At 43.1% G+C, this 144179-nt stretch overlaps 1 protein-coding gene across 1 annotated transcript; it reads right to left on the bottom strand.

Moving 5' to 3' along the window:
• Nucleotides 1–37403: 37403 nt before the first annotated feature.
• On the bottom strand, nt 37404–126248 carry BAHD1 (bromo adjacent homology domain containing 1). Its single transcript, XM_054971528.1, has 7 exons — nt 125969–126248; nt 73550–75195; nt 52562–52923; nt 49217–49376; nt 45954–46030; nt 42096–42187; nt 37404–40686 (listed from the first exon to the last, which is right to left on the bottom strand). The coding sequence occupies exons 2-7, from the start codon at nt 75177–75179 to the stop codon at nt 40497–40499; spliced, it is 2511 nt and encodes an 836-aa protein (XP_054827503.1). The 5' UTR covers nt 75180–75195; nt 125969–126248; the 3' UTR covers nt 37404–40496.
• Between the last annotated feature and the right edge of the window lie 17931 nt (nt 126249–144179).

Raw genomic sequence — 144179 nt, 5'->3', positions numbered from 1 at the left:
ATTAGAGAGCCAAATTACATCAAAGTTCAGAGTGAGAGATCAACAGAGAGCCAGTACAGGAAAGCCTATTTGCAGAACTAAAACTATTCAGCTTAACGTTACTGATAACTGACATGATTAATAAAACCATACAGTTTCAGCAGCCCAAACACTAGTGGTTGTGAATTTTTCATTAGGAAGTGGCACACTCAAGATCTCACAATAATTAATAAATATTCACAGGAGCACCCTGCACAATTGTTCTAGTGTACTGGCATAAATCTGCACATAGTTACTGCCACTGATACCTGTTCAGCTCTATAATTTCCTTTTCTGTAATGAATCTTGCAGAAGCCTTTTAATTTCATAAAAATCTTTGCCTGCCCAAATTGATTATTCTAGAATCCCACCTGCTCATCCAATATATCTTAACTTAAAGATTTTATTTCCCTTTGGTAAAGATCCATAATTGTTCTGTACTAAGCCACATTCGGCTCTGGAGCCATAGATTAAAGCCATTTTGGACTCTATAGCTAGACTTTGGCTGATGGAATCAAAATAAATAGAGGATTTGGGAGAGAACTGAAGTTCCCAAGTTCTCATTTTTTGATAAAGCTAATGAAAGGAGTTCTTTCTCCCCTGTAAATCTCTCCATGCCCTTTCTTACGATTCCCAGCTAGGCTCCAAAAGAGGAAACAAGCCTGGCTGGGGGCATAAAACGGCAGAGAATTAGTAGTAAGTTTGCCAGATCCCTCAGAGCCCAAACTAGGGGACCAGGGGAGTTTGGGAGGCGCATGCATTGGGGGTACTTACCCTGCGTGCACACAAAGCGCGTGTGTACTCCCAAGCACTTTCTTGTCAAATTGGAAGTGCTCCACAGTGTGTGGGAGCACTTTGGGGGGCTCCTGGGCCCATTCCCTGTGCCATTCCCCCTGCCTGGCAGGTGAGTGGTGGCAAAGGTGGAAGCTGGGAGAGGGGGATCTCCCGCCCCAACCGGGGGAATGTGGTCTCTAATTGGTAGGGACAGGAAGCGTTAAGAGCAGGGCTTTTTTTCTGGGAAAAGAGGTGGTGGAACTCAGTGGGTTGCCCTTGGAGAAAATGGTCACATGGCTGGTGGCCATGCCCCCTGATCTCTAGACAGAAGGGAGTTTAGATTGAGCGGCGCGGAGGGCAATCTAAACTCCCCTCTGTCTGGAGATCAGGGGACATGGCCACCAGCCATGTGACCATTTTCAAGAGGTTCTGGAACTCCGTTCCACCGCGTTCCTGCAGAAAAAAAGCCCTGGTTAAGAGCATGCTGGTTTGGAAACATGCCCCAGTGTCCACATTATTTTCTTATTAAAAAAAAGGGGAGCATGCATTTGCTGAAATCCTCTAAAAGAGAACAATTAATTATTTAAAACTGGAATGGCAAAGAGTAGCCAGATGCAGAGCCAAGAAATACCTTCATGAGTCTGACAAAGTTTGCCCTGTTAATCTAATATTGCTTAAACTAAGACAGTTTTTAAAATGTCAAGATTAAAAAACCAGTCTAAACATTAGCTAACCCCCATGCCAGTATTAATGTTCTTTAAAGCATTTGACGAAAAACCATTTTTGTTGTTAAATATTATTCTAGAAGGCTTTACAAAATTAAATATAAAGGCATTTTTTACAATAACAAACAAATCGAAGACCATTTGAATTAAATCTGGAAACTCAAATGAATATGTAAGCAATAAAAAGTTATTTTTATTTTTGAGCAATAAGATCCTGTCCCCTGACCCTTGGTGTAATCAGCCATTTAATGAAATAATTTCTGGCAGCACAATTTTACCATTATGTACTAGCAGAAATGAACAAATTAAAAAAAATTCAGATATGCAGCAAAACAAAAGAATTACGGACTCATGCTCCCCTCATTGTCTTTTAATTAAACGTTTCTTGGTTCAGTCTTTGCAAAGGCTGTGGCAGAGGCCATGTTCCAGGACATTTAAAAATGACAGTACAAGCAGCAAATGGTGGGGCATTACCATCCATGTCACCAACCACCCATTATGTCCCTCACCACTACCCATCCACACTTGGAATATTAGTGCTGCAGTCTCATTTGATTAACAAAAATCACTACCAATCAGGTCTGTAAAGAGACAGGAAAGAACACTGAAAACTCTGTAGTGCAATAGACTGATCAGGCATCCTCTGGACTTCCATTGCGTGGATTATGATGGTTAGTGGGGACCACCCATAGATGTAATACGTAGACCAGAGATGTAACCAGCAATTAATCTCTTATAATCTAGAGAGCATTTGTGATATATCAGGTAGACAAGATCATATCCATGTACTGCATTTTAAATTATGTAGAATAACTCCCACCGTTGAATATTTACCTTCAGTTAGGTACTCCCTTCACTCTTAACCAACTTCAATACAAGGCATTGAAAAATGTTAAGGGAAAGCTAGCTTGCATTGTGAAGTTGAGCATAAACTTTTACCACTGGGACAAATTGGTCTCCTAATGGCCATGATAGTTAGTTTCACATTGGTTTGGCTAGCTTAACATTGTGGCTTCCATTTTTAAAAAGCTACACATGCTAATTTAGGATTCATAGCCAATCAATCAATTTTCTTTTCTGTATATATCACAAACCCTAACCCTAACACCCCCCCCCAGTTTTTTCAGGAAGTAATTGTGTATTGTCTGTCTGCCTTCCTTCCTGGTTGATCATCTGCTTTGCTTCAGTCCCTGCTATCTCCAATTAAAAGTCTCAGGCAGTGTGAAAGATCCTGGAGAGCTGTTGCCAGTCAGAATAGACAATACTGACCCTGATAGACCAATAGTCTGACTCACTATAAGGCTGCTTCATGTGGTAGGCAGAAATATAGTTCCCAGGTCTTGACCGGGGAGGGGGGATACAAGGAATAACCTACACCGAGCTCCTCATGCACACGCTCCCAGAGAGGCACAATGACATCACTTCCGGGAAATGATGTCATCATGCCAACCATGGGCATGCTCCTGAACTTCACGCAGGGCTAATTCTGGCACGTTTGGGGGCCAAAATTGGCCCCAGTGAAACCTGTGGCCAGTGTGACATCATTGCACCCTGCTGGAAGCTCACCTGGTGTGTGCTTTCCCAGGTTACCTGCCCATGGTGGGTGATCTCCAAGGGGTTTGCCATCTCCTGGCAACAGGGTAAACCCCCAGGAGATTGCCTGTCAGTGTCAGGCAACTGGGAACCCTAGGCAGAAACTAATTAGCATGCAGAGTTTTCTTTAGCATGGATAGATCCAGAGGAGTTAGCCATGTTAGTCTGTAGTAGCAAAATCAAAAAGAGTCCAGTAGCACCTTTAAGACTAACCAATTTTATTGTAGCATACGCTTTCAACAATCACAGTTCTCTTCATCAGATGCATGGAGGGCAAAAAGAAACTGGTGGTCAGATATAGAGGAGGAGAGGGGAGGGTGGAGTAGATGCAAACAGCTCCTTCTGATATGGAGATGCAAACAGCTCCTTCTGATATGGAGATCAGTTTGCTTCTGTTGAGGAAATCAGTTACCTCTGATAATGAGATAACCATTCATAGTCCCTATTCAATCCCAGCTTGTAACGTAAGGCTTGGCTGTAGACAATTGACCGAGTGGTATGTTTAGGGTGGTAGCTGGAGGCATGTAGATATGAGTATCGGTCTGTGGGTTTCTGGTATAAGGTGGTATGTATCTGCTCCAATGCTCTTGATCAGGACTCCCACTTAAGAGATTTACAACAAGCATTTTTGGGGCTACAGTACCCACCAAATGAAATGAGGAAACAAATCAACAGGGCCAGACTAGTACCCAGAAGGAACTAACAACAGAACAATTCAGCAGCTTCCACCCAGGGCAGCTTCCCGTTGGATTTTGTTTTCATCAGGACTTCAACAACTTTCACCCTACTATCAACCTGAGCGTGGACCACTCTATACTGTACAACTATATAATGGACAGATAAATACCAGTGGCATGTTTTGCTCTTCTTTATTTACATTATTTTATAACAATTGTTAGTGCATCCACATATTTCAGACATTCTCTGCCTTCTGGCAAGGCTGTGAAAACCAGTCTTTATTTTCTATTATACTTAGTTCCTATAAGTGCTTTTCCCATGCCAACTGACATGTGTGTTTGCATCCAGGGCCAGTGGTGTCCAGGAAGTGTACCTGTTGTGTCGAGTTCCCAGCTCAAACCCATCCAATGTATCATCAGTGAGCTACAACCCATCCTGGAAAATGATAAGACAGAAGTTTAGCCATTAAGCACAAGCAGTCTAACAGTGCAATCCTAAGGAGAGTTACTCCAGTCTAAGCTCATTGATTTCAAGGGGCTTGGACTGGAGTAACTCTCCTTAGGATTGCACTGTTAGTCTTCACTCAAAGGACCAGGGAGATAGAGCTAACCATATGGTGAAAATAATATCCTCCTCTCCCTTATGGAAAACAAAAGCAAGGAACAAAAAATAAGTTGCTACTGCCAATGCAGCTGAAAAGCCAGCCTTTGTGCTATGAACTTCTGATGGGTTTTTCACAGCACTGGAAATCAATAATTCTCCCATGGACAAAAGGATTGACATCATCATTGTTTGTCTCTTTTACTGCCACTTCAGAAATGCCCAAAGCATTGTTATTTGCCATGCTTTGTTAAAGAACTTCTAAGTCAAGTAGGCTTCAGAGTTATGCTATAATTAACTCACAGCTTATCTCTGAACTCTTAAACACACTGAAAGCAAGATAGTTTGGAGACCGTGTTCTTCAACGGCACTGACATTCAGAAGCACTGGCTAATGCCTATGATATAAGGATGTGCACAAAAGAGTACAGTTGAGGGCTGATTCCTCAGGTTCTTTGGGAGTTTTTATCTGATGCGCTCATTGCCAAATGGGATGGGTACCAACTCTTTTGGATGCATGGAAGTGACTAAAGAACAGGAGCAAAAGAACAGGAACCCAAAAGCTCTAGAAGCTAACAGAATGCTAAGGAGTCTAGAGTCAACGAAGTCTATAAATCCCACTCTTCCCCCAGTTCCAGGGACTAAACAAAATCATGCACTTATGAAAATGTACTCACAAATGTACCCCAAATGCAAATTCTACGTTTGGGGGAAATTTGGCAAAGCAAAAAATGAGAAGTGGATGGCAACATGGAGTATGGCATAGGAAAATGTGGGGAGGGGTACAGAGATCAAATGGAGACATTTAGGTTACAGAAATCCTGCTCCCAATCTCTGGAAGCCTTTTCTAGTGGCATTAATGTTCCAGATCACAACATATTCATTTTGGAGCCAACATATTCATTTTGGAAATATACAATGAATAATCCACTCATATCACCTCTGTGTACACGACCAGGCTCTTCTTTTTCTTAAACTTTATTAAAGTATTCTGTATGGCAGAGCCTGTGTGTGTAAGTGTACTACTTTATGAGGTAGAGTATTATCACACTTTTAATATCCATGGTTCTCAGAGAGGTAAGGGATATAAAGAAATGATACAGTATGCACTTGTAAATGTAAGATTGGCTGAAATTGTGCATAGCAGAGAAAGTGTATCAACAGAGTGTGAGATAAAGAACTGTACAAAGATGTTTTTAAATTTAAAAAATTTAATACAAACCTGAAGCTGTCTAATCATAGTGGCCCAAATTGGAAGAAAGATATATGAAATGTAGCTACCTGTTACATCTCTCTAAAAGTTCTGTTGATGGAAAAATTGGAGTAACTAAAGAGATAATTTGGCTTCTTAGACTGCAAGAACGCACAGTTTCCAATTGAAGATGTTTGCCTTTTTATTGCAGGGTGGGAATGGGGGACGGATGTGATTTGCTTGCATGTAGATTTGGGCAGGGAAGGATGCATTTGTCTCCATTGTTTCCTGTTCTCCCTCACCCCTGTAAAGAATCCTGAGTTTCATTTTAGGTGCTTCTGTGAGATTTGCTTGTTTCAATTGACATATTCATGTCTACATTCCTAAGATCTGTTCTTGTTTCAGTTATGTTTGTGAGGTTTTTTTCTCTTTGAGAGTTGCAAGAACTACATTTTTGACATCATATTTATTTTCTGCACAGAACTGGACGAAGAAGTGCTGGCATTCAGTCGAGGGTATTTTTTTCAAGAACACAATTTGGAATATGGATTGTATAGAGTACAAAACAAAATGGATTAACTTCCCTGCTGTTTCATTCTACTTCTGAATTTAAAGTTTTGGGGACAGCATTTCTCCCAGCTTCTCAACACACTGAAAGGACATAGGCACAAACACGTGCTGACTTCATTCACTCTCTCAAAGTCGAACATGACAGGTAAACTTTGCTGGGTAGTTGAAGAGTAGCAAGTTAGCTTTCAGGAAGACCAGTTGCTCAACCCTCTAGGGCGAGTATAGGGCTAGAAATCAGCAAGGAGCTGTGTATATATAGCAAATATACAGTCACATTTAATAAATCAACAGTCCTCTTAATCACTAAAGATCCAGTATTGAAGGTGTACAATATACATAATTACAATAAACTCTCATCCAAAAGGGGAACTGCGTCCCTCACCAGTTCAGTGTCCAAGATGTTGATTCCAAAATGCTCAAAGGCTAAATAATTCAGTTCACTGAGTCAATGGACCAAACCAGTCAAAATGGTGAGGTGCCAAAGAACAATCTGTGTTGGGAGGCAGTGTTACAATCCACAAAGGATGGAAAGGCGGTGGGTGAAATGCAAAAATGGAGTTCCACAAACCGGGTTCTCCGCCGCCCTACAAGGCTCCAGATTCAGATCTTGTTTCGCGGAAAATCCACTTCATCAGGGGACGGTATGCATCACACCACAATCACAAGTCCCCAACCTTCTGTGTGTCCTGAATTCTTGTGCCTAGCTTCAACGCACATGGAGAGTCACAGTCGAGTCTGGAATCAGGCAGTGTAGCCCAGAGGCAAGGTCCAAAAGCAAGTCCAGGGTTCAGGCAACAAAGCTTTGAGGGCTGGCAATGTACATACAGGCAGCTTGGCAGGTTAAAGACAAATGGATCCTACACTGGCTCTTGCCTCACTGTGAAGCTGTGCCTAGCATTAGGGACATCTCACAAGTTGTCAGCTCCTCTACTCTTGAGCAACAGGGACCAGAGCCTGCAGTGATTAATTGGTCTCTCCTGGTGCTTCCTTAGTAGAGGGGAGGCTTCGGGTTGCCAGGTGCACCCTCCTGCATCTGATCCAGGCCTCAGCCCTAGCTCTTCACTTCCTCTCCCCCTTCTGGAGTCCTGGGAGAGAACAGGGTGGGTCTGGCAGCAGGCAGCTCCATGCTAGTGCCTCCTGGCTTGAAGGCCCTGCTGGCTCAGGGAGCAGTGTTGGTGCCTTCCCTTGAGGAGGCATTGAGGAATCCACCTTGCAGGATTTGCCTTTATATTACCCCTATATTGCTGTATGTAGGTGGCTTAGCGATACCAATACAGTGATGGGTTATATTATATAGTCTTTTGTCACAGTGCATGCTTTGGTTCACTGAAACATGTACAGGACTACTCTGATCATGCAAAATGGCAATAAAGAACCAATCTACCTCCCTGCATCACAACAGTGATCCTGCTTTACATGGATAACTAGTTCACATTCAGTCAATGTTGATAGTTAGCAGTGCTACCATGATCTGAGGTGATCACGTGACTTCTTCCTAAGACATGCAGAAATCTTAGGAAGGCAAGATTTGGTCTGGGATCTCTTGGCTACACCAGCTTGCAGGACAGAGTGATGGGAAATATACGTTAAAATTGATTGGCTAAGTTAATGGAGAATACAAATATAAATGGCTATTTGATCATCTCTTTTCCAGTACTAGAGTTCTTTATAATTGTCCTGCTCTCGTGTGCTTTTTCTAAAGCTAGCTGGCACAACTTGTGACCTGCCAGGCTGGGTTCAATAAATCTTGGCTACACTTGGTGAGCTGTGTCTGATTTGCTAGATTATAGCTGTGCAGACCTCTCCTCAAGTGTTTAGTACTGACTCCTTTGAAAGAGTCTATGTTGAGAAAAGCTGCATGCAGCTGCAATGGTCAACAGACACATTCCAAACACAAAAGCCTTTTATTAGGGCCAACCAAACCAAGACAAAGCTGTGTGCATGCAAGAGTTCAATATCTTTAGAACTCTTTATCAGGTTGACTGTTTACTGCAAAGCAAAAAGCTGTGGAAGAGAAAATAAGTATTTTCCAGGCATAGTAGCAAAGTCTAAAATCTGCAGCTGTAGTCTTAAAATGGAAAACAGGATTTGCAGCAGATAAAATTGGATTAGTTTAGATGGTACTGGGGAAGTTTTCAAATTGCATGAAGTGGCTGGGACAAAGGAGAGAGAGAAAAAATACTCCCTCTGTGAATATGAAAGGCAGCAACTAGACTAATGTCTATTGGGCATTAAAAGTGACACACAAAAGAAAAAAAGAGGCCCTATATTAACAGAGCTGAAGATTAACTTAAGATATTGCACTAGGTAAAGCGCACTATAGCACAATAGAAAGACTTCTATTGACTCTTTAACTGGTGCTACACTTCCAGCTTTGTTAATATAAGGACCACCACATGTTTCTTTTCCTATTGCAAAGGATGTATGTGGTTCATTTAGTGTTGTCAGGATGAGCCATTTATAGGTAACCTGGTTTCATCACTGGGGTTAAGGATTTTAAGTTACCACAAGCCCAGTTTGGCCTGTCCTGAGGAAAGAATGTATGTGCCTCCTAATTAGTTGCATCCGGAGCCTGCTTGCTCCCAAAAGAAGCGTCCTTGGTTGGCAGGAGGAATCAGCCTCCATCTACCCTCCCTAATTTCTCATGCTAGCACTGCCAACTAGCCAAGTGTGCCCTGATTGGTTAATGGGTTTTGAAAAGATGGCTGCTCCGTGTTTATGTGGTACGGAAAAGCAGCCAGGCACAAATATTTCAAAAACCACCTGATAAAAGAATCCCTTATAACATGGGAAAGAATTGTACCGCAAATATATGTGAAAACTCCTATGTGGGTATCCCCACTGGAAGCATTTACACAACCTAATATACTCTCTGCAAACAAGATTACTAGATATAAAGAATTGTTAGACGATAAAGGAACATTAAAAATGAAAGAGGAACTACAAAATCAAGGTATTAATTTGGATTGGTGGTCAAGAATACAGATTGAGTATTAATAATAATAAAGATATAATAAAGATCAAAAAATGGGAGGTTTCTATTTAGAACAAAAAGATTTTGAAAAACTGTTATGTGAAGCAGATGAAAAAATGATTAAGAAAATGTGTATCTTTTTAATGCAACTGAAAGAGAATGAAGGGATGGAGAAATGTAAAACTTTATGGTCACGGAATTTAGGAGGTAATATCGACCCAGCACAGTGGAAAGAGAACATCAAAATAACTAAATCTGTCACATTTAAAGAGAATCTATACAAGATGTTTCATAGATGGTATCTAACACTGGATAGAGTGGCTAAAATGTATAAAAATATGTCAAATAAGTGTTGGAAATGTAAAAATTGTAGGGACATTTTTTCATATGTGGTGGTCTTGTAAAGAGGTGCATAGCTGGCACCCTGGTGGCGCAGCAGGTGGGGAGGCATGCCGCCTCCCCGCCCCTTTGCTGGCGCTGCCGGGCGCTCCAGCGGCACGGCAGGTGGTGGAGAGGCGAGCGGGGAAGCGGGGAGGTGAGCAAGTAGGTGGGTAGGTGAATGGGGAAGCAAGCAGGGAAGTGATCCGCCTTCCCGCTTCCCCGCTCACCCCTTACCTCTTTGCTGCAGCTGTTTGTGCAGCTGCGGCTAAGTGGTAAGGGATGGTGAGCATCCCGAATTGGGAGAGCGCTCCCAGGTGAGCGGGGCACCCCTGCGTGATGTCACTTCCTGGAAGTGATGTCATCATGCATCACATTGTCTCCCACTTTTGGGAAGACCACTCAGGATGCAGCTCCTTTAAATTTTGAGTTCTGACAGTTATCAAACCAAATGAAGGTGTGAATCCCCAACAAAAATTGCTTCAGAGGGAATCAGAATGGATATATATGATGAATACATTAATACCAAATGGTTTGAACAGCAGCATTTATTTCTCTTGTATTTTATGAATGGTTGTATGTGTTTTCTATGGATTGCTGTATAGTTACATGATGTAAGTTTTGTTGCTTTAAGATAATTGAATGTTATTGTATAAAATGTGATGATGTAAGATGTGATGCATGGTAATGTCCATCAAAAACTACACCCACCTGGAAATTGACTGATATGGTTTTGGTTGTAAGTAGGTTGGGTGAGAATCACTTATGGTATATTGTTCATTGTGGGATTCTCTAAGAGTACATTGTCTTATATGAATATTATTTTTTCTAGTGATTGTCGTGGAAATATTAAGCCTTTGAAAAAGTGATTACCATGAAACAGGATTATAATGCTGGCTCATGCTCGTTAGGCTCCACCCAGTTTGCATATCCCACACTCAGCTTGAATTGAGGTTGAGTTATAAGCTTTATTGAACTGCTGTTTGTACATTTTGCCAAGAAGGGGAACATGCTGACTTATTGTGGATACCTGACAACAGAAACATTCCCTTACATCTGAAAAGAAAGAGGAAGAAATATTGGATTACAAACTTTTCAAGGACTACATACTTACTTGAGTTTGACCAGTAGTGTATGATCGTTTTGATCTCTTCTAAATATTGTTTATGATGATTATTGAACGCATTGATTGAATTGTTCATAGAGATTTGCACTTTGAGCACTTTGCTTCATACTATTATTAAAATTGTGTTAATTTGTGCATAAATAATCTGTTCCCTTCAATAGGCAGCACCTTTGACTTTTGGGTTATTTTTGGAGGAGTCCCCTGGTTGGTTGCTTTCTATACTTTAGGGACTATGGATTACACTAGCAGTTTTGCATATTCTTTGGAAGAGAAAGAATTCTAGCAAGAGGTCAAATACCATCCCCTACAGGGGAGGAGACTAATGCTCCATCGGATGGTTGGGCACATCTACATCAGGCTGTATTATCATGTTTGGGGCAGTTACATTCAATGCAAAAGTAATTGCTACAGAATGAGAACAATTTTGCAATTAAAGCACTATGTTTAGCCAGTGGCATGTTAGGAGGACAGTCTCACTTTTCCTGCTGGAAAGGAAGTTGAGAGTTGAATTTTGCCTTTTATGAAGGGTGACCCCCTAAATTCTCTTTCCTTTCATGTGTGTACTGAAATAAGGTTTAATAAACTGGGCTGTTTTAATCGGCAATTAAAGTATGTGAAAGATTGTGTGACGCATTAGTGCCACTCATGTTACTGTATTTCTATGTTCACAAATGAACATGGGGAGTTTTGTTCTTTTGTCTTTAAGAAAATAAAGCAAAATGACCTATGTGTATATTACCCCCAGCAACACAAGTAGGAGATGGTTTGATTTAATTTCCTCTCCTATCAGGGTTTTTATTTCAAGGGGTTGTTTGCTTTCTCTTCTAACTATTATTATTAATTGCCACTGAAACCACCCACATTTTTAGTACAGATCAAAAAATTAGACTGGGTTTGGGAAGGGAAAAAAGCTCTAGTTTCTAGCCAAGCACAAAAGAATAATTTGGGAATAATGTTCCATTATAGTAACAAGTAAATTCCCTGATGTTAATGCTATGGTTTGTTTCAAATTATGTGAGACCACAATGAATTATTTTCTTAATTTTTGTTTTTGAATATTGCAAATTTCCTGTTTAGAGAATAGGGAATTAATTGCAAACAATCAATTAAAGTTCAAGTGTTCGTGACTTAACAAGACTCTAGAGATGACTGAAGGAGATGGGCTAGTGCATGAAAATATTTTATGAGTGCAGAATACATTTCACTATCGTTGGCAAACCTTAGTTGGCCTCCGTGCATCTAGGACTAGGCACAGGGCAAGCTTGAACCCCATCAGATCTCTTTTCTGGTATTAATGTTTGATCACAGTTAAAGCAGCCTCTCTCATGTTCCTCTCTCCTTTTTTGTCATTCTGACCTCTTGTTCACTTCTTTGCACCTTATACCATGCTGTCCCCTACGTCTGCAAAGAATTGCCTCCCTTTAACCATCACCAGGGCTCTTTCCTGTTCTGGTTTATACTGTTCCTGAAAGTTTGTTTCTTCTGCAGAACCATTCTGGAACATGTATAGCCTTGAAAATTCTAACCTTGTTATTCCTTTATAGGGCTCAGTCATCTCATTTTAAATGCTACAGAAATAATAATATATCTTGGAGAAATGGGAGGGGTGAGTATAAGAGAAAGATTCCTGTTCTCTATCCTAAAGACATTCTAACCACTCCCACACAATGGGTTAGATTCTAAGAGTGGGGCTTTCCTACATCCTTTCCAATATGACACCCTTCAACCCCTGAAGAACCACTCCTGGGCATGAAACAACCATCCAGAATACTGTGGGCTGGGCTATGTGAATGTACCTGCAATTCAGGATTAGGCTAATAGAAATAAGGCACAGCCCTTGCACAGACAAATGTGTCTTCTGTGGCCAAGTGATCTGTAGTCATTTGCTAAGTGATAATGTACCGCAAGGTAAATAATCTTTATCAGTCTAACTATATGTTCCCATTCCCCTTCTGATTAGATACAGAAGTGCAGTAAGTGTCTCCTTGTCATCTGGCAAGTACAGATGCCCTGTTGACCAAGTGCATATGAAGATGTTACCAGTTGGTAAACGGTGTTCTGATTTTGCCCATGCAGAGGCCTTAATTTGGGCAGAGGCTCAGCAGGATTCAGCTCCAAAACCTGTTTAGATGCCATGATTCTTTCCTAGGGCACATTAAATAATTTAAAAAAATGATTCTCAGTCACTCATTTATTAACTAATCATCGTACAGTGTTCTCCAAGTGGTGAGAAATTTCAGGAGCTTGCATTTACCTTGGTTGGTTCATTTTGGAGTATAGAGCACTGAAGGCTTATGATATTTTTGTAGTCTTTGCCTTGTTTACACATGTCCAGATAGAACACAGGGTAGCTGATCATCTACAACAGATCCACAGAGGCACTCTTACACTCCAGTCAGGTGCTTCAGCCAACTGCAGCCGAATCTGTCTACCCCTTGCCCTGTATTTTTTCCTGTGTCTAAATGCTGCATTTTCATTTCACACAGATACCCATCCGCTTTCTTCCTCAAACTAGGTGGGAAGCACATCTCTTCCAGCCCTGACAGACACTTGAACAAAATCATTTCACAACAATTAAGGTCCAATGAAGACCTACTGTCGCTAAGAAGTATTACCATTCTTTGTCATGTATAGACTAACCCTCAGTAACTAGAGTCCAAGCCCACAACTTTGTTTTGAATTCTAATGGTTTCATTTAGAACAGTCTGCCATTTGTCTGGTGGCAGACTTCCAGCTGCTGTTCTCTGAAAAAGTTTTGATGGGATTATTCTGCAATAAATAATTGGAACAATGCAGTAAATTGTGAGAATTAATGAAGCCTGTATAGCAGCAGTAACTTACTACACTAAGTCACAACACACATACTGCCCTGAAACTTTGGATATCTTTGGAGAGAAGAATGGAATATAACTACGTAACTTTTTTAAAAAAGTAAATCCCAGCTACCAAATACAAATGCTGAAAAATAGTAATATTGTTCTTAGAAAAGATGTTTGAACCCCCATAAAAATTAAGTATTTAATTTTATGGAAGGATTTTTAAACATGTATTTTTTGTTAGAATTATGAAAAAAAACCTTTACCCGCCTCTTCCTGCTGTAACACAATAAAATATTAGGACAGTAATGTGACTCAGCATGTATTCAGTATTTTTCTTCCTCTTTGCCAACTATTTTGATCAAGCTTCCATGGTCCATCCACGCATTTTGATGTATGCTTTGTAGCTTTCCACAACAAAAATAGTTATGGCAACAGTTTCCTCACCACCACAGACTTCCATTTCCCCCCGAGTTTCCTGTTGTACTTCTCAGGATGCTCTTTACCTCAGCTGGCTGCTCAGTTAAATTTCTCTTTGTCTATTCATGTACTGAGCTAAAAATAATAGGCCACCTTAGTTCCAGGCAAACTGTGATTCTTTTAGAGATTATTCTATTAATAGAACATGAAAGCAACCCCTTAGCTTGTATTTTCTGTTTAAACTAAACTGTTTAAAGCTGTGCTATTAATTTTTCAGCAAGAGTTTCCCTTTCACAGAAATTGATTCAACAGACTTCTAAGTGCAGGAACAAAGAAGGAAGGGGGAGGAATATTTCCCAACAGAACTCTTCAAATGTGTCTACGCAGTCAATTTCAGAGGAAGTGACAATCCAAAAATAATGATTCTGGAAAACAAGATCAGTTCAATAGCAGAAAATAATATTTGGTATATATAGTTTAAAATGGGGCCCATGAAATTAAAGATGATCTGAACAGATAAGCAAAGGGGTGGAAATAGGGATGTTACTGATTTTCAGCAATATAATCCTCCAGGTTGAAAGCTGCAGTCATCTTTCCCCATCCCAAGAATATTAATAAAATCTTATAGAAATACTCGGCTGACACTTGGTTTTCTGTCAACTGTGTATAACTTAACATATAACTTAGAAACTTAACATATAACTTAGAATATAACTTAGAAAGACTGAAATTGGCAACTGCTCTTTTTATGTTACCGGTCAGAATTGTTTATTTCTGTATTTTTAAACTGATGTAATAATCCACTCTGAGGCTGCTTGTGGGGAGAGTGGACTACAAGTTGTATAAACAAACAAACAAGCAAATAAATAAATAAATATAAATGAATAAAAAGAAATAAAAAAATAAGAAACAAATAAGGAACCAGGCAATAGAGAATGGCAACATTAAAAGACTCACACTGACAACATGCAAAATTTTAAAAATGAAACATGGCAGATTCATTCATCCCCAGGAGACAAAAGGCCGAGAAACGCATCCCCATTTTTAGAACCCTCTTGATATTAAATGTAGCAAAGTAAAGGTTAAATTGCCTGTTCTCTTTAATTCCACCTCTTCTCTAATACACAGTTGTTGACAGAAATATTCACAGAGCATCAGGAAGATACCATACCCTGCATGTAATATGAAGAAGTGGTGGGCAAACAATGCTGCTTCAACATGGCCAAAGGCATAGACAGCTTTAAAAGGAGATTAGACAGATTCTTGGAGGATAGGTCTACCAGTGACTACTACCCATGGTGACTAAAGGAAGCTTCCACATTCAGAGGTATTACATTTCTGAATACTAGTGCCAGAAGGCACTTAACACTCACCAATCAAGATCCAGTTCTCACATGGATCTGAGCAGAAATACACAGAGACACAACCCAACTCTCACCTGGTGACAAAGTGGTGCATCTTTATCCTCTTTTATTCCAGAACAACAACCCAGAGATCCCAGACTTCCCTCTGGATGGCTCTCCCTGCCTCCGTACAGCAGATGTTAAGAACCCTGACAGATCAAACCCATGGACCATCTAGTCCACAATCCTGTCTGATGAAGTGGCCAACCAGTTGCTATGGAAGACCAACAACAGGGCATGGGGCTGGGCCTTCCCTCGAAGTTGCCTTCTGGCACTGGTATTCAGAAGTTTAATACCTCTGAAAGTAGAGGCTTCCTTTAGCGACCATGGCTAGCCACTGATAGACCTATCCTCCAAAAATCTGTCTAATCTCCTTTTAAAGTTGTCCTTCTAAACTGTCTTTCTGGGCTGAGACTGAGAGACGCCTTTTTGCAGTGATTCTGGCCCTACCTGGAGGGAAGGTTTCAGGTGCTGGAGGACTGCTGCTCAGCCCCTTGGCCTTTGGTTTGTGAGGACCTGCAAGGTTCCGGCTTGTTCCCTATGTTCTTTAACATTTACATGAAACTACTGGATGAGATCATCCAGAGATTTGGCCTGGGCTGTCATGAATATACAAATGACTCTCAGCTCTATCTCATGCTTCTACCTGATCCAGGGAGGCTGTAGAAACCCTGATCTGGTGCATGGAGGCAGTTTTGGAGTTGATGCAGGCTAATAAACTGAAGTTTAATTCCAACAAGACAGAAGTGCTACCCAGGATTTAAGGTATCCCCTGCTCTGGGTGTGGTTACACTTCACTTGAAGGAACAGGTCTAGTGCATGGGTATGTTCTTAGACAAGGGCCAACTACTGGAAAAAAATGGCAGATGTGGCCAGGGGTGCCTTTCACCAGCTTTGACTGGCTAGCCAACTGTGGCCTTTCCTAGGCAGAAAAGATCTGGCTACTGTGGTGCATGCCCCAGTAACATCTAGGTTATATCCCTGCAATGCAATGTACATGGGGCTGCCCTTGAAGAGTGTTTTGAAACTTCAATTGATGAAGAATTCTACAGCCAGGATAATGACTGGAGTGGTCCATAAAGGCCATATCACTGCTCTGGGCCCATTTACACTGCTCCCAATCTGTTTCTGGGCACAATTCAAGAGAATGATTTTGGCCTTTAAAGCCCTATATGGTTTTAGAATCAACATACCTGAAGCACCGCCTACCCTCTTATGAACCTACTCAACCATTACAGCCATCTTTAGAGGCCCTGCTTTGGGTGCTCCCATCTTCTGAGTTTAGGCAGGTGGCAACCCAGGAGAAGGCCTTCTAAGTAGTATCACTAAAATTCTGGAACTCTCTTCCCATGGAGACTCATCTATCCCCTTCTGTTGCCATCTTCCACCAGAGAGCGAAGTTTTTTGTTGTTGTTGTTTCATTTGGCATTCTCTCAGCAATCCCTCCTTTCTTCTCAGTGTTTTAATAGTTTTTAAGATGTGGTTTTATTATGTATGTTTTGATTTGTTAGCCATCTTGGTAGCGCTTATGAGGACAAAAGCCAGGGTATACATTTTGTTAAATACATGGCACTTTACAACACAGGCAAAATAGGCTTCTGTTCCAACATTTTAACAGAGTGAAGAAGACATGAGGATGAGGAAGGAGAAAAGAGAAAGGTAAGAGTAACAGCTGAAAGTTGTGAGAAAATTCAGCTACATGTTCTGAGACTCTTGAGGGAGAGGACAGGCCCCATGGTGCCGCTGGTCTCAGCTGTAAGCAGGGTGCTCCAGTTCGTTACACCTATATTGTACTGCCACTAGGGTTGCCCCCACTGACAAGATTAAATTCCCTTGGCAGAAAACCTAAGATAGGGAAATTTGCAGGTGACCTGCTCTTGCTTTTCTTATACTGTTGTGGGCTGTCACACATATGCATTAAGGAATCATGTGATCCAGGAGAGAGAGTGTGTGTGTGTGGGGGGGAGATTCATGTAAATTAAAAAGAGTTTTTCAGAGTAGTTGCTAAGAGACTGAATTATGAACTCAAATGTTTAAGACTCATCACTGCCATTAGCTCGCTAGATGAGATTAGGCAAGGCAATTACTCCCAGCCTCAACTTGCTTCCTATCTGCAACACAGGGAGCAAAGATATTAACCTACCTTCCAACTTTGTTGTAAGTATTACCAAGAAACATACATGAAGTGCTTTGAAATACTATATGAACACAAGTTATTACTTTTGCAAAGTATTTACACAAGAGAATACATTGATTCAAAATCGACATTAAAAATGGAAACGGTCAGAAATCGGTAGGGAAATTTTGGTATTTTCTCCCCCCCCCCCACACACACACTTCTGCTGTTTGTTGTTCTGGGTATAAATATCTCTGCCAACTGAATGTAACTATGTGTGCATGTGCTGAAGCGGGCTGTGGCTTACAAAATCTTATATCACAATAGATTTGTTAGTCTTTAAGGGGCCAGACAACTTTCTAATTTTTCTACAGCAAACGTACATGGCTACCCCCCACCCTAATTTTTGTTTAAAACAAAGGCATATTCCTTTCTGAGGGAAAGACATTCTTTGTATATTCAGCTGCTTTGTTTGAAAATGAAGTTTGAATTTTGAAAACACAAGTTGAGACAGCTACAATCGCACCTCAACAGCTTTCAGACACAACCACAATGGGAGCACTTTCCTTTCTGCCAGAATTCAATCGGAGAGCCAGGCACTGTTAACATTTGATGGAACTTAATCAGAACAGAAACCATAGTTTTGTATGACAATTTTAAAACTTCAGGAAAAAATGCAAGATTATCAACACTCCTTTGCATGGGATAATTATTTTGAAACGCATCTGGATTTGTCTGGGTTATTTTGCTTTTGAAATGACTTTTTAAATCGGCCCCTCCTTCCCAGCACAGACAGTTTCTGTCCCATTAGTATTAAAACATGATACAAAAGCATAAACTGTTCTTTCAACTGGCATGATTTTAAACCCAATACAATTGTTTATTAAATATCCTTCCTTTTAAAACTGTATTAACACCTTCACTTGATGCCGAAAAGGAATTAGACACTCCATTGCTATAGCAACATGATAAGCCAGCTAATGCAGGCTTGCTTGCTCCATAGCACCACTTAACATCATTCGATACACTGTACCAGGCAGCTCCAAATAGTCCCAATAACTATCTTCTTTACATCAAGTGATTTTAGATCATTGCTAAGAAGTTTAACAGAATGAAAAGGAAATTAATTCTCGGGTATTATGAAGCAAAATTCTGAGACTCAGTCTTACCACAATGTAGAAACAGCTGCAGAAGGGGTGTTTTGGGGCATCTTTAAGGATTTCTGATTTTCTCTCTCCCTCCTGCAATGATTCAACAAGGCGACTAGTAATAGTAGCAATAGAAAGGGTGGGAAGTGCCTTCAGGTAGGGCCAAACAATTTTTCTGAGCCCTGTACAGACTCCCCACAATCCCATCCCAGTCTCATGCAAATCATGACAGCAAGATGTCTATCTTAATTCTGCAACAACATAAATGGATCTTATAATGGTAATGGTTGTCCCAGACCCAGGCAAAGTACTTGTTTCCTCTCTGACCACAATTTTTAGGTTCTCTTGCTCCCAAGACTGCACTAAGAGAAGAAGACCTCCTGGTGAGAGGAGGCAGCAACTTTGCCTCATTCGCTTAGACCAGTGTTTCCCAAAGTTGTCTGGACCGCGACCCATCTAAAACAAATTTCAAAGTTCGGGACCCACCTAATACAATAACCATATATAATGCACCCGTGCCTAACATGAAGGGAAAAAAGCAGCGTTATATTGCTGCTGCAGCATTTTCTCGTTAGTACATATCGTAACTATGTGAAGGACTGTTCAATTAAGAAAAAAAGAAAAACATCCAGTTATAACTGAAATTTTTACTTACTAAATATAAGATGTGATATTTCAATGAGAAGGATGTATTTGTTTCCTATTTCTTGCCATTACAGCTTTAGCGTCGACTTCGATTTTAGTCACTTTTAATCGCAATGAATTCGTTACGTCCAATTTATTTCGGTATTTAGTTTTAATATGAACCATGGCTGAAAATCCCACTTCACATAAGTATGAGGTAGTGAAGGGGAGGAGGACTTTCATGGGTTCATCAAACAGGCAGGGATAGGTGTCAGCAACTGAAAGCCAGAATTTTGTTAATTGATTGCGATTAAAAGTGTTTTTCAGCGATGTATCTTCTGATAAATCAATCAGTTCTTCACTTGCTTTTGTTGACATTACAGTTGGTATGTTGTCTTGAAACGGGTTACAAATCCAGCTCATCGTGTCGAACTTTTTCATCTCTTCCCCGAAGTAGGCGTCAAAGTTCTTAAGCTAATAAGATATGAGGCATAAGTAGCATTTTCATTAATATTTATGAAATGTGAAACAATATTCTTTGAAGATTTCATATCCAATAATTTTCTTTGAAAAAAATCCACGGGCTTATTTTTTAAATGGGAATGTTTCGTTTCTATATGACGTGTCAAAACTTACTTGGACGCATACTTTCATTCGCCAATATTTCGCAGCAAATAACGCATTGAGGGCATGGATCCACCATAACTTGATTCCACGTGACTCCTAGTTTCAGGTATTCGACATCATATTTTCTCACAACTTTTTGACGTTATGTTTCACGTGAACTCGTAGAGGGAGCTAGTAGGTCAGGCTCAGTGTCACTTTTGTCATCCGAAATAACGTCTTCTATTTTTTCATTGCTCTGTACACAATCCGCCGCTGGTGGCATACTTTTTGCTATCCGTTTCAACCACTTGTCCATTATTTAGTTTTAAGAAGATAATAAACACACAATATGCGACGATGAATACTACAGTGACGACTGACGCTCGGGCTCGTGAGTCGCCTTCGGCCGCCCCACCCCGGCCCCGCGCCCATGACGAATGATCACACTCCGCACCACGCCACGAGAAATTAAATTATTAGTAACCGTTCGGCTGCTGGCCAAACGACACAGCCCGGCCAACGTGTTGCGACTGTCACCCTATCAGTTTCAGGGCCCACCCAATATCTGCTCGCGACCCACCAGTGGGTCCCGACCCATACTTTGGGAAACAGCGGCTTAGACCATTAGAAGGCCAAAAGCCAGATGTCCAGCCAGGGCTGTGTACAAGCACCAGTTGGATTATTTTCTTCAGTTCCACAAGTCCCCAACACTAACATTCAAATGTGAGCCCTTCAAACACATTCATGACCCTGGTCACTATTACAACAAATCTGTATTACTTGGATTTACTGGATTTCAAATGTAGCTTCTCTCCTGAGTTTTAAACTTTTCACAGCTTTTTACTGTATTCTGAAACCTTCCTGCAAAGCTGTGGAATAGGTCCAGGAAAAAAAATGCAGCCTGTTTCTGGTAGTGTGTAAAACAAAGGCATTCCACCATTCCACCCCTGTATGACTGTACTCCTGAAGGGAGCCTCCTGAACACAGCCTCTTCCACATCCCCCGCCTCTTCCTTTCTCCACTTGCTTCCTACGGGGAATGCATACCTCCCTCCTTCTCAGGGCCCTGCATCTTCTTCTAGCTTTCCTTCCTGACTCCTTTCCTCCACAGACTCCTTGTTCCTACAGGCCCCTGCTTTTCTGCCCACTGCCACTTTACTTCTTTCAAAGAGACAAAGAATTTGTTTCTAAGTGCGGACGTTTAGGACTGCCGTCTCAGGCTGAAAGCCTTATAAAAAACGATGCCAGAGAATGCAAAAGCTACAACAATCTGAGTTTAAAACATTTGTACTTGGTTTTCAAAAGTTCTGTTTAGGCAGTCAAGATGCCATAACACAGAAAGGATGAAAACGCTGCATTTCTACCATTTTGAAGTAACAAATTTAGCAATTTTTTATTTTGGTAATGTGTTGGGCTCTTGGAGTGTGGTCAGATATGCAAAATGTATGGTACCATTCTTGCAAGGCTTTTGAAATATTTGGATCACTGAGGTATGCTTTTCCATTAATATTTGAGGATGTTCATGTTAAACAGAGGATTTGGTCTTTGCATGGTTGCATGTGGTTTTTAACTTTGGTTATGTTTCCCTGAAACCTAGTCACCGGAATTGTAAAAAAAACACACAACAACTTTGAAGTGTTCACTGAATTGTTCACTTCCTATCAGAGAGCAGGAGGGAAATGTTTGCTCTATGCCATTGCAAATGGAGAAAGCTGTAACCCCAGCAAGTTCTGAGCAATGTGCCAGTATCTTCCCTGGGTGATTAAAAGGGGTCTCTATTAGGAATACCCTTCATATGATTAAGATTAGGAGCATTTCCTTTGAAATTTTGTGAAATCAAACACATGGTTAAGTATGGTTAATTCCTATGGTTGTTGTGGGTTTTCCAGGCTGTATTGCCGTGGTCTTGGCATTGTAGTTCCTTATGCCAAGACCACGGCAATACAGCCCGGAAAACCCACAACAACCATCGTTCTCCGGCTGTGAAAGCCTTCGACAATACATCGTTAATTCCTATGACTACATCCAATCCAGAGACACAGCATTTTTCTCTACAGCACATTTAGCATGCTTATAGTTTTTACAGCCATTTACAATCCTTGCAACAAACTTCCTCTAGTTTAAGTAATTAATAATTTTCTGTTTGAAACTGATGTCAAAACTGCATGTAATAATGGATCTCTATGACTGGATCCACCAATGTGTATTTTGGATGCAAAAAGCAGCTCCTGGGGTTAAAGAGATACAGGCTGGTGTCACAGTGCTACGGAGGGAATTTAACTTCTGCTTCCATCCATGCCATTTAGCTGGTAAAAAAATGTGTCCCACCTGCTTCTTTAACCTCCAATTCAAGGGAAAAGACAAGGAGCCATACAGAGCCTGTTTCCTTTCCTCTACAATGGCTTAAAGCAATTGAAGAAACAATGAAGGAACACTGTGGCCCCAGCTCCCTCTCTACCCATTCAACCTGCTTCTGGCAGTTCAGCGACACGCTGGGGGCGCCTCATCAAAGATGTCCAGAGCCACATGCAGTTTGGCCTTGAGGGGAACTGCAACTGAGTATATTATCCAAGCCCCCAACGATGTCAAGGCCTCTGAGGAGGATTTGGAATCCAACCCATTGTCTGCTGGGCAGTATTGGCTTTTAATGGATTACCATTTCTCCACAAGCATTAAAAAATCCCATTTAAAACTTCATCTTTTAATGCTTCCTTCTTTATGGTCCTTAATCAAACAATTTATATTGATATACCACCACTTTGCTCATGTCTCATTTATCAGTACAATCATTTTAATGGGCCCAAAGCTACAGGAAAATAATTTAATTGGATAGGTATTCTATCACTTTAATATGACAACCACAATTACCCTCAACACTCAATTGGGATAATTTCTGGAGCAATTACTGTCAGTTACAATTAGCTGTATTAAAACTGGCAGTACAAGGTAGCCAAATATTTCATGCCTTTTGTTCTTTATGGCTTTGTGGGTCAGGGAACACCAGTTCACTCCACTTGTAGCACTTACTGAATAGTTTCTCATTTCTTCCCAACACCACCAAGTAATATGAAAAACTGGAGACCACACTGGGTTAGACCACGAGGCGGCAACTCCTCCTCAGTCTCTCTTCTGGCCATTCGCTCAAAGACCATTGGCAGGGGAGGAGTTTCAGTTGAGGCTCCACATAAACTGAGGCTCATCATGGCATTCTAGAGGTACAAGAAAGTACCTCTGTTGAAATAATGTCAAGTAGGGATGTGCATTTTTAAAAAATTGCCATTTTTCAAATCTGGATTTTGGGAAGTGCAGAAATACTGATTTGCAGGATTTTTTTGGCCCCCAATACCATTTCAGGATTCAGGTTTGAGGGGTTTTTTTTCAGGCTTCCAGAATTATTCTGGTTCTATTATATTCTATGGGGTACTTGAGGGGGGGGGAGTGTCACTGTTTTTCCACCAAAGGACACCAAAATGACAGGTGACCTAGTACTGCCTGTCTACTAAAGATCCCCCCCAGTTTCAAGCAAATTGGTCTATGGGTCCAATTCTATGGGCATCTGAACAAGTTGCCCTCAGTCACTTATCAGCATTCCTATGGAGAAAAATTCAAAGAAACCAATAGCCAAACACAGAAGAGCAACCACTGGCCAAAAGGCTCCAACTGGAAACAACCAACAAAACCAGTGTCAAATGAGAGAATCCAACTTATGCAAGGGTCACTGTTGCAAGCCCGAAAAGATTAATGTCACACCAGAGAATCCAAGTATAACTTGTCTTATGGTTTTTAGAATAACTAGACCCTCTACTACAGTTAACTGTTATTAAAACCTAACTAGATATTTTCTTCAGAACTTGTTACAAAAATTACATTTTTAAAAATCAACAGAAGTTCCACAAAACCACTCCCCCCAACACAACACAGAAAGATCTTTAAAACTATAGAAAACAACTGTAAAAGTGGGCCAGAAGAATTTACAAAGACAGACTTTTATAACAACTTGAGAAATCCCCCCACAAAAGCAAAAACCTTTTAAAAATTAAAAAACCTTTCAGAGACAGAGAAAATGCAAAGCAGTTTTAAAACAAGCCAAGAGAACAGCACAAAAACAGTACAAAACAAAACTAAGGAAAAGAACCAGAAAGGGGGAGAGCCTCCCCCACAACTATAACCTACTAAATAAAACTAAAAACACACACAAAAAACTTGAGATAAAAAACAAATTAGAAAATAGTCCTGAAGATGTCCAAGGCAGAAACCAGACCAGCAACAAAAGATCTAGCCCTGAAATGGAATCCAGCTGCCGGCCTTTTATCCTCTTTGCCCATGGTTAGAGTGCCATGGAAAGATGAGAGAATTATCATGACAGGACAGTTTGTGATCCCCTTAAAGTCTGATTCCATTGCCTAGGAGAGCTGTCCCCCTGCCCTGACCCTCACCTGTAAATTTGAAGAAAAACAGGACTGGGTTTGGAAACTTTTAAAGTGTGTCCTTTTGGAGTATCTGTCCAGATACCCCCAAATACCAGTAAATTATTTTCGAGTATATATTTGGGCTGGATATATCTGAGCACACATCCTTCATGTCAAGTACCAGCATGATATAGCGGCTAGAATGTCAGAATAAGATTTAGACGTTCAGGTTCAAATTCTGATTATGCCATGAAGCCTGTGGGGTGACCTTGGACCCACTAGTCAAACCTACCTCACAGGATTGTTGTGAGGACAAAATGGGGAAAGAAGGATCATGTATGCTGCCCTAAGCTCCTTCAAGGAAGCATAGGATAAAAATGTGCTAGACTGAACCAGAGCATGGATATACTTCAGGAATATTCAGAGAATGTCTGCTCCAGATAATCATTCTTGTGTGTGTTTCTGTCCATAACATAAATCAAGAAAGGAACTGATATAAAACAGATTAAAGTCTGTAACATACTACAGCAGCTATGCCACATTTATGCTTTGATTTACTAGAAGTCATCCTTGATGTCTGACTGGTAGTCTGATGAACAGATTATGGGAGTGATGTTGTTGCTGCAATACATGACAAGATCCCATGCTGTGCATGGAACATCTGAATGTCATGGTCATTAGATTAGACAACTCAAGTGGGTAGATCTAGCCATGAATATACTCAAGTCTTTTTTAATGCTCAGTCAACTGCTGTGGATCAAATCTATGAGAGCATGGACATCTCATTACTTTTCATTCCATATTCAAGGAATGTCTTTTCAAAGTTACTCCCTAGTAGACATTGGCCATTTTCACACGTCGTTAACGTTGCACATCGTGCAATGCTCATGGAATGCGCCACAAAAACGGAATCATGACAGGGTGACATCAGAAATTGCGCCATGACAGGGGGCATCATGAGCGTGTATGCCAGACGCGTGTGGATCAAGCTCCTGGATCCATTCCCCCCCCCCCCCGATCATTTTAAAAGCTTTCTAGCCTGCTCTTTTTATGCCATAAAAATGGGTAAGACAGGAGGCAGCAAAAATAAAGCCATGGAGCCGACTCCGCAGTCGGTTAAAACTTACTTCTCAGCAGGAGAGCCCAGAAAGGGAGCTGCAGCAGAATCATGTCTCACAACTAAGATGGCTGCTGCTACTACTGTGGAGACATCTGATGAAGCAACCCAGGTACAGGAACTGAATATTAATCATAAAATTGACCAATTAGAGGATAAAATTGCTATCAGAATGGAGAGACTTTTAAAACCCATGAGTGATCAGTTAAAAGTAATCACTGAAACACTCCCACAAGTGACTCATACTGCAGATTCTGCTTTAGAGCTCAGTTTGTCTCTACAGAAAGAAACATGCACTCTGCAGGCCAATGAGAGATGGATGAGAAATAAAATCATGGACTTGGAGAATAAATGGAAATATAATAATTTAAAATTTTGTGGATTTGCTGAATCTGAGGAAGGCTCCACTGATTTAACAGCTTTCTTGGCTGGGTGGTTAGCACAGGAGTTGCAATTGGAGGATGGTGTGGTGCCAAACATAGTATCTGCTTATAGAATGGGCTCCCTCCGCAACTTAAGAAAGAACATTTCCAGAGATATTATTGTCAAATTCATGGACACACGCACTAGAGAAAAAATTCTCAAAGAGGCAAGGAAAAAGGGCTTTTTCCTCCTCCAAGGAAAGAGAATCCAAGTTTTTCAAGATCTGTCTAGTTAAACCCTTTTACAGAGAAGAGAGCTTAAACCCATAATTACTCACCTAAATAATGCTAACATCAGATATAAATGGGTGGCCTCTTCCAAACTCCAAGTAATTCATCAGGGAAAAGCCCTCCATGTGACCGATCTTCTATCTGGCACAACCCTACTTAAGGAGCTGAATCTGCCTCCACTGAACGTGGTCGTTAAACCTACAAATGACAATATCATTCAGAACCCCTCATCTCGGTCAAGCTGGACCACGATCCCTGAAAAACCAACCACCTGAGACAGACAGCGATATTTTCTTGTCTCCTTTGAAAGCGATGAGCTATGGCCTTATTGATCTCAATGGCCTCATTGATCTCACTGCTGATGGACGGATATCACTTTTCAACATCTTCAGCCAGCATTGATCTTCTCTGTACAGTGTCCAAGACAGCTACTGGCTATGCTAATGCTGCTTTCTTCTTCTCTTCTGTTCTCACCCTTTCCTTTCCTACTATCACTATGTGACTTATCTCCTTTACCTTTATCTGCAGCTCTATCCTTTACTATTAGTCCTATGGTTGGGGGGGGGAGGGGGGAGTCACCTGGTTCTCATTACTGTTCCCAGTTTTTATTAGGGACCTCCAGACATAGATAGGGAGAGTCTCCTCTCCTCTCCTCTCTACCCATTGCACAGAGTGTCTAACTTTGTGCCTCTGGAGTGATTGCTCCTTGTTTTAAGTGAGCAGAGGGTTATGACAGTTAAGTTTGTGATGTTGTTTGTTGGGGGGAGTTGGGTACTGGATTGTATTGTTGAGGTTAATCCTTGGAACGATCGTTTATTTTCACACACTTCTGTTCAGTTATGTAAAGCTAAGGGAGGTGCATCTCTAACATTACAAATGCTTTGTTTCTTGGGGTTGACTCTACAATTTGTGTTTAACACTGAAATTCTTTTAAATGCTAATACACTATGATGGACAGAATTAAAATTATTACTTTTAACTGCAGAGGTTTAAATAACCCCATAAAACTCAAACGTGTCTCCACAGTGCTAGCAAACCAGAATGCAGACATATTATTTCTGCAGGAGACCCATTATAAAAAGGAAATGCCTCAGATACTGAGATCTAACAGGTTTAATATGCAATTCCAAGCCCCCGGCTCATCAAATGCTAGGGGGGTTGCAATTCTGTTTTCGAGAAATGTTAAATTTCAGTGGCTAGACTCCAAAGTTGACCCTAGAGGAAGATTTATATTTATTATGGGGACTCTGGAAGAAACAAAGATAACTTTAGCCTCTATATATGCGCCAAATGATAACTTGATTTTCTTAATGAAACCATATCCAGCTTATGCATGTCTGCGGAAGGAGAAATTCTGTTGGGTGGGGGTGGATTTTAACTGTGTTGCTGATTTTAATTTAGACTGGTCCCAGAATGATAGGAGTCGTCTTAGGAAAAAACCACGTCAGTCAAACCTGCAACTTCTATTTGATAAATTTGCTCTTAAAGATGTATGGCGTAATCAACACGGGCAAGAAAAAGATTTCACTTTCTTTTCTGCTCGCCACCAGGTTCACACAAGAATTGATTTTATTCTAGCCTGGTGTAAAATTTATCAAAACCTTACCTTCTCTAGTATAGGCAGTAAAATTTGGTCGGATCACGCATGGGTGGAAAGTCAACTAGATTTGGCAGAAAAAACGAGACATGAATCACATTGGCTGTTAAATAAATTCCTTTTATTGAATCCAACTATCCACAAAGGAATAGAGAAAATGCTTGTGAATTATTTTAAGGAAAATGTTGCAGGAGAAGTCTCTCAGGCAACAATTTGGGACACCATGAAGGCAGTGGCTAGAAGGAAGATCATTTCTTTAGCTTCATTCTATAAGAAAGAAAGAGAAAAATTTAGATTAGACATCATAAATAAAATCCAAGTATTAGAATACAAACATAAAAAATACAATAGTAAAAAGGCTTATAAACAATTATTGCTAGAACGGAAAAAGCTTGAAACGCTGGAGTCTTCCAATATAAAAAAGAATTTACTTTTTTTGAAACAGAAATACTGGCACAGCAATTCTAAGACACTATGTTTGCTTGCTTGGAAGGTTAAAAGAAGAGCCTCCTCTCAACAAATTCACCTAATCAAAAAAAGCAACAAGGCTTATACTTCCAACAATAGAGAAATTTTGGAAGTATTCCATGCTTTTTACTCTAATCTTTATAAAACTACAAATCCCCTTCCATCAGAAATGGACAATTTTCTAGTTTCCTGTATTTCTTTAAAACAACTCACTATAGCACATAGGGAATTTTTAGACTCCCCCATTTCCACTCAGGAAATCACAGGGATCATTAAAAAGCTCAAACTTAATAAAACCCCGGGCAGGGATGGTTTCCCTGCAGAATTTTATAAAAGTTTTAAGCACATTCTAGTGGAACCATTGAGACTGACCTGCAACACAGTTCTTTCACAGGGTATCTTTCCCCAGTCCTGGTATGAAGCTTCGGTCATTGTGATTCCCAAAAAAGGAAAAGATGCCACCTTGCTAGCATCCTATCGTCCAATTTCCCTGTTAAATCAGGATGCAAAAATCTTTACAGCAATACTAGCCAGTACATTGAACAAAATTGTAAACCAGTATGTCCACCCTGACCAAACTGGCTTCATCCCGAATAGAAACATCACAGATAATGCCCGTAAGTCTCTTAATATTATCAACTACTGTAATACTAACCAAATTGAGGCACTGTTATTGGCATTGGACGCGGAAAAGGCTTTTGACAGCTTAGAAACTAATTTACTTTTGAAACTCCTGTCAAAAATGGGTTTTGGCCCATCCTTTATACGCTCGATCAATTTGCTTTACGCCAACCCTACGGCTCAACTGAAAATAAATGGAATGATATCAAAGAGCATCAAGCTAACCAGAGGGACCCGGCAAGGATGTCTCCTCTCCCCATTATTGTTTGCCCTCTCTATCGAACCATTGGCAGAAACCATAAGACAAACATCTGAGATTGCAGATGTTAGAATCAAAAACCACGAATACAAAGTCTCTCTCTTTGCGGATGACATGGTCCTCTATATCGTCAACCCACACACCTCATTAACTCCCCTGGAAAATATCTTGCATAAATTTGGGCAACTATCAGGCCACAAAATTAATAAATCCAAGTCTGAAATTTACCCTATTAATCTAACCCCAGCCATTATGTTCACATATAGCTTCTACTTTTGAATACCACTGGATTTGTAATAATTGGGACTATTTAGGTATCATGATTCCCTAAAATTTAGCCAATCTAAAAGATTCTAATTTTAAACCCCTGGAGGTAAGGGTTAAAAATAAGTTTAAGGATTGGAACAAGTTAAATTTGTCCTGGGCTGAAAAAATACTGCTAGTCAAATCCATGATTTTACCTCTTTTCTTATTTAACTTTCGTATGCTGCCTATTCATCTCACGGATCAAGATATCCAGTCATGGCAAAGTCTCATAAATAAATTTATCTGGGCTAACAAATGCCCTAGAATCAACTTCTCAACCATGAAACGTGCCTCCAGTAGAGATGGATTGGCTATACCTGATTTAAAACATTATTACATGGCTGCTCAATTAGCGAATATAGTGCTTTTGTTAAATCCTACAGAAAATTTAGACTGGAGCTATGCTGAAACAACACACATTTCCCCACATGACATAAAAGATATAATCTGGACAGATCATAAAAGCAGACCAGTTCAAACATTTACTAATCCTTTTCTGAAATCTACTCTAATAACTTGGGACAGGGTAAGGCAGTATCTAGCCCCCACTCCTTCTCCGTTATCATCCTTCCTGGACCAATCTTGGTTTCCACCTGGAAATGATTTAATCTCATTCCAGAAATGGAAGATACTTAAGAAAAGTAGAATTATGGATATAACCAAACAAGGGGTCATCCTAAGTAAAGGGCAAATTGAAAATGATGCAGCTGATACCTTGCCATGGTACCAAAACTTACAACTAGAGATGGGCACGGTCCGCACAATGGACCTAATTTAGTCACGAACTTACCCAAGTTCGTCCTTCGCGAACACGCGGGACGTGGGCGCTTGTTTTTCTCACAAAACTGCCGAACATTGGGGCTTTCTGTCCGTGTGTCCGTTGGCCCATCATGCCAGGATTCCCGCTCAAACAATTTCCTAGGCAATGGTGCGGAGCCACCTTCCCCGTTTGGAACACACCAATCTTAGCCCAGGAAACCTTGATTGGCAGCTCTGTCAGCCAAACAGAGATCACCAGCCTTTCTGCATAAAAGACAAAGCGCGCGAAGCTCTGCTCCATTTTGCTGGTGTGGGGACGCGAGTTAGCTTAGCAACTGCTTGCTGTGGGGAAGGGGTTTTTTTTGTGAGAGCGCAGCTTGTGCCTTGGGGCTTTGGGGCTTCAGTTGCAAGAGAGCTTACTCTTTTCTCCATTCCTGTTTAATTTTTTTCTCCTCCTTTCTATTCTAGTTTTCTTGAGAGCACTTTTTAAAAAATCCTTTTACTGCACTATCGGGTTACTCTGTTCTCTTTCTGCATTTTTCGAGTCCTTGGGTTCTTCTCGGGCTTAATCCCCCCCCCCAAATCTCTTCCTTTTTTCTGGGTTGCCGGTGGGTTTTATTGTGCTCGGATGCCACCCACTCACAGACCCACAGTGGGTGCAAGGCAGCTTTGGGCGTTGTCTGCCTGAGTTCTTGCCTTCTTTCCCCCACGTTCTTTCTTGGCTGCTGATGAGATGCAAGCGGAGGGAGAGTGCTATTAGGCTCTGTGAAACACCCACTCTCTGATGACCAGCAGCAGGTTTTGGGGGGCTCTGTCTGCTTCACTTCTTTCTAAGCCTTTTTCACTCCCTAAATAGTGGGTGACTTGGAGTGATATTTCCAGCCTAGCTTTTGAGGTGCAGGGGGAAGACTGCTACTGGCCTCTGTGAAACACCCATCCTAGAACCACTGGCAGCATGTTTTGGGGGGCTCTGTCTGCTTCACTTCTTTCTAAGCCTTTTTCACTCCCTAAATAGTGGATTTGTATTTGTATATTGACGAAACAGTGTAAGGCACATGATGACTGAGCTTTACAAACATATATTATCCTCCTCCCGATGACAAGCCCTGCCCCTGGCACCTTCTAAGTACCTCCTCTTTTTCTTGATATGATTTGTATGCTGACAAAACATTCTAAGGCACATGATGAGCTTCCTTGATGGACTGCATCATGTTCGGTGAAGTGGGTTTCGTCGGTGACTGTCCTGCTCTTGCGAGCGCAAGGGCCCCTCTGAGGGTCAATCCCCAAAGTCCAGTGAGAAGTAGGACAGTGGCCCAGGTCAGCTTGCTTGATAGCAAGCAAGCTGACACACCACATCACTAAGGTGGGACTTGTCGTCCACTGCCCAAAGAGGCTCCCTCTGAACAGGGTAGCATAAGTTTCCTTCCCTCAAGGTGTGGAAGACATCCTTTCCATCCCTCCCGTGCCTTCCATTCCAGCAAGGGGCCTTTGAATTGCTACATGATCCTGTTGCGGAGTTGGCTTTCACTCAAGTACATCCATTCATTTCCCATCATGGAGAGTTGGTCTCCCCGCCCCCGGGGAGGGCATCTCTTGTTGATGTAGCCCCATGTAGGTGGGTTTTGTGGGCAGCCACCTCTCCTGGACAGGAGCACAAGTCTCTCTCCTTCCCCCAAGGGTGGGTAAAGGTCAGTCAGAATAGGGGAGGGGAAGTTGTTGTTTGTCTCTTTGGAAAAGTGATAGTCGAGGAGCGTTACATGAGAACCTTTGGTGGGGAAAGTCGACTGAAGTGAAAATCTGTGGGAAAACCAAGGCCTTTTCTGACTCGAACCAGTTCTCGAACCAGTTCTCGAACCGGGCCTGGTCCGTTAAAAGTTCGTGGACCGTGTCTGTGGAAGCCCACGAACCCTGAACCGGCAGTCCATAGGCAAATGCTGGTCCGTGCCCATCTCTACTTACAACTGTCACACCTTATAAGCAGCCAACCAATTGCAAATGCTTTAAAACGTGAGCTAACAGACTTTGAGTTCCTGCTAAAACTAACATCATCTCAACGTAAGGGACTTATAGCAAGAATTTATTCCATTTTAAACCTAAAAAATGAACATCCACCCTTAAAATACCAAATGAAATGGAACAGGGATTGCAAGAACATACTAACAGACAACCAATGGGCCCTGATTTGGTCAGGCAGACACCTAAAAACTAAAGCAATCAATATTAAAATGTCATCTTTTAAAATAATGTCGAGATGGTACGTGACACCTAGTTCCCTCCATCAGCTTAATCCTACTATGCCCCTGCTTTGTTGGAAGCAATGCAGCCAAATTGGAGATTATATTAATCTCTGGTGGACATGCCTTAAAATCCAGTCATTCTGGGACTTAATCTTGAAGTCTGTTACAGAGATCACAGGCTATGATGTACCTAAAAATCCTGAGACAATCCTGCTGGGTCTCTGGGAAGACCCAACAGTACCAACGATCAGGAGAAACTTAATACTCTTGTTATTGGCTGCAGCGAAAATGCTTCTTGTGTTATACTGGAAACAAGACAGACTTCCAAAATTGCAGCAGTGGTACCAGAAAGTGTGGGATATCTTCACCATGGAGAAAATAGCGGATTATCTTCACTCTACTGATAATCCACAGCATCATTCAACGTTCTTTACACAATGGATGAACACTTTCAGCTTTTTGGCAATATTATGAGTCTTCTCTAGTATTGTACCTTCTCTAACAATAATGTACTTTTCAGTGATAGCTGATCTCTTATTGACTGTTACAAGGTTCACTGGTTATGTTTTTTTAATGTTATGTGTAAATTTTTGTTTAAATTGTTATGTATTCCAGAAAATCAGAATAAAAAGTTAAAAAAAAAATTGCGCCATGAAGACACCACCGTTCCTTGAGTGTTGTGCAATGTTGCATGACGTTAATGACGTGAAAAATTCTTGGCTGCTTGAACATTAACCATTCCGCTAACATCCCCTTCCTACCCCTTGTGAGACCATCTAGGCTATGCAAAAGCATTACTTTATATTTTGAGAGGGGAGGAATGCATATCTGCACTGAAAAGTTTGTGATATCATCAGGACACGTTCTGATGCCCGTCCCACGTGCTTCTTGTCAGCAGAAACAAAACTATTTTCTTGAGAAAGCAATTCTTTGGCAGTTGCTTTCAAGTGTTGATAAAAATGTACCCAAATAAGGGGCTTGGAAGTAATCCTGGGAAAACATTGCACAAGAAGTCTCTCTCTAGACTTCCCTAAATATTCTGTGTACCTGAAATCGTTTTACAGAACTCTTACACAGTTACAGGCACTTCCAGTAGCTTTCAAGTGGCAAACACATTTGACTGTGTCATCATGAGGTGCAGAAACAGAAATGGGAAATACAATGCACATTGCCTGCTGCAGGGGAAAACACAGCAGCATATGACTAAACTTTCAAATTACAATCTTAAGAGGGCCGAGTCATTTATACCATGAAACTGACAGCGTAGAAAACAGTCTGATGTCACCTTCTCCATAACTTAAAAAACAGACGCACACCATTGTAACTATTAGCTTCCTCTCCCCATGCGAGTTCTAAGAACCCCTTGTCTACCTACCACAGACGCACAGAACTTCCCTTCCTATTCACATGAAGCTGCCTTACACGAAGTCGGGCCCTTGGTCTATCGAAGTCTGTATTGTCTGCTAAAACTGGCAACAGGTCTCTTGGATCACGGGCTGAGGTCATTCATATTCTGACATTTGTTATGGTCAGTGACCAGCAACAAGAGGTCATTCATACCATTTACTTCGTGTTAACTGGAAGTCCTGGAGACTGAACGTGGGACCTCCTGCATGCAGAGCAGATGCTCTGTATCTCAGTCACTGCCCGCTCCAAAATCAAAGGTAGCTTACCATTGTTTGCTGCATTTGTGCCCCATCTTTCCACCTCAGGGTCCCTGGGCTATTCACATAATTGTTACAATGACCCCAAGGTACATTAGAGACCGAGAATGGGGTCAAGGTGATCTTCATGCCTGAATGGCGAGTTGGAACCCAGGTCTCCCCAGTCCATATCAAGTGCTCAGTCAGAGGGGTAATCTCGCCGGGGCCAAAGCATAAAGGAGAAGGGGAATTTAATCCTTTTGTCCCAAGCTGTTTTCCCAACAGAGATTGGCTGCTCCAAATTGCAATTAGCCCAGTCTGGCCCAATCTCGTCAGGTCTTGGAAACTAAGAAAGGTCAGCCCTGGTTAGTACTTGGATGGGAGACCACCAAGGCGGACTAGAGTCACTATGCAGAGACAGGCAATGGCAAACCACCTGTTAGTCTCTTACCTTGAAAACCCCATAAGGGTTCATTGCCAGTTGTCTGCAACTTGACAGTTTTCATCACCACCAATAGAAAAAAAGAGAAAAACAGGGAGGGGAAAGATAGAAAAATATGCGTCTCTCCCCTTCCCCCTCCCAGGCTAATATTATCTTGGGACAGCCTACTAGGCTGTCTGGGACAAAATTGGTTAATAAACCCATGCCATGGACCCAAGCCACGTCTCTTTCCAGACCTACTTTTCAACACTAAAAGTGCATTGGGAGGTCTGATCATTAATCTCCCACATAATGGGAAGTTTGGCCCTGACCCAGCAACTTCTAAGGGTTTTGTTGCACTGAATCATTCCACACCAGAGGCTGAGGTACAATTCCTCTTAGGGTCAAGCAATAAGTATGCAGCAATCAATCAGCCCTTTAGTACCTGCCATACATTGCAAATTACAAATCTGCCACCAGATGGCACTCCCTTACCAGTTAATGGCAATCTCTAAAGAGGCCCTAAGTAACACCCCCCCCCATAATGAACAGCCTCTGTTCCTCTCAAAGTGCGCCACCCCCCCCCCCCACAAAAAGCAGCAGGATTTCTGAGGAGCAAAGGATGTACAATTTGCTCTTGTGCCCAGTTCCATGGATGGACACTGTGGCAAGGCTTAAACTGTAATCTGCAGCTACAAGGCCAAAGGAAGACACTGCAATTTCCATGAAGGAACTGACACAAAGGTGGGGTGTCCAGGAATCACAAAAGAATTAAAACCAGTCAAGCCAAGAAAAGATAAGGACTATGAACAGTAGCAGTGTAAGAAAGGCAAAGGGAGATGGTGGGAGGAGAAGTACACGGGTACCCATTTTTTCCACGCATTTTAACTGTTCTTAATTGCCCCAAGTGCTTCACCATTCCCATCTCATTAGTCTTCATAGCCTGCTGCTCTGGGAAAAAGCCTATTAATATTTCTGTCTGGCCAACTGGCTGAGACTTGCCTAAGGCCATCCCACAATAGCCCATCACAGAACTGAGCTTTTAGTCCAATATGCTATTTTAAGTCAGTGTAATTTTGACAGCCTTATCAGAATATATATGTGATGGTTAGTGTTGTATACTGTGACTGCATGACTTGGGCTGCTGTTGATTTTATTTGCGGCACAGCCCTGATATGATGGGGGAACGAGAGGGAGGAAAAGCTGAGGAGACCTTTGAGGTAAAGGGATATCTGGACTGAATGTTGTCATATTACTCCCACACTCTAGCCTCTACTTCTCTTCTGGATAACCCCGCAGCTGCCACAATATCAATAAAAGCCGGGGGTGGGCGGGAGGGCACAAGCTTTTATTAACTGAATGGTTGTGTGTAGCTTTGTGTTCTCTAAAAGTTACCCTAATAATGTGGTATTTGAACAGAACAATGACCAAAGGTTTAGTTACTGAGTTGTAGGAAGTTAAAGATTTTCTGTGGAAAAATAGTAAGAACAAATGTCCAACTGGCTCTCAGTCCACTCCCCAGAAGTTATTTTTTCCTCCACTGGGAGTTACCTGGTTGAACCTAAACTAATCTGACAACACATATGCTAAGGAGGGAAATCAATGCTTTTCCTCCACTCAGGGCTCCTCAACACTTAAGGTGCTTTGGTAACTTCTTTACCAGAGCTGATGGGCTGACAGGTTTCTGCTCAGGTATAAGGCCCCTCATTTAAACTTTCAGAGATCCTGGCCTCAGAACTGGTAACAGAAAAGCTGGATTTTGGATGGGGCCTTCACAGGGTATTTATTTACTTCCTTTAAGCAAGATTCCTGCCCTACCCTGACCCCAAAATCCTAAAATCCCAAAATGAAAAGTTTAACTCAGTTTATGTCCTTATCTAAGGCTGCAGTATCCCTGTTCAAAGGAAAATGTATCAGTGTTCCTTTTTAAAGCTGAGGTGGCTCTCTTCCTCCCATCCAGTGAAGTTCAAGGGGCTCTTGCGCTGGCCAGTTTCTGGGGTTTGCATGAAGACAGAATTCCCAGGACTGAACAGGTGGAACTTTGGGGTTTATTGCCACAATATGTTTTGGCCTCCATTTTCAAGACAATGTTAGTACAAAGTTATATGCGACAAAATAGAATTGCTCCCTCCAAGTCTAAATTTCCTCTCGACTCTGCAGTCCTTTAAGCGGTGAGGGGCACTTGCCCTTGCAGCTGAAATAATCCTCTGTGGAGGAGAAAGGGGCAGAAAGAGAATGCAGCCAAAATAAATAGAATGTTTTAAAATGTTGGGCAGGTTTGTCATGAGTCATGTTTTTAAGAGTCAGGTTTCAGCTCAATTAAAGCAGAGGGAGGCAGAAGCCCCTCCTCCCTCTGCACTGCACTCCCAGTCTGAATCGGGCCCTCTGCTGTGCTTTAAAAACTAGTCCATTGCAGCTGCGGCATGGAGAAGTGAGTTGGGTCTGGGTTCATTTAACAAATCACCTTTAGTTTGACCCTAAAGCACATCCAATCTCTCCCCTTCAGCTACGAGAAGCATTCAGGCATGTGCCTCCCATCAGCTGCCATATTCCCAGCCGTGAAGGCTTATACTTGTGCAGTACCCTCTAGTGCTGGGGTGTTTTCACACAGCCCTTCTTCTCTGCCAGTTTTTAGGGGTGGGTGGGTCATTCCAACTTCCCTCTTATTTTTCTACTCATACCTCCTTTAGGTACAAGAGGATGTCTCTGTGTAATCTCAACCCTTTACAGAGATTCTAATAATTCTAATAATTAGTAAAAGAAATACACTGATCCCTCCTTGTGCATTTAAGCCGTTGGAGAGGCTCTACTCAGGATTCTCTTTCATTCCAAAATCAGTTTAAGGCCCAAAGGCCTCCTGGGCTGTGGTGATCTCCTCTATCTCAAGGCCTTGCCCTCAGGGATACTTACCAAGTCTGCAGCATTTGATATATAAAGAAAAAGCAGCGTAGATTATAAACGTTAGCCCAAGCATGCCTCAAAGCCTTTAAAAATAACCTTGCCATGTTGCTTTTATGCTTATATCTTATATTGTGATTTATGCACCTTTGTGACTCACTTTGAAGAGACTATTGGATGTCCCTTTTAACATCCATTTATCAAGTAATCCCCACCAACACGTGAATACTGGTAATAAAAACAAGATACTCTCACCTTCATTTTCTAAATCAATACAATTTCTCAAATTTTATTTTTAAGAATTACTTCTAATATATCTTTTTCACAGAAGGAGGGTATAGGGAATGTTCTCATTCCATCTGTAAACACTGAAATACAGATCTGGGAAACAAGGGAAGAGACACAAAAAGTGCATTTTACAAAATTATCAACTAAAATATATTTTACATGTATTACATTTCCATTTTAATTCTACTGACTGCATTTTCAGTTTCAAAAATATTTCCATATCTAATAGATTAAAAAAGCATGAAATATTCTCATTTCAGATAAGACGTTTCAAATCATTTACATGCTGTCCGCAAAACAGCATAAAACCACCACACAAATCTTTAAACAATATTCTTGGCCTGAAGTAGATTCTGACAATATCAGAAGCAAGGGAGGGAAAGGGGGAATCTCCTCTCCAGAAAGGGGGCTCTTCTAAGCCTTCCCCAGAATCTGGGTAGATACAGTTTCTTTTCCTAGACAATTGTTTTTCTGCCTGGAAAGAAGGCAGGACAATGATGGTTGAGGAAACGGCAGAAACCACGTTTCCAGGAAATTACTCTGGCTTCCGAAACTAAGTTTCAAAATCTCCCTCAACAGAGCTGTTGCACCCTGAATTTGAGTTTGAATTAAATGTTTAGAGGATTCCTGTTAACTATACTATTGACCATTACCTTTTCACAAGCAATATAGCTTTTATCCCCCAACCACCCCAATGACAACAAAAAAGGAATCCCAAATCTGATTCTGCATAGATCAGACTGTCCATCTTCTAACACACACTCTACCCACATTACTCTGGGAACATTCCCATCCATTGCTCCATTTCCTCTACAATTCCTCAGCCAGGCAAATGGAAGAACAGGCAGTAGTTACAGAACCTACAGTATTGCTCCCAAACCTCTCCTGCTTACCACTAGACTAACGAGAGTGATGCCAGTCCTGCCTTCTCTCCATAAAAACCAGAGCTTCCTTTCAGTCATGCTATCACTGGCTTGAGTGAAACATTGTATGGAAACTCTTGTGCCATTTGCGTGCTGTAAAACAGATGTGCTTTGTGTAGCACTAGTCACTCCAAGAGCTCTTCTACATGCTCAAGCAATGGTTAAAAATAAACCCATTACTTTGTGCACGAGCAATCTTGGATCAGCTACCGACTCTTGCTCAGTTTTAGGGTGGGAAGTTTCCCTATTATTAGCAGGAATACCCCATTCCCCATTAGAACATAACGGGAATCGTCCCCTTGTGACCAGGGGTGGCAGCGATGACCATCTTTTGACTTTCCCAATGCTGCAAGGTTATATCCATGACCTTTCCCTCTTTGGTATGTAGAGCAAAAATCTGTAGATACCGTTTCATTAACACACAAGGAACTGAACATGGTAGGCTACTTTCTCCAGGCCAGGTAGGCACAGAGCACAGCTGCCAATACTCTTGATTTTAGCCCACAGGCAAGTACAGGTAGTGCTACTTCTACTTGAAAAGACAACAATATTAAAGCCGTAGGAACACTTCTAGATCATTTAACACTAGGTTCAGAACTCCCCGAAAAATGCGGTTCCACAGTTCAGGTGAACGACTCTGACTGTCAGCAGGTACATGGACTGATACAGTGTTGATTCTCATTCTTCAGAATTAGTGCAATCTACAAATGGAATCCCAGCACATTGTGTGACTGATTCAGTGGACTCTTCTTATGCTGTCCTTTGGTTTGCTTTAGAATTAACTGAATAAGCTTTGTGTTAAAAGCTAAACTAAAGTATTTCTAAGAGCTATACATGTAAGGCAAGAGGCAGAAGTATCCAAAGGAATCAGGTAGCAGTTTTTCAACAATGCAAACCTCTCATTGGTCAGTTCCTTTTGGGAGCCAAACAGTTTCACCTTGGTGGGCATGCTCAGATGTCAGTGTTAGAGATTTGGCAGCAGGGGTTGGAAGAGAAGAGAGGTAGGCAGGCAAAGGTATACTAGACTAAAACAGTCAGGGTTAAGATGTTTTTCTTAAAGAATACAACCCACGTAACACACTGGCATCTCTTAACCCTGATTCTAGCCCCTCCCAAGTACAATGGAGTGTGCAAATCCAGATTCTACAGGGACTGTAAATGAGAGCAAAGAAATTGGAAACAGGATGGGAAGGAACGTGAACTATTTCTACCAAAGGAAGAGATGCCTCAAAACCTCTGTGGGAAAGAGATCAATATCACAGCAGCTGTCTCCTAAACTTCATACTCTAGAAGCTTTTAAAAAGATATTGCCCTTCCCTCCCAAACAGGTATGATCCTGATCTTGATCACATTTATTTGGAAGTAAATCCCACTGTTTCAATGGAAGTGACCTTTGTCATGTGGCTTAGGACCACAACCTAAGAAAGATATGCAGCTTTTTTATAATGGTGTGAGGTAATCCTAATACATCTTTCCCACTTCCTGCTTTGGAGATGAAGCTCAGAGCCAGCTGGAAAATCTCCAATCTGACTGGATCACTGCAGAACATAAAAGCTACTCCAAGTGTGGTCCTTCTCCCTTTATGGAGAAACACATTTTCCATATGCAAGGAGGATACTCGGTACATTAATGTCCCCAAAAGAGACTCCTCGAGAGAGTCTCTGTCCTTATCTTTCATGTAAGGACTTGAGATCAAGGACTTATCACAGTTTGATTCACTCCTGTGCTGCAGATTTCCTTCTTCATGCTCTAGCCATCCCCCACCAAGATTGGCTCTGGATTCAGTTTACTGGCTTTTATCCCCTGGACCATCCTCCCTTCCCCCCCTCTCCCCCCAATATATGATGCATCATTGTACATATAGATATAGATTTACAGAAGCCAGTAACTATATCTATATACACACACTTTTCTCTATAGCTATATATTTCGATTTATGCTCTTTAGACGAAGTGCTGTGCTTTGAACATCTGCCTTAACAGGAAATCCGCTCCTCAATGCAGAGGGTAGAGTGCTTAGGCATTCTGTTCTGTGCCTGCGGGCAGTGCTCTGAAGAGCAGGAGCACACACGAACAACGAGGTCAGCCTGCCCTTGGCTCTCTGTCACCACTTGTAAACCCCACAGTCACAGGGCTCCATTACTGTGGATTCTTCAAGATGCGTCCATGTCTGAAGTCGTAGACATGGCGGCAGAGGAACACTAATTCCGGATCAGTGTCCTCTGGCACCTTGCGATGTGCAGGGGTAGAATACTCTTCCGATGGAGGTACCATCACCGTTTTCTTGCCTGGGATCCCCTCAACTCGACGCTTTGCCAAGGCACAAAATCTGTTGGATAATTAGATAACCATGACTAAGAACCACAAATGCTCACATAAGCACATAAAGCTGCCTTATAAGGAGCCAGACCCATGGTGCATAAAGTTCAATATCATCTGCCTTGACTGCCATTAACTCCCCAGGGCCTCAGGCAGAGACCCTGCTACCGGAGTTCACTTACCATCAAGGTATCAGAAACTAAATCTAGGACTCTTTGGCCAGGAAGCATGTGATCTCTCTCTATGCCATGGCCACTCCCCAGATATCACTACCTGCCACAACAACTTGTTGGCTCAGAAACTCCCAAGTTTTATTACTATGTACCTTCCTAACTGCTCCCATACAAAATCTCTAATTGCCTGATGGTTAAGATCCTCATCAGAAGTTAATAATAATATTTGATTTATATACCGCCTTGCAGGACGACTTAACACCCACTCAGAGCAGTTTACAAAGTATGTCATTATTATCCTCACAACAACAATCACCCTGTGAGGTGGCTGGGGCTGAGAGAGCTCCAGAGAACTGTGACTAGCCCAAGGTCACCCAGCTGGCTTCAAGTGGCAGAGTGGGGAATCAAACCCGGTTCTCCAGATTAGAGTCCCACGCTCTTAACCACTGCACCAAACTGGTTCTGCTCTGTGCCACCTGCCAAATGTTTAGAAGCTAGGTGCACAGCTACCAATGACAGGGTGGTTTCTGTAGAACTCTCTTCTCCTATTCACCTCTGTTAAGTTTCTTTTTCATTTTCCCCCAGGACTTTGGTGGCATGTGACAACATCTGCTGCTTGTCTTATTCTTACACTGCCTCGAGCACATCAGTGCACAAGTCTCAAGGCAGATCTGATTTCAACAGGAATTGTTTTTGAAAGAACGAAGACAGGAAAAAGGGAAGTTTAAAAAAAAATATGGGGACCTCCCTTCAATTCCTACAGGCTACAGACTTACTGCCCAGAGGGAGTCAAAAGTGATCCTATATGATAAGCGTTTTAGCTCAACAAGCAAGATGATTTACTTTAATCTAAAACTAACATATGCAACTTCAGAAAAGAAAATTCTGATTGGCAATTTTGCAGACTGCTGCCCATAGGGACAAAACAAGGACAATACACAGGATTTCTGTTATACTTATAAACACATTGCAGGTGAACAGTGAATGAATGGTTTAAAAAGTATAATAATACAAGTATAATACAAGCAGTGTTTCTGCTGACATGTTTTCTCTTGGAGCTGCCCAGAACAACTGAATGAAAATAGCAGAGAAGACCCAGAGAACCATGACACCTGCTAAGAGGCAGGCAGAGCAGATCCACCACAGAAAAAGAATGAGCAGAGACTATAAACAAGTCAACTGGTATGCAAGGCAACCATTCTTCTGTGGTTCACCAAAAGATAAGCAAGTTAAGAGCACCACCTACCTGCAGTACTCTGCAAAGGTCAGAACATAGCACTTCTCCTCAATACAGGCAACACTGTTTTCATCTTGATGTCGGGATGCAAAGATCTCGTTCTGCACAAAAGCACACAATGAGGATCATCTTAACATTAGATAAGACATATGCACATTTGTGCTGGTGCTCTGTTAAAGCTACGCATATTCATGCTTGCAGCTTTGGATGCAGTTCATCCAAGGAATAAGCCAACAATGTATGCTCTCACTAGGTGCAACCATAAGGCAAAATTTTAAGGGGCAAACCTGCGAACTTATTTCAACTCATGTGGTCTACGTAGATCAGCAGGTGTAATTGCCTAATTTTTCAAGAACAAGTCATGTCAGAATAACCATATCTCCTTTTCTGAGTTAGTACTCTGGTGGATCAGAGGAATACTGAGGATAAAGTTTATCTTGCTTTCAGTAAGTTGTTAACATGTGGTTTGGATCCTATTACTGTTAGATGGATTTGTAACTGGTTAACAGATCATACCCAAACAGTGCTTGTGAATGGTTCCTCATCTTCTTGAAGAGGAGTGACAAGTGGAATACCTCAGGGATCTATCCTGGGCCCTGTGTCGTTCAACTTCTTTATAAATGACTTGGATGAAGGAATAGAGGGGATGCACATTAAATTTGCAGATGATATTAAATTGGGAGGGGTTGCAAACACAGCTGAAGACAGAAGCAAGATTCAAGGAGGTCTTGACAGGCTGGAAAACTGAGCTAAAACTATCAAAATGAATTTCAACAGAGATAAATGTAATGTTCTGCATTTGGGTAGGGAAAATCAAAGGGACACTGGATGGGGGAGACCTGTGTTGGCAGTAGCACATGTGAAAAGGATCAAAGGGTCTTAGTAGATCATATGCTGAACATGAGTCTGCAATGTGATTCTGTAGCTAAAAAGGCAAACGTGATTTTAGGCTGTATCAACAGAAGTATAGTGTCCAGATCATGTGATTTGCTCTGGTTAGACCTCATTTGGAGTACTGTGTACAGTTTGGGCACCGCCGTTTAAAAGGCTGTTGACAAGCTGGACTGTATCCAAAGGAGGGCAATGAAGATGGCGAGGGGTCTGGAGACCAAGTCTTATGAGGAAAGGTTGAAGGAGGTGGGTATGTTTAGCCAGGAGAGGAGATGACTGAGAGGTGATATGATGATACTCTTCAAGTATTTGAAGGGCTGTCACATAGAAGATGGAGCAGAGTTGTTGTCTGTTGCCCCAGCGGGTTGGACCAGAAACAACAGGTTAAAGTAAACATTTTTTTACTAAATATTAGGAAGAACTTCCTGACAGAGTGGTTCTTCAGAGGAACAGGCTTCCTTGGGAGATGGTGGGCTCTCCTTCCTTGGAGGTACTTAAGAGATAGTCATCTGACAGCTATGATGATTCTCTGACTTAAAATGAATGTACACAGTTCAACAGGAGTGTGTGAAGGGATGAGCTAGTGCTCGGCTTTTGTGGCCCTTTCTTATATGCCCAGGGTAATGCCGATTGCCACTTTGGAGTGATGAAGGTATTTTCCTCCAAGCCAGATTGGCTGGGGATCCTGGAGGTTTTTTGTAGGGGGTCACTGAGGGAGGTGGGGGGGGGATAGCTGTGAATTTCCTGTTTTGTGCAAGGGCTGGACTAGATGATTGTTGGTTTACCTTCCAGCTCTATGTTTCTATGATGCAGGAGTGTTGGAAGTAAATTCCATTCAGGTCAAAGGGGCTTGTTCCCTACTAAGTGGGCACAGGAAGGGTAGCTTTAAGCTTAGCGGCTATGACACTTTTCTGGACACACTAAAATTGAGGTGTTTCATGTGCTGGAAGAAAAGTAGATGAAGAGCCATTGAGAGTCCCTATGGTGTAGCAGTAGAACTGTTGGATTAGAACTGGGAAAGGCTAGGTTCAAATTCCCCTGCTGTCAGGTAGCATTGGGAAGACAAAATGAAAGAATAAGATCCATGTGTGCCACCCTGAGCTTGGTGAAGGAAGGATGGAATTTTAAAAAATGTAGTAAGAGACAGGCAGACAGCTTTATAAGAATATGTTGGAGAAGAAGAGTAATTTCTCACAATAAGTACAGTTTTTAATACTGCATAAAAATTTGTTTTTAAAAACTTTTTAAATATGATACCATAATATAATAAACCTGAACATATACTTTTAAGAATGGTTTCCACAAGAGAGCCAGTTTGGTGTAGTAGTTAAGAACGTGGGACTCTAATCTGCAGAGCTGGGTTTGATTCCCCACTCCCCCACTTGAAGCCAGCTGGGTGACGTTGGGCAAGTCACAGCTCTCTGGGCTCTCAGCCACGCCCACCACAGGGTGTTTTGTTGTGAGGATAATAATGGCATACTTTGTAAACCATTCTGAGTGGGCCTTAAGTTGTCCTGAAGGGTGATATATAAATTGAATGTTGTTGTTATTCTTATGTGTATTTCAGTACATATTTTTAAATTCCCACAGATTAGATTTTAATATTTTTAACATAAGGAACAGCACTTTTGGATTTCTGGGATCTCCCCAGGCTGGCCTCAGGTTCATATTGCCTTTCTGACGAGTCAAGATTACTGAAGTAAATTTAATTGGAATCTACCATGACAGTATTTTTAACTGCATTTTACTGATGAGACATCGATGTTCATGAAAATGAGATTGAGCTAAAACAGAACTCTGCCAAGGTCAGAGATGGGCACATGGTTCAGAACCCTCCATACTTCTTCTCCCAGGCAAATACTGGCATCCTCTTTTCCCTTGGGGGAATCAAGACCTGAAGTGATCAGGAGTGGTTAATTCATCTCACCAGCTGGCCATCTTCTCTGAAACAACTTTAATAAAATAAATTGATTAGGGAACTGTGGCAGGGGGTAGGGAAGAGGAAGCATTGTTCCCCAACACAACAAAAAAGGTCTGGACAGAAAAAAAGTTGTCTGAGAACTCTAACAATCACCACTGTCCTTTCCTAATGTTTTTTTACATCATTTTTGCACCTGGGTGGGTGAATGAGTGAGAGAAAGAGAGAATGAACTTCAGGAATTCTAATTGCTCCAAGGCCTATGGAATAAGCAAGTCATGGGATTTGTTCTCATATGAGATTTGGGTAGTGTGAATCTTTATGAGGGAGTGCCTATGGTGACTTCTGGTAGCTCTAATTTTAGGATGCAATCTACAACAACATATCCCAACATTTCTTGCTTGGTGATACCAATAATGCACAAATGGAAAAAGAAATTTACTTAGCATTATTCTGCTCGTGGAAGGGCTTATGCAAGATCTTGAACAACATCTCCTGCTCCCATCCTAGTTTGCTCATGAACACAACATACACAGGCAAGATCATAAGCAACAATCTCTTTCTTCTTATTGTACATCGGGGAGCCATTCTGAGAATGACGAAGCTGCTCTGTTCACTTCTTGAAATCCCAGGACTGGTTGCACAATATCTTGTACAAACAGAAACTCAAGTGGGGATACAGTAACTTAGCACAAGCGGCTTCTGTGGTCTTTTTCTTGTACTTTTGCTTGTGCTAGAGCTCTAGTGCAAGCAGACATTTTGCAATGGATCCAACACACATAACAGCTGGTTGATTGTTGAATTATAAATGTTTTAATTGAGGCCTATAAAAGAGGTCCATCTTCGGTTTGTTACTTACTTGCCATCTCATGTAATGCCACACTATGAATTTTATCTATTCAAATAAAGTGTGTAACATGCAAAGAGGTGGCTTAATATGCACCATGTTTTGAAATGCTCAGAACCTGTTAATTCTACTCCCATCTCCCTGCAAGTCATGGCTGCACTGTGATCCTTATCTAAGCATCCTAAACATCCTGAGGGCCCTGACAACTCACGTGATGCATGCTAGGATTGCGGCCTCCCTGAGTGTGCTCCGGTCTGTAATACCACAGGAGGCTCATCATCAGCTCTCCTGGAAGGAGAGAAAGGTAGATGTTAAGAAAATCTAAGTAACAGAAGAAGCACAGTAATGAGATTACCCCTTTTACGGCAAAGACAGATGGAAGGCGAGACTGACTTCACAAACAAAATGATAGATGTGCACACCTGTGAACTGAATGCAGCTCAGCCATCACCTGTGCTCTCACATGCTTTTTGCAGCTTCTCTTTTAATAACATGAACATTCATGCATTTATCTCTCCGCCGTTGTTGTTTTTTTTTTAAAAAAACTTTCAATATGTGAAACCACTCAGGGGGCTACTGGGAGGAGAGGGGAGAAAGAAATTTCTTGGTGACATACAGGGGCTACAGCCAGCTTCTGTTTCAAAGCCCTGCTAACTGGACTCCAGAGAGGTGCAATTGGGATGATCACAGCGAGTGCCTTTGGAACAGTCCCACTGCTCTGAAACTGTTACTTCTTCATCCTTTACGTAAATAAAATAAAACATGGAGAAGTACAGCCTTACTTTTGCTAGGACTGAAAATGGTTGGAGTCACAGTTTTAAAAATTATAGTCTTGGCTCTGAGCTGTTCGTGCTTCCTTCAGGGCTTTATACTGCAAACTGAATGCAGGTGCCTCAGCAACCTGCTTCGGAGGGAGAGGCTGCTGGCTACCAATTCAGGTTTGTGAGAGAACTCTAGGATGCCGAACTGCCCTTTTAGCAACAGAGGGCTCAGTTTCAGGAAGCAAACAGAGACATTTGTATCACTCCTCCTTTGGCATCAGACATTTCAGATGTCCATCACATTATTTAAAGAGCAGAATTTTATGGGCTTTTTTAAATTTTAGAATTTAACTTTAGCAAGTGCAGAAGTTGCACTGGAGCATGGGCTAGTGGACTGTTGCATCACCACAGGAGAAGGATAACACTCTATTCCCCCTCGTCCAGCAAATTAGCTCTCCTTCTTTGCTCTTGCCAGCAATGCAGCATAGCTGTTATTAGTAGGACTATCAACTAGGCAGAGATCAGAGCTTTATACTATTTCCCAGACTGCAAACTGTAAAGAACATTAGCCTAATTCATGACATTCTGGCTCTGACAAAATCATGTGGGAGAGGTTGTTGTTAAGGAGTTACAATCTTCAGATCAGTACAAGTGTTTTCAGATCGAATACTTCCAAGCACTCGGCCTGAGCCAATAAAGAGAAGTTGTCATTCCCAAGGCTGATAATACCATTTGTGAGATCAGAGATCACCATGAAAATGCATTAAAACAATCTTTCTTCCTTCAGTTATGTAGATATGGTCAGCTGGATGAAATTTTCTAAACCAAGAGACTGATGCGTTTCTACCACACACAGGGGCCAAGCTCAGGGAAGACCAACTTGTTCCGCCTTGGGGCTTAGGGACAGATCTTCCCTGGCCATGACATTACTGCTCCCCTGCCCTTGGGTACCTTGGTTGGAGAGAGCCTAGTAAACACAGCCAAGCCAAAGCATCTTTCGAGAGCTCAATGAAAGATGTTTCCTCATCTCCCGCAACATGACAGAAGATTTCTAAGGTGTCTTCTCATTTAGTGCCAACAGGGAACTGTGAGAGAAGTGCTATGGACTCAAAGGTCTCTGTGTTATTACAACAGTTTGGGAGGCAAAATGTCAGCACCTTCTGAGCCACACGGAGCACCTCCTACACTGCTATACATCACACAAGGTGTTTTAAAATGAGCCATCACCCCACAAGTGTTTACAATAAATGCACATGCCTTGGCAGCATAGGTGGGCAGGGGCACCAACAGGCTGGTCACTGCTAGTTTATTTCTTGTCCCCAGGCCTGATCTCAGGGTTATCACTGTCCTCTTTAGAACAATACATTTGCTTAAGTCATCCAAGTGTGTCTTACCAAACCTATAATTTCCTTCACAAAAATCTCCAGCCCAAGCACTTTGATCCTGGAATCCCTTCAAGCTTGCTTATAATTTGAGTACTTTCATTAAGGAGGCTGGAGTAGAAGTGCAAAAGGCAACTTGAACAGGATGACCTTCAGTTCTTTTCTAGCTCTATAGTTTCTTTAAAAACCAATTAAATTGGTTGTTGTGGGTTTTCCGGGCTGTATTGCCGTGGTCTTGGCATTGTAGTTCCTGACGTTTCGCCAGCAGCTGTGGCTGGCATCTTCAGAGGTGTAGCACCAAAAGACAGAGATCTCTCAGTGTCACAGTGTGGAAAAGATGTAGGTCATTTGTATCTACTCAGAAGGGGTGGGGTTGAGCTGAGTCATCCTGTAAGAGTTTCCCAGGGTGTGGAATGCTAATGGCGGGAGGCTTCACTGTATCCTGAGGAGGTTCTTTTGCATATGGATTGGTACTTGATGTGCTAATCTTCTCTGCAGGGCTATTGTCGGGGATAGAATGTTTTGTTAGCCTGGTGTTTTTCAGAACTGGAAACCATGCTCTGTTCATTCTTAAGGTTTCTACGCTAATTCCAGACAAGAATAAAAAAACATGAAAGACACTGCAGACTTGGACAACCTGAAAAATCAGCAGTGGCTGAACATAGCCTAACTCAAACAGGGCACAGTATCTTATTCCAGGACACCAAAATACTGGACAACACTTCCAACTACTTTGTCAGACTGCACAGGGAAGCCATTGAAATTCACAAGCATAAGCAAAACTTCAACAGGAAAGAAGAAACCTTAAGAATGAACAGAGCATGGTTTCCAGTTCTGAAAAACACCAGGCTAACAAAACATTCTATCCCCGACAATAGCCCTGCAGAGAAGATTAGCACATCAAGTACCAATCCATATGCAAAAGAACCTCCTCAGGATACAGTGAAGCCTCCCGCCATTAGCATTCCACACCCTGGGAAACTCTTACAGAATGACTCAGCTCAACCCCACCCCTTCTGAGTAGATACAAATGACCTACATCTTTTCCACACTGTGACACTGAGAGATCTCTGTCTTTTGGTGCTACACCTCTGAAGATGCCAGCCACAGCTGCTGGCGAAACGTCAGGAACTACAATGCCAAGACCACGGCAATACAGCCCGGAAAACCCACAACAACCATCGTTCTCCGGCCGTGAAAGCCTTCGACAATACACCAATTAAATTGTTGCTAATTCTACAAGCTGTCTGTCACCAATCGCATTCCCTTCCGTTTCCCCTTTTGCTGCCAAGTCAGGAGATCTTCTAACAGTAAACTTGTCTCTCCAGTACCTGTTTTAGGATCTTCCCATAAAGCAGATATCTTTGCCACGTAAGGCATAGATTTCTTTCGTGGTCCTGATTTCAGGAGCACTGTGTCTCGGACCCGGATTATTTCTCCGTCTCTCTCCACAGCTTGGTAGCTCTTGCGAACAGCTGGCTCGGGTTCGTTCTACAAATATTGACAAGGAAGAGTGCCAAGAAAAGAAGTGAGGCTGGAAAACAATACTGAGAAATAGACACCGGCTTTCTTTAATCCACCTACACAGAGTCACAAGCTTTCTGCCAAAAAGGGAGTGCCTTTGCTGCTAGAGAAGCCGTGGAAAAGCAGGGCTGTACAAAAACCACACGCTGCATCTCTTCTCCCAGCAGGTTAAACTTCAGATGCAAAACATACTGGCTCAGATGAAAGGCAAAGATTATTAAACCAAGAAACAAAAACACATGTGCGCACGCAAACACTTTAGTTTCCTTGCACCAGTTCTTAGCTAGAAGGCTCCCTAACAGGCATGCTGTTCTAGCATCCGGCTTGAGGCAAGACTACAGCATTAGTGCCTCCAGTAGAAGGACCAGCTTTAACCTACGGACTAGAAAGCAACACAGCCATCGGCTTACACAGAGGTGCTATAAAAATGTTGCAAGATAAGGCCCAACACCCACTTCATGTTTTTGTAAACACAATTTGTAAGTCTACCGCTAGTTTATGAAAATGCATGGGCTTTAGACCATAGGAATCAAAGCACCAGAGAATTACTGAGTCCCAATGTATACACTAAAAAGCAAACCACTGAATCTACTTCATAACAAGTAAGCTTGAAGAGTGGATTTCTGTAGACAATATTATGTTAGCACTGGGCTTAGGAGCTGGAGTATGGGAAGCTGATACCAGCTTCAGGTGTGTAGATGGAGCACATTTCAATTCACACTCCTCTAGGCTGCTGGATTGTGCTATGCTGCAGAATGCTTCTTAAGACACCATGGTTTTTCACTGCTGCTGTACCTTTCCAATATTGTCGTGCTTTATGCATCAGAGATAAGTATTTTACACAGTTGCACATTCCTTAAAAACTTTTAATTTTTTTAAAAATATATTATTTACAACACTCAGAGCACAATCAATTCAATTTGGAAGAGTCACAGAGGCCAGCGGGACTAACCAGAAAGAGAGAGTATGAAGTATGCTTATTTGCAAGCTCTTAAAAAAAGTTTGGGTAACTAGCTCACCAGACACTGACTCTAAACAACAGACTTGGCAGGCAGCAGTGAGAAAGATACTCAAGATTAAGGGATCAGATCCTACGACAGATGCAGTTGGGTGAATTCTACCCCGATCCTACCACTCCAATAAGCAAAATTCATTCATTCGTTTGTTCGGTCAGTCAGTCAAATATTTATACCACACCATTCCTTTGGCTCAAGTCCTGTTGGAGGAAGAGCCACTTAAGTTGGAGGAAGGCTCCTTAGAGTATGGTTGGATCCACTCCCCTATCAAATTAGAGAGAGTGTGCTCTAAATATTACTCCCATAACTTTCTCAAAGATTTACTTTAGTGGTGGTGGGTGGTTCATATTCTAACTGCAACACAAAGCAAAATATCAGAGGTTATTTGCATAATTGTAATTGTAGTTCTCGTGCCTACAATGATAACAAAGGCATTTCTTGGGTTTACATACAGCTGTATTTTTTTCCTCATAAGATAATGAATATTATGTCTAAAACACATCTATGTTGTGCACTCTCCATGAAACCAGGAAAATAACCTGCACTTTGGAATCCTGGTTTGCAGGGCAAGAACAAACCATCTTTGGATGTAAAACTGCGGTCTGCTGCAAAAGGGAATGTGCTGATCAGACAAGAAGAGCACAAAGGGAAGAGTACATGACGATCCCTTAGATCTGTTCATATAACAGCAAACCATGGTTTATTGTTACATTTTTACCAAGCCTTTAAGTTATACATTTATCACAACATGATGAGAGAAAGAGCATAAATAATTCAAGCCTGTTTTGCATTAAGGTTATAGTTAACAAAGGGAGGAGTTATGTTCTTGTGGTGGAAGCACAGTGAATAAAATTACAGCATGCTACAGTGCCTGATACCAGACCAACTCTGTTCATTAAGGCAAAATGAAGAGGGTTGGCTCAGGCGACAGAATTTTGGGGTACTGTCACCAAGCAGCAAAATTATTTCAGAAATACCATTTGGATTTTCTTCCTCTAAACACCAAAATGTCAAGCCATCTTTCAGCTCAGATTCAAATTAGTTGTCACGAATAATCTTAGTTTGAACCTGGTTAATTGTTAGGTACACATGCTTGCTCTTCCTCCTCCCTCACTCCTGCACGGCATGCCAAAACTGAAGACAGAAGTCTTCAAACTCCAATTAGTTGCAATGTCCAAATGAGAGCATCGTCACTGAAGTTCACCTCTTTATTACCAGGGATTCTTAACCGCAGTTAAACACCTGAGAGAATCTAATAGTGCAATCCTAAATACAGTTACCCACCCCTTTGTAAGTCCACTGGACTTCAATGGGCTTAGAAGAGTAACTCTGTTTAAATTACTGGGATAGAATCAATCCACGGGAAGTGAAGGCACCTACATGTGGCTGTCACAAATTATTGAAGAGTGAAGGCTTCCACCTAGGCTTGCAGCTCGCTGTGCAGGAAAGGACAGGAGGAGCGTATGGTGCTGGCAATTATCCACATTTGTGCTCACCATGATTTGTTACATCTAAATTGGCTCTTAAAGTAAAAGTCTGGTTGTTGATGAGAAAAAGCCAAAACTCTTGGGTGTTTTTTCTGGTAAGGGCTGTCCTGAAGACAAAGTTGGAATAAGATTTATTTGGCACTTGCACTATCAATTGGGGGAGGGAAGGCACGGTGCTCCAATGTTTCCTCTCCCCAAATATTTGTCAGTCCTACAGAAATATGTGCCAAGATTTTTCTCTGTTTTATCCTCATTTTCTTATTCCAAGTATTTTCGAAAGTTTCCATTCTCGACATCACATTGAACTCTCATAATACCCTTCCTAAGGACAATGCATTCTAAACACCCTCAAAAAGAGATTTCATACATTTCCAAAGGCAAGCTAGGACTCCCTCCCCCCTGTGTTCACTGTCCTAATTACAGGACTGTTACACGCAGTTGCTCTTCTTAATGTATCTAAGGTTGACGAGCAATTATTGAGTAACAGGACCTCAACAGACAGGCATGAGGGCTTCTGCTATAAAGCCAAACACTATCAAAAGCAAGGCTGCTAAAAACTTAGTTCTTCTGCACTGATTTTACTTTGCCAAACTGCATTCTTGGCATTGCACCTGTTCCCCCCACACACCCCGAGTCGCAGAATGCTTACCACAACATAGACAGCCTTCTCAGATGCTGCTCCAACAGGTATCCAGCCATTTGTGGCTCTCCTTCGGTTAATGCGTTGCTGCTTTGGGTGAGAGTGAGCCCCAACTGTTTTGCTGTCAGATACATGTAAACAGCTGGTCGTATTCCGGAGACCGGATTTAGAGCCACTGGGGGGCTTGGAGCTCTGTGGGCATTCGCGGGCCATAGTCTGGGGCTCCGAGTTGGGCGTCTGCAAGTGAGGAACAGGTTCGGCAGCTGGTGGCACACTGGGTACCGGACATCCTGAGAGCGGGTGGGCAGGTGAAACAGGGTGCCCTGCCACAGGGATTGTGAGGCTCAGCTGGTCCAGGGACTTGCAGCTGTCTGCAGGGAGTTTTGGGAGGGACAGGCAAAGAGGGAGAGAAAAAAGACAAAATATAGTATGAAACACTGCTGCTCAGGGATAAAGACTCAGATCTTCCAGGATTATTGTGCTGTTTCATGAGAGGAGGATTGTAAAGCTCTGTATAACAGTGACTAAGCACAAATATTAACATCTGAAAATGTGGGTTACAGTCTAGCCCTCCCTTAATCACACCTCAGAATATTATTTTTGTTATGTCATTATTAGTCAGCCGTTAGGACTGGTATTTTGACCTTATGAAATATTTTGAACCCTATATCCAGTTCTTCTCTTCTTCATCGTTCTCCACTGTCATTTACAGAGCACTTTCAATTTCCAAAGTGCTTTACATACTCTGGAGCAAACTCCATGACAATCAGTCAGAAATGCAACATCTTCATTGATCTTACTTTCCCTCCCCCCTCAAAGCAACATTTTATGATTGGTGGGTAGAATAAAAAAAAGCAGTTTTTTCAGTTGAGAGACCATGTGCTTCCAGTGACAGGATTCCTGTACCTATCTGGGCTATCAGATCCTGTTTCTCCTTTGCTTTTATGCTCTCTTGTCCACAGTCTGAGAGTCCAAATTCCAGAGCTACAAGTAAATTCAGTAACAATAAGTAGGTCATCACTTGAGAATGCCCTCTTAAATTTGCCACCCATGTTACAAGTCCAAACTCTTAGAGCAACTTTAGCACACTCTTACACACCTGGCATAGCTACTGCTGTATTTCTTGTAGAGCAACTTCAGGTTTTCTTGAGTGACGTATCTATCCCTGACCCATTTCATCTGGCATGGTTTTGGGACCATGACAGCTTTGGCTGCTCTGGTGGATGATCTCCATTTTAAATGGACAGAGGTCCATTTACTGAACCTCATTACTGAATCATCTTGCCGTCTCTGCGGCTTTTCACAGTGTAGACCACTGTGGGTTGCAAAGCCTCTGAAAGTGGGTTACAGTCTCAACGCTAACCCCTTTGCTACCATCTGGCATCTTCACACATCTTCTCAATCTGACGCCCACCCTCACACGAGTATGCCTCCTCAAACTCTGGCTTGGCTGGCAGAGGAGGGGATGACAGAGAGAGGCCCCCACTCTTAGGTACCTGACCTCACGGGACTATTGTGAATTCTTCACTTGGAATAAGACTCTTTGTTGTAATTCCTTCTCCCCCATGCATGATGTGTTTTATGGATGGACTTGGTTGCTGTAATGGAGATCTCCTAATTTCTCTACTTAAAAAATCAGTAACTTGTGGATTAAATCTTTCCTCTTACCACTATACAGGCACAGATGGAAGTCTACACTTCAACTACTCTGATGGTGGTTAAAGATAATGTTAAGTAGTTCTGAGCAAACAACTATTGAGCAGCAGCTGCCCTCTAATACATAGTGATTTTTACCCAGTAGCAAAAGAACTATATCTGCTTCCAAATATAAATGGAAACTAGGGGTGCTTTCACAGCTTGTACCACTCTAAGCCCCTTGTACTATACTGAGGCTGAAAACTAGGCCACATCTAGGTAGTTTACCTGCATTGCAGAGAGAACACATACCATTATGTGTGATGGATGCAACCAATAATGCTCTCTCAGTAAGCGAAACATTTGACTTCAAATGATCAGTATACACATTTTCCTATGTAGACCATAGATCTCTGAAGGAAACTCTCATGTGTGAAGTAGATCCTAGAAGAACCAACTTCAGTGCTTAATTTAAGGAATGAATCAAATCAAATCAAATCAAATCAAATCAAATTAAAAGAGTTTATTTTCTATAGCCATAGGCCGTCACAATTCACCAAACATTGTTAATTTAAGGAATGGCTTTGACCTGTATTTCAGAAACCCACACCTGACTATGGGAACAGTATCTTCTTCACTGCACATACATGCTAACTAATAAAGAATCAAGTAAAAGATTCGGTTTCGTTTTCCCGGCCATGTCGGACGCTCCTCTCCGCAGGTCCGGGAGGAAGCGCCCGAGCAGCCTGACCGGGCGGTTGACCTGTGAGGGTTAACCCTCAGGACTCCCAGTGAGGGGGTCAGGGTCCGGAGCGCTGTGGGAAGAGCCCCCTGAAGTTGATGCAGGGGGTAAATCGCCTGTTTGCTCCTACGGAGGCCGGCAGACTTGCGCAGCACATCGCGTGCTGCCGGGCCATGGAGAATGGCAACAAGCAGATTTAAGGTGAAAACCTGTAAGAAGCGAATCCCTTCTGTCATTTCAAGCGTATGCAAAGGATTGGTGGGAGTTGAAGCTAAGAAGGTTCGGATATCTTCCCCTTCATTGAGTTTTGGAACCTAGTTGGCAGACTCCACCCCCCCCCCAAGATGGCGACGAAAAAGCAGAGCCCTGCTGTGGGCAAATCTGTTTCGGCTGCTTTGCAGGGGAAAGGAGAGTTTCTTGAAGAGGTGGTTAAACGGTCGGTCGTTGAAGCTATGAAGCCCTTTGTTGATAAGCTAAATGAAATCGGTCAAAGGGTTGGCTCAGTTGAGAACGAAGTGAAAACCATTAAAGATGTAGCGTCTGGGGCAGAGCAGTCTGCTCGGGAAAACGCAGTACTCATGAAAGCAACAAACAAAGAAGTAAAGCTTTTGGAGAATCAATTGATAGGGTTACAAGAGGATCATGCTCAGACGGTATTGCGTCTTCAGAATGTGAAGGAGGAGGAAAGTGAAAATTTAAAGGATTTGGTGTCGGAACTTTTGGCGTCATTCGCAAAGGCAACTAAAGAAGAGGTAAAAAGCGATATTCTGGAAGTCCGCCGGACATCTTCAAAATATGCAACGAAGCGTCAGCTGCCTCGCGAGATTATTATCGATTTTTTATCTAAGAAGACTCGGGACACCATCTTATATAATTCATACAATGTGGACTTGGACTTTCTGGGTAACAAGGTTAAGATATTGAAGGACGTTCCATTTTTAGCTTGGAAAAGAAGATTCAAATATAAAAGGTTTGCAGCTCTTCTGAGGAAGCGTGAAATAAAATACAAATGGCTATTTCCGGAAGGTATCTGGTTCAGTTATAAAGACCAAGCCTATAAGATAACATCGGAAGTACAGCTGAGGGACTTTGTGTTTAATCATCAAGAGTTTCAGCAAGGAGAGGATTTAGAATCTGAAGGGGGGAATGGGGAGGGGGGAGTGAGCGCAGCCACTGTAGCTGTTCAGAGAGAGCTGCGACCGAGACGCAGGGAGGGGAAGAAGACCTGATCCTGACTGTAGTTCGTATTTTATAAGATCTACCAATCTAATAGCATATTGAAAGTTTAACTTTAAATAATTGTATTATGAAGGGAATGCAATACTTGTAGATGTAGTGTGTGTTTTTCATATGTTGTTTCTTTCCTTTCCCCCTGTTCCCTTTTTCCCTTTTGTAGTTTTTGATGTTAGTAATTAAAAATAAAAAAAATAAAAAAATAAAAAAGAATCAAGTAAAATGTGGCCTGATGGATACGAGAGTGAGTCTTTTAGAATCTTGGGATAAGAGAGAGTAATGGAGAAGGACAAAGGTCAAAGGCTGGGTTTTAGCCTTCATAAGCGAAGGCCGTGCACTTTGCAGTTCCATTTGCTTGGGGTTAATAGCAGGCGCCTCTGTGCTCATTGTGCGGTGTTAGTTGGTTTCTCAAAATCATCTGGTTGCTGGACTAGATGGGTGCCAAGATCATAGATCACCTAGGTTGCCAAAAAACCTTGGGCTGGCCCTGATGGGTCACCATGCCAACTAAATTCAAACTGGGTGGGTCACCATACCAAGAAGGTTGGGAAACATTGCTCTAGACCTTTCAGTTTTGCTGAAGTGCTTGGAAAAGGGGATGGGAGGGGTCTCCAAAGGTTGTGTTTATTCCTGTTCAAGAATATGCAAAAATACTGTATCAGGGAGGCTGAGTCATCTGCACAAATATTGACATGTGGAGTCCTCCATGGCTCAATCCACTCACCAATGCTTTTCAACATTTAGGTAAAGCCATTAAAGCTTTAGAGTTGGGCATAATGAATAGCTATACATGTAATTTAATAAGCCTCCAGGCAGCTGCATTGATCTTAAACTAGTTCCTTAAAGCTGTACTGAAGTGCTTGAAGAGGAACAAGAGGAACCTGAATGCAGATAAGGTGCAGGTGATGTTGACTGGGAAAGCTGATGTTCTGGAGGGGACTGACTTACCAAGTTCAGATGGTATGAAGTTAGGTAAAGGTTTGGTTGCACTCTTGGAGCCAAGCTTATTAATGCAAAACTGGTTGGAGCTATTGCTTGGAGAGCTTTCTTTAATTTACACTTGAATCAAAATCTTCCCTCCCTTCTATTTACTTCATTTATCACCTGCCTTTTTCATTGGTACTCATGGTGATCTATTTCTCCTGATCCTTGCTTCTGTAGCCACTTGACTCAATTACTGTAATGAACTGTACAGCGGGGCTGTCCTTGAAGACAAGCAAGAGGTTCCAACGGGTACAGAATGAAGATGCATGCCTACTTACAGGATGTAGTGGCTATGAACTTATAACCCCAATTCTGAAGCAGCTGCACTGGCTTCCAAACTCAGTTTAAGATGCTGGCACTTTTTTTTAAAGCTCTTCATGACTTGGGACCTGGGTAACTGAAGGACAAGCCTTCTGTGCCAAACTCTATACCAACCACACTCCTCACAGTAGTTTCTCAGCCTCCACCTGGCTTGGGGGATTGAATTTCTGTATGTTTCCAGTTGAATCTGTATTATGGAACAGATTACCAGAGGCACTGCAGAAAGAACCATCATTGATGGATTTCCAGAAAGCCTGAAAGAGAACAGTCTTATTGAGGGCTTGGAGGGGGCAGTTTTTAAACCAAAACGGTATTTTATTGGCAGGTTATTAACTGTGACATTGCTTCCTTTGAAAGTTCTGTGATTTTATAGTGCTGGGATTTATAGTTTATCAGTATAATCTGGTCCTATGTATAAGTTACGTAGATCTTGAACAGAAAAAGCAGGATAAAAGTATTTTTTTAAAAATAGGATGGTAGAAGCAATAACAGGTTTCTGAATTTTGTCCCATCAGTAGGCATACTTTGATGACGAACCAAATACAGGATCCTATTTGGGTAGAAAGGCAACATACAAATGTTTCTAAATAAATAAATAAAACTAAACAAATAAATAAATGGCTGAGTTTAAGAAGGGAAATGTAAATAGGTGTGTAATCAAGCTATTCTAAACAAAAGTGGAAGGCAGCTTCCGTAGAAGCACCAGCAGGCATAAGAGCTTCCCTCTTTCAGTTTAAGAGCTGTGGATAGCTTCAGTCACAGCAGGAACAACTGCCATCATTTTCAAAAACCGTCTCAGGCAAAGTCCACAATCAACCTCAAACACCTTGGTGCAAAGAGGGGTTTGAATGCCAAGGAAAAACTTGAGCAGAAATGAGCAGGCAGGAAGTTCCACATTTGAGAATAAGATGGCATAAGAATGTTTCTCTGTGGAGGAGCTTCAAGTAACCTCTGAACACTGTAAAAGATCACATAACTGGAAGCTGCGATAGAAACAGGTTCCTGCACGTGCATGCATACACACAGGCAGTGCCTCTGAAATCCCTGCAAATTACAAGTATGAATGCCACAGCTGATTTCAATCTAAAGAGAAAAGCATGGTTGAGGCTTTTTACAGCAGGAAACTGCTGCCCTCTGCCTCCCACACTGCAAGCTGCTTTAAAAAAGAAAAGAAAAAAGCTATGAAACAGTCTTCCCTCCTTACAGACAGGAGCATTAAAGGAAGTGATATTGCTGACCTGTGAGCACCACAGCTGTAAAAACAAGTGCAACTAATAAATATGACAAGTTCTTTTAATGACGGGATCATTATGGAGCAACCACCTTTCCATGGCTTCCTTAACCTTGCTAATGCCAATTCCACCAACACAAACAGCAAATTGTTCCTGATAGTAGAAAGAGAGGCTTGAGATAAGCCTCCTCTCCTCAGAAAGAGAACCTTGAGCACAGCACAGAGGCACCACTGCAGGCTGGAGTTGGGAAATCAATGTCACTGTGGGCGGGGGATTCTCCAAGCAAGAAGCACGGCAACGTGTGTGGAGATGAGCTGTGCCACCTCCGTAAAAACAGAGAGACTGGGGTTGAATCCTATCTTTCCACATGGACTAGAGGGACAGATGCTGCTAAAGAGGACATCATAGGCATTCAGACAAAAGCAATTAATCTCTATTTGCTGCACTAGAAGCACAGCACTGCAAAGCCTAATTTAATTTAAGCAATTTCCTGGTTATTGGCCAAGCAAAGGGAGGTCTTGGGTTCAATTCCCTCTTTGGCATTCTGTCTGCATAACATGTGATATCTCCCCTTGAATACTGAGATATCAGAATGAAATTTGGAAGACTAACTGGGGACACAATTCCACTATTCAAGCTCAGACAGTAGCCTGCCTGCCTGCGCTGTGCCCCACTCCCCCAACACACACAAATACATCGTGTGGGAAGGGTTCTTTTTCGGCTAAGATTTTGTGATTTTTCATATTTGCATCTGATTCTCGAAAGCTTATGCTACAGTAAAGTTGGTTAGTCTTAAAAGTGCTTCTGGACTCTTTTCTATTTTGCTACTACAGACTAACACGGCTAACTCCTCTGGATTCATATACATATAATATTCGATTTATATTCTGCCCTCCCTGCATCAGCGGGCTCAGGGCGGATTACAACATATACATTATAAAAAAACTTTAACATTTCAACTTTAAAACCAATAGACAATAATATATAATTTAAAATCTAAAATACAGAGTACAAAAAGCAGCAGCACAGAAACAATTCATATAATCCATCATTCAACCATCCCTATAAAAGTATCACAAAAGGGTCGGCTGGTAACTATTTCCTGATAGGGAGGGATGATCCCCTCTATTCGACCGGTTGGGAGCCCTGCCCAGCGTCAACCATACGCCTGGCGGAACAGCTCTGTCTTACAGGCCCAGTGAAAGGATAGCAAGTCCTGCCAGGCCCTGGTCCCATCAGACAGAGCGTTCCACCAGTTTGGAGGCAGGACCAAAAAGGCCCTGGCTCAGGTCGACGCTAGGTGGGCCTCTCTGGGGCCAGGGACCACTAATAGCTGTTTCTCACTAGAACAAAGTGTCCTCCGGGGCTCATATGGGGAGAGACAGTCCCACAGATACGCTGGTCCCAGTTTGCATAGAGCTTTATAGGTTAAAACCAGAAACTTGAACCTGATTTGGTACTTCACTGGTAACCAATGCAGCTGGTGCAATGCCGGTGTTATATGTGCATTTCCCAGCACTCTGGTTATGACCCGCGCCACTGCATTTTGGACCAGTTGCAACTGCCGGATCAGACTCAAGGGAAGCCCTGCATAGAGCGCGTTACAGTAGTCTAACCTAGAGGTGACCATTGCTTGGACCACTGTAGTTAAATCACAGGTCGACAGATAGGGAGCAGGCTGCCTGGTCTGACGAAGATGGAAAAATGAGGACCTGGCAATTGCAGCGACCTGGGCCTCCATTCCCAGGGAGGCATCCAGGATCATCCTCAGACTCTTCACCCTTGGGGTTGGTGTAAGCACCGCCCCATCATGGATCCAAATCCACGTTCCCACGACTCAAGTACAGGATCTCTGTCTTCGTGGGATTTAACTTCAGCCGACTTTGCTTCAACCATCCAGTCATGGCCTCAAAAGCATGCTCCAGGACGTCTGGGGCCGAACCAGGCCAGCTGTCCATCAGCAGGTATAACTGGGTGTCATCTGCATACTGATGACACCCAAGTCCGAAACTTCACACCAACTGGATGAGGGGGGCGCATATAAATGTTAAACAATACCGAGGAAAGCACTGCCCCCTGTGGCACACCACAAACCAGTGGGTGGCAGGATAACAGTTCTTCCCCCACCGTCACCCTCTGTCCCTGACCATGGAGAAAGGAGACAAGCACTGTAGTGCCGTCCCCTGTATCCCCACGTCGGCAAAGTGGTGGGTCAGAAGATTGTGGTTGACCGTATCAAACGCTGCTGAAAGGTCTAATAATATCATCAGTGCCTATCCGCCTCAATCCAGGTGTCTGCAAAGATCGTCCATGAGGGCAACTAGCAATGTCTCCGTCCCGTGCCCTGGGCGAAAACCGGACTGGAAGGGATCTAGGGTTAAGGTCTCCTTCAGGAAACTCTGCAGCTGTTTCTCACCGCTCGCTCAATCACCTTACTCAGAAACGGAAGATTTGAAACTGGGCAGTAACTGAGCAGGTCGGCGGGATATAATGTAGGTTTCTTTAAAAGGTGCCTCAACACAGCCTGCCTTAGTGCACCAGGACAGACCTCGGTGCCCAAGGACAGATTAATAATAATTTCCAACAAATCCCGTATTCCGTTGATTGGCTTTCACCAGCCTGCCTAGAGCTTGACTACATTTCACAGCTAGACTTTCTGGAGGGCTCTCTGTGCTGCTGCTGTTCTGGTTCTGCCAACTGTCTGCCTGGGAAGACCTTGTTCTCAGACTGCTGGCTGGATAATCTTCAGGACCGGTGGAATTTGTTGCAAAATATTATTTCAAATATTTCAGGGTGTGTGTGTGTGTGGGGAGGGGGAGGTGTAGTTGGGGGGAGAGAGCGTCTCCCTCCTTCCTGATTTAAAAAAAATAGTTTTCTGTGATTTTGTACTATGAGGTTTTCAAAAGCATTTAAAAGACGTGCTGTGCTGTTGGGTTTGGCTTGTTTTAGAATTTAACTGCTTAATTTTAACTGCATTATTTTTAAATGGTTTGTGCTTTTGGTTGTTCCAAGTTCTGTTTTTTAAAAGATTACCTGCACTGTTCTGGTTTTGCAGTTGTTTTGCTACAGCTGTATAGATCTTTCTATTGTGGGATGTTCCTGTTAATTTTTAAAAATTTAACTGTTAGGTTCTGAAACAAATTTCTGGTTAGATTTTAATAAGAGTTAACCATAGATAAGGATTTAGGTATTTAAAGAACCCCCACAAAATTAATTTCAGATTAGGGTGTTCTTTTTTAAAAAAGGATTTAGTTTGGCTCCCAAAAACATAAACTAGGTGTTACTTTAAAAAAAATAATTGGGGAATAGGTTTTACTTTTTTAAAAAAATGAGGCTGACCTGGGTTTCAAACAATTGAAGCCAAGCAGTTTTTAAAAAGAGAGATTAGACTGTCTTTTTAGTCTTCCCAAAAAACTGAAGTCAGGTTTTCAGAAAGACCAGGCACTAGCTTGATCTTTGAAAAATGAATCAGGTTCAAGAGCAGGTTACTTGGTGCTCAGGCACAGAGCGGAGTGCAGTGTAGCCTCATGTAGCAGCTGGCTTACTTTGGTGAAACAGTCCGGGGGACTGAATGAGTGATGAGAGGGGAGTACAGCAGGGCCCTGAGGAGAGAAGAGGCAGAAGAGTAGTAGGGTGGAGGGCCGTGGCTTTCTCCCCACCTGCCTTCCACCACCTCATCCTTTGACTGGGGTGGTGCAATGAAGACGCCTCACAAGGTCTTCTTCATTGAGGCTGCTGCTAGAGAGCAGCCTGCAGAGGTGCCTGAAGCAGATGCTGTCATTGGGCAGGGGTCTGGTGCTCAGGCTGCCCCTTCTCTAGCTGTTGTGACTCAGCAGGAGGAGGAGGACTTGGGCTGAACTTGGGGGATGAGACTTTCAGCTCTTGAGTTTGCCCCAGGAACCCAGAATCTGCTGGAGGAAGTGGAGGAGAGAGTGAGTGCCCCTCCCTCTGGTTCCCCCAAAGCTCAGCAGGCCTTCTGATAAGAGGAGGAGAGGCTGGAGGTGGCACAAGAGGAAGTGATGGAGGTGCAACCCTAACTGCTGCCATCTCAACATAGTCTCATTTGGGCATTTCTCCCCCTTCATCACAGAGTATCTGCCCCAAGCCCTCCCAGGCACCAGCAATACCTGCAGCTGCTTGGTTTCTTCATGATCTGGAAACACTTCAAAGGACGGAGGAGCCCCATTTTACACAGCTGTGTAGGGCTAGCATTACTCGAGGGGAAAACCAGGGTCATGTCTTGACGACTGCACTCAGGAACCATCTGAAGAAGTACCACCAGGCAGTGCTTCTTCAGAGAAACAGAGAGGCCGTGGGGTGGCTGTGCAGCCTCCATCCGGTCAAAGGGGGAGCCATTCACTGATCCCCTCTGGTGGTCTGTCTTCCAGGTCTCCTGTTCAGAAGGGATGCCAAACATATTTGACAGAAATGTTTGGTGAACCTGGTATTATGGTGCAAAGGAGTGGGTGATTGCTTTAGACAGGCAGTTCTTTTCTGTTGTTGAGGATGCTGAGATCCACAGGCTGTTCCAATTTGCCTATCTATGAAACATGATCCCTATTTGCACTCCTCTAAGTAGGACCATGGTACCCTCCCTCTTTAGGGCTGCCAGGGACCATGTGAAGGCACAGCTGTCCTGCGGTCATGGAACAAATGTGCACTTCACCTCCAACATCTGGACCTGCTCTCAGGTATACCTCGTTGACTAGTGGCAACCCAAAGATGTTCTGGACAGGGGTGGGGTGTCCAGCCATTGGGCTGGCTATTGCCAAGTGTTGCTCCATGCCAAGATACTGGACAAGATGCACACAGAGGCCGACATCTCTGCCACCTCTGAGAAGCAGTTAGTGACATGACATGGTGACGGATGGTGACACAACTATTAGGGCAGAAAACACAGGGGTGGAAGGGGAAAGGAGCTCCAGTGATGAGGAGCATCTACAGCTCTGTCTCTAGGCTCCTCCAAGCCAGTAACGGCTTGCTGCAGACTGCTGAGAGTACTCAGGTGCTCAAAACCCTCTCCTCCTCACTGTCTAAGGCCTTGCTTGGGGAAATGATGTTAGTGCGTCTGTGTCCGTGTCTTGCCAGGTTTGGCTGACTGTCTTGGTTCTGGTTTGCCAGATTGGTTTCGCTTGGATTCTCTGACATGGGTTGTGTTGGGCTTGCCACAGTGGCCCTGCGTTCTGCTGGGATTTTCTGCTTTGATGTTGGTTCTGTGAGCTTGTTGGCCAGTGGTTGCTTGTTCTTGTGCATCTGGCTATTGGCTTTGCCCTCAAGAAAACATGGACTCCCCCCCCATGAAACAATGGAGGCATGAAGGACGGCTGAACACCATTTTCAGGGGCATGTACAATTGTACTCCTTGGTCCAAATTGCTTGAAATATGTGAGGTCCTTAGCAGACAGGCAGCACTAGGTCCTGTACAATTTTGGTGTCATTTGGTTGAAAAATATCCACTCTGGTTCCTCTGATGGCATAATGGGAGCCAAATAATTCCGGAATCCCCTGAAACAGTATCAGGGGATCCAAATAAACAACAGCAGCAGCAGCACTTACATACCGCTCTCTAGACAGATCAGGGCCCCATTCAGAGTGATGAATAAACTCAAGTGTTATTCCAGTACAGCAGGTGATCTGGGGCTGAAAGGAGTGGCATACCCAAGGCCACCGGCTAAGCTCATATACCAGTATTTATGCCTTTCCTAAAATCTGAATCCAAAAAATACCAGGTTTTTTACAGCTGCACAGAGAAGAAAACAGTAAATGAGTTGAGGCACTTGTAGAAAATAAATCAAAAAGCAAAATGAAGCAAATGGCTAGACACAGCCATGCACGCATGTTACTAGAAGCTAGGCATACAGACGTACTCTTTATTATCTTAACATGCTCACACCATGAACAGAGATTCTCCCCAGGTATGGTAAGAAATCTGACAGTGGACAGAGTATGAATTCTGACAGTTTTCCCTAGCAGGAGCTTGGTTCAAAAGGCTAGGGTTGTGGGTTGATTTCTTCTTTGTAAACCAGCAGGGTCAGAAGAATTGGCTGGGCTGTCTGTCACTTGCAGATACAGACCGATCAATATGCCAAAAATGGCTTTGAAGTTAACACTCATAGCAGGCATTAATGGCCAATAGCAGATGAGTCCAGGAAAAAGGAACAGACACCTATCTATGGTGTCATTGGTGCATATTTAGCACCAATTCCTAGGCACTTATTTCCCCTATTAATTCATTTATAACCTGCCTTTCTCACAAAGGATGACAGCATTTCATATTTTCTATCTCTTGGGAAGAAGGAGATGACACATGAGCAGATCAGCACACAGGGAGTGCATCTTGAGGTCTACATGCTATCCAAAAGAGACTCATGTGTCATAAACTGTAACTACATTTTTTTGTGGTTTTTGGTGGGAGAGGTAGGAGAAAATACTCTCACACATTTACATGTACACACTCTGCAAAGTGTGTCTTTTCACAACACTTAGATCACAATGAAATTCAGGGCATACATGTGACATAATTAAAGTCAAGACATAGTTCAATCCTTACACTCACTTTTAAAAGGGGGAAGGAAAGCTGCAAAATATCTTTCTGCATCCTCCTTCACTATTTTTTATTTTACTTCATTTCTACTCTCGCCTTTCCCCCCAGTGAGGAGGACCAGTTCCTGTTCCAACAGCAGTTCTGTTCAACCTAGCTTGCAACCTTACAAACATCTTTGAAATGAAGTTCTAGAGATAAAATCAGTAAGACATTATCCTACAGACTAGTGATAAAAGGATAAAAACATGGATTGCTCTTCTCCTCTCTGTAATAACACTGCATTAGGCAGCATAGTACCACAACCATAATTAACTGAGAAACAACTACACAATCCCCCATTTCTTTAAAGCTCCCTATTTTCATCTCCTTTGGCAGAAAATTACTAGATCATGCAATAGTGGTTGCAAAAACATCCCTCTCCTGCCTCAAAGGAGAAGCGAAAGTCTAAAACATGTTTAGAAGTTAGTCCATTATTATTCAGTTGTTAGGAGCCACTGGTCTAGGCACCTCAACCAGTCTCCCTACCTCTACTTTTGACATGAATGTATCTAATTCTTAACCTAACCAAATCTGAGAATACTTAGATCCAAAGACTGGAGCCATGAATGGGCAAGATGGCTTGTTCCTTCTCCTGCCCAGGAAGTGACAGCATGCTCCAGCTTCCTCTCCCTGCAATTGCCCCTCCCAGCAACCTGCTTATCATCTTCATCATCACCGCCACCGCCCCCCTTTCCTCACCTCCCCGGATTTCCGCCCAATCTTCACCCAGCCTCCCTGAGTGGCCCTTCTCCCAGCCTATCTGATGATCAGCTAATTCTGAGGGCCTGGCTGAGGTTGAGCTGCCTAGGCTACCGCAGGAAATAAGTGAGTCAGTCGCATGACTGGGGTTGTTGCTCAGGGTTGGCCCTGGGCACTGGCAGCTGCTGTTCCAATGGGGAAGGCAGCCCAGGACACTGACTGGGGAGGGGCTGCAGGGCCTGGGGACAGGGCATGCTGATGCAGGGCTGGTGGTAGAAAGGAGGATGGTGTTGCAGGACAAGGGGAAAGCGAGATGCCCTCCCCTACAAGTAGTGCAGCCAGGTACCCCGGTGGGGATGGAGGGTCCCCCACTCCCAGCTTCTGCCCCCCCCCACTTTCTTGGATGGCTGAGGGGAAAGGCTCCGGGGAACAGGCTCAAGAAGCAAGAAACCTCCTGGGCCAACATGCAGTGGGTGTGCTCCCCAACTAGCCCTTGTGAAGGGCAGGAGCATGCCCACCACTGGGCACAGTGACATCACATCCAGAAGTGATGTCATTGCAATGCCGGGAGCATGCACGTGCGAGAAGATCACCAAGCCAAGTGCCAGGTCCCCCCCCCCCTCCTGCCAGGAGGTTCAGGGGACCTGGCAACCCTACCTACAAGTCCTTGCAGGTTCTCCCTCAAGTACGTTCTAATTTTTTCAAGCTTGCTTGAGAAATGGCATATGGAGGATGATGCATTTGTGAAAACTACACCCAATGAAGCATTTACAACACGAATTGACTGTAATTACTTATTCGTTTAACTTGGGAGTGGGAAGGAAAGACAGGAGAAGTTTGGCAGTAGTGAAAGAAAAAGAACAGATTCAGTCTCAAAACCTGAAAACTTGAGATTATCCAATGGACCTGGTAGATAGAAAGTTTAAGATGAACAAAAGAACCTTCTTTGTGCTCCAAAAAAATACAGTGCTTTTACTACCACAGAATATTGCACTGGCTGCTAATATTACGAGGCTTTTTTAAAAAGATTCAATGCAACTAGCTTGAGAATGTAGCTCGAAGGGTATCCAATACTGTGACAAACAAGTCACTGACAAGCACCACCTCCATTTCTTTGGGGCATTGGGCTGAGCAGTGTCAGAAACAAAATTGCTCGTGTAAGTGAGTGGGTCTAGCCCAACAATGGACATGTAATAAAAACGCTAATTGTCAGCTTTTCTCTACACAGTTTAGAGCCTCAGGTTTTTTTTAAAAAAACTTTAAAACCCATTATTGATTTAACTGAAGGCGATCCAGGTTTTCCTTCACAGATGTCACAAAACCAACAAATTAATGGCTTTTCTGAGCAACAGAACATTTCCCCCTGACTTGTCTCAGAGAATGGGAAAAATTACTATCAATCTTCTTTCATTTTAAATGCAAGTTAAGACACTGACAAAATGTCCTAAAGCCCTCTTTACACCTTTAAAGTAAGCATAACTAAAACATATATTTAAAAATACTGTAGGACAGAGATTCCCAAAGTGGTGCCCAAGGGTGCCATGGCACCTGCTAACACCTCTCATGGCACCCTCCAAGTGTTTTTAGAAAGAGGGTAGGGCCAGATAGGGCTTTTGCCCAGCAAGGCTTCCAATTGGCCATTGGGAGAACTGATTGGCTTTGCAGATTTTTTAAAGCATTGCTTTGGTAGCAGCTGCCACCACAGCAAAAGAATCTTTATTGTGTGACTGAAGGTAAACTGTGGTAGCTGGTTTGTGGCTGGCTCCACCTCCTGCAGCAGCCATTTTGTGGCGGCCATGTTGAGGCTGTGCTCACAAGACTGTTAGAATTCCAATGATGCCCACAGGCTCAAAAAGGTGTAAACATTCACACTATTGCCATCTCTTCCAATCAGGAACTAATGTAATTAATATGATACAGAGGATTTTTTTCAGACTTCCTGTATTTGTATGGTAAGTAACGCAGTTGTTCGGGAAGCAAATCTAAGGCTAAAGAATTGGGGAGATGGACCACAAGCAGTCTCTGACTTGTCAAAGGTCCTTCTCCTTACTGCCAGCCTTTGACATTCATGAGAAATTTCTCTTCTTCCCCAGCCACACAGATACATGCTATAACTTCACACTGGCAAGGTATATTCTAGAAAGGGAGCATGAGGTCAGCTAGCAACCAAACCTGCATTCACAATTGTTAATCTGACTGAAAAGTAATGGATGGTGACTGGATGGTTCCTCAGCAATCACTCACAAGGCTCCCCTAGTCCTTCCGGTCCTCCTCTTGTGACTGCTCAAAGGCTACAGAAGAGGATCTCAGAAAACAGACAGCCAAGGGCCAAACTTCACTGGCTGGTGGCCTGACTGGCAGCCACTCCTAAACCATATATGGACTACCATCTAGCACCACTATTCAAACTGTTCATAATGTCATCTTTCAGCAAACGATGATCAATCATTAGATTACATTTTTCTGTGCACTGTTCAAAGTATCACACATATCTGGACAACTTTCCAGACTGCATTGCCACCAAGAAAGTCCTTGAAATGCACAGAGTCTAGTACTGGGACACTGCAACTTTGTACAGAAGCCACACTGGGAAGTATTCTTTCCTGACTTTCTGAGTACATTATATGGCCATGAACACCCCAAAGCAAGTAAGGCTACAAAGCTCTTTAATCTAACAGGACAGGAAACGTACTTTGGTGGCTATTAAATACTTATTTCTTAAATATTCAGTGCTCTGTGAATCTTCCGGAGCAAGACCTGCCTGATTTCCCTGCCAGCTGTAGCTTACTGAGACCCTAAATTTTGTTTTGGGGGCAGGGAGCCAGTAGGTTGCAATAAGAGTGGGAAGCAGGGGGCAAAGTGGGGATCTGTAGTGGGAGGGAAAAATCAGTGGAAATTGTTGCCCTATCGTCTGACAACAGAAGTGCCCTTAAAGTCTTTGGAACTACATGGTTGGATATATGCCCAAAATACCTTCATTCACATCCTTACTTTTCACCTAGCCCGATGAAGAGTTTTGGTGAACTTGAAAGCCTGCACACACTGGATTGTTTTGGGAATTTGGACCAGTGTGGCTGTAAATGATTTTGGTTTACTTCTGAAAAGCCATATCTTCCTATCACAGGAGGAAATCTTAAAGTCCATCTTATTTTACAGTTCTAGCTTAAGCATTCCATTTGTCTCCCTAAAATCATTCAGCAGTTTAATTGGATTAGTTATCCTTTCCTAAGAATCTTAAAACAGTTTGCACAGCATGGCTGCACGCAGTCAGAAAGCAATGTCCACAGAGGCAACTGACATCTCAGGTAGAGAAAATTATGCCTCTTTATCGACTAATTGTGTAAATAACAGGTATTAAAGGCAGAGTTTTACAGCCCTGCAGCTTTATACTTGGCATACTGGTGTGAAACTTCCTAGCACAGCAAGCATGAGAAGCAATTTTAATAGTTTGGGATCAACTTTTTAAGTGCTGTAGGCAAAAGACCTGGAATATAAAAAACTGGAATACAGCTGTGCAGACACCAGCAGCTCCACTTGAAATGTACTACACATGAAGCTGCCATACCAAATACAGTGGGCCCGGCTTTGTCTATTCTGACTGACAACAGCTGTCCAAGGCAGAGGTCTTTCTCAGACCTGTTAATCTGAAATCCTTTAACTAGAGAAACCACTGAATGAGCCTGGAGTGTATGCAAAGGACACATTCTACCACTGAGCTATGGCAACTCCTCACTAGGTTCTCAAGACAGACCCTAAATAATGGAGAAGCTTTGTGTGTATTTCTGAAATCTAGAAAGAGATAACATTAGCAGGTACGCTGTAAAAGGTATGGGCAATTTTGAAAGCTTCACTGGTAGTATCCTTTGGGCACCCCCCCCTCCCCGGAGTCATAATTCAACTCACAGGGGTAGGGACACAGCTGGGGTACAGAAGTGTGTGCATGTTGTGGGGGGGGGGGCATTAAAAGGAACAAATAGATTGGACAAAAATGGTTCTCTTTCTGTTTTTATTTACTTCTCTATAAAGGGACAGAGAGGACTTTGTACAGGTGCACTGAGTCTAGTGAAGGCGATAAGCAGCAATAGCTTTAAAGTGGATTAGACAGATATTGGACGTATTTATGGAGGATATGTCCACTGATGGCTAGTAGCCATGGAGAATAAAAGGCAGCGAACCTCTTACTACCAGTGCTAAGAGGCAACATCAGGGGAAGGCTATAGTCCCTATGCTCCATCTGTTGGCTCTCCTGGGCAAACGCTAGGAGGAAAAGGATGCTGAACTAGTTGGACTATTGGTCTGTTTCAGCAGGGCTCTTCTTATGTTCACGAGAATATTTATTTATTTATTTATTTAATTCAGTTTATACCCTGCCCTTCCCTCTCTAGAGTCAGGGGACTGCAGTCTGGCCCTTTGTTAGGTGAGCCTTTGGGCTGAGATCTGATCCACCAAATGGAGCTACATTTGGAAAACATGGCAGAATCCTGGAGGTGCTCAGAAGGGGATGTCAGAATATTTGCATCCCAGCCACAGTCTTTAAAACAGGCTTGTAAATAGGTATTTGCCAGTGGAGGGAAAAAAAACAGTAAGAGTAGATGGGATAACGGTAGATCCGTGATAAGATCGCGCCAGCAATTATAAAAGGACAGTTGCAGCCAGTCTGAGTACCTATTTGGATTAGGGCTGAAGCCTTGAAAGTGAAGGGATATAAAACCCTTCCACCCACAAAATTTCATCATCTGAAACTATTCCTGCCATGTGCTGTTATTAGGTCTTTAAAGAAAAAAAAGAGACAAATATTAAGTGAAACAGTTGGCTTGGCTTCAATTAGCAAAATATACAGGTATGAAAGCCACATACACACACTCCCGTAGCCCTGGCAAAACCATTCCCCTGATCTGAATAATCAGGGCAATGTACTGCTGCCATTGCCCTTTTTAAAAAATTCATTAAGAAGATATGATCATGGTCTCTCTTGTTATGAGCCTACGAACCTCCTCTAAGCGACAGGCAGGAAAGCTTTGCAAAAACCTCCTTCCTCATTTTAAGCTACAATGGCCAACGTAACTGTATTCAGGCAGGTGGCCTAGTAACATTTGGGTACTTGTTGTTGTTACGTTATTTATTGCTAAAGTGCCAAAGGCTTATATTGATTGATATATATATCTGCTGTTGTTATTCTTCGCTGGCTTGCTTCATGGCACAGGAAATGGGAGAAAAAAAGCAGGGCACCTCGTATCTTGGGGAAAAGGAGTAGCACAGCAGTGTGGAATCCTCCATCAAGACTGTTTGGAGGCCTGCCCCCCCCCCCGCCCCCAACACAGGAGACTGTAGCCAGGCAATCTGATGATTTCCTCTCTGACTTCCTTTCTGCAGTCCATGATGATATTTACCTTCTCTGGGTTGGTTGGGAGTTCTATTTACGAAACATGCCTTACTTGTCACAAAGCCATCACAATGGGTTTGAACAATGGAAGGCTTAGCTATGAGACATGGTGGAGGCAGACATGTAGATTTAGTCAAACATCTGCCCTGTTCCTTTATACAGTGTGAATGGATGGGTCTATTTGGGACATGGACAAGATGGCACCGGCAAGTGAAGTGAGTGAAAATCATAATCTTCACTGACTTTACCTCAATGTTCCCAATTACTTCAAGCATATATCCTAGCATGGCCACTTTCAGTACTACAGTAGAAAAAGCAAGAGTCCAGCAGCACCTATAAGACTGACAAAATTTGTGGTAGGGTATGAGCTTTCTTAAGTCACAACTCACTTTTTGGTATTTGAAGCTGTGACTCATGAAAGCTCACTACCCTACCACAAATTTTGTTAGTCTTATACATGCTACTGGACTCTTGCTCTTTTCTACTGTTATGGACAGACTAATATGGCTACCTATCTAGATCTTTCAGTACTATAGTTTGGCTGAGGAAAAATGCTTCAAATCAGATCACCTTGAAAAGGGTTTTTTTATTTTCTTTCAGTGGTATACTCCTTTTCACAGAAACAAAAAAGACAGGACCCCCTCTTTACTTTATATGCAAGGGGACAGACACATCAAGCTTGATCCTTATGTAAACATTTCAAAATTCTTAAGTGGATGAATCAGATTTTTAGGCACCTGGGAACATGGGAAAACTGTAAATTTCTCAGATACCCTTATGCTATTTTTGTCAGGAGTAGATAATCCCTTGCGTAACATTACTGCTGATTCTTGTGTATCATTCTAGTTAGCTAAATAACAAAGCTAAAAACAACAGTATGCAGAAAGAAAGGAATGATATATTGTCGGAATCCTGCATATAGTTAAGTTTCCCTGCTGGCAAGAGCAGGAGAGAGAAATGCTTGCCAACTGCAGGCCTTCAACCAGAAATCTGATCCAAAATCTCCAGACCTCTAGGGAAAGGGGGTCTCTTACTTGTGTCAACTACTCAAGCCTTTCCAATTAGCATACAGTGGCCATGCCAGTAACTTGCACAGATATCTGAACACAGCACCAGTTTCCTGGCTACGATCACAGTCTTTCAGGTGCTTGCTCCTCAGCAATCTCCCTCAAATGAACAGAACTATTCATCCTCAAAAATGGCTTGAAGATTACAGCCTGTGAGGGCAATTGAGATGAATGAGAAGGAAGAAGATTCCTTTCAAAGATAGTTTAACCTTTCTGTCCAACTTCAAAAAAATTATCCTTCTAAAGGTTTACACTGGATGGGTCAATTTGGTATAATTTGCACTATGAGGAATAATTCAATCAGTATATTTGTCTGCAGAGGTTAAAGACCCTGAAGCTCTCCTTGATAATAGTATATAATTTTTTTTCTTCCACCTATTTAGAGCAGCTCTGAAATACATATACTACTCATCCAACTTGGATCTCTTGGGTATCCCCTATATTCCAATCATAGATCAGCAGTACTTCCCAGCATGTACTTTCAGTTAAACATGTGAAGCTATGGGATACTAGGTAGCTGCAGCTACCTTCACAGCAGCTTCCAATGCTCCCTCTGAGAGAATGAGTCCTTAATTGGGTAAAACTTCAGCACACAACCAATACCAGATTTGGGTCAGCACTGACCTGGACAGCCTACCAACAGATGTTTCCAACACTTCTACTCGTCAGTTGATCTCTACAAATGAAAAGTTTTAAGGGAAATCCTGTACTGAGAAGCCTGATCATTTGCAAGCATTTCAGCATACAGGACTAACAGTGTGCCAAATTAGTTCATACAACATGATTCCCCATATGAACTGACAGGGTAAAATCATCATGCGGCCAGTTTGCTATGCCACATATGCACAGAGGTAATGAGGACTTCTGGTATAAAAATACAGGTCCACTATGAGGATCAAACATATCACTATAAGGCCAGCACATTCGATGTCTAAGTCAAAAAATGCAAACCCAGCATCCAATCATTCAGACACAGCTAATGTCCTCCCAACTGGCTACATTTCCTGGCAACTACAAAATAACCTTACCCTATTAACTCCTCCTGTGCCTCAGTTATTAACAAGCCAATTTGGGGAGGGGGGGGGGGAAACCAAGAGAAAAATAACGTAAAGGCTTACCTGCTGTGAAAGGCATCTTATAAGGGTAGCCATTCCGTCCCGTATGCACACCACTGATTCTGCTTTCTGGTACATGCATAACTCCACAAAGGCTGTAACTATTAATTGCTGTTCCTTCTCCACAACAATACGGAGAGTTGCACCAGTGAAACGGCTGAAACGAGGGATCTGATGGCAAGGAACCTGGGGATACCAAAAGGCCCTCACAACTTGTTGCCTGCGACATCTCATCCTTCGGATAAACAGAGCAATGAGTGTAACTACTGTATCCACTTTGGCCATAATAAACATAAAACCCATTTAATGGAGTCAAGCCTGATGATTCATAGACACAGCCACAATCCGCATGATTTCCCGGCACAGGCAAAGGATGGAACTGAGGTACTGGGAAGGAAGGTTGATGGAATTCTTGCTTGGGGGTAGGAGATTTCTCTCCAGGTCTTCCATATTCAGGCTTCATGGAAGCTTGACCACCCATAAGCAAAGGCAGCCTGTGACAGAAACCCTCTGTACCCTCACAAGAGTTAGATAATGGTTCGTAATTGATAGATTCTGCTTTCCCATAGATTCTAGGAGGATCCTGATGGGCTACGTTTCTACACGCACCCTCGGTGGCTCCTTGCCAGCCATGCTGACTCTCTATTTTTATAGTGGACGTTTCCTTTTTGGATTTAATACAATTTTTCCTGTTGACTTTGGCCCACTTGAGCTTCGATTTGGAACAGTGGTTTTCAGACTTGCTTTCTCCAGTCGATTTACTCCTAGGCTTCAGCGGGTGGTCTTTTTCATGAGTCAGTTTCAGAAACGCTACTGCATTGAGACTAGCCAATCTCTTTGGAGCAGGATGATAGGAAATCCCACTATCCTCCCGCCTTTTCCCATCAAAGACGTCATCTGACAACTGGTCATAAGGAGCACACTTTTGACTTGATCCATTTTGGTTCTTTCCCTTCACTGTTTTAGAGCTTTGCTTTTCCAGCAAGGGCCACGTGCCCTGAGTTTTGCAACATATGGACTTAGTGCAACAAATTCCACTGACTTTGGTGGAATCTTTTCGAAAACGTCTGCCAGACAACAGGCCATCATCCCGTTCAAAAAGCAGATTGTTCACTGCCTCTGCATTCAGGGAGGCTAGCCTTCGTTTCCTGGGCAGTGAGAGGCAGGCATCATGTCCCTTCTTCTCGGTTACTGGACAAGATAGTGTGTATTTCCCTAAGGAAGAGTCATTTTTTCCTGCTCCCACCACTTGAACCTGATCTGAAAAACAGGCAGGTCTGAAGTCATCCATACAGTTGGAGAAACCTCTTCTCATGCCACTCTGAGTTTCCTCTGAAAGCGATCCGGCTACATCCTCCAGTCTAGTGAGGAGCACTGAGCATGTCTTTTTATCCACGGATGAGCTGAGACGTTTCCTCAATGGGTACGTCTTTCGGAGTTCTTGTGAATTCCTGCTTTTATTCACGCCTGCAAATCTACTCTGGCAGCTTTGCCCCTCAGTGCCATTTGCTTGCTCGCTGTCCTCTGCCTCAGTCCTATCCATTCTCTCACCTTCAATCGGTGACAAAGCTTGGCCAGTAGAACCAGCTGAGTGTTTCAGAAGTAGGAGCTGTTTCTTCCGGGCATGCGTCATAGGATCAATGTCCACCCTTGAGAACAAAGAGGAAAATGTCTTAATATCACTAGCAGAGAAAGGCTTCCCCACACAATACACCAACTGGTGACTCGGAAATACTTTGGAAGCTTGTGCCCAGTATAAAATATAAGAGTCAGGGGAGGAGAGCCAGCTTTTTAACCAATTAAGATGCCAGATAGTTTGAGATGTGGCTTTATTTCAAACCACAGAGCTTGATAATTACCAGGAAAGGCTGAAGGCCAAAGTCAGCCTCCCTCCATTTACTCAAATACTACCCTAAGAATGCAAGCAAAGTAAGCAGTATATAAGAGGTGAATTTATTAAAAACATGTCTAGAGCAGTTTTTACTGAGAATTATTTACTTGTAATTTGCTAGGTCTCCTCCACAGAACTGGAAGCATACTCACTTTTCTGTGTGCCTGTGTAAAACAGAAAGAAATTCTCTAATTGACTTTTGATAAACAGCAATACACACTATGTACAATACTAAGCTGCCTTGTTTTCCCCTTCTGAGGCATTATTAACATATAATCAAATGTCTCATCAGTAGAAACAGCTATTTTGTGGCAATCTGCTTTAAAATTTTAATTTGGTATTTGGGAATTGGTATCCTGGAGTGTGTCATTCTACTTCATGTTTAATAAATGCTGTTAAAAGCTCTAAAATGCGTGTCCATGATATATTTGAGCTTTAATTTGTGTAAAAACCATTAAGAGGAATGGCGTCACGAGTATGGGAATCACTAGCAAAACAATAGGCTTGAGCAAAAGCCCTGAATATAGCAGGCCACACTCACCCAGTCAGTGGTACAAGAAATTTTAGTTCTTTTATTTACACTGCACCCTATTTCTTTTTAATTTTTTTATTTCTAATTACACATAATTGTAAATTAATAAAACACAACATATACAAACACAAATCCCAAAGCACAAATGCAAAACAAAATAGGTCAATCTAAAAAATTAATAAAAAGGATGGGGAAAAGATAATGTAAGATGTTTATGTTTATAATTCTTACGGTCAGGGCAGATATAGCAACACACATTCAATATCTCACCCTAAGAAGCTTACAACCTGAGAATGAAATGACTGCACTGAGTGGAGGAAAGGAACGGATCGATGAGGTCCCAAGCACAGACAGAGACCGTACAGGAGCAATGAAGACAGGCTTGTAACTATCTAGTTACCTGGCTTACCTGTGATCCAGGCAACCAGGCCTGGGAGCTTTACAAAGCTTCCCTTGTCTTTAGGTCGCACGTTACTTACACAGTTGTATGCTGCCACACAGGACAGAAATACATTGCATAGGTTATTGATCTGCAGACATATTTGCAGGGCTAAATGAAGGAATCTTTCTTAATAAGGGCCCCAGACACGAATGCATTATAAGATGTTTATCAAGCATCTTTGTGGCTCTAGAATAAACACCAGATTTTGTAAAAATAAATGCACCATTTGTGCATTTATTAATGTCCACTCTCACCTGAACAGCTTTGCAATACATTTGAACAACACCTAGAATTTTGCACTGAGTTCCATGGAAATTTATCATTTTACAAAAGACAAGTAACAAGACCTATAGGAAATTTCCACTTTAATTAAGTACAATTTCAGGGCCGCCTCACAGGATGAGTTTTACACTCTGGGTCCCATACAAAAGTACTAAACATATTGTGTCAAACGGAAAGGGGCACATAGGTATGGGCCTTGCTGTTTCCCCCTCTAAAATACTCATGATCAACAAAGAAGAAAGGACTGGCTTTCTGGTTCTACATCTTGAAAGGAAAAGCAGTCATTATACACATACCTGTTTTTCACATCTGACACACTATACATGCATTTTATACTTTAATATCAACACAAGTACAAAGCAGCCTATATACCATCCTAAAGGGTCAAGCTGTATGCTAAACAGAAGCATATTAATCTCTTCTCTGATGTTCTCTCCTTTTAAAAAAGCACCCTTCAAATGCTGCTGCATGTTTCTGTGGAGGAACAGAGAGAACACACATAGGTATGTGGGGGAGTGGGCTAGCATTCCTCGCCCCCTTTCGCCATTCCTTGTTCAACAGAAGAAGCAAACGTACCAAAATTCTAAGACTGCCTTCATTCGTTTCCAGAGGCTGATTTTGTTTTGTTTTATTAAAAAGCAAAAAAGTTCACTGTCGCAGCTGCTGCGTCACCCTCAGTCACCCACTGAAACATCAACAGAATCAACAGATGGATGAGAGAAGGGAGCCCTCTACTTCCTCAAGCAGGTATAGCAGGGGCCATGAACTCCAAACTTCTGCTACTTGTTTCCATGATCGGATAACCTCAGACAACTACAGAGATCACTGATTGTCAGTTTCTATTATCCTAAAGCTCCTTCTACCTGAGAAAAGAACAAGCCTCTAACTGAAGGGGGGGGAACCCCAGAACTGGGGCTAAAATAATCAATACCATGTTTAGATTGCCCAGAGGATGTCAACAGCAAGAAAAATCTGCTCCTTCCCCCTTGCGGAATTGTTTGAAATAACCTCTGGGACACGGACACTGACAAGGGGCCTTCCTGTATTCAGGCTTGGAAGGATTCGATGGCTGCCAAGCTTTCCTTTTGCCGAAGACCACATCTCAAAATGCCGTCTGTTGAACCAAGATGTACAAATGAAGGGCAAAGACCTTTAATTCTGTACAGTGTATAAAATGATGTAACTGGAACAAAAAAATATCCTAGCTTTACATATACACTTATAAGGTCTGAACTGGCAGCAAGTGATCAGAAGAGATTAGGGGGTCAATGAAAAAGTGATGGAAAAGGCAAATAATATGCTACGGATTTTTAGGCAAAAGACTGAAAATAGAACAGACGGTATTTAGATATGCCTTTGTACAGATCTCTAGTACATTCCCACTTTAAATACTGTGTACAGGTCTGGTTCCCCCCACCCCAAAAGGAATAATCATAGAGCTACAAATGATGCAAGTAGAACGATTAAGGGGTTGGAAAGGCTACAGAGTTTTGAGCTTTTTGGTTTAGAAAAAAGACAACTAAGAAACATTATACATTTGGAGAACTCCCATATAGAGAACTCCCCCCTTCCAATGCTATTCAACCTGCCAAGCCTACCTGTACTTCCTGTGTCATAAATTGCAAATACCAAACAGTAGGCTGAATTTTAACAAAATGAGCACATGCAATTTATATTATCCCACTTTACACATACTGGAATGACTAGCTGAGTCGCTGTACCATATTTTTCGTTTAGTAAAAATAAAAGGGAGATTCCACCCCCACCCCCCCATTTCTGTTTGCCACAAAAACAGGACTTTCGCTACGAGTAATGTCAATGTACGCATCCTCAATACTTAAGATGGCTAAGTCTCAAAAATTTATACTGCAATAGAGCAATTTTTACTATGAAAACTATGCACTACTAGAGTCTCTATTTTGCCATATTTTGCAAATGTTTTTTAGCTTTGTAACACTACAATTTTACGACAGTACAGCCTCCCCATAGCCACATGAAGTGACATCTTACACTGCTTTACAGTTTTTGCACAGGAATCTTGTGTGAATCACACTAAAATATTTTTATCAACTCAATACAGTTAGTTCTGCAGCACTTACTCAAAATAACATTCGATTTATATACCGCCCTTCAGGACAACTTAACGCCCACTCAGAGTGGTTTAAAAAGTGTGTTATTATTATCCTCACAACAATCACCCTGAGAGGTGGGTGGGGCTGAGAGAGCTCGTGACTGACTCAAGGTCACCCAGCTGGCTTCAAGCGGAGAAGTGGGGAATCAAACCTGGTTCTCCAGATTAGAGACCTGCCACTCTTAACCAGTACACGAAACTGGCTCGTAACCACTACACCAAACTGGTTCCAAACAAACATGCCTCTGGGTACATAACTGCAGGGTTATGAAACAACTTCAGTCTATACATTTTTTGCATGGCAGCTTCTTCAAAGTTCCCAATTAAACCCAAGCCAGAAATGTTTTATAATCTAGATATTAACTTTTTCACCTCTGGAGGCAGAAGCAATGAAATATGTACAGTTTACAACCAGGATTGGATGGGCCATTTGTCTGATCCAATATAATATTCTTGAGTTCCATACTGTTGGGGTGGACATTAACACGTGACAGCTATTTCACTCGAACCACTGCTGTATGTTGCAAAAGTATATGCCAAAATGTCAAAGAAAAGATGGAGTCTTGCAGAAAAGGATCTTACTCCATGGACATGTTTACACTACCAAGTAATTTAAATGCCGTGTTACCTTCTCAACAGACCCTAATAATTGTAATTTGGGGAGTGAAGGTTAAAATGAATTGGCAGCATCTCGGCAAATATATTCAATCATTATTTAATATCAATCCTGCTGAGTATTATTTGTATAATTGATTATAAATCCTGCTGAGTACAATTTACACAATTATACATTTAAAAGCAGGTTCAGCATGAGGGAGGGGAAAACAAGGCTGAGCCCACATCTCTGATGTCCACAACAGGTAAATCTAAAACTATTTTTACAGTTATTAGCATAGAGGTGGCCATATGAAGAAAGATATGCACAATGGGTCAATCTGCCAGATTAGATTCAGATGGAGCTTTAACAGTTTAGAGAAAGGAAATTTTTTTGCATGGGATAGCTCCTTCTGTCAAAACCCACCTTGCGCTGAACAAATCCAGCACACATTTGTGTGCAAATGCTGAAGATGCAACCATGTGTCTTGTGTGTCCAAGTTACATTCAATCCCTCAGTCAACCTTACAATAACCCAATTTCAGGGACATGGAACCATGAATAAGGTGCTCTGCCAAAGAACAACTAAAAATTACCCACATCTGGAGGCTGGCACTTACAGAGGTATGGAGATCTGCTCAGTTCTAGAAAACTGAGCTGAGTGGAACTGAAGACCTTTATGGCTATTACACAAACAACCCAGCAACTGCTTCAGACTAAAAATGCAAATATAAGTGGAATAAGCAGTTTTTTAATTTCTAGCTGAAAATTTGGAACAGCAGAAACATGGGTACCTTGACTCTCAGTGGGTGCATACCCCATCCTAGCAATTAAACTGCTGTCAAGCAATCAGACTCCATGGTAAATTACAGGACACGCTACACTGTTATCAAACCCAGCACTTGTCTTTGCCTGAATGTTTGATTTCAAGACAATGAGGCAAGCCTATTAGAATGTAGGTAGCACTTGCAAGCTCACCACTTATTGAATCCTGCTGCTGTAGATGGCAGATTCCCTTGAAACTCATTTTTAATTGCATGTATTTAACTCCTTTGGAGTACTGCACTGCTTGATAGTCTTAATTTTCAGCCAAGTAAGCAGGGCTACGAATTGCTTGGCAGAAGCCCACACACAAGGATGATGATGTTTTTCACTGACATCATTAAAATCATCCAGCTTGTACCCCGGCTGGCAGAAAACTGACCTCACCCCTCAAGTTTTAACATTGTTTCTGAAGCAACAATGGGAACCTCTAATAACAGAAATGATCCTGTCTGCCTTGAGTCTTCTGTGAGAAATGTAGACTGTAAGTGAAGTAAATATGTAAGATAAAAACCCACCACATGATATATCAAACTAGTCCAGCACGCAGCTACCCAAAGACTTCTGCAAACTCTGGGCGATACAACTTCAAGCTGAATTTCAACCCATGATACAAATCTGGCTATCAAAAGTCCTATTAGATTTTCCACTGAAAATCAGAGAGCCACAAGCAGTACTCAGAAGTGAGCCAGAATTCCCACCATTCCCACTATTAATAATGCAGCAAGATTGAAATGCTGGAAATGGCCCCAATTAGAAAAATAATTCTAAAATCAAGTCATCATCTACAAATAAAGTGCCCCCTTTGGTGTGCACAAGCCCAAAGAGGTGAAGTCTTCCAAGATTTCACCAGCATGCTTTGAAATCTTTATAATAATAATAATAATAATAACATTCGATTTATATACCGCCCTTCAGGACAACTTAATGCCCACTCAGAGCGGTTTACAAAGTGTTATTATTACCCCACAACAATCACCCTGTGAGGTGGGTGGGGCTAAGAGAGCTCAAGAGAACTGTGACTCGCCCAAGGTCACCCAGCTGGCTTTGTGGAGGAGTGGGGAATCAAACCCGGCTCTCCAGATTAGAGTCCCGTGCTCTTAACCACTACACCAAACTGGCTCTCTTATTCCTTTTATTGGTGAATAAAAATTATTACTAAAAAAAAAATGAAATCTTCATTCCTCTCAGACCAAATTAAAGGTGAAGTGAGGAAAACTTTGATGTGCTTCATGCAAGCTGACAGTGTTCCACCTACAACAAATTACTTTTTAAAAATAATCAAACCTTCCTTTGAATTACAGCTACAACTTGTTCTATTACCCTTAAAGTACAACCCTATGCAGACAGCTACTCCAGTCTAAGCCCGTTAGTTTCATTTCTCATTACCACAGTTCTCTGACAAAAAGAAGTGTGGCTCTCGAAAGCTTATGCTACAGTAAAGTTTGTTAGTCTTACAGGTGCTACTGGACTCTTTACTATTTTGCTAACACAGCTAACTCATCTGGATCTATTTCGCATTCCTACATTCAAACACCTTGATTAAAAAGCAAAATATTCCTGTTCATGCTGCAAGTGCAGTTTGAAGATCTGCAACACTTTTAAAAGATCCATTCTTGTGTCAAATGTGGAATTGTTTGTAGCATTCAACATACAGCACTGCTTCTCTTTCAATTTCTGGCTAAGTTACACTCTGTGCTAAATTTCAGAAGTATATACTAATAAAACAAGTGCATTTATTCTTTGTGCTGAAAAAAATAAACACTTGGTATATAAATGACAAATATGTTTTCCATTTTGTAAATAAAAGATCTAGTCATTTCAAGCTGATATGCAAAGGAACCAAATATGGCAGGACCTGATGGCAGAAGTGAAGAGAAATAAATTTATTTAGTATATTTATATGCAGCCTTTCTGGCCCAAGCGTTCTAAATTTCCTAAAGAAGGGAGACATAACGGCTGACTCAGTGTTGTTCATTCTTGAGGATAACAATTTCAGAATAATATTTTAGGATAAATGCCGTATGTCTACCAAGTAAACTTCAACATCTGCCATATTCATGAGAATATGTAAATTTTATTCAAAAGCACTGAAAATATGCAGATTTCTAGTGTGATGCTCAGCAAGTTGCTCACTTCTGTTACAAAACTGTTTCAGTAAAAGAGATTTTTTTCAAAAACAAAAGAAGAGGAAAGAAAGGGGAACACAGAAAAATGATAACTTCTATAAAACAGAAACACAGACCAAACACTGATCTGATGCAGATCTGCAGATGATGACGACAACAACAACAACAACATTTGATTTATATACAGCCCTTCAGGACAACTTAATGCCCACTCAGAGTGGTTTACATGTTATTATTAACCCCACAACAATCACCCTGTGAGATGGATGGGACTGAGAGAGCTCTGGAAGAGCTGTGACTGACCCAAGGTCACCCAGCTGGCTTCAAGTGGAGGAGTGGGGATTCAAACCTGGTTCTCCAGATTAGAGTCCCGTTGCTCTTAATCACTACACTAAACTGGCTCTCAGATGACTAATGATTAGAGACGTACAGATTCTGCATTTTTTCATTACAAATCAAAACTACCCAAATCAGTGTAAACCAAATTTTATGCATTGAGTGAATTATGCAAAGTAACTGTGGATAGTTTATTCCATTTATGCTAGTCAGAGAGAAGAAAAATGATCATTGATGTTTCCCCCTCCATCAATGAAAATCCTATCATTACTCCCACCCCCAATTAGGATTTTGCTTAAAGGAGGTGCAGTAGAAACAAGCAATAGCTGAGATTCTGTATCCCAAAATCAAACTCTGCGCTTCTTTAGTTACATTGTTTATAGTCCACCTTTTTTACTGAGATTCAGGGCATTTTACATAATGTAAATCAGTGCAATCAATAGAATAAGACATCTGAAAAAACAAGAGGACTAGAAATCTGAAACAAAGCATGTTAACAAGATGTGTTAACCAAGCCGAAAATTTTCTACATGAGTAGAAAACGATGTGCCCTGCCCTGGATAGTCCAGATAGCCTGATCTTGTCAGGTTTTGGAAGCTAAACAGGGTTGGCCAAGGACAGTATTTGGATGGGAGACCACCAAGGAAGGCCAGGGTTGCTATGTAGAGGAAGGCAATGGAAAATCACCTCTCACGTCCTTACCTTAAAAACCCTATGGTTGGCTGTGATGTGACAACGTACGCACACACAAAGAAAACAATGTACTGACTGCAAGATAGTAAATACAGCAATATATTATCTACATAGTATATATACTATAGTATGTGACAGGGCTTTTTTGGGAGGGAAAGTGGTGGGGGAACTCTCACCCAGGGCAACTCCTGGGAGGAGGTAGTGCGCCTCTCACTACATGTGCGTGCACTCCCGGGCCTGCACAAGTGACGTCATCACACAGGTTGTGGCCGCCCCAGGAGTGCTCCTGTGCTCCATGGAGGGGGGTCCGATTTGGCCCAGATAAGGCTAAAATCAGCCTGGATCGGGCCTGAATCAACCCGGCATGGGCCACTCTGCCATGGGGGGGAACTCCCCCACCCAACTGGATCCAGGCCATTTTGGGCCAAAACTGGCCCAAAACGGCCTGGAACGGGCCGCTGCCACATGGGAGAGCACTCCTCTGCTGGACAGCGGCCTGATCCTGGCCAATTTGGGCTCAATCCTGGCTGTTTCAGGCATCATCCTGGCCATTTGGGGCCTGAATTGGGCCCAAAATGGCCGAAAGGGGCCCAAAATGACCAGGATTGGGCTGCTGCCGGGTGGGGGAGTTTCGGCCAGCGGCCAATGCTGGCCGTTTCGGGCTTGATCCTGGTTATTCCAGGATCAGGGCTGAAACGGCCTGGAACAGGCTGCTGCCAGGCCTGGCACCGACCCAATCCTGACCATTTCAGCCCTGATACAGGCCATTTCAGCCACAATCCTGCCTGTTTTGGGCCCTAAATTGCCAAAACTGCCTGGATTGGGGCCGAAATGGCTCGGAATGGACTACTGCTGGGTGGGGGAACGCTCCCCTGCCCGGCACTGGCCCAATCCTGGCTGTTTCTGCCCCGATCCTGGCCATTTCAGGCCCTAAATGGGCTCAAAATGGCCAAAACAGCCCGGATTGGGGCCGTCACATGGGTATTTTAAAGAGGTGCCAGAACACTCAATAAACATTATTGATCAAACATTCAATAATAAAGGTCACAAACTTACAAAGATACTGCAATTGATGTAGGTATGAGATGAGTTGGGAATGTTCTTGTTTCTGAATTGTGATTTCCTTTCGTGTTAACTGCCCAGAAGAAGGACAACAGAAATGGGATGGAAACACTAATAGCCCCGTGTTGTGAGAAAAAAAGGCCAAACCCTAAAAGGCTGCTGGTGGGAGAAGAAACCAGCCGGACTCCACAACTCCCCCTCGGTTCGTCGCTCAGGGTGCCTCTTACCAAGGTGACTGGTGCAGACTAAATACCCTAGCTGTCCCTATCTCAAGAAAGTGCACTCTGTACAAAAGGGTATGATGCTTAACCAAAATCTAAAAGTGTATTGAATGTATATCAGAGGTTATAATGCAAACCACAGAAAAAGAAACAGCTTAATAGTAAGACTTAAGAAATATATATAACTTAAAGGCTTTAAGACTTAATGTACCAACACACTATTTGTCCCTCTTTCCTCCTGAGTCGAAAGCTTTTGGGCTACCCCGCCAATAGCTGGGGAAACTCCTAGAAGTTTCCCTGCCAGTTGGCAGTGCAGCAAATGAATGGGCTTTCAGCTCCTCCTTTTATGGACCAAAGTCAGGGTGTTTTGAAAACAAGACTACTATCAGTGGGTCCAACCCGTGCCTAGTCAAGGATCAAACGGACCACTAAATCTAAAACGTCCTCTACAAGTCAGAGAAAGGAATTTCACACTTTGCCAGCCCAGGGTCCGTCCATGTTCCTTAAAACAAGATAATGATGAACTTAAAGTCCATCTCTAAATACTCTGCTAAAATTTAGAGGCAAGGCTAAAGACCTTGCCTATCCCTTAGTGCCAATCTGTGCTAATTAACTGAAAGTTCTCCCCCTATTCCAGGGAAGTGAAACTCTGGCCAGCCTTCAGAGGTTTTTACAGAAAGGAAAGTTAAAGACTTCCACTGAGGCTTTTTTGGAGTTTTTCTCACAGAGCCTGAGCTGAATTCATGTTACTAATGGCCTGGTCTCAGAACCAAACTCCCCAAAATCCTACCACACCCCGTTGCAGTTACACTTCAACTATGGAATATTTCCTCCTTTGAACTTGATGGACATTTCCCTTTGAAATGTGTATATTCAATATCTTTACACTGTACATTACTTGTAACTTGAGGCACTTTCACTTTATATTTACAAGCACTGGTCACTTTCTTACCTATATTTATTGATACCCGTTGCAGATGAGCATATTGCACTTTATTATTATACTTGAATATTGCAGTATCTTTGTAAGTTTGTGACCTTTATTGTTGAATGTTTGATCAATTGTCGAGCCTCTGGGTTTCTTTGTGGCAATCATGTTATATGGTTCAATGAATACATGAGACTGAAGATTTCTTTCAATATTCTGTCGAAGGCTTTCACGGCCCGAGAACGATGGCTGTTGTGGGTTTTCTGGGCTGTATTGCCGTGGTCTTGGCATTGTAGTTCCTGACGTTTCGCCAGCAGCTGTGGCTGGCATCTTCAGAGGTGTAGCACCAAAAGGCAGAGATCTCTCAGTGTCACAGTGAGGCTCTCACTGTGACACTGAGAGATCTCTGTCTTTTGGTGCTACACCTCTGAAGATGCAAGCCACAGCTGCTGGCGAAACGTCAGGAACTACAATGCCAAGACCACGGCTATACAGCCCGGAAAATCCACAACAACCATCTTTCAATATTTTTTATTTAGATACATTTTTTGTTTAGTTAGTTGTTCACAGTGCCTGTGCTGCTTTCACTTGTGATTCCAGCAGCCTCAGCAGTGATTTCATTGCCTTTCATTCCCACGTGCCCCCCAAACCAAAAAACCCCAAGATAACAGTTCAAGGAATGAAAGCTCTCCAACTTAACATAAACGATACAAAGTAGTGAGTGCCAGCTAAAACAAAACGAGTCCGTACTAACTGCAGAAGTCATCATATATCACCAATCTGCCTAAGCTATGGCTTTAGAAAATAGCTATATGAAAATGTTTCCTATACACATTGAACTAGCCATTGGAGATACGTGCAAGGGAACAGCACTCACGATATCCATTACAGTAATTTGTAAGTTATTTCTTGTCAGCATCCAGAAGACACCACTCAAGCAGCTAATTCATACAAGCAGGCAAGTACTATAAATCCATCTGCATGGCGCTTGCCCCAAGGAGCCAGCCGTTTACATACAACTCATGATCACTTGGAACCTCCCATTTTTTTCTCCATGCTTCTGCAGTTGTATTTTTTTTTAAAAAAAACATTTGTTTATAGTAAGCAAAAAGTAAGAGTTAAATGAAGCCAAAGCCTCTGGTTTCTTCTTCATATGTAATTATTTTTAACATATAGACCCAACAAACAAGATTTCTGGAGGCAAAATGGAAAGACAGCACAAAAAGCAGCTCCAAAAAAGAAATGCTGATATTGTACAAGTGTTAGAGAATTTGTGATTCCAAGAGTTTTCTCTGTTCTTTTTTCAAACTTCTCACCCATCGAACGCACAGGAAAAGTCATGTGCAGTGCTCAAAACAAGGCACAGGGCTGAACATGAGTCCGCTGGTCTACGGAGACAGCACTGCAATGAGGTCCATATTTGTCACACACAACTAACTTCTTTAGACACAACCCACACAGTCCAAATCTTTGTGACCTTTTTTCTCCAGGACTCCGCCCTTACAGTAAGTATTAAATTGGGGAAGCAGCAATAAATTTCTAATTCTGGGCATGTATTGGGGGAGGGGCACAAGGATAGCCACAGAATGGCTACAGTTAAGAGGCAACTAACCTTTTCTCTGTCTGAGCTCTGTTCCAACAAATATGCTGTCAGATGCAATACCAGCATTACAGAACAGCAATGGTACTTTTCGCACTCGGTTTTTAGAGCGCATTTGTACCTGTTCCATATCCCATGTTTGCAAGGTTTTCACACTTAAAAGCAGTCATGGGATGCAGTCCCACTTTTTGTCCGCTGTATCCCCGATTTTCCCCCCTGCGGACATACCCCGATGTTTTAAGTTCGCTGCCGACTGGCAGCTGGCCTGCATTTTGCTAATGTGAACACTTTTGCCCCCTTTTTGCTTCTCTCCCCCCCTCTCCTTTTCCCTGGGAGCTGATTGGTTTGTGCAGAATTAACCACTCCCACCCTCCTCAGCTCTCTGAACTCCTTGTCCACCATTTTTTTTAGTAAAGCGAGGTGAGGGTCATAAGGCTGCTTCTTCGTTGGGTTCCTTCCTCCCGGTATGCATGCTCTTTTATTTTTTTTCAAAAGCCAGGAATGATTCCTAAGCTTGCTGCTAATTCCCTGCTAGCTTTAAAAGCAAGGAAAGTGTTAAATAGCTGCTTTCTCCTTCCTCCCTTAGGATATGCACACACATTCTTTTTTTTTTTAAAGACAAGAATGGGTTGCAACGTTGTAATGTTACTGCACTTTCTTCCTGGCTTTAAAAGCTAGAAAAGGATTAAATGGCTGCTTTTCCCTCCCTCCCAGGCATGTTTCAGACTTTGCCAAAGAGCGGGGGAAAACCCAAGCATTTTGCACAGCCCTTTGGAAACAAGCCTCTGCTTCCTGGGAGGAGATGAATCGGCAGCATTTTAACCCTTTCCTGGCTTGATTAAAAAAGAGAGTGGTACATGTTTCCCCCCAGAACTCTGCCACCAATTGCCTCTCCAGTGGGCAGGGGACAGCCCAATCAGCAAGAAGGGGGGAAGGGTTCCAACATTGCAACGTTACTACGCATGCTCAATTTTTTAAAAAAAAGTGTGACGTGAATTGCAAGGCTCCGAAAGCCCAAAATTGCACCGAGGTTTTGAAATGAAGCACAGACACCAAATTGAAATTGCAGTGGACAGCGTGAAATGAACAGGTGCAATGCCGAAGCCACTGCGATCGGGGCGAATGCTCATAAATGGCGGTTTAAACCATAAGTGCGAAAAGGGCCAATGTTCAAAGCAGGCTGGCAGATTAAAGCAAGCAACTACAGAATTCAAAGATGCTGCACAAAACACCTAGAATCATGCTACAGCCCATACAGCAGAAAGAATAAACCAAAAGTATATTGACAAACTATCAGCAAAAACTGGCCAGGCCTATAAATGCCTAGGCTGCTTCAAACTAAAGAGAGGTAGGGTATAAAACTTTTTAAAAGAAATAAAATACTGATAGGAGAGCAATGCAAGATTCAAACTGGGCAAGTTACAAGACAATGCTGCAGAAAGTACTTTGTCTCCTGTCACTCCCAAGTGATAATCTCTAACATCTGAGTCCACAGACACACATCTTTGCAGAGCTCATTACAAACGAATATTAATCTTGAAAATCTTGCTATTCCTTCATAATGCAAGTCTCAGGACGGAGGAGAGATTCCACATGCAAATTCCATGTTAACCACCATCAAAATAAACCCCCAAACACCAGCTGCTCTTAAGTAGTGAAGAACTTCCTGATGATTTGGAGTTCTTCAGATGAACAGTAATATCTTTGGGTACAAAGGCTTCCAAAACTGTAATTGGAATGTGACTTGCAACTTTGCACGAGTCACACATAACAACCCTACTAGCTTTCCATCACTTAAGGGAGAAGGTGTAATCCTGCACACTGAAACAGAGTCCTCTTCTCACTGTGCGCAATGAAGCCTCTTGTGACAACTTATCTGCAGCACCCTAAATGTTGGTTGTTGTGGGTTTTCCGGCTGAGAGATCTCTGTCTTTTGGTGCTACACCTCTGAAGATGCCAGCCACAGCTGCTGGCGAAACGTCAGGAACTACAATGCCAAGACCACGGCAATACAGCCCGGAAAACCCACAACAACTATGCCATTATTATCCCCACAACAAAACACCCTGTGAGGTGGGTGGGGCTGAGAGAGCTAGAAGCTGTGACTGACCCAAGGTCACCCAGTTGGCTTCAAGTGGAAGAGTGAGGAATCAAACCCGGTTCTCCAGATTAGAGTCTCGCGCTCTTAACTACTACACCGAACTGGCTCTCAGGAGCACATCACTACTTAAGGGTAGTATGGTGTTTTTTTACGATCCATGGGATCATCTGTATTTTTCATGAAGGATTACAGAATGATCTCAAGTACACGTGGAGAACTCCATGCAATTTTGTTGTTATATGGCAGTCCAAAATGCTTGGAAAATGTAACCACCTGAACATAGCCTTTTTTCAAAGCTTCAACGGGGGCCCACTCCTCTACCTGTTCTGCAGAAAGTCTTAACAGAACCCTACTCAAATAAATAAGTAGATGCTACCACGCAATCAAGAACACTGCAAAAAAGGATGGTCCCCAATTGAGTGTAGAAAGCCTTAATATGTACAGTTGTACATCTTTTCTTCGGAACATGTGGAGGTCAGAGGAAGGGCCAGCAGATATAATCTGACTTTCTCCCCATACATGAGTTCAGCTTGTGGTATAAATCTGAATAGAGCTTATGAACCCTAACATGCATATAAACAACTATGATGCTACAGAAACTGAACAGGTTGACATCTGCCCTTCGCTTGGTAGCAAATGTAGACAAGCTTTAACAGTGACAATTACATCTACCATGCCTTTAGGGCACAAACTTTGCTACTATAAAAGCCACCACTAGAGACTTTTTTGGTTCTATCTTGTCCAAGCAGTGAGTGATATTCGTCCTGCTCAAAAACAGAGGATTAGGCTTGATAGCACTACTTGATAGTGAGCCTGGCACTGCTCCTAGTTGCACAGATAATGAAACACCAACAAGTTAGATCTGAAGCCAAACACAACTAGCAAAGTCTTACATTTGTACATATTAATGAACATATTTAAGCTTTCCCACTTGATGGAAGAAATCGGACCTTTGGACACTTACCGTGAAGGGTCCTTCTCCTCTGAGGACAGGAGGACATCTTGGGTGTTTCCTTTTGCCCAATCAGGGAGGCAGGAAGTTGAATTTTCTTTTTTCTTCCTCTTCCTGTTGGTGCCTGGAACACCCTGCTTTCCAGTTCGGGTGACTCCAAACAGCAGTAAAAGAAAGATAACAGCCTCAACACACTAAATACTGGAAGACCCTACTAAGAGGGAATAGAAAAAACTGAGAACTTAGTAAACGGACAATATAACACAGAACATTGAAAAAGTGAGAACTGTGTAACACCAGTGAGGAAAAAGGTGAACAGGTTAGCAAGAGCGAGAAACCTAGGGAGGGCAAGATGTCCTCCTGTCCTCAGAGGAGAAGGACCCTTCACGGTAAGTGTCCAAAGGTCCGTTCTCCCTCTGAGGCAGGAGGACATCTTGGGTGCTCCCAAAGCAGTTACTCTCGAGAGGGTGGGTCAAGGTTCTCGTCTTGCATCACATGTTGTAAGACTCTTCTTCCAAAGGCAGCGTCGGCGGAAGAGTAGAGGTTTAACTTGTAATGTCTAACGAATGTAGATATGTTCGACCACGTTGCAGCCCTGCAAATTTCTTCCACTGAAGCATTGTTGTGTAAGGCCGCATTTGTTGCCGCGCTCCTAATGGAATGAGCCGTGATGCCCTGAGGCAAGTCTCTGTTGCAAGCTTTGTAAGCCTCTGCGATACATGAGCGGATGTTCCTGCTGATCGTAGCGTTTGACATCTTCTTTCCTACATTTGGCGGGCATGTGTTGACAAATAAGAAGTCCGACCTCCTAAGGGGTTCGGTTCTGACCAGGTAGACCTTGAGAGCCCTGCGGACATCCAAGGTGTGCCACTCCTTCTCCTTTGGATGTGTCGGTTTGGGACAGAAGGATGGTAAGTTAAGCTCCTGCGACCTATGAAACGAAGAGACAGCCTTCGGTAAGAAAGTGGGATCCGTGCGTAGGACTACCTTGTCCATATGGAACTCGCACAGCCCCGGCTTGATGGAGAGGGCCCCAAGTTCCGAAATTCGTCTCGCTGACGTAATGGCTACTAGGAAAAGAGTCTTTAATTTCAGCCACTTCAAGGGTACCTCTCTCAAAGGCTCAAAGGGAGATTTGGTCAACGCTGACAGAACTACGTGGAGCCTCCACGTAGGGAACCGGTGCACCGTTGGAGGGCTCAGAAGGGTGACTCCTCGCAGGAAACGTCGAATATGTGGATGTTTGGCCAGTCCAAGCCCGTCAGGGAGGAACAGTATCGAGGACAAGGCTGCGACTTGCTTGCGTAACGTGGCTGGTTTCAAACCTGCATCCAATCCGTCTTGGAGAAAGGCTAGGATCACATTCAGGTGTGGTCGGAGATGGTCAATCTTTTTCCTTCTGGCCCAGCGAACAAAGGCTTTCCAGGAGGTATTGTATATTCTTGCCGTTGATTTCTTTCTGGAAGAAAGCATTGTCTTGACTACTTGTGTCGAATATCCTAGTCTGGAAAGGTAGTGCCTCTCAATTTCCAGGCGGTCAGACACATCCAGTCCGGGTCTGGGTGCAGGATCGGACCCTGATGTAGCATGCCCGGGGTGATGGGGAGATGGAAGTGAGGAAGAACAGCTAGCGATTGTAGGGAGGAAAACCAAGGTCTCCTGGGCCACCATGGGGCGATCACTATTACTTCCGCTGTCGAGTCCGCAATTCTCCTCAGTAACTTTGGAAGAACTGGGAGGGGAGGAAATGCGTACAGCAGACCCTCTGGCCACGGTGAGGTTAAGGCATCTATCCCTTCTGCTAGAGGGTGAAAGAACCGAGACAAAAATCGAGGGGTCTGCCGGTTCAGGTGGGTCGCGAATAAGTCCATTACCGGAAGGCCGAATCTGTCTGTGATCAGGAGAAACGTTTCCTGATTGAGTGACCACTCCCCTGGTTGAATGGTCTGACGGCTTAGCCAGTCTGCTTGCAAATTGTCCGTCCCCTTTATGTGTTCCGCCTGAATAGATGCTAAGTGCGTCTCTGCCCACGAGATGATCCTCATCGTCTCCTTGTGCAGCCTGGAAGACTTGGAGCCGCCCTGCTTGTTCAGGTATGTCTTGGCGGACACGTTGTCTGTCCTGATCAGGACATGCTTGCCGTGGATCAATTCGGAGAAGTGGAGTAAGGCCAGGCGGATCGCCCTGACCTCCAGCAGATTGATAGGAAGCCGAGACTCCTCCACACACCAAGTCCCCTGAGCTGGGCGGTCGTCCAGGGTCGCTCCCCAGCCGGACAGGCTGGCGTCCGTGAACAGCTGAATTCTCTGAGGGTTGAGGAACGACTTGCCTTGACGGAGATTGGCCATTACAGTCCACCATCTGAGGGCCTCCTTCACCGTCCATGGAACCTTGACCAAACAGTCTGTCCTGGCCATAATATGACGTTGATGCGGGCGCAGAAAATTGAGCAGAGCCCGGGAGTGGAAACGACCCCAATAGATTGCTTCGCATGCTGCCACCAACGTGCCCATCAATTTCGCAAGTCTCAACAAGGACGTCGACTGCTCCTGGATCACGGACTTGACCAGGTCCTTGGTCTTTAGTATTTTTTCTTGAGGTAACCGGATAAGTCCCCTCCTGGTGTCTAGGATCATGCCCAGGTGATGTATCGACTGAGACGGGCTCAAGGAACATTTGTCCAGGTTGACCAGAAAACCGTATGATTGTAGGCACTGAATTGTTGTCCAGGTGTCCTGAGTTGCTTGGCTCCTGGAGGTTGCTCTCAATAGAATATCGTCCAGATACGGATGGACGTGGATGCCGGCCTCTCGAAGACGCCCGATGGGATTGATCAAAATCTTGGAAAATACCCTGGGAGCTGTGGCGAGGCCGAAGGGTAGGGCTCTGAATTGGAAGTGGCGACCGGCGACGCAGAATCTCAAGAAACGCCTGTGTGAGGGGTGAATAGGAATGTGTAGATACGCCTCGGTGAGATCTATAGATGTCATGAATTCCCCTTCGCGAAGAGCCTCCGATATGGACCGCAGTGTCTCCATCCGGAAGTGCTTCAGATGAATGAACTGGTTGACGAATTTTAGGTCCAGGATTGCCCTCCAGTCTCCGTTCTTTTTGGGGACTGTAAAGAAGATGGAGTAGACTCCAGATCCTGACTCGAGATGACTGACTGGCTCTATCGCTTGGATTTCTAAGAGATGCTGAATGGCCTTGAATGTGATCTGCTTTTTCTTTGGGTCTTTTCGGAGTGGAGATCTGAGGAAACGATCTGGTGGGATGGACTTGAATTCTATTACGTAACCTTGAGAAACAACTTTGATGGCCCACGCGTCCGCGAGGTTCTCCTCCCAAGTCCTTAGGAAATGATGTAGTCTCCCTCCCACCGGAAGACGTTGCGAGTCAGGATTTAGGGGCCTTGGAATCGAAAACCTGTCGGTCCCCCCTTTGTTGAGACGTCTTGTAGGATCTGGTTCCAAAGGAGGTCTTTCTGTGGTTTGGCTTAGGTGAGTTCCAGGAGGATCTCTTATTGTCCCGTCGAAATCTGGGAAGCACTTGGTGAGAACGAAAGGACTGGGAGCTGTAAACGCGCTGATCCGACCTCTTGATCGTCTTAGGGAGGGCCTTCTTCTTGTCGCGCGTCTCCACCAATACCTTGTCTAGGGGCTCGCCAAAGAGCTTGTCCCCCTGGAATGGGTAAGCCATGAGTATAAACTTTGAGTGCAGGTCCGCTGGCCAAGCCCTCAACCACAGAAGTCTCCTGGCCGCTGTCATGGAGGCTATGGCTCTGGAAGAAAAGGACAGGGCATCCAACGTGGCATCCGCTGTGAAGGCGCTAGCTTTCATAATTCTGTTGGCACCCTCCATTAAGCGTTTGCGATTGCCCGGAAGCAGTTGTGTGAGCTTCCTGATCCATACCACTGCTGCCCGGGAAACGATGGATGCAGATGAGGCAGCCCTAATTGCCATTGCCGAGGCTTCATGTGCCCTCCTAAGGGCAGTCTCTGCTTTCTTATCCAGGTTGTCTCTGACGGCTCCTTGCCCGTCTTCTGTTAGTAGGCCAGAGGACTGAAGAGCAACCACGGGTGCGTCGACCTTGGGGATCTGCAAAAACTCATTGGTAAAAGAAGGTAAAGCGTAGAGTTTTTTGACAGAGCTATGGTATTGTTTAGAGGCTGCTGGGGTCCTCCATTCTGCCCTTAGCTGCCTTTCAAAATATTCAGGGAAGGGAAAGACCCTTTCGGGGGTGCTATCTCTAGGGAAGAACTCCCTGTTTCCCTTTGGCCTGGATGATCCCTTGTCAGAGTTGGGATCTTCCTCCCCTCCCTTTGAGGATTCTTGTAGATCTAATGCTGCCAAGGTCTTGGAAAGCAGATATTGATAATCCTCTAATTTAAAGAGTCTGTTGGACTGTTCTGGAATGAGGGTTTCCTCATCCTCTTCCTCAGAGAGGAATTCCCCTTCAGCCCCGTCCTCGCTGTCTGAGGATGACTCCCCCCCCCAACAGAGATCAGACTCCCCAGGGTGAACTCGGGTCGATTTCTGAGCCGCCTTGGTGGGCCAGGCGGATGCAGTCCGACGCTGCTTGCTGGGGGGGGGGGGAAGAGGAATGATCACTAAGGGCCCTGGGGGGAGGGTGACAGATCTTCCCAACCTCCTCCCTAACAGCCTGCCTTAAGAAGGAGCGAATGCTTCCTTGCAGGAACTGCTCCACCTCGCTGGGCACAATACCTTGTTCTTCTTCGGTAACCTCGGCCTCTGGAGCAGTGGAATTCTGTCCGGAAAATTTTTTAGCCATTTCTCCCGGCGGGAGGTTGGCAAGCACGTCTTTAGGAGCCGCGCGGGAAAAGACGCGAGCTTCGCCGGCTTTTCCCGCTCTTTCCGCGGCATCTCTTTTGGCGCCATTTTCGGACTCTGCAGAATGGCGCGAAGCGGTTCCCGGCTCCAGCGCTGGTCTCCGATGCTTCTTGGACGATTTACACGGCTCGCCGGCCGGAAAGGTGCCGGGAAACCGTTCCAGCCCGAGGGGCAGGACGGTACCGGGTAGACCAGTTGTCTCGTCGGCCGGGATCGCTGCTGCTGAAGCTTCGCCTTCGGCATCCATAAAGCTCTCCTCTGAGTCTCCAGGGTCCATTGTGGATGACTTCAAGTGAAGATCAGAGGGAGTAAAGGACTTGATAGACAGAAGATAAGATAATAAGGAGAGAGACTGAGAGATATAAGGGAGGAGAGGAATAGAGTCAGAGAAGGAATATAGATCAGATAAGAGAAGATAGACAGAGGATCTGTCTAAGCGACTGCTCTCCCTGGAGGCAGGAAAGAACTGGAAAGCAGGGTGTTCCAGGCACCAACAGGAAGAGGAAGAAAAAAGAAAATTCAACTTCCTGCCTCCCTGATTGGGCAAAAGGAAACACCCAAGATGTCCTCCTGCCTCAGAGGGAGAATACCAATTCCTTTCCTTCACCAAGAAGTTTGTTTGAAGCTTTGTTTCAATTCAACTATTTTGAATTATTAATCTTCACACCATTTATGCAAGATACACTACACTTGAGTCAGTGTTATGTAGTGGATAGAGTGTCTGATTAAGATCTAGGAGACCCAGGTTCAAATTCCCACACTGCCATAAAGTTTGTTGGGTGGATATGAACCTAATCTACCTCAAGGAGTTATTGCTGGGATAAAGTGGGAGAAGGCAGGAACATCTATGCCACTCTGACCTTCCTTGAATGAAGTAGAAAGGGAGAGACCAACAGACAGTTGGATACTAAAGACAATATTCCCTCTTCCCTTTCTGCTTTGAAATCATAGATTTTATTTCAATTAGCATTTAGAGTTCAGAGAGAGACCAAAGATTTTCCATTCCCATTGGTTGAGTTATTGGTGTTCTATAGGAATGTACAATTTGGGTTCGGTATTCAATAAAAATTACCGAATTTTACCTGATTTGGTAAAATTCAGTATTACTGAGCTTATATCTGCATTCTTGAATAAATTCGGTAATACCAAACTCAAGCTTACCAAATTAATTCGGTAAAATTCGGGCATCACAGCTGGGCTGTTCCTCACTTTTCCTTTGCTTAAGAACAGCAAAGAAACACTGCTTCTTGCCTTTCTTAACCAGATGGGAGGGGGAGTGAAGCAGAGGGAGAAGGGAAAGGGAAGAGAGAGGGAGTGGCCAAGCATTATAACAGCTCTCCTTCTCTGGCCAGTGAGATTGTCAAGAAGGAGAGTGTCTTTTTAAAACTGCTGCAAGGAGGCTTGACTCTGTCAGTCTCCATCTTGCTCTGGCTCGGAGATTGAGAGACACTGCCTGTGTCTTGGGTCAGTCAGGCACAGCCAGCCTGGAAGAAACAGACAACTCAGGGGAAGAGGATGAAACAACCACAGCAGGGCTCTACCCACTTTCAGCAACGAGCAACTCACCGCCAGTCAGTACCATCCCGTCTATCTCAGCCCAGGACACACCAACTAGCTCCCATGTCCCTCCACTGGAGAGCAGGCAGAAGAGGATCTGGAGCAGATTACTGGATAGGAGGCGAAGTGCACGATTAGCAACTCAACCTGGAGTGGGTGTATTGGCAAGGTGCAGCTCGGCAGAGAAAGGAGCACTTTAGCGATAAAAGATGGGGGAGGGAGCAACTGGTTGTGGAAGCAACCAGTCGAATTACCCTCGATCCTGCTGCCACTGAACCTGACTCTGCCTAGCCCCTGCGACCTTGGACTGCCTTGGACTACAACCTCAGACTGCTTTGGACTGTGACTGCATCCTGCTGCCCAATGAGTGAATTCTTGGTGGCGGCTGCCTCATGAGACCTTCTGCACTGAGGACTTCTGCAGGTGCCTCGTTTGAGAGTCACAGACTCACCAGCTTTTTTCTCTCTTAGGGGGGAGGGAAAAGGGTTTTGTTACTTTGCATTTTAAAAATTGTTTTTTTGCTGGGTGTGGTGGGTGTTTTGGTTGGGCTTTTGTGTAGGGGGGCTTTTGAAGTTATATTTGCTATTCACTTTGCTGCTTGTTCTTTGGGGGGGGGAGGGTGTTTCCCCCTGTTGTCAGGACTTGCTCTTTCTTTACAGAAGTTTGGTTGGTGCTTTTTGCTGGATTCTGTTTTTTGTTGGCATAGAAGTTGGTTTTGTGTTCAATTGTTGTTGGTTGTTCTTCTGGTGGGGTATTTGTTGGGGTGCTTGGTCCATGTGTTTCTACAGTGGGAGTCAGCGTGGAGTTTTCTCCCACAATAGGAACAAATGGAGTGGCTGGAGGCACCTTGTTCAGAGGCCCACAGAATTGGAGGTCCAATCTCCATGAAACTTGGGGAGTCTTTAGCGGAAAGGCAGGGATAGGTCTGCTGAAAATTTGGTGAATTTTGCTTGCAAAATGCTTCCCCTGGCCCCCTGGATAGCTCCCATAGTTTTCCCCATAAATAATAATGCAGATTGGAGGTGGCTGAGGGCCCTTTCTTTGAGGGTCCATAAATGCCCCCCTCAGAGTCCAATTATCATGAAACCTGGGGGATAGTTATAGGACAGTTATGAACAGGTCCTCTGCAAATCTGGTGAAATTAGGTCAAAAATGACACACATACCCCGGCCGCAGAACTACTGGATAGCCCCGAATTGAATTTCTCGTAGGAAAAAATAGCTGCATTTTACTAAATTTGTTTTGTATTACCAAAATGAACTGGAGAATCAATTCAGTATTTGGGGGGTGGAGGGGTGGCTGAATTTTTTTTCCAATTTGGTATTACCGAATCAAATCAACCGATTTTTTTCCTGTGCACACCCCTAGTGTTCTATAGAGCTCCAAGATTCCTCAGATACTTCATCTGAGGCACAATAAATGCAAAGCATGTGATGTAAACACTAAACTCTTCTGAGATAGCTTACAGAAAGTCAAGCAAGCTTTCTGAAGAACAACTTGCCCAACACTCCCAATTACTTCAGCAAAACTCCATCATTACAGGGTGTGTCCCCAAATCTTGCTCTACATGAAATGACCTTGTGCCCTTGCTAAATTTACAGTTGCTCCTCCTTTTATCACAGCAGTTTACCAATTAAATAAGCACACCGAGGAACCTCCTATATTAGGATTTTCAACAGCTGGACATGAGCCTGTGGTAGATATCTGACATACAAGTTACCCTGTTTTACAATACGAGGTTGGACTAGACTACGCCTGGCTTTCCTCTTTTGTGAGTCAACAGAAATTAGGCCTTAACTAGAACAACTATTAAAAACTGACATTTATATTAAGCAAATCACTACGATGAAAAAGCAGCATTCTCTCTTAATGTATGAAATTATGTTGTGGACCCAAAAAGTAGCTGGAACAAAGTAAAAAAGCGAGACAAAACTTTGCTGCCTCCCCTCTCCAAGTGCAACTCCACAAAATGCTGCCCTTGAATCTGGAGACACTTCTGCAAACAGCACTGGGTGCAACATCAGTGATCTGCAGCAGAAGGAGGAAACTACTAAAAAATGCCCCACCCTCCCCAGCCATTCCAGCAACAGAAGTGCAATTCCACAGGCAGAAGAGAGGCTCAGATCCAAGCTAATAGCAATAATGGGTTACATTTTTGTTTTTTAAGTTTTATTTTTAAAACATTATTATCAAGTATTTTAAAATTATAAAGCTCCCCCCTTCCCTGCCCAAAACATAAAACTACCACTAGGAATGTGTTTGACAATCATTAAAGTTCAAAACCAGATACTGTAGGATGTAATCCCCTTGTATCAACTTCTGAAACCTACTGACTAAAACCACTGGAAAACAGTGCCTCCAGATCCCAGCTCAGAAAAGTGGTCCAGAAGGATATCATGACCTGTGGTACCAAAAGCTGCTAAGAGGTCCGGGAGAATTAACAGTTGCACTCCCTCTGTCAATCTCTTACTGCAGGTCATCCACCAAGGTGACCATGGTTGTTTCGGTCTCATAACCAGGCTTAAAACCAGAGTGGAAAAGATCTAAGCAATTTTCCTCATCCAGGAAAGCTTGAACAAATCTAGCCACCACCCATTCAATTAACTTGTTCAAGAATGGAACATTTGAGACTGGTCAATAGTTGCTGAGATGAGCTTTTGGTCTGATCCAGTATAGCTCTTCTGTCATGACTTGTTACATAGCACAGCTGAAGTTAAACCACTGGCTTCAAACCATCAGAGCGTTCCCACAGACAGGTTCTGCAGGCGGAGTGTGCCTTTGTTGCCTCCCAGGAGAAACATTTCAGGGGACATTCTGAGTTGCAGCAGGAAGGGAAAGGAGAGGAAAGTTGTGCTTGGTGGGCAAAAATCATTCCATTTTGGAGATGCTCCAGTGAGCCCCCCTCTCTCTACACCCAACACACACAATAGCCCCATAGCAGGGCCACTGGTGCTTATTCCTATGCATCCGGTTCTGGGCCTTAGCTAATTATGCTCAACTTATAATTAAAAAAACATTTTATTTAATTAAGAAACAGACCAAACATATAGTAAAGATCCCACTTGGGGTGCTTATCACTGCAGTGCTCACATGTGGGAAGAGCTTTGAACATTCAAAAAGTGCTGTACAAATGCTGCCCCCAGAAAAATGCTGGCGACAGTTAGAAACAAGATTTGTTTTATTTAATTTTACTTCATTTATACCCCGCCTTTCTCACCAATGAGGACCCACAGTAGCTTACATCATTCTCCTCTCCTCCACTTCATCCTCACAACAACCCTGCGAGACAGGTTAGGCTGAGCGTGAGTGACTGGTCCAGGGTCAGTCAGCAAGCTTCACTGGCAGAATAGGAAACTGAACCTGGTTCTCCCAGATCCTAATCCAACACTCTCGCCCCTACACACTGACGCTGTTCTTCCTGTTCCTTCTGCCCAGTTGTCTGAAACATCATATGGGATCTACTGTACCGTAAATATAATATAAATATAATATATAATAATATAAATGTAATAAAATATAATAAAGGCAACAGATTCTACTTGGGCTTTAGAGAGGCCACCAAAACATTTTGATGCTATTAACAGTTTGATGCTGTTAACATTTTAATTTAGATCAGTCCTACATTTTTACCCCTGTGGTTCTTGCAATTCTCAATGAAGAACAGATAAACGGATGACAACCTTAACTAAATGGGTCCCCCCCTCCTGAAGTCAGAGATGCAAAGCACAGAGAAATTTTAGACCCTTCTCACAGGATTTCCTTTGGACCTTGTGAAATGAGTATATCTCTGGGCTAAATTTCTGACAGGGCTTGTGAAGCAGCCACTGTTCTTGAATTTCACTCTGCACTCTTCAAGTTATGAACTACTGCCACTTTATTTCCCTGAATCCAACAAGTTCTGAGTTTCATGAAGAGTAAAAATGATATATCTCATTAAGAAGGCTGCACTGAAGGGACTACCCGCAAGTACTGCAATTTCCAAGGACTACAATTTTGTGCGCACACACAGTTACACACCATTTGCTTAAATGGCATTTAATCCCCCAAACCAGACATAGGATTGCAGCCCACCTCTTCGAAATGTAGACTCCTCCAAATTTTGACCTCTCTGCTTTTAGGAGAGGATTTCGTGCATCCAGTATTCAAGATATGTTCTCTTAAATGTTTCCAGCTATACTTGCTTTTAAAGGACAAGAGGAATTACCATACAAATCCTGGAAAAACAAGAACTGAGAGCCGTAGAAAAGCAAGTCTCCCATAAACAACCATATTAATACTACAGTGATCCACTATGGAGACAGATAGTAAGATTACATCACAACGTTTGTTGTAGGCAGAGGTTTGAGGCCTACGTACCTGACTTACAGAGAATTCTTGCAAGGTTATTGCAAATGGAATTCACAAACCAGAAAACAAAGCACACATTGACCCAGTGCCCTTCCTGATGATCAAATCTTGACAGTAGCACAGAATGCTATTAAGACAAGCGCCAGCAAAGCAGTGAGGCTAAAATCACTCTATCATACATCAATTAACAAGTTTTCCTTGTGACCAATAAGCTGCAAGATACTGATGCTTGGGGGGGGGGGGCTGAGGACATGCTTATTAGAACTTAATAAAAATAAAGTTATTAAATACCTTTATCAGAATAGTCTCCACCAGCCACTTTGCCATTAAAGTTAATTGCCCAGTGATTAAATATTTCATTACAAAGCAATTAGCACTTAAAAGTTTAAGAGCTAAGCAGCCAGCTGCATTCCAGGACTACCCAGGAGGTGGGGAAAGTACCACCCCTTGAACATCAGTCCAAGCGGTACAGGGAAGCTCTGATACACAAGCATCTGTCAGATGCCATACTACATAAAGAAGCCTCAATAATATGCAAGTATTCTGCCTGTAAAATTGGGAAGTCATGCTACAAAATCTTAAACTGGAAGGGTGGTAGGTGGGAGAGACATGCACAAAGTAGAAATGGATGACAGTAATACAGAAACTCCTCCGAAAATTAAACAATGGATGTTAAATTCTTTGCACTCTTCACCCAAGCAAGAAACTAAATACTTGCTGTAAAAACTTAGTTTTATACAGAGAATTCTAGGCGAAAGCCCATATGAAAAAATACAACAGGCTCTAGAAAAATGTCAATTTGGTGGGCCCCCTCCTGGCAATGCACCTGCGTGAAGATTAATTTGTATTCTGCTCTTCTCCTCCTCAGGGCCCTCCCGCTCTGGCCTGGAGGCTGCTGCAAAGCGCCTGCTTGCTGCTGCGAGGGGTCCCAGGGAATTGACGACTTGAGCACTCCTCCTGGTGGCAAGCAAGCACTTCGCAGAGGCCTGGAGGCCAGAGCAAGAAGGCACTGAGGGGAGGTGTGGGGAGGAGTGCTTAGGCTGTTGATTTGGCAGGCTGCTTCCTGGTGGCAAGCAGAAGCTTCAGAGCAGCTTTGAGACCAGAGAGCTAGGCCAATGAAAAGGCACAGTTGAGTTAGAATCACAGAATCATAGAGTTGGAAGGGATCACCAGGGTCATCTAAACTAACCTCCTGCACAATGCAGGAAATTCACAACTCCCTCCCCTCAGAGACCCCTGCTCCATGCCCAGAAGATGGCAAAAAAGCTCCAGGATCCAGGGCTGAAATGAGCATTGCAAAAAAGTTTTTTAAAATCACAGAGCCTTAGTTGCATTAAGAAGAGCCTAGCTCACATGTACTCCAGAACCGGATGAGAACCCATTTTAGACATGGGACTGAGCTAAACAGAAACACACTATGGAACTTGAGAGGCTGAGTTACTAAAATAGGTCGCCGACAGGAGAAAGCAGCTAAAGTACCATCTACTAACTTTGTCATCCTGAACAGAGCTACACTTTTCTAAACTCACTATCTTCAAGGCAGAAAATCTTGCAAAGCCTGCAAGAAGCAAACTGCAACTCATTTTAGTTATATATCATCTTTTAATATGGCACAAATTAAGTAGGATGATTACAGAGCAAAATAAGGAGGAGCTTCAGATATAATACAGCTGGGACTGGAACACAGCTCTTCCTCTGGATCTTAGGAGTGGAGTTTAAATAACCCAGGATTACTGCACAGGTGTAACACACACACACACACACACACACACACACACAATGTGCGGGGGAGACTCACAAAACAATTTGATGCATCAACTCTAAACTGTCAGACTGGAGTAAACGGCCAGCTTGCTCGCAACAGGAGCAAAAATTAAAAGAAAATGCAGTAATTATTGAAGGACTTCGATTCAAGAGTTGGAATTAGGGCAATTTTGTTTATTTATGTTCTCGTTCACCTTTCTCATATTTTTATTCTTTTATTTTTATTTTATTAATTTATATTCCACTCTCCCCACAAGCTCAAGGCAGATTGGAGAGAGTGGGTCAAATATAACCAACAGGAGGGGACATCCGATAAACAAAGCAGTAAGATTTGAATTGCAAAAATCTGAAAACATTGAGAAAACTGAAAACTGAGCTGAAACAAATATAAGCATTAACATGAAATGTTAAACACATAACAAATTACTTAGTACGATTATACTTGCTTCAGCCAGTTTATAGGCCAATATCCCTTTAACAAAGCATCTTTCTGAAACACTTTGTTATGATACAGCCCTAATAACCTGTATAAAAAAGCTCCACTGAATAATTCAGTTTTGCATAGTTTGTAGAAAGCCAGGCAGGTGAGGGATGTCATCAGGCAGGCCATTCCATAAGCGGGTGGGGGTGGGGCATGACAGAGAATGCCTGTGTATGGGAAGTTGTTGATTTTGCCCATTTAGAAGACAGCACCTGCAGGAGGCCCTACTCAGATGAGCAAAGCTGACAGTCTATACCTTCAACTGAGTGCAGTGACTGCAGAATAGGAGTAATATGCACGCTCCGCCTAGCTCCTGATAATAATCCAGATGCAGCATTCTGCATGAACTGGAGTCTCCTTCGACTCTGAGGGGAGACCTATGAAGAGGGCATCACAGTAGCCTAGTCTCAATGTTGCTGTGGCACTGATCCAAGTAGCCAGATCAGCCACATCAAAGAAAGGGGCCATTTGTGAGCTAGACTGAATTGGAAGAAAAAAATTTTTGCAGCTGCATTAACTTGTTAGTCCAACAGCGATGTTGGATCCAGTATAATCCCGAGGTCTTTAACCAAGTCAGCTAGGGTCAGCTTGGTGTCATCAGCATACTGATGGCATCCAATTCCAAAATCATTAATGATTTCTCCTAAAGGTTTTACACGGAGGTTGAATAATATGGAGTACTGCATCCTGTGGAACACTACAAGACAGTTCTCACACTGAAGCCCTTACCCTATTAGGTACGAGAAGCCATGCGTTGAACCAAAGGTTGCATTAGAGCATCATATACACAGATTCTCTTTTTGTGATTCTCTAGTCTGCAGGGTAGATAAACCCAATATGCTTCAGGTGTGACTGTACACCTTCAAGTACAATTCTGTGCAATTCAGATGTCATGAACATGTTTTAGTCATCTGTGTTTATAAACCAGATATAGTGCACTGTCATGAAAACCTACTGAAAAGGATTGCCAATAAAATTTAAAAGGCATCACCTTAATAGAAAAAACCACAGCAGAATATAGGTAGTCATTTTAATCAAAGAAAATCCAAGACCTTCAAATGAAACTCATCTTTCCTGGTCTCACCTGCAGCTCTCCACAGCACTGCCAAAAGAGAAAATGTATTAAACAACTTCAGTTTCCCGAAGGCACGTTTCCTTAAGCAGTGAGCCATGTGTGCACACACACTCGCACACACAAACTGTACTTCCTGCAGTAACTGCCGGCCAATCACAATACAGTTCCTTTTGAAACCCCTTATAGTTTCACAAGAGCTACTGCTGATGCCTGTAGGCCCCTCTTAATATACTCCATCACAGCATGAAAGAGAAGGACCCTTTGCCCTTATTACTAATCACATCCCAACAGAAGGGAAAGATCAGACGACACCAGCACAGCAAGTTCTGCCTAGGCAGCATATACAAGCAACAGGCCAAGAACTTCAAAAGACAGTCATCTCACTATCAACCCCCCTGACTTTTTAGGGAAAGGGGCAATCACACTACCACCATGACTCCCAGTATAGCTGTAGTAGCTAGTATGGGCCTCAGTAGCCTCTCTCTTCTATAATTCCATTACACTCTCAGACAGTGGACAGAAGAAAAATAGATGCTCCAGGTATCCATTAACATTTCATTCAAGTTCCAATTACAGCACTGCAGAAGCCATGAAGACTGTTTTGAAATATTAACTTTGTAACATCCATATCTAGTACAGAGTACATTTTCATATCCAATACACTAAGTACATGAAGTTATGATCACCTCACAACTTTGTATATGAACATCTACAACATTTCCAAGATGGGCAAAGTTGTGAAATCTGATTTCCCAGGATAATACAACAATCTGCCAAATAAGGACTTGTATCCAGTGAGATCAGCTCATTGAGTGGACCTCATGGAGTTGAACTTTCCTTCATATTCCCCCCTTCTGCTACAGCCCACTGAGCTCCCCAAAATTTGTTCCTGAAGGTCAGTGGACCCTCAGGAACAGCACAGAAGGAAAGCGAGGAGCTGCAGTTGTTGGGAGAAATCAGTGGACACTACCACTCCACTTCCACCACTTAAGTCTTAGAATAGCATGGCTGAATATAAACCACTTCAGAAGTGGCAGGACAAGTTCCAGTACTACATTCAAGCTTATTACAGAGCTTCGTACACAGAGGAAAAATAGCTCCTTGCCTACTAAACAGATACTATTGAAGAGTAACCTAGCAAGTCCGCTAAATCCAAATGGACTTCCTCCTAAAGTGCTATAGAAACTTTAAGCTCTGTTTCTTTGAAGACAGCAACCCTCACCATACCAGGCCAGGGAGGCAAAGCTACTTCCAGCCTACATTTTCCCCATCTCAATCCCTGACAACAAAACAATGTCTCCCATAGTACTTCTGCTTTCCACTCTGGTGACTTAGGGAGGTAGTACTTCCTATAGGCTAATAACAGTGGCACCCATTCAAGTTATGTCACATTCCGGAGGCACAGTAATGATTAAGGCTTCAAATATACAGCCATACTTTGTTAGTTGTAGCACAGCTACTGTACATCACTGAGGTTACTGTATCTTTCAGGATGCCATAGCATTGCTAAGTACCACAACACCTATTTTCCATAACCAAAAGGCATTCTCATTCCACCGCTGCTTATTTGAGTATTCATAGGTTAATGATCACAGGAATTAATGATTCTTGAGTTGCACAAAATATTATGACCTGTGAGAGCAGAAGTAACCTGAAATTTATATAAGAAATAGCATATGTGCTTGTTTTCCTTCCCACTGTTAATAATGTAGCACGTTCTACCATGCAAATGTTTCATAAAAATCAGTTGAGCTGAAGGATGATGTAAAAATAATACACCAATAGCCCCCAAGGGTATATTGCAGATAAGCTGCAAACTTCTAGATAAAAACATCTAGGATACATTTTTATCCCAACCCTGACAGATCAGATAAATTCCACTGTAGTCAGTGGAACCTTACAAGTAAGTATGCAGTTTTATGGGATAAGATCAAACATCTTTTGAAGAACTGAAGAATCTTCTTCACGCACTCTTTCCTCAGGTGTCATATATGGTACTGTGGACATCCCTTTCAAATGCAAGAGCAATATCTCTGCAAACTCACAAAGTCCTGGGATGAACGCGAGAAGCTGAGGACACCAAAGGTTTGGATATGGAGAAAACAATGAACAAATTCAATGAAGTTTCCTATCCTGAGGTATTGCACATATTATGTATTGCAGACAACTGGCTCCCTGAGAACTGACCCACATGCAGTTCAATAAGACCTGCTCTCCACATGTGATCTGCGTATGCTTCTCAGACTGCTATAAAGATGATATGCAAAAGTCTCATTTTAATTGAGGAGAGAGAAAATCATTTTATGTGTGAAACATATACATATACATGATAGTGATCATGCCACAAAGACTGGGTGTGGCTCTTGGACAATTTACTTCCATGAAGAAGGTCAAGGAACCAGTATTTTAAATGTAAATTGTTAATAAAAGGCTTGTGCCATATTAGCCACATATTAGCCATTTGGCATACATATTGTGCCAAAATAACTTTAATTGCCTATGATACATTCAGGCAAACTGAATGGAGAGACAGAGAGATAACTTGGACAAGTTATGTCCAAGTCCAAGATATATGTCCAAGATAACTTGGACATTGCAAATATATAAGTCCTTAACGTTGTTTGGGGTGGAGAAAGTTCTTTAATGAAATTCCCCCCCACACACACACACACTATAAGGCCAGGCTATTCAGGGCCCAAACAATGACCTAAAACTGTCCACCTGAAATGCCAGTATAGAGATGCTGATGCAGCAGATACCACAGAACCATCCACTTTCATTCTATATTAGCATTCTTCCCTCTAGCAGAGAAAGCAGGAAAACTCTAGCACTTCCAGCAGGGCAGGTAATGCAGAACAACAACAAAAAACGTAGGAACTACAGAGGGTACTGCTTGGCAGCCCAAGACCTTCCCTGCTGTGACAAAAATAACCTTTTTTGCACTTAGGTTTTCCTCTAGCTACTGGTAGAAGTACTGCATGATGAGAACCCTTGACCCATAAGAAGGTTACACACTTTCTGTTTATATAAACACCACTCCTCCCCTCCAAAGTGCCTGCAAGCGCCTTACTACTACTACGTCTCACTTCTACTATCTTCCAATTGAGCTCACTCATTTTATTGCAGGTTTTTTCCAGCCAAATGGGAGGATGTTACTTCCTTTTTCAAGCCAATATTGCTCTTCTTTGTGGCTCTAGCTGCCAAGCATTAAGACACTCATTCAGTTCTTTTGCCTGGGTGTTTTACTATCGCCTTCCTACCACAGTCACTGCCACTCACTTCTCCTCCACTTAGAAAGAAGTTGAAAACGTATCTTAGTTTAGCTAACACACTTTACTTCTAGAGACCAAAACCTAGTTCTAAATAAGCTTAAACCTCCCCTTCCACATTTTCAAATCGGCATGCATTTTTCTCCCATGAAAATGATTTAATTCATCAAAACCAAGATATACAGAATACACAAACATCTAAAATGTTATACAACCTCCCTTTTACATGTTTGTTGGCTTCATTTTTGACAGAAATTGTTTATTGATGGATTCAAGTGATAAACAATTATGAACTAATTTCATACAGATTATGATTATTGTAGTCCCAGCTCCAAAAGATGTTATGAGTAACATATGGTATTCATATATTCCAGTAAAGAACATATATCAGTTATCATAAATGAAATTTTGTCCTACTTTTTTCAATTTCTCTGTTACTTTAAACATACTAATAATTTCCCCCCAAACACATTCCATCTTCTGTTGTACTCTGCTATATAAAACATATTAACTTTCATAGTTTACCTATTTTTGTTGCTATTACATTAACGATCCTATCTTTATTCCCTCCCACCGTCTAAGTACAATTTGAAATATGTAAGTAAGCATTTAAGGGATCCACAGGTAAAAATTATCCCATCAGAAATCCCCCAGTTCTTTGCACCCAGAATTCTGAAACCATCTTATAAGACTGCCAAAATTCAGTTTAAGTCTACTTGCACTTCCAAATATTGGGAAAATCATACATGTTGTTTAATGTTATGAGTGTCAAATACCATCTGTACTTTATGATGGGGTTTTCCTAGGTGGAACAGTGTATTTGGGGGATTATTAAAAGTGTAAATCTATACTTGCAGTGTTAAACTTCCTAAATTTCTTTGGCCTCCTTGAATTTTACTTCTTGTACACTGTCAGGAACCTCTTGTATGAAGATCATAAACAAACCTTTAACAAAGCTTTTTTTAATAATATGTCAAAATTAATCAATGATTAAAAATACTAACATTCATCATATATAAATAATAATGCCTTATTAGAGAAAACTTAAAATATAATGTACTTTTCAACAATCACTTTGTAAAATATTCTTAATTTAAGGGAAGAATTCTTCAGAATTCTTACTGCTCCCATACTCTAAAAAGTAGACATTTCTTGGTGGCCTTTTTTGGATTTTATTGACATGACAGAAGCACATCCTCCGAATCATCTGTACCAAAATATTTTAGATAGCTAGTTTTATAAGTTAAACAATGCTTCAAAGCATCTCACACATTATCTCTTGTTTTAATTGTACTAGATATTAGCATCTTACTGATAATGATGTATATGTAAACAACTTTTTTGTTTAACCATATTGTTACTTTTTGTACTTGTTTAATGTTCAATGTTTATGGCTGGTTTTAATAATTTTTTTTTTAAAGTAAGACATTTCTTCAGACCAATAAAAGTACCTATTATGAAGGACTGAGGATAAGACAGACATAGTACAAATAGACTTTATCCCATATGAACAGATTTTTTTTAAAAAACCCTCAAATATGCCTTTCATACTTCTATCTTAATAAGTCCCCATCACCCGTAGCATATTATGGGTATGTGTACATGTGTGTTTGCAAAAGGATACAAATAATATGGTGTTAAAACATATCAGGCATGTTTATTCTAAGATAAAACTAATGATACAGAGGCAATAAATTTTCTACATTAGAAAATTCACTTCTTTTTTCTGTTCCTGCATAGCCAGGCAAGAGATTCTGGACATTTTTACACACAGAAATGGAGCTAATCTTATGCCACACATTTAATATGTTTTGATGGCATATATTTTAGGATGATAAAAAAAGATTAGCAATAATATTAATGTTTATGGATGCAAGCCCCCTCTATTCATTATATTCTGTTTAGTTCACTAATTCAGATCCTTTTGAACCACACTGATTATAAATTGTAATTTGTGAATAACTCCACAATTCATTTTATCCACAAATCTTTTATCAGAATCTAAAAACAAACAACTTAAACCTTGCTTCTACAGCTGTTGGATATGAAGACCCATCAGTTCCAAATTGGTTCTTTTAATTCTATATCCAGACATAGAATGAAACCTCAAAGATTGCTCCTGAAGCATTTCCTGGACCCCCAGCCCAATGGTAACACTGCCAACATAAAAGCTGATGTTTTACCATTATGGGGCCAATGTAAGCAGGTCTACACAATGGGGTTTATACCATGGAAAGCATTCTTAGGAATCTACATTTACTTAATTCCTTGAATACATCAATGACTTCTAATAGCAATACACAATTGTACAAAATTAACTTGTCTTTCCTTCAAGACGTTCAAACAAAGAAGTTCTACAAATCAACACAATTATCTAGAATGTTACTTATTTGGGAAAACACTGCATTCGACTGTCAAAGAAAGGGATTCTGCAAGCAGAGGAAGACGCATAATAGGACCTCACTTACAGAGGTGAGATGCCCTCCATTCATTACATGTTACCAAATTTGTCTACTATCGATTTGCTATTTAGTGTATCATCTAAAATTACTTCTCCAAGTTCATTGATCTACGTTTTTTCTGCTACTTACAAAAAAAGTTTTTTCTGCCTTACAAAAACTTGAGTGTTCCAGATTAGTCTGAGGAAGGCTTGAATTAACTGCTGGCATGAACAGTTTCAAAAGGAAGACAATCCATTTTTCTGCATCTTAATCCTAGGAGGCTCTAGTGCATCCTGAAAACCTGTTTACACCCAGCACCATTTGCTGGATCCAGTAATCTGTCAGCCGCAGACCTTGATGGATGGGAATTGTTGCTGTGCTCTTTTACTCCCTCTGCCACTCTTCGATTCAGATTTTCACTGTTCTTTCCGTATAAATCCGGCAAGTTAATTCCTGAGATCATGCAACCTGCATGGATTTACAGCCATACGGGTCTAGGGCCTGTAGTAAGATGGAGGAAGCGGACAAAATGGCCCCTCTTCCTTCACTTGTAAACATAGCTGGGTTTGTAAAAGATGCTATGATTACTCTCTTCCTATTTCTCCTCAAATCTCCCCCTTCAAGTGTCTGTGTGTTCACATGGGGGTGGGGGCAGGAATCAACTTTTCTCCCCTCATCTTCTGTTTGTTATTTGTACTTAAAATTCATCTGAGGAAAAGTTTCAGGGAGCTCAAAAACTTATGCTCATTATTCTGAAATTTTCATTGGTCCTAATAAATAGTCTTACACTACTGTTGTTCTTGGGCAACATGTATGTTGAATTTCCCAGTGAGTTTTCTATATTTCATAAATTCTTATTGGTTGGGATGCATGTATTTAGTAAGCTTATCAAACAAGCAGTCAAAAAAGACAATGTAGGCCCACATTAAGGCAAAAAAATTAGTCTATTGTTTTCTCTAATTGACTGACAAATACAACGGATAATTTCTAAATCGGTTTTTTGTTTCTATCCTCTAGAAAACTGTTTTCATTTCTATTTATTCATTTCATTGGTTTGTTTTCCAAGGTAATGTTACATACAACATAGAAGATGCTTTCTGATCTTCCTTGAACCCATAGTTTCCAATTATTCCCTTTCTATTCGCAATCTTCTAAAAATCCTATCAGGTCAGATTCTGAATTTCGTTTTAGTGTTACACTTTGCACTAATTAACTCATTCTTTGTTTTTCAAATATAAGATTCTGTTTGGATAATCAAGAAATCTCTAATACAGGCTCTGCATATATCCCAGATAGTTGTGAACAGTGGCATTGAGTTAAAAAAGAAATCAGTGTGTTAGATCCAGCAACACACTCTTGCAATGGATAGTGGACTTTCTCTACTTTCCTCTGCCCACACATCTGCCCAGAAATCCATTTCTGACTTTGTTTACAGATAAAACAGACATTGTTATCTCCCAACATTCACTATATTCTGGAGTCTATGGTGCCTCAAATACTAACAATTTTATTCTAACACAAGCTGTCATGGACTAGAGCCTGCATCTTCCAATGCTACGAGTCGATAAAGTCATTTTACGTAGGAGGTTTGAGAGATCATGAATGGCAAGAAGTACAAAGTAATGATATAAAATTTACATGTAACCAGGAAACATACAGAAACCTTTCAACAGTTATGCTAAGTTAGTACTCCTTTAAAGTGTGGGGAGCCACAAGTTTTTTTTAAGATAATCAGAGTTATAGTGAGAAAAATCCTAAATCCTGGTCCAACTCACCGGAGGAGGTCCTGTGAAATCTCTTAATAAATCTCAATCCAGCTAGAGTTTCCTTTGAGGATTTTACTGAAGGAGTTACCATCCTTCAACCAAAAAATATTTACTTTTTCCAATACAGAAGATATGTATACTTTACTAACTACACATCATGTTGCATGAGCTTCTTGTAATAACAACATACTAGCTACATCATGCTTAATTAACTGGCCATTTTCCCTTCCTTTTCCTTCAGCACATTCACATTAGCTGATAAAACCAATCCAAGGATCCATTTTGATATGAAGCTGATACTATTCACTTTATGAATTTCTTCAACACAGAGAGACTCAAGGGTCTGAATCTGTTACCACCCTCGACAATAGGAGTCCCCAACCTTTTTGAGCCTGTGGCCATCATGATCACCACCCCTAAATGGCTGGTGCCGGAGGCAGAGCCTTTTTAAATGCTTCCAGTGTAATCTCCAAGTCTTGCCCTTACTTGGATGTATACTATAAATTGTGAGCAGATGACACATGTGGTTACAGGTTTTTCCACCTCCCCCTTTCCTTAGCAGTCTCCTAAGACTCCATAAGCTTATGCTTGGCCATAAAAGCAACATGCACAAAATGCCACAGGGCACTAGGGCTGCTTTAAAGAGGAGGAATTGGATGGCACTGCTTCTACTTCCAGAGCCTCTTGGGGTTCATGGGATCTCTGGTGGCAGAAAAGCAAGGAGGAAAGATCCGGAGGAGTTAGCCGTGTTAGTCTGTAGTAGCAAGGAGGAAAGTCACTCGATTCCTCCTCATCTAGCAACCTTCCAGGCACTAGTGTATTATGTTCAAGGGGTCTCTGTCACTCTGAGCATCAGTGATTTGGAGGTCTCAGGAGACTGCTGGGGGTAGGAGGTGGGGATGGTCTGCATCCCTATGGTTATTGCTTGTGGGATCTAACCCAAAGCTGCTGTGCTATCCAAAAATTATTTAGCAACTGCATCAGACCACAGTAAAAACCATACATAGGCCGCTGTTTTTTTCCAAAATACATTTTAAAAAAATTAATACCATCTTCTATTCTCTCTTCAGAAGATCCCCAGCTTACACTGTTTCAGACTTCTAGAAGTATAACCCTATGCACAAAGAGATGTATCCAAAGGTGCCCACGTTACATGCATAAGGTAATTTCAACTCATGGAAAGGGATGATTCACATCTTACACTGTAGCTAATACTGTACGAGGGTTGAGGACCCTGAGAGCATCCTCTAGGAAGAGACATGTGTGGGTTTGCAGTGGGAAGGAGGAATCAACCCAAAGTAGCTCCCATCAGCTGGATGAAGAGAACTTCATCACACTGAAAATGGGTTTGGTCCCAACACTGCAGGACTTTCTTTGAAGTAAACATTATAAATTATGCTTTAAAGTAAAACTGCTACCTGCCTAGCAGTTCCCATCCTACAGGAACACTTTGGTCCCATTACCTCTATTCAAACAGGTTTTTGCAATGCAAAAATCTGTTTGACCAAAGGCAAAACTGGGTCACTCACACACAACAAGAATTAAAATTCAAGTTGCCAGCATACCATGAGCAACAGTTAAACATTATGGGCTGGATCCTACAATTCCACCTTGCTAATACCTCTGGCACAAGTTGACTTCTGTTGGCACAAGGAACTATTGTATTGGCAGAAGGCTTCTTCTGTTGCAGGAAAGCATTGCTATTGGTGGAACAAGGTTGCACAACGTATTTTATGCAGACCACAAAATCACCATACCATAAGATCCCCCAGAACTTACAAAATGAATTGTTCTATTACCTCTTCTAAGGAGGACCCAAAACATCTTGAAATATTATTCTTTCTTCCTGCATTTAATCCTAACAACAATTCTGTGAGGTAGGTTAGACTGAGTGTGTGACTGGCCCAGAGTCACCCAGGGGGGCCACATGGAGGATCACCCAGGGGGGTTGAATGGAGATTCAAACCAGGGTCTCCCCAGTACTAGTTCAGCACTCTAACTGTACCACCACATGAGAAACCCTCTTTGCAGTTCCCGAAGAATTACTGTTCTGCAGTATATGGAATTATAGCTGTGGTTCCCCACTTACCAGCTGTGGTTCCCCACTTACCAGCCACAGTTGATACAGTAAATGAACTAGAGGCCCCTTGGCTGTCTTCGGGACCCATATTAGATCATTTCAGCCCTCTTTTCGGGGAAGAGGTGGACAGGATTCTGCAGGTGGTACGGCCTACCACGTGCCCCTTGGACCCGTGCCCGTCATGGCTGGTGAAAGCCAGTGTTGACGGGCTTCGGAATTCCTTGGAGGCGATTATAAACCTGTCCTTGAGCTCTGGGGTTTTTCCCAAGGCGCTGAAGGAAGCTGTGGTACGGCCTCTTCTGAAGAAATCATCATTAGATCCTGCTGACCTGCTCAATTACCGACCAGTTTCCAACCTTCCGTTTTTGGGGAAGGTGATTGAGCGGGCGGCAGAGAAGCAACTGCAGAATTTCCTGAAGGAGACCTCAGCCCTAGACCCCTTCCAGTCTGGTTTCCGCCCGGGACATGGGGTCGAGACATTGTTGGTCGCCCTCACAGACGATCTCCGCAGACATCTGGATCAGGGCGGATCAGCACTGCTGATTTTGCTGGATCTGTCAGCAGCGTTTGATACGGTCGATCATGAGCTTTTGACCCACCGCCTTGCCGATGTGGGGATTCAGGGGACAGCACTGCAGTGGCTGGTCTCCTTTCTCCACGATCGGGGACAGAGGGTGGCGCTCGGGGAGAGGGTGTCATCTCGTAGGCCACTGGTTTGTGGTGTGCCACAGGGAGCGATACTCTCTCCATTATTATTTAATATCTATATGCGCCCCCTCGCCCAGCTGGTGCGGAGTTTCGGGCTTGGGTGTCACCAATACGCGGATGACACCCAGCTTTATCTGTTGTTGGACGGGCAGCCTGGATCAGCCCCTGATGCCCTGGAGCGTGCTTTTGAGGCTGTGGCTGGTTGGTTGAGACAAAGTCGGCTGAAATTGAATCCCACGAAGACGGAGGTCCTGTATGTGGGTCGTGGGGAGATGGCTTTGGGACCCCGGCTTCCTACACTTGATGGGGCAGCACTTACACTGGCCCCGAGGGTTAGGAGCCTGGGGGTGATTCTGGATTCCTCCTTGAAGATGGAGGACCAGATCACTGCAGTTGCCAGGTCTTCCTTTTATTATCTTCGGCAGGCCAGGCAGCTTGCCCCTTATTTGTCTCCCCGTGACATGACTACAGTGGTCCAAGCAATGGTCACCTCTAGGTTGGATTACTGTAACGCGCTCTACGCTGGGCTTCCCATGGGCCTGATCCGGCGGTTACAGCTGGTACAGAATGCAGCAGCGCGGGTCATTGCTGGAGCACCGGTGTGGGAGCATATTACACCGGTGCTACGCCAGCTGCATTGGCTGCCAGTGGAGTACCGAATCAGGTTCAAGGTTTTGGTGTTAACCTACAAAGCCCTACGCGGACTGGGACCGACGTATCTGAGGGACCGTCTCTCACCATATGAGCCCCGGAGGACTCTCCGCTCTGGCGGAAAACATCTTTTAAGTGTCCCTGGCCCTAGGGAGGCCCGCCTGGCGTCGACCAGGGCCAGGGCCTTTTCAGTCCTGGCCCCGACCTGGTGGAATGCTCTGTCTTGCGAGACAAGGGCCCGGCAAGATTTGCTTGCATTTCGCCGGGCCTGTAAGACAGAGCTATTCCGCCAGGCATATGGCTAACGCCGGGCAGTGCCTGCCCCCCCCCCGTGAAGGGGGGGTTAAACCATCACCCCTATGCAAACACAGAGGCATGTATGAACCACTGGGCAGCATGAATTGTTATATTTAATGTTTTTAAATGTTTTTAAATGTATTATTTAATGTTTTTAAATGTTTTTAAACATGTTTGTATTTGTTATCCGCCCTGAGCCTGCGAAAGCAGGGAGGGCAGAATATAAATATAATAAATTAAATTAAGTTAAACTATGCTTAATAAGAGCTTTACTCTTATTAATTTGCATCCCCATAGAGCACTCCCCCCGTCCCCCCAAAGAAGCAAAAATGCGATCTGGAAACAACTGATTTGATTCCCAATAAAGCTGAAGAAGAAAGGTTTTTTAAAGTGTAAAAGGCACTATTTGGGGGGAAGGCCATGGATCCAAGGACTGCCCCACTGCGCATGGAGCAGACAAGCAGCACAGAACACCACTGGCATGCTAACAAGCTCCTGCCACAGAACCCAGACTACCAAAACAAGGACAGTGAAGGAGGGCAGCAATCTTGTAGTTGCTCCGACTGATTGCTGGCCACCCCAGCTCCCACAGCACAAATTCTGGAGCCTCCCTGCTACATCAGAAAATGAAGGCAGCAGAGAAGATGTGTGTACATGGAAGTTCCTCTGAGCCTGCAACAGACTTCTTGCCTCTTGTACTGCCATAAGGCAAGCTCACCGGTCTCCTGTCCCAGAATCTGGACCCCTGTTCTTCTCTCAGCCGCTGGACTCCTCTTTGGTAGAATTTCTTAATCCAGCCATGTGCTCTGCTCCTGCTTCACCCTCAAGCCAGCCCCCAGTCCTATACTCTCCCCCAACAAAAACAGCCTCCCTTACACTTCACCAATAAATGATTACAAGCTCATGCTCCCTTTCCTCCTTAGTGTAATGGAGCATTTAGTCAAAAGTTTCTAGTCATCAAAATCTTGTCATTACACAGTGGAATTAGAAAAAAAAACTGTGCAACAAGCAAAACACTGAATGACGGGCTTAGGCTCATCCCGTCGCCCACAAAGTCAGCCTATTAATTAAACGTTTCCTGGTTTCTTTTCTTTTTCACAATGATTCTTGAAAATTATGAAAATGGGAGTATCTTTCAAGTCATTTTAAAGTGTTGATACAACCAAACAGGCATTGGCTGGGCCAGTGTTTCCCAACGTCTTTTCCATGAAGGAACCCGTAATTTTTTTTTTCCAAATCCCAAGGAACTCTTACCTATGAAATCATTTACAGACCAGAAAAAGTTGATGGTGGGGAGCACAATTCAGTTACCGCTAAATTACTGCCATTTGTACTGTCAGTGCTCTGTAACATTACAGAATGAACACAGACACAATACAAATAAATATAGCCTTAATAACTATGATATTTTAAAGGATATTTGGAATTTAGCGGTATTTCAAATTTTTTAGTTATTCCATGATTTCCTGCAGAACCCCTGCCAATGACCTATAGCATTCCAGGGTTCCATGGAACCCTGCATGGAAAACACTGGGCTGAGCATTACTAGTGTCAGCAAAACAACCACTCACCTGCTATGTACATCAAAAGCAATACTGCCTTTACACACAAGAAGGCTAGGAGAGCAACTCCATGTAAAGCCCTAAAAACAAATAGAAACAAGACCCAGAAGACACTGGAATGCAATGAACTGATGATGTGGTTGTCCCGACTCTTGAAAGTGAAAAATGAAGTCAGTTTCAGACTAAACACTCACTCACCACTGTGTGCCTCCACCCTGCTTTTTAAAGTTCCTTCTAGCACTGTAAAGGAAAAGGACAAAAACTTTTTGAATTAATTCCTTTCTTAAAGAAAAAAAGGGAGAAAAAGGGAGGTAAACTGTTCATGGAATGATGGGTCACAGCTGTGTGTTTACGGTCACAGTACCCCCCCCCCACACACGTGCATCATCATGATTATAGCAAGAGAATGCTCAGCTTCTAAACGAGTAAAAAGTGATATAAAAATATTTTACAAGGCATTAGAATTACACAAACTGAGAAAATGCAGGCAACTGTGTGTGTATGGGGAGATAATCTGGAAATCTCACCTCCCCCACCCACCCCCGTCTCCTCCAAGATTCTGCAAGCGCTCAGTGGCTTGAGCAGGCCACCCCACTAAGGCCACTTTCCCCCTTTTTCTATACCGTCTGCTTAGGCTAATTTACAGGCATAGTTTTCTGCATATCAAAGGAGTCCCCCCAAATACTCAGACCCTTACCTTGTCTGTGGTTGGTCTTGCCTGGCTGCTTTTGTGGGGGCAGGCACTTTACTATTAGAAAGGGCGCAGGGCATGAGGGAGGAGGAAGAGAGTGCCTTGCCCTGAATGATGTCCCAGGCACTAGGTAATAAGCATCTGCAATGCTCACGACAATGGCTGCTGCACGGCAGATATGACACGTAGGGCAAGTATCACATACTCAGAGTAGCCGATCACTTATTTTTTGAGTGCTGGGGAAATATCCCTTTCCCTGGGAAAAAGCACTACATTGATAAGAGATTGTTGGAGTCCCCACAGCAAAGTAGCAAATGGCATGATAAAATGTTCACCCTGCAAGGTCCTAGTAACGTTACCAACCTGTACCATGCCAGTATAAATACAGAAGGTCCCATTTGCATTGTCTTCCTTACGTGGCCATGTTAAAATAAACTTCGCACTAGTAGGTTAGCTCTGGAGCAACTATTTATTATAAATTCTATGCAGTTTGACCACAATAAAGAAGAGAGCTTTGACAGAGCAAGTGAAACTAGCTAGACACTATGCTGAGTAAAAGTGAAACCTCAAGGCTGTTTCCTTGACTTTTCTCGAAGAAACCAAGTGACAGCTCTCCAGTAGGTATCTGAACTTACTCCTCTGAAACCAGTTTACATACAAATGACCTTCTCACCCTATGAAATGCATGGAGCCCATGCATTTACATCTCCAGCACTGTAGCAAAAAGCAGATGCTTCTGGTTTCTCTGGTTAGCCCAAAGCAGAATTCGTAACTACTTACTTGCTGCTAAACTAGTTTAGAAACAAAAGCACTTGCTCACATGTCAAGCACTCCATGACACATGCTGTGGTAATGTATTTGCTATTCCATGAAATGCTCCACAGCAAAGCAAACAGCCATTTACCTTTTCGGTTAGTGACCCATTTTGGAACTCTCCAACTATATGTGCAAAGGTATGAAATTTGCTTATCATCTTATTTTACTTTATCTTCTGTCATTCATGCAATCCAAGAAATCATGAATTTTAAATGCCAATTTTAACAATCAGATACCCAAATATTTAAAGGGAATTTTTTGTGCTCTAAGATATTCACTGAGAGAAGCTGGATTTTATTTTCATCCCTTTGCCCTGTGCTACCCTCTTATTCTTTTATGAGGCACCCCCCTTTCACATCTCCTTATGCTGCCGATAACGCAGCAACCTTTCCCCACCCTGATTCTTTCAACCAACCACTCTGGAAAAACTTCTTACAACTACGGTACTAGAACAGCTGAGTTTAACTCTTGGATGGTCTGTACAGTAATCCATTTTACACCCACAGAGACTGGAACAGGATGAAATCCATAGGTGAAGATATATGTTTAACATAAACAGATTGGATGACAACATTTTGTTCAGGTTAGAATACCTGAATTATGGCTATGACTTTCAATTAGTTCAATCAATTAGTTGTCCATGGGAACAAACTCAAATTTGCTCCCATGGTAGCAACTTCTCAATGCATTTCTTTGAATCTTTATAGATGCTTCTGTCGAGTGGCAGGGAAGAAAAAAACCTGTAACATAGCACAGAACTAAAATCCAAATAGGGCATCTGTGTGTTTTGTTCAATTATCAAGCATTTGGGGTTTTAATTAGCAGGTACTAACTGGGGCAGTTACAGTGCTTGCGGTACCAGCTGAAAAAGCATAATTACATGTCTGACTGTATACGTTCACCAATCAGCTATTAGTTTTGCATATGCTTACTGTGTAACAACAGAATTTCAGTAATGGATTATTTCTTTTTTATCAATGTCTGAACCCCAAATATTCCTGGTCATCTATACCTGTCTCAATAGAAGCTTCAAATACTGTTAAGAGCAATGCAAGAGGACCCCAAGACTGGGATGGGCCCCACAAGTACCCAAGACTGGGATGGGCCACACCAAAAAGCCCAGGCTCTTTTTTCACCCATAAAATCATATTAAACAGCGGGGTGACCACCAGAAAATGCTGGGGCAAAAGCATGCCATAGATACCGGCATACTTCAAAGATTTAAGCAAGCACTGAATATTTAAGTCTAGAAGGAACATTTACACTCTTGAAATTGGCTTAATACTTTTTAGCCTAATTAATTGCTTAAAGAAGATGTGATGAAGAGCTTAAAAACTTGGTAATTGGTTATGTTTGATTTCCTTGTGGTACACTGTATATTAAATTACAAATTGTAACCACTCTATGTCCCACCTTCTTTAATGAACAACTGCATATCTTAATGGATTCTAATTAAAGAGGGGAAGTGCTATTCAGAAGGTAAACATTTATTTAAAGATATGAGCACATAAACCTTAATGCAACTAAAGGAGGAGCTTTAAATATCATTTATGTTAGGTACAGATACATATATGGAGATGGTATGGAGTTTCCTATAAGGAAAACTGTTGGGAAAGCAAAGAACAAATGAAGAACAAGCCATAAAATGTCACTTTGAAAGGCCTTTTTAACATGCACTCCATGTCACTGTTTGCCCCATTTTAACCAGCGGCCACAGCCCTGTTTATTTTTTATTTGGAAATTTATATGCTGCTTCTCGAGAGACCCCCACACTTGATGTGCAACATACTTTTTACACAGTCACTGTTTCAACTGATACTGTAGAAGATCCTTCACATTTAAATGGCACACAGTACTTGGAAATACTTTCCTGGCAGGTACTTGAATCACTAATAGCTAACTTTCCAAAACTTCAAGGAAGAAGTCAGATACATATAGAGTTAAGGAATAATACTGAAACATAATGTTAAAATCTCAAAAGCAGGGAAATGAGAAAAGGAACAAATACTTCTAACAGTGGCCAGCATGGCTTGGTGGGATCATTCTGCACATTCTAGGAGTGACAGAGATCGTATCAAACAGAGTCACATTTTGTCCATGTAATACATAAGGTTAAAGAGAAAAGAAAAAAATTAACATATTTTAAGTCTTAAGAGTAAAAACTGCCACAGTGGTCCTGTTGAGTCAATATGAAGAATAAGATCAGGCATTCTGAAGAAATTCATTGTACATTCATTGTCGCATGTTATTATAGCAAGAAAATATGACAGAATCCATATCACAAGAGAGTTTAACTATGACTTTAAAACAGCACTGTGGCTTGAAAACAAAGGGAAGACCAACATTTCAAGTTTTGTTTAGATCTCTCAAAGACAAAAACCAAAGATTATTTATTGCCTTGACAGAAAGAAATATTATCACAGTCACTGTTTAAACAGATTAATACCTCTTACTACAGAAATGCTGGACTTGAGTTTCTAGCAAAGAAAATTCTCCTCAGTCAGTAAAGTTTTGTTCCTAAAAATATTCCAGTTCATTTTCTTTGAAAGATCACAAACAAATGCTTGATTTGGCTGAAAGTCATAGAAATAGTACCCAAAGGAAATCAACTTGGATGCTACTAACAGATTATAGTATTAGGGAACTGGTAGAGTGCCCATCACTATTCCTTATGAAAGAATATAACAATCACATTCTCAACAAAAATTGTTTCCCATTTAGCGAGAGCCAGTTTGGCAAAGCTAATCAGAAACATCCTAGAATTCAATGAGGCCTCTGGAACAGGCAAAAAAAATGCCACTTCAATTGTTTGTGGTATCATAATTTTGTTCTGACAACTGAGTCTGTCTGATGTAGGAATTAGGAGAGAGATGTGGGAAGTCCACAGTTCACATCTATACTCATACAAGAACTCAGTAAGGTGGACTCCAGCAAGCCACTATTCCCTTACAGTAATCCCTCACCTGCAGCATACAATAATATTGAACTGCTTTCACAATAATTATGTGAAGAACCTTGACAATCAAAGCCTGGTATACAAATGCTGAGCTTGTCATACATTTAGGGATTATTACATTCATAAGAAGTCACGTCTGGTGCTAGTTATGTGCAAGACATTATTTACAGAGTCCTTCTAAGCTTGTATCCTATGAATGGTTTATAACATATTGCCCAAACATGAACACCAACAGCATGTATAAGTAACCTATCTTTAGCAAGAGCTCTAGCTTGACTGTGTGTGTACTCTGCTCTGAGCCCTGAAGACAGAGTACAGAATACATAAATAAGTTCTCTTCAATTTTACTTAACAGGACAAAAACCCAATAGGTGTACCTGGGGGGAGGGGGGATATCTGCATAAAATAAATAGTGTGTTAATTGTTTGCCAAATCTGGCAAGGATCAAAGATGCTGATCTTGGCCTTACACAGAATAAAACTACATCACAATAATACAGCCAATATGGAAGCATAACATACAAATACAGCATTTCTTGTTTGCTTGATATAGTGACATTTCGTGATCCAATTTAATATCAAGAACTCAAATATAACAAGTAGGTGGATTTCTTTGGCCATTCTCTGGGTTCTGCTATCAATGCAATGAAAATATCTGATATTAATGCAACTTTTTCCTTCTGAAGATCAACAGTTAACCTCTTTTAGCACTGCTTGCCAAGGCCCATCCTCTCCTTCCCTTGTTTTGTTCATCTAGCCAACAGTAAGCGCATAAGAACGACACTTCAGCACTCCATACAGAAGCTATTATGCTTCTAATATTAAAACCGCTATCAACATTAGTAAGTTACCTGCATAGGCAACCAGATCTCTTTCCAAAGAAACCACAAATTTGCTAACCACCTTTCAATAGAAAGCCTACTAATTACTATGGGGCATGCCTACAAAAGATAAAAGTGCAAGAGGCAATATGGCAAGGGCTTCATATTCTAAATGCCACAAGATGCTGGATGGGTGAAATTCAGGCAATGGAATTCATCTTAAGCAAGTGATTACTTATATCCTTAAAGTGCATCTTCTAGCAGACTATGCTACAAACCACACAGTATCAAGTTCTTGGGCTGATGCATATTTTGATTACAGTGCCAAAGATTATTCCAAACACTTGAATTGATAGGTGTTCTGTACAAGTCATATTGGAATATCATAACAAAATGTTGGCACTGTACTTTCTTCTTTCATCACAACTCTGGTTGCCTTTAAACACCTACAGAACACTTAATAACACTCTTTCAAGGGCCTAGAGATACAAGCATTAAAGGCAGATGATTGGGAAGGCGAGTGGTTGTGCATATGAAGGCTTTAACATGGAATCACCAAACAATTGTGGGCAAGTCAAAGCCTGCCTTAGTTCCAAAGGTTACAAAATAGAATGGGGACCCTTCTCACCAAATTGTAACAAAACTATATGCATAAAGAAAGGCTACACTCAGAGATTAGTGAGGCTGCAATCACAGATAAATAAAAAGTAATGATCCAGCTAATTTTATGGATACTAGTATCTGCTCCCTTCCAACAAAAGCCAGAAAGGAGCAAGTGCAACCAATTTTTTCTATGCTGCAGAAAGCAACCCACAGTTGCTCTCTACAATATAATCCAGAAGATGAAGGAAAATAGGGAAATCTGGAAGCAGATAATATAGTTGGTCAAGATTCACAACTTCATAGACTATTTACTTCATTCCACTGCAAACAGGCACATTAAAATACAATAGGTACTTCCCTAAAAGAATATTGCTATGTAAACAGCATTCTGATTATACAAAAGCTCACATGAGAGATGCACTCGATGCAATCTGTTAACATATGGTCTACATAATGGAACAGAACATCCAATGTTCCATACAGTAGTTCGTTTCTGGATCATCCTACACAGAAGTCAAAAAGAGTCCAGTAGCACCTTTAAGACTAACCAATTTTATTGTAGCATAAGCTTTCGAGAATCACAGTTCTCTTCGTCAGATTCTCAAAAGCTTATGCTACAATAAAATTGGTTAGTCTTAAAGGTGCTACTGGACTCTTTTTGATTTTGCTACTACAGACTAACACGGCTAACTCCTCTGGATCTACACAGGAGTGACACACTTAAGACAAATGAAACTCATTACACATCCTTTTCATGTAACAATAGTTCAACATGCATTTTGCTTCCATTTGGTAATGTATTCAAGTAAATATCCACTTTTAGAAAACACATGAAACATTAACGAAATCCCTAAAACAAATTTCACTTGTGTGTCTTGCAGCATTTTTAGTTTCCTTCTCCTGTTGGGGAATGGGCATGAAAAAAATCACAATTTTAGGAGCATCCCTGTTAGGATTTTTATTTGAATACAGGCAAGCAGATTTTCAACTGTATTTCATCTTTCCGGCATTTTTTATGCATTCTGTCCACATCACATTAGCAGTCCTCTAACCCCTTCCACCCCTATAAAGTTCCCCAAATTTGCAAATAGCTTTTTCACACCTTAATCACTCCTCCCTTTAAAGAGGGAAAACAGGGAACACTTAGTAATGCTACTGAAACATCTTTCCCTGTTCAACAGCCCCCTTTAGGATATGCATGTGCACCAGTGCAAACATGTACAGCGATACTTTTTTTAAAAAGCTAGTAAGGTTTTCACTCAACGTTAGGGGAGGAAAAAGCAGCAGGGCAGACTGGAAGGATCTATGTGGAGTCTAATCCAAGTCTAATCTTAGAGAAGATCAGACTAACATTTAGGAAAGGCTGGCAGGGGAACCAGCTTCTCCTGCAGCCACTGAAGGTAGTCTGGTGACATTTCAAGCGGGAACGGCAGTGACAATGTTAAGACGCACTAACTGAAATGGGAGAAAATAACTGGGAAATCATTAAAACACCTTTACAAGAATGTGCAATTTCTGTTTAAGAGGATGCTACATGTCCATCACTACTTTGCAAAGTGTGACAAAGAAGCAGACCAGGTGGAGAATTTTCTAACTCCCTTAAATTGTACTCCTTAAAAATCCCATCTAGAGAAAGGGGGGGGGGAAGTCTGCTGCTCTAATTTTCGGGGGGGGGGGATGCTGCCAGGAGACCCATCACTCTCCCCCACCACACACACACTTTCTTCAGTTTTTCTAAATGCTTTCAAACGGTAGAATCCTTGGATAACTTTCCCTCATTCCCCAGAAACGTTTCTTGCCTGTCAGTGTCAAGTTTTCAGGAGCCCTGGTCTTTCCAAAGAAACCCTATTAAGACGCAGTTCCTCAAGTCTGCCTCCAGCCCCTTTCTGGGTCCCTTCTGCTGCAGTGCCTGCTCCCGAGTCGGCCATCCCAACGGCCCACTAGCCAGGAACAGGGAGGGTTCGGTGTGCCTTTGTCCTCTGCGGCCCGTTCTAATCAGGACATCTGTCTCCCTGTCTGGCTTCTCCAGAACGGAGTTTCTGGAGCAGCCCTCCAGCCCAGGCAAGGGGACGATGTGACAGCGCCACTCCCGAGGGAGGGGGCGAAGGAGGAAGGGGTCGACGGCGACGAGCGCCATTCACGTGGCCTCCCACAGACCTGTCCCCAGATCGGCTGCAAGAGGGCTCTGGGACTACTACTGTTGCAAAAGTTAATGACTTTATTACATAACTTCAACCCTCGAACTAATCCGAGGAAACGCGACGGGAGCCCCCAGGACGGGTCTGAGCCGGCCACTGGGGAGCCGCGCGCGTAGGCTCAGCCCACCTGCCACCAGGGGCCTTTTCCTCCTCGTTCCCTGGCGGCCGGGGACAGGCGGGGTGAGACCGAAGCAGCCCAGACTGCCCTTCAGCTCCGACGGAGGATCAGCTCGGGCCACGGCGCCCTTCGGGAAAGCCGATCCCGGCCCAGCAGCAGCCAGGACGGGCCCCAGGGGCACCGGTGGGGGAGAACGAGAAGAGGAGGGCGCAGAGAGGCGGCTGCAGCTGGAACCGCAGCCCTCGAGTCCGCCAGCGAGCCAGCCGCCCACCATGACACGAGGAGGAGAGGCGGACAACCGCGGCGCCCGAGGAAGGCGGTGGCGCCCCCGGGGACACTCCGCCCGGGAGCCCCCCCCCCCCGCCGCGCCAGCGAGCCTGAGCCGGATCCAGGCGGAAAGTTCCCGGGGACCCCCGCCCAAGCCTGCGCGCTGACCCCCGGGTGCGTCCCGCCTGCGCCGCGCCCCCTCTGCTTCCCTCCCCCATAGCCACCCCCGCTTCTCTCGGCTGCGACGGCAGCACCTGTTCCCATCACCCGCCCGCGCCCGACGAGTCCCCCGCGCCCTGCCGCAGCAGCAGCACCACCACCTTGCGGGCGGAGCCCCATCGCGCTGCCGGCCGGTGCAGAGGGGCGGACGGACGGCTGGCTCACTCACCGGGGCGCTGGCGGGCGCTGCTCCTGTGGCTTCGCCGCTGCCGCTCTGCTTGGCGGGGCCCACTCAGGGCAGGCGGAGGCCCCGGCCGGGCTGGAATCCGGCGGCTGGAACGCCCCGGGGCGCCCGAGTCCCGGGCTCCACGCTGCTGCGTCAGCGCCGCCTCCTCCTCCGCTGCCTCCAGCCGCGTAGCCGCCCGGCTGCGGGATGGGGACGGGAGGCGCGCCCCCTTCTGGGGCCCGCGCGCACAGGCCGGGGGGGGGCGGTCGTGGCCGCCGCCGCCGCTCTCCCGCCGAGGAGGGGGAGGGGAGAGGCGCCCGCTCTGCCGCCGACGTTCTCCCAGTCCCAGAAAGCGGCGGCGGCGGCGAGAGAGGCAGCGCCGAGTCCTGCTCCGCTCCGCTCCGTCCGTCCTCCCTTCCTGCTTCCTCGTCGGCAGCCAATCAGGGCCCTCCCCTGCGCCGTCCGCTCCGCGGCGCCCGCCAATCGCGCCGGACCTGGCCCGCCCCCGCCAGCCAATCTCCGCCACCCGCCGCCCGCCCCGGCCGCGTCCCAGCGCAAGCAGAAGCCAGGCGGGCTGGCAGGCGGCTCCCAGCGGACGCGGCATGGCCACCGCCGCCCAGCGCGGGGGGAGGGAGGGGGAGCGCCCCACGCGCCCGCCAGCTTCGCCCCCTCGCCCAGCCCCCTTCGCCCCTGCAAGGCTTTCGGGAGGGGGGCTTCAGCCGCCCCCAGGAACCAGATCCCCGCCCCCCCCCCCAGCCAGCGCTCGGGCTCACCCCCTGTGGCATCCTCCTCGTCCTCTCCGTTTCCCTCGCGGGAGAAGGACCTCGACGAAGTTTCAGCCGCCGCACATGCACTCCGGTCCTCCTCGCTTGCTGTCGTCGAAGCCTTGGGGGAGGGCTCCAGGCGGCCCGAGTTCGGTCCCCTTCTTCTCCGCGAGCCCTTTGTTGTATCCGCTCCCGCTGGAGAGCTTCCATATTCAGGTCAGCGGCTCCACTTGTCAGTCACCCTCCAGCAGTTCCTGCCCACCACAGACGAACCCCCTCCGCTCTCGCCGCCTAGTCCCTGCGAGCGCCTGGCGCTTGCCATCCATGCCACGGCCGGGAGAAACAGGACCCCACCAAGCCAAGAAAAGCCTGTCAAACTTACAGGCCCGTCTAGTTGACTGATAGACCACTCGACGGTTCGGAGCAGCGTGTTCAGATATTGAAACATTTCCCTTCAGATGCCCAGGGGCCTCTCCTTGCTGGCGTTAATGTGGTGGGCAGAGAGTCCTCCTTCCTCTGGTCTGTCACTGAGACCAGCTAGAGGGCAACTGTATATTGTAGCTTATACTGGACAAAGGTGTTTTCCACACAAGGACAGGCGTGTGTGGTTTCCCCTTTGCTGCTGTGGCTGCCAATGCAGTGGCGAGGGGGTTTCCACGTGGCAGGTTTCCCCACAATTTTCTTGCAAGCATTTCCAGGCAGCAGCCATCCCCACCCCCCTCCAAAACCACCACCCGGGCTTTTTCATGCAATTGAATACCATCCTAGCGTTATAACAATCTGTGGATCAGGTTCACTGAATTGTCAACTTTCGTTTTTTAAAAAGCAAGTCTCTGCCCCCTTTCACTGAGATGATAAGGCAAAAGGCAGATCTGCAGCAAAAGGGATCAGATACTTTTTTTAAAATGAAAGTTGGAAATTCAGAAAACCTTTTATATAGATTGTTATATTGTTATATCTGTATTCTGCAGCTGATGTAGGAACCCATAAAAGCTAGGGGAGGGGTTGCCACTGTGGGAACAGAGGCACAGAAAATGGCTGCTGTGTGGACACAACTGGGAAAATCTGAACTTTCCCATCCATGCAACAGCCCTCCAGGCTTTAACACAACATCCCTACAAACTTTGCAGCAAAGCAGTTTTGGGAGAAAATCAGGGAAACCTGGTAGGTGTGCAAATGTACCTCAGTGCTGTGGGGATGCATGGGAAAAAAACCTGCTTCCCAACAGCATCAAACTCCAGACAAATGGCCTGTCAAATACAAGTTCAATTGCATTAGTATTGAACCAAGGACTAACACTTTTTTAATGCAGACTCAATGCTGTAATATTACACATGAGTAATATTTTACTATGACATTTACATCTCTCCTGTCTTCCAGAGAGCTCAAGGCAATGTTCATTGGGGTCATCCTGACAAGAAGATTCTTCATTTTTGCCTTTTCCTAACTGTACCATTTTTTTGTTTTATTTCTTCAATTTTGCTGATGGAGAACCAAACCTGGGAGGCTAAAAGACACGCACTTTGGCTATTCGTGTAGAAGTCAAGCCTATCTGATACTTAATGCAGAATAATCTCTTGATGGCTGTGGGCCACTCTCAGAATGACTTGTGAATTGCAAAATTTAGTGTGCAGCTGGACTTTAAATTCAGGTCCAGTTGTCACATGCTATCCTGCTGAGGTGACACAAGTTCTAACATTTTATTTCTTTAAAGGTCCAACATACTTTAGTAAGACTTGCTTCTAAGGGTGTGATCCTATGAACATACACTTGAGTATAAGCTCCATTTTACTCAGTGAGACTCACTTCCAAGTAATAGCACAAAGTTGCCAACAAGTATACGAGGGCTGCACATGCATACTGTGTTCTGCTATAGCATAGTGGTTAAATGGTTGGGCTGTGAATCAGCACTCTGCTGGTTCGAATTCCAATATTGCCGTTTGCTTAGCAGGTGGCCTTGGGAAAGCCACACCATTCCATTCCAGCTGTATTGTGGGGATAATAACAGTGATTTTGTCATTCTGAGTAGGGCACTGATCTGTCTAGAAGAATGGTACATAAACACGTTGTTGTTGTTGTTGACCCGTTATACTGCAGTATTCAAACTATACAGTTTTTTGTTGCTTGGAAATCCTCTGGACCAGAATGTAGCGCAGAGCAGAATGTAGCGCAGAGCAGGGAGGCATTTGTGCCTAGAAGTGAGAATTTTTTACTTCTGTATGACAAATCACCTGTTGAAAGGCTCTCTTGTGCATAACTGTCACAAAATACAGGAGTTCCGTATTCCTTTGTATCAGATCCCAGTGTAGAGCAGTATAGTTAAGGAGCTGTTAAAGGATTACCATAAACAAGCTTTGCTATAGTGATGGCTGCTCCCTATGAGAGGACAGAGAGACAGCCAATATATAAAACTTCCTGATTATTACCTGATGATTGCAATGACCATTGTTGGCCATATAAAGGGTCAATCTTGCTTTTTAGGCAACAATCCTAAAAAAAATCTAATTCTGTGATTGAATGGAATTGGCCTAGCATCACATTTTTTGTTCTGTGTTTAAATATTTTGGAAACCAGTTCCTTGTCTTCGAAGGCCCGCTTCCCCTGAAAACACGCACTGCCCAAAGTCTAGAAAACCCTTGCATTCATAAACTACCAAATGTTAAGAGGTAATGAAGTCATTTCAAGTGATCTTAAGCATGCACCTGAATAAAGTGGTTGGAAAGCAGATCTCTGCAATGAATGGGGCTAAAGATTTACTTTTTATTAAAAAATAAAGCAGGGAATTCAGGGTACCTGATACACAGACTGTTACAAAGTTAGGTTCAATTGTTATTGTTTAAAAAAAGGAAAATTCCCTAGTGTGGGGGGCAGGGGGATGTGTGCTGCCAGGGGACTGGAGCAGGGAAACCTGCCAAGTGGAGCCATCAGCAGCTGCAGCAGCAACAGGGGAACCCCACAAGCTTCTCCCTGTGTGGAAAACACCAGAAGCTGCAATCCTCAGTGTTGAAAAAGAAAAGTTCTTTGGAACACCTGTTAGACACAGACAGATACATAAAAATAGTGAGACCTTCATGTGGCAAACGTTCTGTGTGTCTAGAGCAGCGGCAATGCAAGATTTTTCCCCAGTGTAATTTCTATATTGTTTCTTTTTAAAAAGTGCTTTTAAATTATAGCACAGCCTCTGACTCATCTTAAAATGAAGCCGCTGTCACTGCTGGGTTCTTTAAGAATGATTTCTTGAAATGAGGGCATCCTCTGCTTCAGTATTCTTATAGATGCATCATCCCACCCTCCCACAGTTCCCCATGCCTCCTAAAATAGCATTGCAAAATTGCTATCTGTTCAACTGTTAAGAGAGAGGAATTCTGAAAAAGAATGTATGAAACACTTTCTGTAGCATTGAGTTGTTCATCATAGCCAGGGATTCCAACCATGCAAACCCAGGTCAACAATCTTGGTGGATCTTAAGTCTGAAGACTCTTCCAGTCACAGGATTTTCACTGTAATAAAAGCACAAACCATGCTGGAGGGGAGGGAAGGCAGTGGGAGAGAGAAAGACCTGTGACCACCTGTCTCCTCTAAACAGTATGGCTGGGATTGCGCTGGCAGTGTCCAAGCAAACATGAGATTTTTTTTGAAGCAATATGGTTCAGCTGAAGTCACATAACAACATGAGTTGAACTTGAGACTGAACTTTACATACAGAATGGTGGCTGTACAATTGCTTTAGTCATGCATTCCCAAGTCCCGGCTTTTCAAAGGCAGTCTTCAAAAGACTTGGTCTAATAATACATCTACCCAGATTGCAAGTTGAAGCTCATTTTATTTACCAATAGAAGGGGGGGGGGAATCCCAAACCAAAGTTAGCTAAGAGGGTGCTAACCCTGACATACTCCTTTGATATATGTTTCCTCAAAACTAAAATCTGCACATCAGCTGAACTGTACTTTATTAAGACGGGGGGGGGGGGGTAGTGTTTTGACCACCAGTGGGGTTTTTCTTCTCCCTCTCCCCCAGCAGGCCAGGTACAGCTTCATTACAACCAGACCCGCCCCATGCTTCTAGCAGGAGTAACCTGTACCATCTGGTGCTTGGGCTACAGGATGTATTCATTGGGAAGCACAATGGCCTGCTGTTGCTGCCCTTTGGCCACATATCCAGGATCATGCCTGGCTGAGTAGAACCAGCAACTCCACGCACATGTACCAGCATGACTGAATCTTGTGCTAGGTTCATTTGTGTTTGTGAAGTTTTGCTTACCCAAAGTCCCAAGGAATCGGATTGTTCCCATGATTTCTGTAGCACTTATGAGTGCTCTTTACTCTTTGTCTCCTATATTTTCCTTCATTGAGAGCTAGCATGGTGTTGTGGTTAGAGTGTTGTACTAGGATCTGGGATACCCAGGTCTGAATCCCTATTCTGCTACAGAAGCTTGCTGGGTGACCTTGGGCCAGTCACACACTCTTAGCCTAACCTACCTCACAAGGTTGTGAGAAAATGGAGAAGGGGAGAATGTTGTAAGCCACTTTGGTTCCCTACTGGGGAGAAAAATGGGGTATAGATGAAGTAAATAAATTCTTAATCAGCCTGGCGTTTTATTGATTTAGTGACATTAGATATGCTTTATTTGTTACATCTGTAAACCGTGGTGTTTGATTTCTCTTTGTGCTGTTCTTTCTGTAGCCTAATTCAGTGCTGGTAGCATAACTTCCTTCTACATGATGCAGGGGGAGGTAAGACAGGGGCAGCCTGTGATGCTCTAGTGTGCCACTTTATAAACAAAGGCAAGTGCTGATATTTGTACTCCATATGTGACACTCAAAGAATCCTTTGTATTTCCCATGCTTGTCATACAGATGTAAAATCTAAATTGGTTAGACTGTACGTTCAATTGAAAATAGCTCTTGGCTGCTATCATATTCTTATGTGCAAATCTCATGTGTGACAATGCCCCAAGTGGCACAATGCCTTCTCAGTCTAACCTAATAACTCCACTCATCTGGATACAGACAGAGGAGAAGGACGTCATCATTTCATCAACATAAAGCAACTCTCTCTAGGGCTGCAATCACAGAAAATTTATTTTCCATCAGTATATTTACCATCATGAATCCTCCTAAAAACATTGGGGGTGATTCAGTTATTTCCAGGGATTACTAAGATTCTGCTCTAATATCAGAGTCTTGCTTTTCTCTCAGTGGGTAGAAAGTGGGGAAATAATAATGAATGAATGATGTTCACTCCATTGGCTGAAGTGCTTTATAACAACAACAACTACTGAAGAAAAATTGTGGTAGTAACATTACCATTTCCAACAGTGAAGACTGACAGCCTCAGACTACTTCCTGAAGGCCAACCCATGAGGGATGGATTCTTGTTCAAAACAGTGTACTTCCAGAAGGTTGTATATGATCCAATGCATTCCATGCCAGAATGCATTGGACACTATTACAGTAGCACTAGCCTTAATAAACAATTTACTAAATAATTCCCGTATTCATTCTATGCAGAGAAGAGGGTAGTTCCATACTCAGGGGAACGTGGTTAATGCTTTCCCAGGAAGCTAAAGTGAGAGCCAGATAAGATGTGGATTTGCAGGCGGAAATTGAAAAACAAACAATGCCAGTTTCCCCCATTATGCTCCTCTCTTGCTCTGAGATTCAGGCAGCGATCCCTTTCCCCGTTGTCTGAATCGATGATGTGGGTCTCATTTTTCCTCTATACACCTATTTATGTTATCTGTATCTTTTCAGCTTTAACAGTTTTCTGTTTACTTCAGGACTACTCCTAGTAGCTTTTAAAAAATACTGTTCCCACACAATGCACATAGACTGCATAGATGGTATGTGCATGTTTAAAAATGCAGTGTTTGCTACCAAAATACGTGCAAGCAGCAGTACGGTCCTTAATGCTGCAATTTATACAAGTGCCTGCCATTCATAAATAATGCTGTTTGCGAGTATGCTTCAATTGGTTACCAAGTATGCAGATTAGCATAGGAAATTGCCTTCAGTCCAATCACAGACAGAGAAATAGGAAGCCTCAGGGCATCTCTCATATTGTAATAAACTAACCACTATGTATTGGTATTGCGGCGGTGTGGGTCTCTCCTTCACCTGTCATGTCTGGCTAGCAAACATCATGAATTTGACAAGTACATGTTTTTTTAGAGAATAATCTGCATGCGTTGTATAGCTTTGCATTGGTACCCCCGTCAATTGCCCCAATTTTGTTTTTTGCTTTCTTTTTATTCCTAATTATTCTGGTATTCATTCTTGCAGGTTTTTTATTCATATGGATTTACTTCTCTCCACACTGTTGTACTGAGCTTATGATTATAAAAGGGCGGTGAATGCTGCGCCCAGGCAGGTGCTCATCTCAAATAATCTTGATGGATTGTGAAGGGACCAGAGGCTGGCCGATATCCGTAGGGGTGGACTGGGCATTTAACTTACAGGGAAAGTTCCTGGTGGGCCACTTGCCCTCGAGGGCTGCTGCTAAACAGAGCCAAGCCCCAGTAACTCCGCCTAGTATGCCGGGGCCATTCAGCCTGGCTCGCTTGACCCTGGAGGGCCCTTCCAAACCTATGATTCTATGACTCAGTCCGGGGCCATTTGGACTTCCCAGGCCATGCCTATAGACCAGATCCTTCCCACCTCCCTGCAGGACAACAAACCAAGACCAAAGCAGTCAATGAGCTCATCTGTGCAAAGTATATTTGGAAACCACACAACAGAGGACTGAACAGGGATGGGCAGGACTTACCTGTGTGTACTCAAAAGGAAGAATGTAAGACACGCCCCCCCCCCCCCACACACCAAATGTTTTTAGTATTGGATATGGCTATAACGTATAGAAATTTAAGACACCTCCCTCTTTGTTTGTTGGCTTACCTGGGGGAAAAAACCCTAGTCTTGCATTTGAGTAAATGCTGCAGGTGCAGACAATTGGAGGGTCAAGCTGGATGGGATACTGGCTGATCTGTGAACTGATTTCTCATGCATGTCTCACTGGTAAATAAAAAGATTCCCTTGTATTTTCTCTAAGCAAATGGCAGCTGCAGAGAGGGCATTTGAAATTAGGAAATGTAGGGAAAGGTTTAAATCCTGCTTCCCCCATGTCATAGCCTCAATCCAAATTGGAGGGCTGGGGCCCCTAAAACTGAATTTAAATGCTAGGGTGATCCACTCAAGCACTCCAGCATTTTGTCTAGTTTGCCTCCAAATAATCTTCCTTAAGTTTCTGCAAATTCTGCAAAAATATGACGGTACGGATATAACCCTAACAAACGCATGACAGCTGCTTGAGGCAGTGTGGCCAGCTGTGTATGTGTGTGTGTGTGTGTGGTGAGAGAATGACTCCAAAGAGTACACAGAAGCCACAGTGATGCAGAGCTGCTATTTATTTATTTACTTCATTTATATCCTAAAGAAGTGAGCTGTAACTCAAGAAAGCTCGTACCCTACCACAAATGTTGTTAGTCTTATAGGTGCTACTGGGCTCTTATGCTGCTTCTACTGCTACAGACAGACTAATACGGCTACCCATCTTGATCCATCTTTATTTATACCCTATCTTTTTCCCTAATGGGGACCAAAAACGGTTTACATCGTTCTCCTGTCCTTCATTTTGTCCTCACAACTCTGTTAGGTGGGTTAGGTTCAGAGAGTGTGACTGGGGCTGAATCCACATTACCTCCGCGCGTCCCGGTGTTGCACTAAATGTTCGCTAAACACACGGAAGTATAGCGTCTTTCTAGGGCGATTCAGAAATCGTGCTTGAAAGACGCTGTACTTCCGGGTGTTTAGCGAACATTTAGTGCAACACTGGGACGCGTGGAGGTAATGTGGATTCAGCCCTGGTTCAAGGTCACCCAATGAGCTTCCATGGCAGAATGGGGTTTCAAACCTGGGTTTTCCAGATCCTAGTCTGACATTCAAACCACTAGACAACACTGGCTGTGACTATCCCTAAAGCATAGCCCTGGAGCTTAGGGCGGAACTACACGAGATGACTTACATGGGTTTGTGGGAGTGTACTTACATGTTTTTTCCATTTGTGTACTGTGTGCTCTCTCACACAGTCACACACCTATTGATCCCATGGACAGAAGGCTGTGAGTTTAGTCCCAATTCATCCTGGACCGATGGACTGCATCCCATATTGCACCTCGTCTTTGTGCATGCACATAGGAAGGGGAAGGCGACTTGCTTGCTTTTTGCTGCCACCACATCCCAGGCTCACTCTTGCAGGCACAGCCATGGCAGGACTGCTTTGCAGGAGGGCAATGCAGCGGGCAGACTGGCCTGGCACTAGGGCTCACAGGCCCCACCTGCTCACTCACTTGTTGGTTTCCCCACTTCCACAACCTGCAGCTGATGACATGACAAAGGAACGCACACATAGGTTTATGAGGGATGGAGGTGTCTTTTCACACAGCTAGAAATGTGTGAGCGTTTACAAGAATTGGGGGGGGGTAGTATAAAAGAAACAGGGAAAGAACTGCTGTCATATATAAATCAAACATGTTTATGTATTCTAGAAAAGCAGTATATAAAATGCTTTATTGTGGATTGTTTAACACTCTGAAGGGGGAAAGGGAAGAAATGCCTTTGGTGTCATGACTTCAACCAAGTAACTCAACTTTTACAAAAACCATCCCACCAAACAAAGAGTAAAACAAGCAGCATCAAGCGCTCCATTTCATCCCACCAACAATCAAGGGAGATATAATGGATGAAAAGGGGGGAGGCAAGCAAGCAAGCTATCCCATGGAATGGTGGAGATTTTTAAAAATTGTGAAAAAGAAAGCTCATGTTAGAAAACAAAATGAAGGTTTTTCATGGCTGATACGGCTTTTAACAGAACAGGAGGATAACTAGAGAAACCATGATAAAACAAGTGAAACAGAGCAACTGCTCCACCCTCCTTCCCCCAAAGAGTGACAAGAATGACAAAAATGCCAAAGGAGAGAGAAGTGGAATTAGAACAAAACTAATGCTCTTCACTAGTGGCTTTATAGGAGCATGCCCGTACACTTGCAAACACAACCACATACCCAGAGATTTCATGAAATTAGCAGACACATGCTCTGCTCAGGGGAAAGCCAGCACATGAATGCAGACCACACATAAATCTGTACACTCACACAAACTCATGCAACTTGTCTCGTGTGGTTCCACTGTTAATGAGAGGCAATGTGGCCCAGTGCTAGCACACTACCCAAAGACTATCTGTAGTTTCTTCTCCATTCTCCCACCCTAAAGTTACTTTGTGGCAAGTCAGGAAAATAGGATGAACAATAGTTGGCCACAAACAATTATATTATTTTTTTCATTTGATTAGCATCAACTGCATCAAAATGCATGTGGGAAACTCACATATATGCAGCGTTGCTCCATTTGCATGTCCTGTACTAAAGCCACACCCAGAGAATTTCTGGCAAGGAAGGCAGGCAAGAATGTATGAGACAGGGAATATTGATCAGGGAATACAACTGAAGATTGTGACTGATGGCTAGATAGACTGGCATTTTGGAAGTATTGGTCTGATGGATTTACTCTCCAGTGCTTCTGATGAAGTGAGCTGTGACTCACAAAAGCTTATGCTGAAATAAATGTTGTTAGTCTTTAAGGTGCCATTGGACTCCTGTTTTATTCTGGAAGTCTTTCTGTAGCCTGTATGTACTTATCAGTAACTCTGTTTACCAGTTACAGGGAACACACATATAACTGGTGTACAGTGTAAAGTTGTTTTTGTATGTGCATTGAGCAATTTTCATGTTACAGTAAACACATGTACAGCTGAGCATGTCCACATGTATTCAGAAACTGGTACTTGGTATCATTGGTAAAGTGAACACACACTGGCTCTTTCTTGCGAACAGACAGCTTGTACATGCATTGACTGTAACATATGAACAGGGCTATTGTGTGTTCTGGTTGCAGGGGGATCTGAGGACCCCTTAATCTAACCTTGTATCCACATGGAGGAATGTGCCCTTCTCTCAGACACAGATTCTCCTGCTAAACATAACTCAGTTAGCACATTATTAGTCTTAATCTTCCCAGGTAGCCCATTTTTGGTGATAACCTGGACATTATTTGAATTGGTCCTACAGTGGGAACAATCTTGTAATTCTTAGTTTACACGTCTCTATTATAGGCCTCTAACATACAATCCACAGGGGTTTCAGTGGTTAGTGGCTACCACTGGGAGCACACTTTCAGGTATTCTTTTATCTCCAAAAGCATCGTTATTTTGTAGCCCCATCTATATTGGATTATCCTCCTACCAGGAAAACTGTGTTTGATTTTGGTCAGTACTTAGAAGACCTCTAAGGAATATGAATTAGGAGACGCAGCAGGAAGTGGTGCAGATGAGTTCATGGGTGAACTCTGCCCTCCAGCCTCCACCTTGATCAATACTACAGCTCAGTGCTAGAGGTCAGCAGGATGCTAGCTGCAGCATCTTTCCTGCTAAGGTACAACCTAGATCTAGATTTTTCATTCAGCATACCGTAAGCCAAGGCAGGAGGAACAAACAAGAGAAGGAAACATTAGGGATGTCCTCAATAGATTTCAGCTGAAATAGCATTTCTTCAGACTTCCTGGCTGGGGTGGGGGGGAGCATACGCATAGTTTGCTCCACTGTGCATGTTCCCCAGCCTATCTCCCAGTTGGAGCTGCTTATTTATCCCTCTCCAGCCCATATGAAGGCTGATACAAAATCAATTTGATGAAGAGATCTGTCATGACAGAACTGGCACTGAAGCATATACAAAAAATATACATATAGAATACAAGTTCTTGCAGGGCTCATTTCAAGGGAGAACGCACAGGAACGCGGTTCCGACAGTTCACCAAAGAGGTCACGTCAGGTGGCCCCGCCCACCTGACTCTCGGCCATTTTGGGCCCATTTCGGCCTTGATTGGGCCCAAAATGGCCCGGATTGGGCCTCTGACGGGTGGTGGATCACTCTCCCGCTCATCAGCAGCCTGATCCTGACCATTTTGGGCCCCTTTTCAGCCATTTTCAGCCCCTTTTTGCCATTTTGGGCCCAATTTTGGCCCTGAATGGCCAGGATTGGGTCCAAAACAGCCAGAATAGGTGATGTCAGAGTGTGTGGCATATGCAAATCAGTTATACTTATGACACACTTCCGGTGATGGCATGAGGCATGGCATATGCTAATGAGTTATGCTAATGAGTTCCTCCAGCTCTTTTTCTACAAAATGACCCCTGAGTACTTATAAAAACTAATCTCTCCTCCCACAAAGGTTGCTTCCACATTGAGCTCCTGCTCCACCTTTCCTCCCAAACTACAGCAGTTCTTCTCAGGTTTGCTCATGGCTTTGTCATCTGGTCCTCCCCTTCCCAGTTTCCCAAACTTGCTTTGGTGCAAACTTTCCTGAATGATGGTACTCAAGGATGGTTTGGGGGAAGTGTGGAATAGAAGATGCAGGAGGGGCACCTCCCTGCTTACAACATCCCATTTCATTTTTCATTTTCACCTGCCATTTCCCTCCCCATACATGATAATAATATACAACCAACCATTTTTTAAATGGCAAAAAGCCTGCCAGATATAGTGAGGGATAGGGGATAGCAAGCATGAGGGGAAAGAACGGAGAATTGTCAAAACAGCAAAGGCATTCGAAGCTCCACTAAGACCCAAATGGGAGAATCGCCTCTGTGCTGAAGCAACCATAATTAAACATAAAATTTAGGAAATGGAGTGGTTGTTGCCTGTCCAATCTGTTCATATATATGAATCTGTGATCTACCTTTAAATTAGGCACTCCAGTAGCTTGATTCTGTGAGTGTTCAGTGGGGTTTACTCCCAAGAAGTGTGCATTAGGAATGCAGTCTTAGTTAAGATACACATCCATACTTCCAACATAAACTGGCAGGAAGGAGGAAGAAAAGGGAATGACAATGAAGATTAGGTAGGACTTCACACTAAAAAGGGCCCTTCTTTTTATGGATAACATATGATTTTATTTCATTATTTAGAAAATGTCTAGCCTACCTCTCCTGAGACTTGCTCAAGGCAGCTGAGGAAGTAGAAATTTATTTATTTATTAAAGATCAATAATAAAACGAGGCCCAGATGATGGTTACTTTGCAGGTGCTCTTCTTTACGTTTGTTCTGTTTTATCCACTCAAGCAACCAAGCCAGCATGGTTTAGTAGATGCACTGGGAGATGCAGGTCTGAATACCCATTCTTCCTTGAAGCTCAAGGAGTGACCTTGGGCCAGTCCCTATCTTAGCCTAACCTACTTCACAGGGTAGTTGTTCTGAGGATAAAATGGAGATGGTGAGACAGTTGCTGCAACACAAGCCACTTTAGATTCCCACTGGGGAGAAAAGAGGAGTACAAATATCTACATAAATAACAAACAGATACTGATGGTAGCAGGCAACTTGGAGAAAGCGGCATCCATCACTATGAAGACTGGTATCTGAAAGCACCGCCACATTACAAAAGTGCCATAAACGGCAGTGTAGCTATGATTAGAAAGCATGACTGTGCATTTATTAGTGCCCCAACATTTTTTTTGCAATACTTGTAAATAGTTTCAGATGTCTCAGACAAGCAAGCCAATCCACAGGGCACAACAGAAGGAAAATCCTTACTACTTCCAGCCTTGAAAGGCATCCTACAAATCCCACTTACTGCGGGCAGGTTTACATTAGGGATGCCAGATGTTGGCAGATTAACGTTGCAGTTCTAAACAAAGTCACACCCTTCTAAATCAATTGAAGTCACTGGTCTCGGAAAGGTGTAAACTGAACTTACAGTTGCTCTGTGAATATTGGTACCCCCCCTTACTCTCCACTCCACAGTACTTTTGAAGCATGATGTCTCTTACCCAGCCCGCTGTGGTGTGTGGAATGGCCAAGCAATTGCATCAAGGCGTAAAAGTATGAGCAGGTACCTTTGCCCCTGTCCACTCATTCTGCACTCCCTACAGACACATTCAGCCCCAAAAGAAAGAGACTGCCAACACCTTTTTTGCAAGAAATTGTAAGAAATCATACCATAGCACCACATTTCCTTGAATACACAAATGCATTTTTAAAAAGCAAGAACATTGGCTAAAAAGCTTACCCAGCGTAATGTCTCCAAGATAATTATTTTTCACACCAGCCATCAAACAGCTGTCTATAAGCTTTATTATTTCATATTTCTAGTCCTTGTCATTTACAAAGACACACAGTTCACTTTGCATCAGTATACTTGGAGAGGGAAAACAAACACCTCAGTTTTCCCCATGTGAAATAGGCTAGTATGGTAAAAGATCACTATATCGTTGACTACCAGCAACCATCACCCACACAAGCAATGAAGGCCTGGCCATCACTTCCAGTAAGCTACTCCTGCAGCACAAAACCCCAAAACAAAAGAAAAAACCACAAAACAGGTCATGTTGGGGAGAGTTATAGCAAGTTCTGCAATTCAGAACATAAATGAGACCAAACACCTGTTTGTGCAATTGTTGCGGTTGCATCATAGGGCTGTAAGAAAAAAAGGGCTACAAAATCAGAATTCTTTACTCTCTTCAGGCAAATATTTTCATAGAATCATAGAATCATAGAGTTGGAAGGGGCCATACAGACCATCTAGTCCAACCCCCTGCCCAGTGCAGGATCAGCCTAAAGCATCTCTGACAAGTATTCATCCAGCCTCTTCTTGAAAACTGCCAGTGAGGGGGAGCTCACCACCTCCCTAGGCAGCTGATCCCACTTTTGAACTACTCTGACGGTGAAAAAGTTTTTCCTAATATCCAGTCGGTACCTTTGTGCATGTAGTTTTAGCCCATTGCTTCGAGTCCTACCCTCTGCTGCCAACTGGAACGGGCTCCCTGCCCTCCTCCAAATGACAGCCTTTCAAATATTTAAAGAGAGCAATCATGTCCCCCCTCAACCTCCTCTTCTCCAAACTAAACATTCCCAAGGCCCTCAGCCTTTCCTCGTAGGGCTCAGTCTCCAGACCCCTGATCATCCTCATCGCTCTCCTCTGTACCCTCTCGATTTTGTCCACATCCTTTTTGAAGTGAGGCCTCCAGAACTGCACACAATACTCCAGGTGTGCCCTGACCAAGGCAGTACAGAGAGGGACTATGACCTCCTGCGATTTCGATGCTATGGCCCCTTTGATACAACCCAGGATTGAATTAGCCTTTTTTGCCACTGCATCACACTGACTGCTCATATTCAGTTTACAGTCCACTCTTACCCCAAGATCCCTTTCACATATACTACTGCCAAGAAGTGTATCCCCCATCCAGTATTTGTGCTTCTCATTTTTGTGGCCCAGATGTAATACTGTGCACTTGTCTTTGTTGAATTGCATCCTATTCACAGCTGCCCACTTCTCCAGAGTATTCAGGTCTTGTTGAATTTTAATTCTATCTTCTTGGGTGTTTGCTACCCCTCCCAATTTGGTATCATCAGCAAATTTAATGAGCAGCCCTTCCACTCCTTCATCCAGATCATTGATAAACATATTGAAAAGTACCGGGCCCAAAACCGAGCCCTGCGGCACCCCACTGGACACCTCCCTCCAATCTGATGAAATGCTGTTGACCACCACTCTTTGAGTGCGGTCCTCCAACCAGTTCCCTATCCACCGAACTGTCCTATAGTCTACTCCACAGTCTTCCAGTTTGCCCATCAGAATGTCATGGGGGACCTTATCAAAAGCTTTACTGAAATCCAGATAAATCACGTCAACAGAGTTCCCCCGATCCAGTAAGCTGGTCACTCGATCAAAGAAGGAAACCAAGTTGGTCTGGCAGGATCTGTTAGGAACAAAACCATGCTGACTTCCCCGGATCACTGAGCGGTCCTTCAGATGCTTACAGATTGATCCCTTTAAAATCTGTTCTAATATCTTCCCAGCAACAGAAGTCAGACTGACTGGCCTGTAGTTTCCCGGGTCATCCTTCCTCCCTTTCTTAAAGATTGGGATAACATTCGCTCTTCTCCAATCTTGTGGCACATCCCCAGTCCTCCAGGAGGCCTTGAAGATGATGGACAGGGGTTCTGCAAGTTCTCTGGAAAGTTCTTTCAGCACTCTTGGGTGTGTCAGAACTGTGGCTAGATAATGTCCTTACTCCAGACTACCCTCTGCAAGCAGACAACAGTCCATTGTTTCCAAAAGGCTTTTACTGGATAAAAAGTTCATTATAGTCCACTAGCCTGAATGCAATATTCAGGATGGTACATATGCATTGTTACCAATGACTAGCAAAGCATGAGGTACAAAGTAACAGATCACAGTAGGCCCAACCTCCCCCCGTAGTTCTCAAAACAACCCCTTTGAAGTCAGGAAAGCGAAAGTTCCCAAGGCCGGTTCTTGGTGGAACGTCGGTAGCCAAAACAATCCTCTTCTGTGAGATAGCTGCCTGGGAACCTTGGCACCTGTGGAGACAGAGCCCTAAAACACTGAAAGGATTAAAAATGGAGTCGGTTAAGCGAAGCAGTACAAAACAGTATTCAGAACCTGACATTCTGCCCCCTCTAAGATGCTCCCCCCCCCCAGGTTTATGTGGGTAGCGAGAGTGAAATGCTTTAACTAATCTAGGAGCATGTACATGCACAGAGTTCACCCACTCATCGAACCCAGAGTCAAAGTCCTTCCATCTGATGAGATAAAACAACTGATTCCGTTTTATTTTAGAGTCCAGTATTTGTTGAACTTCATAGTGGGTTTGATCATCAATTAACGTAGGGATGGGAGGAGCACGGGTGTGCCATTGGTCTGCAGAAGGGGCTTTTTTCAATAAACTGACATGGAAGGTATCATGTACGTGGCGCAAATTCTTTGGCAAATCTAAGGCAACAGTCACTTTGTTGATTACCTTGCGAACAGGAAAAGGTCCCAGGTACTTTAACGCTAGCTTGCGGCTGGTCTGGGTTACTTTTAGATTCTTGGTAGAAAGGTAAACGAGATCACCACGTTGCAATTCCCATTCCGCCGCACGGTGGCGGTCGGCGTACTTTTTGTAATCCTGTTTGGCTTTGATGAGGTGTTTTCTAATTTCAGTCCATTGTTGGGCTGCCTCCCCCCACCATTCGGAGACGTCTTTGGAAACTGCAATAGGAGGGGGGAGCGCTTCGAACGGGAACGGCTTGAAGTGGAAGCCATAGACGACTTTGAAGGGAGTTTCCCCCGTTGAAGCGTGCACGCTGTTATTATATGAAAACTTGGCCAAGGGAAGCAAGTCACACCAATTATCTTGTTGGAAATTAATGTAACAGCGTAGAAATTGTTCTAATATCTGATTAGATTTTTCCGATTGTCCGTCTGTTTCTGGGTGATGGCTTGAACTCAAACCTTGTTCAATGCCCAGCAGTTGCAAAAGCTCCCGCCAGAAGTTGGCAGCGAATTGTCCGCCGCGATCCGAGATCACCTTGGATGGAAAAGAATGTATTTTTACAATGTTTTTCAGGAAGATGTCGGCTAATTTTCTAGCTGAGGGAATGGTGGTGCAAGGTATGAAATGAGCTTGCTTGGAGAACAAATCAACCACGACCAATATACAGTTGTGCCCCTTTGAGGGGGGCAAGTCAGTGATAAAGTCCATAGAGATTATTTCCCATGGTCTACTTGGCGTTTCTAATGGCTGTAAGAGTCCCGGAGGTTTGCCTTTACGGGACTTGGCGCTGAGACAAATGGGGCAAGACGCTACATATTGGGAGATGTCTTTGCGCATGCCCGGCCACCAAAACTGGCGTTGGACTAGGTGAAGCGTCTTTAAGTACCCATAGTGCCCCGCAGTGGGAGCATCATGACAGCGTTGCAAAACTTCTTTTCTTAAACTCTTGGGTACATAGAAGCGATCTCCCCAAAGCCATTCCCCTTGGTCGGAACATTGCAGTTTGTCTTTGGGCACATTTCCCCCCTCCTTCTCCACTTCAACTTTCAATTTTTGTCTCCATCCTTGATCGGGTTGAGGGGGTAGAGTTGTGCGGCTGCGTGTGGTCACCACGCCTCCTAATTGCGTAGGCGAAAACACTGTGTCAATTGTCTCCTCCCTTTTGCTTTTGTGTTGGGGCATGCGTGATAGAGCGTCGGCCAAGAAGTTGGTTTTGCCTGGGAGAAAATTCAAAGTGAAATCGAATTTGGAGAAGTATTCTGCCCACCGCAGTTGTTTGGCGTTTAGCCTGCGAGGGCTGCGGAGGGCCTCTAAATTTTTATGGTCCATCCAGACTTCGAACGGATGTCGAGCGCCTTCTAACCAATGTCTCCAGTTAGTGAGGGCCGCTTTTACAGCAAAAGCCTCCTTTTCCCAAACATTCCAATTCCTTTCCGCCTCTGAAAATTTCCTGGAGAGGAAAGCGCAGGGCCTGAGTTTATCATCTGCCCCCCGCTGTAGCAACACCCCCCCAATTGCAGCATCGCTGGCGTCGACCTGCACTATGAAGGGGCGATTTTCAT

The sequence above is a fragment of the Eublepharis macularius genome, chromosome 2 (assembly GCF_028583425.1).
Source record: "Eublepharis macularius isolate TG4126 chromosome 2, MPM_Emac_v1.0, whole genome shotgun sequence".
Taxonomy (NCBI): Eukaryota; Metazoa; Chordata; class Lepidosauria; order Squamata; family Eublepharidae; genus Eublepharis; species Eublepharis macularius.
The sequence above is the reverse complement of the archived record's forward strand: the minus strand, read 5'-3'. Positions and strand labels throughout refer to the sequence as shown.

Coding starts and splice junctions, on each gene's coding strand:
- BAHD1 (XM_054971528.1), bottom strand. CDS start 75,179: ATGACGCATGCCCGGAAGAAACAGCTCCTACTTCTGAAACACTCAGCT. Junction 46,031..49,216: donor ATGGGAAGATCCTAAAACAG/GTACTGGAGAGA, acceptor CTCTCCTTCCAG/GAGAGCTGATGATGAGCCTC. Junction 40,687..42,095: donor ACCTTTGCAGAGTACTGCAG/GTAGGTGGTGCT, acceptor ATTATCCAACAG/ATTTTGTGCCTTGGCAAAGC.